Genomic DNA, 144,179 nt, shown 5'->3' on the forward strand with positions numbered 1-144,179 from the left:
AGTTTTTATCATTTCTTACAGCAAGTAATTCATGTATGGATTTACTCGTTTTTATTTTATTTGAGAGAGAGAGAGAGAGCATGAGCAGGGGAGAGGGGCAGAGGGGGAGAGAGAGAATCTTAAGCCCAAAGTGGGACTCTATCCCACGAGATCATGGGATCATGACCAGCCTGAGATCATGAACTGAGCTGAAATCAAGAGTCAGATGCTCCACCCAGCTGCCCCAGGATTTACATTTTGCTGCCTATGTATGGTAAGCTGAATAACGGTCTCCCAAAGATGTTCACATCATAATCCCCAGAACCTGTAGATATTTCACCTTATACAGCAAAATAGATTTTGCTGATGTGGTTAAATTAAAAGCTGTTGAGAAATACCTAATTATCATGGATTATCTGGGTAAAACCTAATCCCATGGGTCCTTATAAGAGGGAATCAGAAAGGTCAGAGTCAGAGAAGGAGGTACGACGATGGAAGCAGAGGTCAGAATGATATGAGAAAGATTCTATGAACCTACGAATAGAGGAAGCCTCTGGAAACTAAAAAAGGCAAGAAAAATGATTCTCCCCTAGAGCCTCCAGAGGAATGCAGCCTTGCAAACCCATTTTAGATTTCTGACTTCCAGCACTAGAAGATAATAATAAATTTGTGTTTTGGTCACTCAGTCTCTGGTCATTTATAACAGCAGAAACTCATACACTATGCTGATCTGAGTGCACATTACTATCAGTACATTTTAATTTTACTTTTTTTATTGTTTGTAATGTTTATTTATTTTCGAGAGAGAGAGGAATGGGCAGAGAGAGAGGGAGACAGAAGATTCTAAGCGGGCTCTTCGCTGACAACAGAGGGCCAAATGCGGGGCTCGAACTCACGAACCATGAGCTGAAGTCGGATGCTCAGCCAACTGAGCCACTCAGGCACCCCTAGTACATTATAATTTGAAAAGTGTTCATTGTAAAATAAGTTTGGAGATGGACAAGAGTCCATATTATAGTATTTCTGTAACAATAATTGAACAATCATAAAAACTAAGATCGTTAAACTCTAAATAACTACTTCTTGGTTGGTAGTAACTGTGAATCCAGCTACAAATCTTTTTTTTTTTTTTTTTTTTTTTTTTTAAGTAATCTCTACACCCAACTTGGGGCTTGAACTCACAACCTCAAGATCAAGAGTTGCATGCTCTACTGACTGAGCCAGCCACGTGCCCCTAGTCACAAATTTTTATAATGAGTAATGTATGTTGATTAACAATGAAAAATAGATATATTAATCCCCTACTAAATGCTAAGTATTGCACTAGACACAGGGGATATAGCAGTCAGCAAGACAGAAGTGGTCCCTTCCCTTGTGGAGGTAACAATCTAGCAGGGGAGGCAGACATATATACTTAATTAGAATCAAGGTAGGTAGGGGCGCCTGGGTGGCGCAGTCGGTTGAGCGTCCGACTTCAGCCAGGTCACGATCTCGCGGTCCGTGAGTTCGAGCCCCGCGTCGGGCTCTGGGCTGATGGCTCAGAGCCTGGAGCCTGTTTCCGATTCTGTGTCTCCCTCTCTCTCTGCCCCTCCCCCGTTCATGCTGTGTCTCTCTCTGTCCCCAAAATAAATAAACGTTGAAAAAAAAAATTAAAAAAAAAAAAAAAGAATCAAGGTAGGTATTGTGAGAATATACTATAGGGAGTGGACCTAACCTAGTCTGGGGGGTCAGACAGGACTCATCTAAGAATGATGTTTAAGCTGGGATCTAAAAGATGACATGGGGAGGGTGGCGCCTGGGTGGCTCAGTCAGTTGGGTGTCCGACTTCAGCTCGGGTCATGACCTTCCAACTTGTGGATTGGAGCCCCGTGTTGGGCTCTGTGCTGACAGCTCAGAGCCTAGAGCCTGCTTTGGATTCTGTCTCCCTCTCTCTCTGCCCCTCCCCTGTTCACACTCTGTCTCTCTCTCTCTCTCTCCTCTCACAAATAAATAATAAAACATTAAAAATAAATAAATAAAAGATTACTTGGAATTGGCCAAGAGGGAAGAGGAGGGAGGGAAAAGGAATGTGTCAGAGAACCAGTACACCACATGCAAAAGCCCAAAGGCAGTCAAGAATTCAAGGCACTTGAAGAACTAAAAAACAGTGAAGGCTTTTCAATTCAAGATAGCAGAGATCTTCCCCTATCACTTCTCTCAAAAATAACAAGGAAGCAAAGGAAAAGACAGATTTCATTTTGATTGACCTGGTAGTCACCCCAAACTGCAATGCGTGAAAATAGAAAATGGAGGATTTAGCAGACGCAAAGAAGGTCAAGCCAAAGTGGTTGGAGAAGGAGAAACCAAGGAGAAGCAAGGCAGGTCACCCTGAGAAACCCTGGGAAGACTCAAGAAGTTAGAGAAATGGAGATGGGAGGAATGTAGTGCTGAAAAGGGAGATTTGTTAGAAAATTTGTTTAATAAGTGGACAGATCCCCACATCCCCACTCCACCTGATATCATCAGGCTACTCCTTTCACCTCCACGGGAAACAGGAAATGTCACCTCTGGAGAAAGTAAACCAAAGGAGTTCTAGATGTGGCAACACTAGACATAGATCAGAGTAAGAGGGAGATATCGAGAGGAATGAAGTCTGAAACTGAAAATGAGACACCCAGTCTGTTTCTTCTGCTCAGACACGGACGTTTGCAGCCAAGTTCTACTGTCTAGCAAAGAATAAAGGATACATCTCAGCAAAAAATGAACAAAAAGAGCCACAGATACTGACATTTGAGGGTTCCTAAAGAAACAGCCTTTAACTGACAAGACTCAAACACACACTTGGGGCCTCCAATCAGCTTTTAGGACTTCACTCTTAATATATGAATGGACGAAAATCAACAGATTTTCTCAACAGAGAAAAACCTTCAACATGAGAAAGTAAAAAAACCTCCAATATGTAAGAATCAGGAAAAGGAATCACAAAAAACAGAGACAACAGGGAGCATAAAAATACTTCCAAGAAATTATAGTATCATCAGAAAAATATTGTATCCAGGAAACAAGACCAGGATCCTAAAAGAGGAAATAGTCTAAGGGGAGGAAAGAACAACTGAAAATTACAAATATTAAAACAAATTAATATTCAGTAAAAATCATATATTGAAAGATAAAGACAAAGAAATCCTCTGAAATAGAATAACCTTGGAAATTGTTACAAGTCAGAAAAAGTCATGTGAACATTCTAAAAAATAGCTGACTAATCTTTTTAAAAAATTAGTATTATAGAGAGATAAAATGGTAGGCAGATGGGGAACATTGCTCCAGATTTAAAAAGGCTAAAGAAATAAAACAACAAAGCGCAATGTGTGAACTTTGGATTGTGGCCTTTTTTAAAAAAAAAGAAAGACTGCTATAAAAAAAATGGTATTGAGGAACTAATGTTACTTTTCCTGGACACAATAAAGCTATTACAGGAATACAGAGATCGCCCTTATTTTTATTTATTTAATTTTTGCCCTTATTTTTAGGAGTTACATTTTTTTTTTTTTTAATTTTTTTTTTTCAACGTTTATTTATTCTGGGGACAGAGAGAGACAGAGCATGAACGGGGGAGGGGCAGAGAGAGAGGGAGACACAGAATCGGAAACAGGCTCCAGGCTCTGAGCCATCAGCCCAGAGCCCGACGCGGGGCTCGAACTCACGGACCGCGAGATCGTGACCTGGCTGAAGTCGGATGCCTAACCGACTGCGCCACCCAGGCGCCCCAGGAGTTACATTTTAAAATATTTGGGGGGTAAAATGTCACGTTGTCTGCCACTTACTTTTTTTTTTTTTTTTTTTTTTTCAACGTTTATTTATTTTTGGGACAGAGAGAGACAGAGCATGAACGGGGGAGGGGCAGAGAGAGAGGGAGACACAGAATCGGAAACAGGCTCCAGGCTCTGAGCCATCAGCCCAGAGCCCGACGCGGGGCTCGAACTCACGGACCGCGAGATCGTGACCTGGCTGAAGTCGGACGCTTAACCGACTGCGCCACCCAGGCGCCCCTGCCACTTACTTTCAAGTGAGTCAGCAAAATAGTTAAATGAATAAAGCAAATATGAGGAAACGTTGACAATTTTTAATGTAAATAGTAGTTATACACGTGTGAAATATACTACACCCTCAATTTTTCTTTATGTTTTAAATTTTTCAGAATAAAAACTTAGAGATAAAGTCATGAACAGATCTAAAATTTAGTAGACCTTTGTGTTAATTCATAAGAGTTGTGGCCTCTTTGGAAAAGAGTTCAAAATGGAATGAAACAGTAAATAAATTGGCTGAATCCAATCAAGTGAGGTAGCTATTATAAATTCTAATCAGATTAGAAAATTAGTTCATGATATAACTGAAATCCTCCTTAGTTTTGGTAGAACGGTTTGGGTGTATAAAGGCCAAGTGAAACCAAACCTATATTTGCGAGATCCAAGAGAAACTGGCATACGAGAGAACTAACAATCACTCACATTTCTGAAGGAGTAGAACTGATTGATTAGAAAACAGGACGATAGGGAGATGCCCAGGTTTTGGTTGAAGCAGATAAGTCGATTATGGTGGCAGTTACTAAACCAGAGAACTCCAGCACAGAATTAATACTTTGCCTTGTTTAGTGGTAGATTTTATTTTGGGAGAGGGGTGTTGGTGACAGGAAATGGTAAATTGAATATATTCAATGTTGTCCCTGAATGAAAATCGTTCAAGTGAAGACATTAAGTGAGCATTTGCCAAAACAAATTTGGAGCTCAGAAGAGAGATCAGGGCTGGAAATTTAAATTTGTGAGTCATTATCCTAGCGAAGATGAAAAATGCTACGTAAGTAAAAAGAACACCCTTGTGTTCAATCACTTAAGAGAATATTCCTTGAATTCCTACTATGTGCCAGGTTCTGTGCTAGATGCTAGGTTACAACAGTGACCAAAAACTTTATGGTACAGCATATATAGGTGGACTTCACTGTGGGCAGTACCAGCCCCACGGGGTGTTGTTGAAAATGTTGTTGTGTATTTGTATAGTGATATTAGTAGAGGTTTATATTCAGGTTTAACAGGGCCAATCAGGTACCCTAGACCTACCCCAATGCCTGTCAAGATTCTGCCCGGCCCCCCAAAATTGTACTGCAACCTATATACTATATTTGCACTGTTCCTCTGGCTATTCACAAAAAGTAGGCAAAAAGTCCATGTATAATTATCTGAGTTTAGAACTTAAATCCGTTTCACACATAAACCCCAAAATTATTTGTGTGGGTTTTACATACACCGGATTTTCTAAGAATTCATCTACAGCATAAATCCAGAGAAATCAAGAGAAACATACTTTCACTGTTATTGTTTTTCTGAACTTTACCAAAATGTGTTTGCTATATCCGAAAATCAGAACATAGACTACAGCACCGCACATGGTAATTGAGCTCCTAGTTTAACATACCTTTCCAGACTGTATTTGTGGCTGTCACATTCCCAGTGATTCTATATATATAAGTGCAACCAAATGACTACTTAATTGAGTCTTCTCTTGTATTAAACCTGAATATTAGCATACTGAAATATGTACCATTTTATGATAACTGCTATTGTAAATTACTTTCCTCTCATTCTCCTCTACGAGAAGGGCATTATATAGATTTTTTAAATTGGATTTGAACATAGTTCCTATGAACCATGCATGTCATTCCAGGAGAGAAGAGGAGGTGTGACAACATAGTTGTTTTAAAAAGTGACTTTCAAAGTGTTCTATGGTCCTTGCATTGTCCCAGAAGAGGTAAAAGTACAAACATAAATTTATGTTGTATCTAGGAAGCTACACTTTTTATACGATATAAAGTTAGATAGACCCATACGATTATTGGCCCCATGTTGCTTCAATGGCTCCATGAGATGGGGCAGTAATGACAGTGTGCTAGTTCCAACCCGGGCCTGAAGGGGCCTAGTGTGCCTCTGCTTACACACTTGCCATCTCCAGGAGAAGACTGTGCCCTGCGGAGCTGCTGCCCTTCAAACCGAGCACCAGAAAGAACATAAAACAAAGACAGTAACATATCAATAGGCTAGAGTCAGGGGTTCTTTTTCCCTCTTTTTCCCAGAGGAAGAGAATTAGAGACTCTTTATTCCACTCTCTATTTTCCAAATTTTCTAAATGAGCATAGATTACTTTTCATTTTAAAAAAACAGAAAAGGTGCTTAAAGAAATGAAATCATTAACTCTCTTCCAGTAGAGTGATACATAATTGGTTTCTCCCAGGACATGAATTTATCAGAGTGCACACAGTAGGCAATAAACGTTTGTTGATGAAAAAAGGAACACTCCTAACTCCTCTCCTGGCCTCCACTGCGAATCTTCTTTGTTCTTAGTCTTTTCTCTCCTTTCTAAGACCAGATTCCTCCTTTCCTCCACTTCCAGTTTCTCTCTCCCTCTGACTCCTCCTCCTTTGCTAACTCTTTGTCATTCTTCTTTCTTTGCCTTCTCTCCACCTAACTTTTTCTTCCCATGTTTCTCTCCCTTTTTTCTCTTCTTCCTTTTTTCTTTTAATGTAGTATTGCCTCCCCCCTTCTTTCTTCTCCTTCCATCAGAATTCTACCTCTCAGCCATAATAATAATTACTTATAATGTTTATTGAAAGTTTATTATTTACAGAAACGTATCCTGTTTTCAGTGTTTGGATAATTTTTTTTTAATGTTTATTTTTCACACACACACACACACACACACACACACACACACACACACACACAGAGTGTGAGTGGGGTAGGGGCAGGGAGAGAGGGAGACACAAAATCCAAAGCAGGCTCCAGGCTCTGAGCTGGCAGCAGAGTCCCAGTGAGATCATGACCTGAGCTGAAGTCAGAGGCTTAACCAACTGAGCCTCCCAGGCGCCCCTAGTGTTTGGATAATTTTAAAATGTAAAAATATCTCTATATTTGTGCTTACTTTTTAAGAATTATTTTAATGACACATTAAGATTAATTATTTTAATGACACATTAAATTAAATTGCTTTTTAATTATGTGTGACTCTTTCTTGACTTTTCAGTGGTCGGTGATTCTAGGCAAAAGTTTCACTACATCAATTTATACCTCTCCAGAGAAAAGGACCATCCTCCAGTGACCTTCGAGTCTTGGAAATTCTGCTTATTTGGACAGACAATATTTACACACATACCAAGGTCATTTTTAAGAAGCTTTTGGAGCCCAGGCCAAATTCCACTTTCTGAGATGCCTGGATGGTTCAGTCAGTCGGGCATCTGACTCTTAATTTTGGCTCGGGTCATGATCTCGTGATTCATGAGACAGAGCCCCGTGTTGGGCTCTCCCCTGATAGCACAGAGCCTGCTTGGGATTCTCTTTTTCTCTCTCTGCTTCTCCCGTTCTCTCTCTCTTCCTCTCAAAATAAACATTTAAAAATTACTGAATTTCATATTAAAAAATAAAAACTCCATTTCCTGACACACCTTCCTATACATATTTCCACCCAGGTAGAATCAGGTTACAATGAGCATTACAGCTAAACTTGAAAGAGGAAATAAATCACAACCATGGGCTGGTCACTCATTCTCTTTGGACCTTAGATTCCTTCTTAACAATCGAAAACCCTGACATTCATGATTTCTAAGGCCCTTTCCTTAGAAAGAAAGGCATTTTGTGACTGAATCCCAAACAATGAAATTTCTAAAAGGGAAACATGAAACCAAAGGGATAGATTTTCTCAGTAAGCCTAGAATTTCTTTTCTTCCTTTCTTTCTTTCTTTTTTTTTTTTTTTTTAAGTAGCTCCACACCCACAACCAGGAGCTTGAACTCATGATCCTGAGACTAAGACCAGAGCAGAAATCAAGAGCCGGACGCCCAACCAACTAAGCCACCCGGGTGCCCCAGTAATCCTAGAATTCCAAAGCTAAAATGGCTCCATGGAGTTCACCTAATGCAACCTGAAATAACTTCATCTCTTTGAGCCTTGATTTCTATATCTTTATTATGGGACTATGACCTGCCAGGCTGCTAGGAGAATTAGAGTCAATATCTGCTTACTGTTAAAAAACAAGACAACAGACCCAAAATGGAATTGCTTATGCTATGCTCCACATCACCAAATGGAAACTTAATTACAGGTTTGGCTCTCTCAGAAATGGAATCTTAAACCAGTCAATCAGGAATCACTGATCAGCACCCATTAGGTAATTTGTCTAATAGACCCCTGTAATCCCCTAAAGGAAGGTAACTTTGCAATAACCAACCTGCTTTTTTGCCTAGCAATAACTTCTTTGTTCCCACTCACTTCTGCCTATAAGTCTTTCCTTTTTACAACTCCTCAGAGCTCCTCTCTATCTACTGGATTGGATGATGCCTGGTTCAAATCAGTTTTTGCTCAAATAAGCTCTTAATGTTTTTAGTTTTATTTATATTTATTGAAGAATAATTGACATACAATATTGCTTTTCCAGTGTACAACACAGTGATTCAATATTTATAGATTTATGAAATGGTTACCACAGTAACTCTAGTTACCATCTGTCACCATACAAAGTTGCTATGATATTATTGACAATATTCCCTACCTTGTACATTACATCCCGGTGTCTTCTTTATTTTGTAACTGGAAGATTGTACCTCTTAATCCCTTTCACCTATTTCATGCATCCCCTCCTCCCCTGTGGCAAAAACCTTCAGTCTGTTCTCTGTATCTACGAGTATGTCTGTTTTGTTTTGTTTGTCTGTTTCTTAGTTTCCACATATGAGTGAAATCATACAGTATTTCTCTTTCTCTGTCTGACTTGCTTCACTTAGCAAAATACTCTCCAGGTCCATCCACGTTGTTGCAAATGGCAAGATTTCACTCTTTTTTATGACTATAAACTCTTAAAAATTTTAATATCTTTTATCAATTTAATATCTTTTAATATCAGTTTATCTTTTAACACTACCATATGGAAGGCAGTCAATAAATGGCAGCTATCATTTGATCTAAAACTTCTAACTTTTGGGTAAAAAGAAAAAAAAATCAGACATAGAGGTGATGACTGACCTACAAGTGACCAGGCTGATACCACATGCCTGATTTCGTTAATCCCTGTTCAGCCTTTTCTCATTTTACTCCTTCTCAAAGTCAATTTCTTTCTTTTTTTTCTTATGTTTATTTATTATTGAGAGAGAGTGAGAGACAGAGCATGAGCAGAGGAGGGGCAGACAGAGAGGGAGACACAGAATCCAAAGCAGGCTCCAGGCTCTGAGCTGTCAGTACAGAGCCCAAGGTGGGGCTCAAACTCACAAACTGTAAGATCATGACCTGAGCTGAAGTCTGACGCTTAACCAACTGAGCTACCCAGGCACCTCTCTCAAAGTCAATTTCTAAGCACAGGTATCCCCCACTACCCAAAAGTAGAGCGTTCTTATGAAATAAAGATAAGAAGAAGAAATCTCCAGTAATTATATGGAAAAAATGTTGAGCATTCCCAGACCCAAGGAAATAACCTCTCTTAAGCCTCTCTGACACCTTAAGGATACATCTTGCTAATAAATACATGACATAAATGGAGATAAAGCCAGATGCTCTTAGACACAGTTCGAAGATATGGCAGCTTGATGCTGAGATGCTGAGTGTGGTTCCGGGGGAAGAAACTTGTGCTGAGTGTATACACTGCCTCTATAACAGTTTGCTGCAAAACAAATGCTGAACGCGATTTCTGTTTTTTGCCTTTTTAAAAAATAAAAACAAAATTCCTCTTCGGAGTTCTTTTAATTGGTGAAAACAGGTACTAATGCAGGTTTTTTTGTAAAAGCAGAGTAGTATCACTCAAACTTTCAAAAACCAAGGGATATTTGTATCTGATCTCGACCCCCAAGCCTGAACATCTAATTTTCAGCATCTTAGGGACTACCTGCATTTACAATAAAGAACAAGAGGGAATAACCCAAATTGCTATTTAAAGTGCTTCAGAGACTCAGAGCAAGAAGCGAAACATTCTGAAATTGCTCTTTTCAACCTTGCTTTTATGTTGCTATCATGTTATTAAAATTCAGAGTGGTTGATGGGAATGTAAGCTGGTGCAGCCACTCTGGAAGTATGGAGGTTCCTCAAAAAACTATTTTAGTATATGTGCTGCCGAAACGATCACAATTCCTCAAAAAACTAAAAACAGAACTACCCTACGACCCAGCAATTGCACTACTAGGCATTTATCCAAGGGATACGGGTGTGCTGTTTCGAAGGGACACATGCACCCCAATGTTTATAGCAGCACTATCAACAATAGCCCAAGTATGGAAAGAGCCCAAATGTCCATCGATGGATGAATGGATAAAGAAGATGTGGTATACACACACACACACACACACACACACACACACACACACACACAATGGAGTATTACTCGGCAATCAAAAAGAATGAAATCTTGCCATTTGCAACTACATGGATGGAACTGGAGAGTATTATGCTAAGTGAAATTAGTCAGAGAAAGACACAAATCATATGACTTCACTCATATGAAGACTTCAAGAGAAAAACAGATGAACATAAGGGAAGGGAAACAAAAATAATATAAAAACAGGGAGGGGGACAAATAGAAGAGACTCATAAATATGGAGAACAAACTGAGGGTTGCTGGAGGGGTGGTGGGAGGGGGGATGGGCTAAATGGGTAAGGGGCATTAAGGAATCTACTCCTGAAATCATTGTTTCACTATATGCTAACTAATTTGGATGTAAATTTAAAAAAATAAAAAATTAAATTAAAAAAAATTCAGAGTGCTTGGGGCACCTGCCTGGCTCAGTCTGTACATACAGCAAGCAACCCTTGATCTCAGGGTTGTGAGTTCAAGCCCCACTTTGGGCATAGAGCTAACACTAAAACAAAACAACACAACACAAAACAAAACAACAAAGAGTGGCTAAGGAAGGACTGAGTTAGTAGTTTCCCATAATTTCTTCAGCCAGGTGTGTATGTATATGTATGTATTTGGCAACCCTTTAAAAATAAGAATTTATGAGGACACTTACTTACTGTATCATTAAAAAAACTGCACTAAAGACACATCAGGTAGAGAACCAAATGCCCTCTTAAGAAAAGAAGAAAAGAGGCACTTGGGTGGTTCAGTCAGTTAAGCAACCAACTCCTGATTTTGGCTCAGGTCATGATCTCACAGTTCATGGGATCGAACCCTGCATGGGGCTGCATGCTGGCAGCAAGGAGCCTGCTTGGGATTCTCTTTCTTCCTCTCTCTCTGTCTCTCGTCCTCACGCATGCACACATGTGCATGCCCTCTCTCTCAAATTAAACTTTTTAAAAACTACAAAAATAAAAGTAAAATAAAATAGCAACTCAATTGTTACCAATGATTATGGATAAAAGGAGAAAATACTGAAACTATTTTGTCACTATAACATGGTTTTATTTTATTTTATTTTTGTTATTTTTATTTTTAATTAAAAAATTTTTTATTTATAGCTAGGTAACATATAGTGCAATATTGGTTTCAGGAGTAGGATTCAGTGATTCATCACTTACATACAACACCCAGTGCTCATCACAAACATGGCTTTATTTTCATTCAAACTGCACAATGTTGAGGAAAGCAGTATATTTTGATATATAAACAACTTATGGTTGACATTAAGGAGGACAACTTTATCTCATTGGGTGTTCCTTTTAAAGATAATATTTATTTGGGGCGCCTGGGTGGCTCAGCCAGTTAAGCGTCTGACTTCGGCTCAGGTCACGATCCCCCGGGTCTGTGAGCTTGAGCCCCACATCGGACTCTGTGCTGACAGCTCAGAGCCTGGAGCCTGCTGTGGATTCTGTGTCTCCCTCTCTCTCTGTCCCTCCCCTGTTCACACTCTGTCTGACTCACTCTCTCTCTCTCTCAAAAATAAATAAACATTAAAAAAAGTATTTTAAAAAAAGATAATATTAGTTTGGATGGAACATGTGCATATGACATTAATAGTCAACTATACTTCAATAAAAAATTGTTTTTTTTTATTTTTTTATTTTTTTATTTTTTTTTTTCAACGTTTATTTATTTTGGGGACAGAGAGAGACAGAGCATGAACGGGGGAGGGGCAGAGAGAGAGGGAGACACAGAATCAGAAACAGGCTCCAGGCTCTGAGCCATCAGCCCAGAGCCCGACGCGGGGCTCGAACTCACGGACCGCGAGATCGTGACCTGGCTGAAGTCGGACGCTTAACCGACTGCGCCACCCAGGCGCCCCTAAAAAATTGTTTTAAATAAAAAAACAACAAATACTAAGAGTACCTCAAATTTCTCTAGTGCTTTCGATTATATACTCTTGTATATATTTTGATTATGTTTTCTTCCTCATAACAACCTCAAGGAAAACATGTTATCATGTTACAAATTAGGAAACACAAGCTTGTGTGTGACTTCCTTAGCCAGTAAGTGTTGGAAGAGCCTTAACCTGAGGTCATCTGGCTCTTTTTCCAATGTCTTTTTCACCACATCACACTGCCTTATGAATCGGATAGCACTTCATGTGTTTGTACTTCCTTTTTCATGGAGTTTGTACTGTCACAAGCACGGTGATGTACTTCCAAGTGGGCATTACTACTCCGAATAAACAAGAACACTCTGTTTGGGCTCCTGGTTAACAAGCAGAAGAAACCTTCCTGAATTTCCCTACTTCCCATCATTTATCTTACTGTCCATCTGTTTTTCATGATAAAGTTTCCTAAAGAGTGAAGGTAAGGGGCCAGGACACACACTTCAGTAAACAGATTCTGCCCTATCTCAGTTACTGAAATTTTGAGGGAAAGAGCAGGTATGGTTTGAGCAAGGTAAAAGAATCTCTTGGTTTTCTGTGGTGGGTCAGTGGGTAACTAGAGTCTCTTTTGCAAGCCTAAAGTTTACTGGTTCAAACCCTAGTTTGAAGAATATATATTTAAGGGCCTATTTGTTTTCTTTTTCAGATGCAGTTCATTTAAAACTCTTACAAAGTTGGGGCGTCTGGGTGACTCAGTCGGTTGAGCGTCCGACTTCAGTTCAGGTCACGATCTCGTGGTCCGTGAGTTCGAGCCCCGCGTCAGGCTCTGGGCTGATGGCTCAGAGCCTGGAGCCTGCTTCTGTGTCTCCCTCTCTCTCTGCCCCTCCCCCGTTCATGCTCTGTCTCTCTCTGTCTCAAAAATAAATAAATGTTAAAAAAAAAAATTAAAAAAAAAAACCACTCTTACAAAGTTAAAAAAAAAAAAAAAAATTCCCAGCATTCTCAGTATTGGGTTCAAGTGAGACTTCTGTGTTCATAAACAGAGACAATGTGTGCTATCAGAGCTGGTGCATGGGATTTGGAAGGTCAGAGTCTATAAACTGTAACACAAGTAATGAGAGATAAACATATTATCAGTTTACACCCAGCGTCTGCCGTAGCCCCAGGCTAACGTATTTCTACATTTTCTGACTCTCCTATTCTGGCTCCCCATAGGACTTCTACTTACAGAGTTTATTTGATTCTTGAGTCTCAAGCTAAGCATTCTATGCCCTTTTAAAAAGTTCAAGAATTCTGAGATGAATTGTCCTCACACGTGAGACAGCGAGGGAGGGAGCTCTTGCCCCTATCAAAATCTCCATGGGAAATGTTATAGATTACTCTCCTGACCATTATAGGAATCTAACCATTAAGTTTCAGGAAACTGTTCCTTATCTTTCATCATTCCATTTACCTTTTCTCTAACACTCAAAATATACTCTACTACCTACTTATCCCTTACCTTCTAAAAAAAGACAAGAACTCAAAACTGTATTACAATATAGACTGTCTTCCCAAGGATTTGGGTTTTTTTTTTTTTTTAAGCATTTTTCTTCTTTAAATAATTTAGCCTTAATAGTGTTCCAGGAAACCAAATGGATACATTGGAAAATAGCTAGGTATGGAGAAAATACATTTCAGCTCTTGGGTAGGACTGGCCTGTCTCTCCAACCTTTTTTTCCTTTTAATCTTTTTATCATAAAATAAAACACAGAGGGGCGCCTTGGTGGCTCAGTCCATTAAATGTCCAATTCTGGATCTCAGCTCAGGTCATGATCTCATGTTTCGTGAGATCAAGCCCCACACTGGTCTCTGCGATGAGCGTGGAGCCTACTTGGGATTTTCTCACGATCTCTATGCCCCTCCCCCCTCAAAATAAATACATTAAAATAGAATAAAATAAAATAAAATAAGATAAAATAAAATAAAATAAAATACAGAAACAGAAGACACTATAAAGGAAATATTTACCTTAAGAAATTATTCTAAGGCAAACACCATCCCCAGGTGAAGAAACTTTGCTACCTACCCTTAGAAGCTCCTTCCAAGTGTCCCTTCTCCATCATTTGCTACCACCAGCACCTTGTAAGTAACCATCATCCTAACTTTTATAGCATCACTTTCATTTCCTTTTTTCTTTAATGATTTTTCCACCCAAATGTTCACTCCTAGACAGTATAGTCTCTCCCTTAACACACAAAACACAGTTAAAAATTTTTTTGATATATCTTTTAAGTCATTTTTTTTTTAACTTTATAATCTTGAAGAATGGAGGCTCTTTGACTTGTAGTTTCCCATAGTGAGGACTTTGCAGATTGCAAGATCATGATACAGTTCAACATATTCCTGGGTTTCCTACAAACTGGCAGCTGGATCTCAAGTCTATATCAGATTCAGGTTTGATCTCTTTAGCAGCATTTTAAGTGGTGGTGTGGTCTTTCCTCAGGAGGTACATAATGTCTAATTCTCTTTTTACGATCCTAGCTGTTAAGGCCTAATGCCTATATTAATTCACAGGGAGTTACGAAACTGGGATAATCTATCATTTCTCTTTTACTTAATAGTGGAATACTCTTACCCAGATTCACTTTCCCTTATCTCTTACTTGGTTACCCAAATAACCAAATTTAACTTTTTAAAGTTGAAAGCCTGCTATCATCGGCTACATAATTCTCCTGAGATCCTACCTTTGAGTTGTGGCTACATGTTTTGTTGGATTTGTAGATGAGACATTGTAAGTGAGACTAAAAGGCTTACCGAAGTTGTATGTAAGGCAGATATATACTAATAAAGATCCAGTAGCAAATTCCAGCCACTAAAAACTTAAAATTCATGATGCTTTGGTTGATTATGTTTTCAAGGTCCACTCTTCGTTTCCTTTGTGACTTTCATGAAGAGATTGTTAACAAAGGTGAACTGATAGAAGTGAAGGAAAAAGGATTCTTGTGAATATATTTTGGGTTAACTGCAGGGTTCCGGCCCCTCTCCAGAAAGTCAGAAATTAAATAGCTATTTACATCTACATTTGAGCACAATTTTGGACTTACAAATGAAAGTGATTAGTCTTTTAAAAAGTCTCCTTTTTTTTTTGTACGTCCGCAGTGATCTAGAAATCATACAACCTAAATCGTTTAGTTTTTAAAAATGCAAATATAATTACTTTGAGAGTTCAAAAATCTTGGGATTTTTGCATTGTTTTTACAGTTACTACATATGATGTACTATGTAAAAAGGATAATTAGTTTCTTACACAATAACTGATAATAGTTATTGCTTTGAAAATATTTTCATTCTGAGACACAATCAACCTTAAATGGTTCGGTGTTAACAGCTGAAGGCATTTAAGGTGCTTCCTAGAGGCACTGAGGAGTTCAACTGGAGGCAATTATTAGACAGAACTGCCATATGCTCAGTGGATGCTGAGCAAGAATTTGGGGGGCAAATGATCTAGATTCTCAGCCCACCAGCACCACTTCATAGTTTAATGACCTTAGATTCTTGTTTAGGTCTTGTTTGCCTCATTTGTAATCTGAGTAGTAAAATCCATCTCCCAGAGTTGTTGAGAATTTTAAGCAATGTGAAATAGTGGAAAAGGTGCTTTGTAAAATTTACTGGTAGTAGATATCATATTTAAGGAGACTCATCACAGTTGACCAGATAAACTGTATCGCCTTCTGAATTAGCCATTATGGAAATGGAAAATTCCAGGTCTGCCAATGTGACATTAGAAAGGGTTTTCAGCTTCAGATATGAATGCTTCTGAGAGATTCATGTTTGGAGATACATTAACTTATAAATAAATGATAAAAATCAGCATAAACCAGTGCTTTCTGTGAATATACGTTTCTCATTTTTCATCTCCTTGGTGTCTACCCCCAAAAAGTGCTAGATCTGATATTCTACTCATTATATGAAATTATAGGCAAAAAGAGAACAATTTAGTCTTAACTATTAATTAAAAGATACAGTCATTAGCCTGTAATGACTTGTCTGGCTTTTGTGCCAGATTTTTGTATATTACAAGTCTGCAGAGAAAGTTTTCCAGAAAGGAAGCATAACATTGTACTTTATAGAAATGGAAATAAAGGCATTAGTTTGAACAATCTTCTATGTTACTTTGGTTGTAAAGTTTGGATCCTAAGATTGTCTAAGACCTCTAAGATCCAATTATAATGAAAAATGTATAGCTTCGGTTTTCAAAATTAAAGTTATTGACCCTGACAATGCAATTTTGCTATACAAGTATCCAGCAACCATTTGCAACCTATTGGAATGAGAATCAAAACAGTTTCCTCATATTCCTTCCACTTCAATTCTAATCCTAATCTTTAGCCCCAAATTAGTTTCCAGAGACGTTTGTAACAAAAAAAATTGACTCAGAATTTAAGAAATCATGCTATTAACGTATATGGTTTTCAACAATTTTAAAATAAAGCAGTTTGCATAATCAATATAACTTTATAACTTTTAAAAACACAAAAGCCACTAGAAATGAGGACAATAGGGGCACCTTGGTGACTCGGTTGAGCATCGGATTCTTGGTTTCTGGAGGGGTCGTGATCCCAAGGTGGTGGGGCTCTACACTGAACATGGAGCCTGCTTGGGATTCTCTCTCCTCCTCTGGCCCTCTCCCCTGCTCTCTCTCCCTCTCTCTCTCTCTCTCTCTAAAAAAAAAAAAAAATTAAAGTCAAGACAATAAGGATTGATGTTATTTCTTTCCTTTATGTTTTCAGCACCCGTTTTATAGAACACGGACCATACATTGCTTTTCGGGTGTTGAAACATTTTACTAGCACAACCAGTTTTCCAATAATCTGCTTCGGTTGATTTAATGTTTATTTATTTTTGAGAGAGACAGAGTGTAAACGGGGGAGGGCAGAGAGAGGGAGCCACAGAATCTGAAGCAGGCTCCAGGCTTCCCCCCCCCCCCCCACGCCGCCTTTCTTTGGCCAGAACGTATATCCAGGATAGTTTTTAAGCAAAACGTGTTTAAGGACCTCCGTTACTCTTGCTACGTACCCCCTTCCCCCAAACGCCTGGAGAGATTGGGGCTCCACAATTCTCTTTAAGTATTGCTGTCCTGGGGCTTTGCGAAGATTATTTAACAACCCAGGTAACTAGTAACTTTCCGTTTTATACCTTTAATAATTGAGAGGGGGCATCCGCAGCTCAGAAATCGAATCCACCCCAGCTGCGCTGGAGTGAGAGCGTCCTCCCACGGACGGGGCGTGGAGGGGGGGGCGTGTCGGGAAAGAAAGAGGACACCTCTCCGCGGCCGCCCCGGCGGCTGGCCGGGAGCCCGGCCTTCCCGGCGTGCCCCGCGCGCCGTGGGGACTCTTAATGTGAAGCGCCGGGTGACTCAGCCGCGTGGCCGCGCCGGCCAGGGCGGGGGGGCGCGCGCCGCTGCGGCACGGCCGGTCCCCGCGGCGGCTCCTCGCGGCGCGGTGTGCGCGCGCCTCCCGGGCGGGTTCGGGCCCCGAGCGCGAGAGCGCGGCGGGAGCGTCAGGTAAGTGGCGGCGCGGGCACCCGGTAGGGCGAGTGTGGCGGCGGGCAGGGCCCGGACTCTGCCTTTGTGGCGGGGGGAGGGGGGCATCTCCTCGGGCCGCCGTTCGGGCGGACGCCCGCCGAGTCGGACCCCAATTGAAAGGCCGCGGGGGACTGAAATCCCCGCGACGAAAAATGTCCGCAAGTGGGTTTCGGGCGCCGGTTTTCGTGCCGAGGATAAAGTCTTACAGTCCGCGGAAGGGGGTGGCACCTTCTCAGGAAATCGCGAGCGCAGCCGTGGGGACAGCTGAAGTGTAACTTGACTGTTTTCTGCAGGCCTGCGGTGCTTTCGTCCAGCCGGCAGAGAAATGACGATAAAGCCCCGAGTGTTTACTGATAACGCGTTTGCAGACGCGTTTTTGTTGGTTGGTGGGTTGGTTTCTGGCAGTGAGTCGAACTCTTTACAAATTAGGTAGTTGGTCGCACTTATCAAACTCTGCCTGAAGCGGAGAGTGCGTTTTGCTCGCACTCCACCCCTGCTTCGGAGTCTTCTCTGCCGCTGGCTTTTCGTTAGTAGCTCTGAGTGCAGAAGCGCCGGGCAGAGCATCTGGGTGATCTTTTCTTTCAAGTGAAACCATGCTCTTTATAGCAGTGACTTCAGGTTTACAAGCCTCGTTCTGCACTACCAACAAACCTCTTCGATTTTGGACTGTGTGATTCTTAATTGAAAAATTCCTGCGTTGAACCGGTTTGTTTTTAAACACGAAGCCAGTGAACAAACAAAATGGGATAAACAAGGCCGTGGAGGAACTGGTTAACCAGTTCGTGAAAATGCATTTTCCAGGTCCTTACATTGTGCCCCCGTTAGCTGTTGAGCAACTAGCTGCAGCTGCGTTAGTTAACCTGCGAAACGGAGGTTTTTTTTTTTAATGGTCCCCCAAAACAAAGTGGTGTAGTCGAACGTAAAGAATCCGGAATCCAAAGAACCTCACCCCAATCCCTCCCACCCCCTCATCCCCCAATTCTGGGGCAGTAGTTCACTAGTGTAAGTTTGCTCATAAAAATGCCAGTACCACTCCCAGAATTTGGGTTCTAGAGATCTGTGATGGGTCCCTGAAACGGCACTTTAAGCAGGCACCCCCTTCCTTGGTCTGTTATACCAGCTTTAAGAAACACCACCTTGGGGCTGCCCTGAGAATTTTTAGAACTGCCCAACTCCCTTACCCCTTTGTTGATTTACTCTCCCTTCCCCTCCCACCAGTCCTAAGCCAAGAAGCCGGCTTCTCCAGAGGGAAACTTAAGAAAAGGTAGTGCTTTCTTGGACTCTGACACCAGGGTAGGAAATGACTTCCATACATATTCTGATACTGCCTTGGTGGGTTAGAGATAGCCAGCGCCTATTAATCTGTGCTTTTTCCTTCTGGGGGCTGCTTCGAGTATCATCAGAATTTAAGCAACACCATTAGGCCACATCTTCTCATCCCAGTCTGACCATTAGAACCAGGGCAGCCAGTGCCATGTAACTCCTGTGGCCTTGAGTCCTCAGAGTTCATGGTACCTAGCAGTACTGGTAGCATTTATGAGGGCTTTCAGGTCAGCTGACCTCTAATTCAGTCATCAGATACCCAGGTAATGCCTGTTTTGTGCAAAGCCCTGGAGGAGGCCACTTGAGCAACAACATTGCAAAGATGGCACACAGTTGCATTGCTTCCTTGAGACGAAAATGAGGACTGAGTAACCTGTGCTGCTGAAAGCTTCTTCTGTTTCTTAGATGCTCCTGAGATAGATACGAAGGGGTGAGGTTAGAGTTAGGTGGTTTGACATTTTTCTGTTTTTGGTGTCTTTGTTTTGGTCTCCTCTCATTAATCTCTTTCTGTTGGCTTACAGAATGTCAGTGTCTTTCCTTCTATAGCCCTGGGCTTCCTGATTACCGTGCCTTCCCTCTGCCCCTGAATCTGACCATGCCTATCCCTACTTGGCTAACTGGAGTAAAAAGTTTAGGGAAGTTTTTGGAATGCTGAATGACCTCTTTCGGGAAGACCCAGAATCATGGAAATCAGAGGCTTTGAGATCTAAGGAAACCTATTAGAAACTTACATAGTGGAGTCCTCTCATCTTTCAGGTAAAGAATCTGAGCCATGAGGTGGCAGAGGAAAGGACTCCTGGCTCCTAGCTGAGTGTTCTTCCACTAAATCATCTCAAGACAAATGCTTCAAAAATGGAAAAGGTTGAGAGAAATTCAGTTATAAGTAGATGAAGAAAATGGAAAGACTTCCACATGACTACAAAAGTAGTGTTTTCTTGGGGCGCCTGGGTGGCGCAGTCGGTTAAGCATCCGACTTCAGCCAGGTCACGATCTTGCGGTCCGTGAGTTTGAGCCCCGCGTCGGGCTCTGGGCTGATGGCTCAGAGCCTGGAGCCTGTTTCTGATTCTGTGTCTCCCTCTCTCTCTGCCCCTCCCCCGTTCATGCTCTGTCTCTCTCTGTCCCAAAAATAAATAAACGTTGGAAAAAAAAAATTTTTTTTTTAAAAAGTAGTGTTTTCTGGAAAAATGGAGATTGAACGAGAATGTGATCTAAACATACAAATCATGAAGAGTGGGGGTACTAAAATAAGGACTCTGAAGCTGGAAATAAGTAGTAAAAGTTCAAATAAAAGCAAAAAGTTACCTTGTACTCCCCAAAGACATTACAAACTTAGTATTTTTTAAAAAAATTCAGTTAAGCTTAAGATATTGGTGAATTTTTATTAAATAGTAGATGTTTGAGCAATGTCCAGAATGTTTTGAAGTTGTCACATAACTATACTGTTGTCCTTATCAAAGTTACTAAGTATTCTGTGGGAGACAGAATATAAAACTGATATAATCTGGTTAAATATATTTTCATGAGGGAAATGAGGTTATTGGGGTAGTATATGCATTTCTGGAAGGTAGAAGGAAAGAGGTATGTATGCAAAAAGAGAACCTTTTGATATTTTTGCTTGCAGTCCCCAAGTTAAATATTATTGGATTGTCCTTGTATATTCATGAAAGAATTAGAAGAGTCAGTGCTTAATAATTAGACATTATTATGTGCCAGACACTGTACTAAATGCTTTTACATCAGTTCTTGTATTATCTCCATTTTATAGTCAAGGAATCTAAGATACAAACAGCTTAAGTTTGCCCAGAGTCTGTTCAGACTTAAATCTGCCTGCCTCCAAAGGCATTAAGATTTATGCTCACTTCATTGGGTAGTAGTTAAGAATGTGGTAATTGAAGCCAGGCTTTCCTGGGTTCAAATCCTGGCACCTTCATTTACTAACTTGTATAAAATACTCCTCAGTTTCTATGTCCCTGAAATAGAGATTGTCATAGGTACCTACCTCAGAGGGTTATCAGGGATGAATTAATTTATGTAAAGAGCTTAGAACTGTGCCTGACACATAGTAAATTCTCAGGAAATAAATGTTGGCTTTGGTTTTGTTTGTTTTTTTAATTTTATTTCAAGGTATTCTTTAGATTCAGATTGTGCTTTCTACTCAGGCTTTATGATAAGTATAGATGTAAACTTTATCTCTGTTCTTACTAAAACTGGGGGAACCTTGCTAAAATTTTGGAAAATACTGGGTACAAATAGTGCAAAGATCTGTGACTGGGACCAGAGGGTTTGGTTTCTATTTGTTTCATAGAGAAGGTTGTAAGGATCAGATGAAGTAACAAATACAAATAAAATTTAAATTGTATATGCTATGCAAATACTGTTTTTTTACTGTTATTAAAATTAGAGAGCAAAGTTGCAGTATATTATTGAGATTATTAAAAGAACATTTAACTTCCTTAAAACAGGTAGTGATCTATAGCTCTATATGAAGATCACAGTCTGTACCATAAAATCATCTAAGATTCCTTCCATGTGTTTGTTCTAAATCTCTTTTTTGGTGGTAGAGCATGAAATAGAATTTTTGCAGTTGTTTCTGTATATAAGTTTGGTAGGACTACCTAAAAAGTACCACAGACTAACTTAACCAACAGAAATTTTTTTCCTACAATTCTGGAGGCTGGAAGTCTGAGATCAAGATGTCTGCAGGATTGGTTTCTTCTGAGGCCTCCCTCCCTCCTTGGCTTATAAATGGTTGCTTCTTACTGTGTCTCCTGTGGGCTTCCCTCTGTGTGTGTCTCTTCATGTCCTCTTCTTAAAAGTCATACTGAACTAATGACTTCACCCTAATGACTTCATTACCTCTTTAAAATCTTACTTTCCAAACACTCACATTCTGAGGATTTAGGAGTTGGGACTTCAACATCAGAATTTTGAGGGGAACACATTTTTTAGCTCATAACAGTCTGTTTAGAGAATTATATGCCAGGTAATCACAGTGCTCCATTGCCCTCATTGTTGAGCACCCAGTGCCCCGGGGCTGAAGCAACATCCTTTATCCTGTGCCTGCCTACCTATCGTACCTTCCACCCGTTACTTAGAACCATGCTTGCAGTTGAGTACCCTAAGAAACACATGCCTCTGCATGAAATCATTGCATTTGGATTTAAAGCAAATTATTGTCATCCTGTCAAATAATCTGCTTAAGAAACTATTCCACATATTTTAACCTAATAAATTCCTTATTTGTTTTGTAAGCATATTTGTTCTTTCATCTAAATTGAAAAATTTCAAAATCTCTTATGTAGTAATATTTTCTTTCTCTTAAACTGTCTTAAGCTTAAAAAAAAAAAAGTTCTGGGGCGCCTGGGTGGCTCAGTCAGTTAAGCGCCCGACTTCAACTCAGGTCACGATCTCGCGGTCCGTGAGTTCGAGCCCTGCGTTGGGCTCTGGGCTGATGGCTCAGAGCCTGGAGCCTGCTTCGATTCTGTGTCTCCCTCTCTCTCTGCCCCTCCCCCATTCATGCTCTGTCTCAAAAATAAATAAATGTTAAAAAAACCATTTTCTTGAAGAGTTCCCTGTTTTTACAGAGAATGTTTTCCTTTTTTCCCATTTTAAAAGTAATAACACTTATCTTAGAGACTCAGTATTCAATAAAATACAATTTAAAAACACATATGATGAGCCTACAATTAAGGGAGAATAATTAATATGTTCAGTCTTTTTTCCATGAATATATTTATTCTAACCTGCCTTTTTAAACCTAATAAATCGTACTGTTTACTGCTGTTTTAGTTATTAATCTAAAACATTTCTTATTAGCCTTTAATGTGGTAAATTATATTTTTATATTAATTTTAGAATGTTAAGCCAACCTTATAATGTATTATCCCTTTTTATGTATCTGGATTTTATTTTTTTTAATAATGTTCAGGATTTTTGTGCTTATGTTTATAAGAGAAAATAACCTCAGAAGATGAATTGGAAAATATTCTTCCTTTTTCTATTCTCAAGAAGAGTTTGTAGAAGATTAATGTAGTTTCTTCCTTAAAGATGTGGAAGAATTTACTAGTCAGGCCATTTGGTCCTAGAGTTTTCTTTATGGAAAGGTTCTAGTTATGGATTATGGTTCTCTGTGTGTATACGTGACAATAATATATGTCATCTATATATAAATACATATATATGTTAAGATAGTTATCATGGAGTTGGCCTATAGGATTGCGGCCGTCAGGAAGGGCAGGTTGGAATTCTGAACTGTTGAGGCTGAAATCCACAGTTGAATTTCTTCTTTCTCAGAGAACCTTAGTTCTGCTCTTACAGCCTTGCAATTGACTGGATCAGGCCCACTCAGATTATCTAGGATAATCTTCCTTAATTGAAGTGATTATAGACTTTAATCACATCTGCCACATACTTTCACAGTAATACCTAGATTAGTGTCTCATTGACCTAGGACTGTAGGCTAAGCAAGTTTACGTATGAAACTGACCATCACAGCTTCTCTCCGGTCTAGTCTTGGCTCCCTTACTAGTTGTTTGATGCCTTCAAGCAGTTGTTTTTTCTGCTTTACCCATTTTTCTGAAGGGTGTATTATTCCAGGGGATAGGACTAAAACTAAGCATGGAAGACATGGTGGGTGTGGGGAGGAAAGCAGACTTTGGCTCAACCCAAGAAGAAGAAAAATGTTTCCCCAAGGATTGCTTTCCAGCTTTTGAGTGAGCAAACCAAGAGACTTTTTATTTTTGGGTATTTTTAGTTAGGTTACACTGAACTGGTAGAAGTGTTTTTTAGTCCTAGGTGATTGGGATCCAGATTTTTTGAGATTCATGATTGGTAAAATTATGGGGGAAGAGATTGGAAGCCCATTTAAAAAGAAATCTGGCCATCATTTTCTGTCACCATTCTTTCATAAAAGAAAAAGCATTTAATATCAAAAAAGAATTACAGGTGTAACTTAGGTACAAAGGATAGTCCTTCTCAAGAAAACATAACACTAACATATACTGTAATCCTTCACATTTCAATATTTTTGAAATCCTGATGTATATTAAAGTCACATATGTATCTAATATGCTAGTGTTTCTTTTTCCTAAAAAGCTATTAGCAGATTGATGATGTCTCAGTCAGTGTCAAGTGTCTTTGAACTGGTGTAATTTGTGTGTGTGTGTGTGTGTGTGTGTGTGTGTGTGCGTGTGTGTGCATGCATGCGTGTGTGCGCGCGCGCTGCACTGTTATCATTTCTGCTAAGTATTCAGTGAAAACTTTGACACTAATTGGTACTGGGCCTTGAACCATCTTCTCACACAATGATTTTGGATTGTCTCCAAAGTTTTCAACATGATCTATAGCTACAGTACTGATCCATGGGTCTGTCCCCAAGACCTTCATATACACACTTTCTTGCCATACACACACTTAGCTTTTTCCTGTAAAATGGCCTACTCTGTTGACTAATACATCTTTAAATTTTTTAATTGCACTGGCTTGTACTGTTCTTTTCAAGACCTTATTGCTAATAGCATATTGCTTTGATATTTCCTGGAAGTTTGTATAAGTAATCTTTAACAGCTTGTGTATCTCTTCCTTTATAGGATTTTAGGTTTTTAGCAAGCAGAAGAGTGTCCTGGACATTAGGGAACTCACCCCAGAGATTCTATAATATGTTGACTGGCTTTTTCTTAGGAGGCATAGACTTTGCCTGATCTGTTATGTGCCATGGATTGTTCTTAGCATAAAGGTGTCACTAGCATGACCATAACTCGTTGAATCCAATCAAAAGATGGAAACACCATGCGTAGAAATGACAGAATTTCATTTATCCAGTTCTTAGGTAATATAGAAGTCCTCTCCTAGCAACTATTTAAACAGAAAAGGTGTTAGATATGCCCATTATTGGCACAGAAAGGTTGTATGCCCAAGCCGTAGATCTTGGGCTTGGAATTATATTTCTAAACCTATACAGTTTACGTAGAAATCATGAAGTAAATCAGCCCTATAAGGAGAGGTAACATAACATGATGGTAACAGTAGACTGTGAAGCCAGAAGCCTGGGTTTGAAGCCTAGCTTCACTATTTATTAGCTGTGTGACTGTGAGAACTTTCCTTAGCCTCTTTCTTCCTCAGTTTCCTCACCTATAAAATGAGGGTAATAATGGCACCTACTTCATAAAGTTCTGTGACTATTAAATAACATTTATAAAGGACTTAGAACCATATGTGATACGAGATATGTGTGAATTAAGTTTATGGCCATCTGTACTTAAGATGCAGGGCTTGTAGTAATTTGACATATTGAACAACCTCAGCTGATTAATCTGTGATCCTAATGTAAAATGTGTTCTTGAGTCATTAGGTTTTAGATTCAATTATTAATTTAAGGATGTAAGAAAACTTTGCTGTTTGAAAAGAGTGTTGAAATATTTAAGAACTTCTTGAGATACACTAGAATTCATCAGTTTCACTTTTTAGATTTACCAGTTTTTTCATTACTTGAAGATTTGCTTGGTAGGCAAAGTGCTAGAACAAAAAAAGAAAATACGTTAAGATTGTAGATATAGTTTGAAATCTTTGATGGAAACACAAAACTTAGGATAGTGGTTATAGGGGATTCAACTGTATTGTCATATTTTGTATTTTAAACTGGGTGGTAAGTATAGATTTTTTATTATATTGTTTAAATCTTTTTGTTTCCAGTATAGTAGTTTTTTTAACTTGATAAATTTGTAACAGAAAGTAAGGGCAGTCTTAGTTACAAGTTGAACACAAGGTCTTAAGTCTTAATTTAAATCCAAGTAACTATAATATAGCCTCTTTGTGCATAAAACCTGTTCTTGGACGTAAGGTATATTGACAAAAAGGTACTGAGGGCAGTAAATTGGGGATGTCAAATAGAAAAGACAGGAAAATCTGTCCGAGCAATTATGATCTTGTGACTACTGTCGTGCTTTTATCTGCCTGCCTGTTAGCCTGGCCTCAGTAGTTCATAGGGGAGAAGGAAAGAAAAGGGAAGGAATCAGTTCCAGCCTTTCCATGGAATCGGCATGTCCTCTTCTCTCCTGCATGTCTTCTCTCATTGTGGCTTTCTTCCAAGATAGAAGAAATGAGGAACAGAAGTGGTTCTGCCAATAGACGTCTTTGAATTTTATGTCTTCTCCAACTTGTGCAGTTTTTTGCCTTAAATTCTATTTTGTAAGCTATTAATACAGCTTCACCAGCTCTCTTTTGGGTATGTCTCTCTTTCCATCCTTTGCCCATTTTTCTGTTGGGTTAGTTTCATGCATTTTTATAACCCCTCATTGAGTATTGTGATAACTCTGTGTAGTATGTTGCAAATACAATTTTTCAAATCTATTTTTTATAGGATCTCTTGCCATACAAAAGTTTTTAGTTTTTTGTTTTTGGGAGGGGGTTTGTAATAACATGTGTCTTTCTCTTCTTTTTTAGCTTTTGGGTTTTTGGTCCTGATTATAAAGGCCTCTCTACCCCAAGATTGTAAGTCTCCTAGAATATTCTTCAAAAAGAATATTGTTGTGCTTCAGTCTCTTGTCCATGAAATGAAAGATTATACTAAATCATTTGTTCCCAAACATAGCTAGTCTACAGGATCACCTGAGGAGCTTGTTAAAAATTCATTCTCAGATCCTACCCTAGACTTACTGAATCAGAATCTCTGGGGAATGGGGCCCAAGAATATGTTTTTAACAGGTTCTTGTATGTAACTCTGATTATCAGTTAGACCTGAGAACCACTGGACAATATAATCACTTAGGTCTCTTATTCCAAAAATGCCACTTTTCTGTATTGTATAACTCTCGTGTTTTGATTTTTCAACTAGATTGTAAGCTCTTTGTATGAAGGGAGGACTATGTCTTAAGTACTACCCTTCTTGACAATAACCTATTGAGATCCTGTTATTTCACACTTAGACAATTCCAATAGCCTCTTCTTTTAACTATTCCAGTCCGTCTGTGGCTGTATTTATCTTGAAGCATTTATCTTCAAACATATTGAACATGAGCCTTCCATATGTAAAAACTTTGGCTACAAGACAACATTCTATTTTACTTTATAATTCAAGGCCCCCATAAGTTGGCTCTATCTTGTTTTTCAACTTCCCCAGGACCAGTATGTATAGTCATCTAAGTTGTGCATTGTATAGCTTCTTAGATGATGGGGTTCCCTGGAGTTGTATGATATGATGGTGAACCTGATTTCCCCACCCTTTCACATTAACCCTTCACTCTAGCCTGATTAGTCTCCCACCCACCCCATTTTATGTAGTAATAAAGCCTTGTTCACTTTTACTTTCCTGCCTGTTCTATGCCATCTGCACTATCTGGCCTGCCCTTTCCTCTTTTCTCTACCAAAGTTCTACATATTAACATCTGCAGAGTGGAGTGTTACATAGTAATAAAAAGAATGAGGATGGTTTCTAATCACTCCTTTGGAGTGAATTCCAGGATATATTGTTAAGTAAAAATAGCAAAGGACAGGATTGGATATGGTGTTCCATCTTTTGTATAAGAAAAAGAGGAATTAATAATTTATATGTATATACACATTTTATCCTAATTTCTTCAAAGAGAAACATGAAGGATAAACAGAAATTAATAACACTGGTTATCTGTAGGGAATAGATGGGGAAAGATTGGAGGGAAAAGGGAAGGGAAAAACACTTCTCTCAGCATTCCTTTCTTGTAACACTGTAACTTAAACCATGTAAATGTTTTACATAGTAAGTGTAGAGAGAAATAAACCTAACCTATAGGACATACAGAGAAAAAATAACTTGAACATATCCTACTGACAATACATCAGGCAAGAATCATCAGTAGATTGCCAAAAGGACAAAAAGAACTGCCCCCCCCCCCACCCCGTAGACTTAAAACTTAGTATGTTTATTGTGAGTAATAATATTGATATTATAATTTTGAAACTAGTTTATGAACCAAGATTTTCATTGTAAGGGAAAAGATGCTAATATAAAGAAAAACTATAGTGTTGAATTTGAGTTGAAAGTATCAGTGTAAATTCTTGCTTGTTTAAAAAAAACAAAAAAGTCCCCAGTTTTATCTACTGAAATGGCCTAGAAGCAGTGACAACCCAGTAGCTGTGAGGACAGTTAGTGCTCAGATCCTGATTTATAAATGCCATTGCCCACTAAAAGGAACAAAGGCTCCTGGCAAAGTGGCTGATTCCAGGTCTGGGGCAGAGATGGTAAAAGGTGCGCTTGAAGAAATCTTATGCCAGAAGTAGCCTCAAAAGCAAATAGAATTGTGTTAAAATGACAGACAATGGCTTGAAGAGAACCCCACTAGCCATATTTGGGACAGTTTAAACCAAAAATTGGGGACAATTTAAAAAAAATCATGGTAATGGATTATTATAATATACTAGATTAAAACAAATCTTTGAGTTCATAATGATACTTAAAAGGGAGAATTAAAGGAAAAGTGTAGAAATAGTTGTACTTCATGGAAGGCTGCTATACAGTAGATGTAGGAGGAACAACACAGAGAGCCCTCATTTTTGTAGTCCCAAATGTAATAACTGACTCAGGCAAGAATCATCAGTAGATTGCCAAAACCACTGGGTGAAAGGTTATTGGGAGATAGAGTATTACATCTCTCTTTACAGCGGGGAGAGATCTATAGTCACCATTTAACCAAGTGGCCACGCTTTTCCCCTATAGTAGGGTATGGTGGCATTATGTCTCTAATGTGATGGCATTTGGAAGGATACAGCTGCCATCTATGTAGTATTCTTGTTTAGACACATAGGAGAAAATTTTTTACTTGTGTGGAAACAGTGAGATCCAGGATGTTGGAACTGACCTAGTCTCTTTTAAAATGTAAGTTTCATTTTAAAAAAAGATGGAGGGAGGGACTATACGAGATTAAAAAATTTGGAACAACTAGGGGCACATGGGTGGCTCAGTTGGTTAAGCTTCTGAGCAGCTCAGGTCATGATCTCACAGTCCATGGGTTTGAGCCCCGTGTTGGGCTCTGTGCCGACAGCTCAGAGCCTGGGGCCTGCTTAGGATTCTCCCTCTCTCCCTCTCTCTCTCTCCCTCTCTCCCTCTCTCCCTCTCCCCCCCCCCCACTCGTACTCTATCTCTCTCTCTCTCTCTCTCAAAAATAAATAAAACATTTAAAAAAAAATGCAAGAAACAAGCCTTAATTATGGATCCCCAGAAAAGTCTATAAAAGAAAATATGAAACCAAATTAGTAAATTTGATTATGGATTATGTGTTGAGATTATGGAATTGTCCATTTTCTTAGATGTGAAAATGGTACTGTTGTGTTTTGTAGGGGACTGTTGTAATTCTTAGACTGTGCATACTGAAGTATTAGGGATGAAGTGTGATATCTGTAATTCTCAGGTGATTTGGAAAATCTGTGGAGGGGGAAGGAATGCAAAGTGCACCCCAATGAGGCAGGATGATCATTGGTAAATCTGAGGGGTATACACCTGTGTACTGATTGTAATGATTTTTCTATTTTCCTGAAGATTTGAAGTGTCCAAAAACTGGGGAAAAAATCTCTTCAGAGCCCTGTGTAGATTTTGTCTGATGAAGACTTCCTTTTCCCAAGCCCACCAGCTAGAGGTGATTTTCTCATATGAATTTTTATGACTTTTATGTTTCTTTTATGATCCCCAAACCTAAATGCATATGAGAGCTGCCTAAGTTGACTTTTTAGAAAAAATTACGAACTGCTGGACCTCACAATGAGCCTATGTTAATATACTCTGGGAAGATAGGCCTGACAATCAAACCAAGGGTTAGAACCGCTTATTCTGTATGTATTAGTTAAATTTATTTATCTTTTTCACATATTCCCACCTAACCAGCATGGGAGCTTAGGATCAGCCCTGAAGGTGTCCCACAGTCCTTTGCCCCTTTTTGCTGGCACAGTGTTATGTGTGTTCCACACAGTAGATGTTTGGTAAATACATGCTGACTATATATGTTCGCTAATTTGTTGACAGTCTGAAGAGGTTACCAGAAACTTCTCTAAATTCTGAGAGATTAAAATAACCTAGCTGATAAAAGTGCTTAGTCAATTCAAAAGATTCATTTGAAAGCTGTCTAGGTTTTAGTTATAAAATTACAGGTTTGGTTTACAAAAATAACATGTCTGTTATCGGTAAATATTTGAAATTAAGAGTTACCAGTGGAATCATAAATGAATTTCATTACCTCTGCAAACAGACATATTCAGAATCCAGTACTTAACAAAAAAATACAGATACACAGATAAATAAAGGGGTTGTTAGTATTGGAATTGAGATGAGGGATAATGTGGTAGCTAGGTAATAATGCAAGTAAGGAGAAACAAGAAGAGATTAAAACTTTTATGAGTATGATTTTTATAAGCTTGAAGCTAGGTTTGAATATATGAATAATAGTAACAGCTAACAATTTTTCAGTGTTTACCATATGCCACAGATCGTACTTGATCTGAAGTATTTGTGATCCCTAAAATAGCTCTTCCAAATAGATGGTATTATTAATTTACAGATGAGAAAATGGAATCTCAGAGAAGTTAGTCATGTGCCCAGATTCACGTAGCTAATAAGTGGTGGAATCACGAACCTAACTATTTAGTCTAGCTTCAAAGCACTTGCTGGCAAATACAGGAGAGGCAGGATAGGGTATGGTTAAATATAGCTTCCCTTAATTTGAGACTTTGTGAAGAAATGGTATGGCAAATGGGAAAACATTTTATAGCATCAGTTCTTTGAAAAGAAATCTAAACAAGGGGCGCCTGGGTGGCTCAGTCAGTTGAGCGTCCGACTTCGGCTCAGGTCATGATCTCGCAATCTGTGAGTTCGAGCCCCATGTCGGGCTCTGTGCTGACAGCTCAGAGCCTGGAGCCTGCTTCAGATTCTGTGTCTCCCTCCCTCTTTGCCCCTCCCCTGCTCATGCTCGCTCTCTCTCTGTCAAAAATAAACAAACATTAAAAAAAATATTAAAAAAAAATCTAAACAAGATAAAGCAGTTAGGGGAGAAGGGTTGATGTTTACTAGGGGTTAAACAGTTGCATAGGCTCATAGGGAGCGTATATAAGAAGGCATGTACTGACCAGTATTCAAGAAGTACAGTATCATAAGTTCTTTTTCTGCATAGAAGCAGTCTTCTGGTGTAGCTGCAATATTAACCTAGACTGCATAATCTATCTTTAATCCATATAATGTATTTGTATGTGTTAAAATAGCTGAAGTAAACTTACGTTTTACTTTTGAATTAAAAATTTGATTAAACATTGTCTCAACAATAAACAGCAAAATTAGTATTAATAGTTTCAGTTATCCATACATTTTTTTTTTTCAACGTTTATTTATTTTTGGGACAGAGAGAGACAGAGCATGAACGGGGGAGGGGCAGAGAGAGAGGGAGACACAGAATCGGAAGCAGGCTCCAGGCTCTGAGCCATCAGCCCAGAGCCCGACGCGGGGCTCGAACTCACGAACCGCGAGATCGTGACCTGGCTGAAGTCGGACGCTTAACCGACTGCGCCACCCAGGCGCCCCTCCATACATTTTTAATATTTCATTGGAATGAGTTATGCAGTTATCTTTTTAGGTAAAGCAAATTTTTACTTCCTATAAAAAAAGAACAAACAGGGGCACCTGGCTGGCTCAGTTGGTGGAGCATGCAACTCTTGATCTCAGGGCTGTGGGTTCGAGTCCCACGTTGGGTGTAGAGATTGTTTAAAAAAAATGAAATCTTTAGGGGCACCTGGGTGGTTCAGTTGGCTAAGCATCTGACTCTTGATTTAGGCTCAGGTCATGATTTCATAGTTCGTGGGTTCGAGCCCCATTTCGGACTCTGCCCTGACAGTGCAGAACCTGCTTGGGATTCTCTCTCCCTCTCTGTCTGCCCCTCCCCTGCTTGTTCTTTCTCTCTCAAAAATAAATAAACGTTTAAAAAATACTAAAATAAAATCTTTTAAAAAAAGGAACAAAGCTACATTCTGGGTAACAAACTAGTACAGAGAATCTGTGTACAACCTCTATCCATTAAATGTAATGTTCTAGGACTCTTATCACAGTAATTCTAAATTAATAAAATATATTACTCATTGAAGAAAAAACATAAATAGTTAAGACATAATTTTAAAAGTCAGAAGAAAACATTTCCCTGTTGACAACTTAGAAATATCATTTTAGAACTTCCAGATAAGTAACGTAGAAAAATGATGGCAAGATTGTTAAACTGAAATTATACATGACATTGGCACAGAAATAGATGAATCAGTGGAAGAGATTGTAAAAACCAGGTCAAGCATTTATCATATGTCAGTATTTGATGAAGGTGACACCTCAAATCAGTGTGGAAAAAATGGACTCTTCAGAATACATTAACGCAGTTAATTGGTTAACCATTTGAATTTCGGTAGATCCCTATCCCATGCTATATACAAAACAGATTCTATATGGGTTAAAGATTATAAAAAAAAAGAAACAATAAAACAAAATCAGTTGAGTGAAATTTGGTATAACCATGTAACAGCATAATATGTACCATTGAAAATGATGTAAGAGTGTGATTATTGACCTACAGCCAAAATCATGTTATGTTGAGAAATGCAGCATAGTATTTACAGAATTTCAAATTGTGAAAAATAAAAAAATATTTATGTGTTTATGCTTAGGAAAGTCTGGAAGAAGAATTATGGGTGATTTTTGTCTTTTCGGTATTTTCTGCCAGGAACAATAAACCTGTACTACCTGCGTGCAGGATTATTCTTTGTTTTTTAAAATTCTGCAGGACTAAAAAAGCTAAAGAAAAGACAGTTTGACAATAGAAGAGGAGGATGTGGTATCTTCCTGAGGAGAAAAATGGAAAGACACAGAAGGTCAAGTGCAAATGAAGTTAGGCAACTGAGGCAAAAAATAGTTTGTAGAATTCCAGAAACAGTACACGGTGTGATTTCACTGAATCAAAATGACAAAGGTAACTGAAATCAGTAGAATCATACAATAAAACATAATAAGTACATTCAAAAGTGGAGGATGAGCATGATGAGCTTAGAGAGCTAAATAAATGCTAACTAAGCAGTTGTTCAAGGGAGATTTACACCAATCTCCGCGTTTATCACTTGTCTTTTGTATAGTGCTTCGTGATTTTTGAGAGCTTTTCCGTGCATCCTATTTGAGAAAGGTTTGTCTAGCTTAGTAATGGCAGATACCATCCTGTTTTTATGGATGAAAACAATGAAGCTTATAGAATGTTTTGGTGACATGGCTAGTTAATAATGAAGCCAAAGTCAGAACCTGCTTTGCTTATCTTGTGGGTGGTCTTGTACGATTATACCTTATTCTCTCACAGACATCCAGGGAAATGAGAGCAAGTCATGGGAAATATCCAGTGATTCTAGTCAAGCCTGAAAAACTGGATGTGAATAGATCATGGCTATTACCTAATACCTACCCAGCAGGGTTGTCTTTCCCCACCCACTCAAAACTTTTAAGGCTTTCAAAGGTGAAATTTTAGAAGTATCGATGAAAGTTTTAAGTGAACTATGATAGCTCATTTTAGTGTAATTTTATCAGATTAGCAAAGATGAAGAAAACTGAAACGCTGTTAGCAAGGGTTCTAGAGAATGGATGCTCCATGCTGCTGAAAAGAGTTGAAACTGGTATATTTATAGAGGACAGTCTGGCAGTACCTATCAAAACTTAAAAATTATTTACCTTTTTCCATATCTGTTTTACTTCTAGGAGTTTATTCCAAGAATATAGTGGGGAGATGCCCAGAGTTAACATGTGCAAAGAGTTCACAGCTTTGTTGATTTTTAAAGTATTGCTGTCTTTCTATATTGGCTGAAATTTTTTCAGTGAGTACTTAATGGCTTTTATAAGTAGTGAAGTACTAACAATGCTATTTCATGGAAAAATATAACCATTCTATTACAGGATTCTTACATTACTACCATAACTCCTACACGTTAAGAACAGCAGCTATGACCCTGGATATTACTGACTTTCTCTTTCATTTGTGACAAACAATAGTTCTGTAATCAGTAATGGATGAAAGGCAAGATGGTTTGGGGGAAGCAGTGTGATTGGATGGAAAGAATATGGGAATCCAACAACCTAAGTTTAGAATCTACCTTTGCCCCTTAGCTAGAGTTAGGATTTGGGGCAAATTGGCTAACCTCTCTAAAACTTGATTCCCATCCCCACCCCCAGTTTGAGTGAGGATAATTAAAGCATCTCTCCTGGGGTTGTTTCTGTACCAAATAAGATTAGGTTTGTAAAATTTCTTTGTAGACTCCCTGATTTGGGAATAAAACAATAATCAACATTTATTGAATGTTACGTGCCAGGCATTGTACTAAGTGCTGATTTACTCCTTATATCAACCCGGTGTGGTTAACAGTTACTTCCTTTTTGTCAAGTGAGGAAATTGAGACTCAGATTTAGGAACCTGCACAGGGCCACAGTTATAAAAAGTAGAGCATAATGGAAGATCACACTTGGAGAGAAATGTACCAAGAGATCTCTAAGAAGTTATTCATGCCTCACCAGTCTGCCAGAGTTCAAGGAGGTACATACATGTGAAGGGAGGACCCAGTGGAAATAATTTACTAACAGGGGTCTCTTTCTTTGCTCATGTAAACAGCTAAATTCTTATGGGTTGAGAAACAATGTAGGAAACTCTGATGTTTAGAATGTTAAGAATAGAGTTTATATGGGCTTGAGACTGGAATGGTCTTACTCAGTATTCTTAGAAATAATCTGGAAAAAGGAAAACCAGAATTCCTTAAATAGAAGACTGAATTTCTTCTGAGATTGGAACATTAGGGTCATACTTGCAAAGGGGGTGAATAGAACATGACAGAAAAGCTTCAATAGAAGTTGTTTAAAATATATATATACCCAGAGGGGCATCTGGGTGGCTCAGTCGGTTAAGCGTCCGACTCTTGATTTCAGCTCAGGTCATGATCTCGCAGTTTATGAGTTCAGGCCCGCATCCAGCTCGGCACTGACAGTGCAGAGCCTTCTTGGGATTCTCTCTGTCTTCCTCTCCTCTGTGCCCTTCTCCGTGCGCGCGCGCGCTCTCTCTCTCTCAAAATAAATACAAACTTTGGGGGAAAAAAACATACACCCAGAGTACATTCCAAAAATGGTAACCTCTTTGCTACCAGTTAATGGTATCTTAGAAGGTGATCATGTAGATATTTTAGATTATCTTCTACCTCTCTTGTCTCCCACTGCCCTCACTGTTACCCTTCTGGCTATCACCCGAGAATATATGTGAAGCAAAATGGAAAATCTGTTCACCTTTAATAGAAAACATTAGCAGGGTTATTACTATGTATAAGTAGAAAAACATAATGTAACTAGGCCAAAGTCAATGATAGGTGATTAAAATAGTTAAAGGAACATAGTGGTTTTTACATAAGAATGGACAGAGGGCCTCAGTCGGGTTAAGCCTCCGACTTCCACTTCGGCTCAGGTCATAATCACACGGTTTGGGAGTTCGAGCCCTGTGTCGGGCTCTGTGCTGACAGCTTGAAGCCTGGAGCCTGCTTTGGATTCTGTGTCTCCCCCTCTCTCTGCCCCTCCCATGCTCATGCTCTGTCTCTCAATGATAAATAAACATTAAAAAAAAATTTTTTTTAAAGAACAGATGGAAAAGACTGGGATTTGTTTGAAATGAAGGTTTGGCACAGATGTGATTACTTTCTAAATCTGATTTCTAGAGTACAGATGAAGGGTAGATTGGTTTATGTAGCAAATTCTGTGGCATCCTACCTTATCACCACCCAGATTACTCTGAAGTTATTTAAAAAAAAAAAAAAAAAAAAAAAAAAGGATACTACCTTTTAAAAGATCATACCCTTGTGGGATGCCTGAGTGGCTCACTCAGTTAAGTGTCTCTTGATTTCAGCTCAGGTCATGATCTCCTGGTTTATGAGATTGAAGCCCTGTTGGGCTTTGCACTGAAGGTGCAGAGCCTGCTTGGGATTCTCTCTCTCTCCTTCTCTCTTTGCCCCTGTCCTGCTTTGCACACGCGTGCTTGGATGCTCTCAAATTAAAAAAAAAAAAAAAATCATACCTTTGTACCATTAACAGTCTGAAAGCATTATGCTTTTGAGATAGATCCATGTTAGGGTTGTTTGCCCCTGACCACTTTACAACTAGATTTTAAAATCTATTCAAAAAATGTTGAATAGTTCAGTGGCAAGATATTGAACTTAATGGCACAGTGATCCATGTAATTATCTTACATTCTTCAGAAATAATTGGTTAGAGGAAATTGCAAGTAAGAAAAAAATACATAGACATTATCTAGAGGTTATTTTGGATTAATACTCGAGATGATTATGTTCTAAGGAGAAACTGTGGTGTGTCCATTTTAAGGTGTAAGGAATATGTGGAGATAGTTCCACCATCAAAGATTGTATGTAAATTTTCCAAGATGGGAGATTATGATGCTGTTCCAGGTCAGCAAAATGAAGACTTAACAAAGAATGGGCCTTCATGCGAGGTCTATGATATAAATAATAAATATATTTGCGTAGTTCTTTACAGTGTATAAAAATGCTCTCCCATACTGTGTGGAAGTGAAGCTTCAGCCAGCTTGTTGGATGTTAAGTTTTCTCTGCTTAATGGCTATATAGTCTGAATTCTGTTATTAATATATTTCTGACTCCTAGTTCTTTTCTGAAGCAGTCTCTTCATTTACTGTTAAGTGTGCCAGGGGGTGTCATGATCCTTTAGTTTTCGTAATTGTATGTTGCTGTGACTTTTAGGACTGTGTTTTGACCAAAGATAGTTTTGTAGCAATAGAGACTATATTATTGAAGTGCTTTGCTTATTTATTTTTTTCCTTTTTCCTAGATCTGTTTTAAGGACCAAGATTCATTTGGGGGATGGTTACAGAATTGAACCATGATAGGCATTGAAAATATAAATTCAAAGTTGAATGAAACACCAATCCTGGAAGGGGAGTAGTAGTATGTTTAAAGTGGTTGCTCTGGTGTATGTTGAAAACTTGGTGTTAGTTAACTTTTCAGGTTTTAAAGTTTTGTTCTGTCATTCTAGAATTACAGAGGAATTACTTCATAGGAGACTTTGGGTAAATGTTGCATTAGGTAATTTCTTAGTGTGTGCCACTAAGCTTTAATCCTGAGGTGATTTCTTGCAAAAAGGAGTTCTGACGCCAAATACATTTGGGAGAAGTCTGTAATCTGGGTCCGTCCTTGGAGTTTCATAGTATACTCTAATCTTGTTCGTTGAAGCATTGTTTGTAATAGTTAAGCAACAGCTTAAATATTCATGGATAGAAGAGTGGAATCAGACTATTTTACAGCAGTTAAGAAGGAATTGGGGCACCTGGGTGGCTTAGTCGGCTGAGCATCCGACTCTTGATTTCAGCTCAGGTCATGATCCCAGGGTTGTGGGATCGAGCCCTGCATCAGGCTCCATGGTCGATATTCTCTGTCTCTCTCTTTCTCTCTCTCTCTCTCTGTGCCTCTGCCCCTCCCCCTCTCCTTCCCCTCTTTCCACTTCTCCAACTCCCCCTTTCTCCCCCTTTCTCCCCCCTCCCCCTTTCTCCCTGCCTGTCCCTCTGCCCCTCTCCCTCACTGGCTCTCTCCCTCTCTCTTTAAAAAAAAAAGAAGAAGGAATGAACCAGATCTTGACCTTTCAACATGGATGCATCTCAAGAACAGTAATTTAGAAAAACATTACAGAATGAGAATGATGGATGTATAGTATATAGTTTGTGTGTTCTTTTGAAACCATATGCTTTTACCAGCATATCTGTAGAGTATAAATTCATTTTTGTAAAGTCAAAAGGATTCAAACCAGCAAGCTGTGATATGGAGAAGTGATTGGGATTGGGGATGATGATCAAAGCATCCTTTTTTTTTTTAATTTTTTTTTAACGTTTATTTATTTTTGAGACAGAGAGACAGAGCATGAATGGGGGAGGGGCAGAGAGAGAGACACACACACAGAATCGGAAGCAGGCTCCAGGCTCTGAGCCGTCAGCCCAGAGCCCGACGCGGGGCTCGAACTCACGGACGGCGATATCGTGACCTGAGCTGAAGTCGGACGCTTAACTGACTGAGCCACCCAGGCGCCCCAAAGCATCCTTTTTAAGAAGGGAAATAGTCATGTATTATTTGCAATAAAAATTAAATGCAAGTAAAATGCCTGTTAAGTGCTCAGAGGGCTGCTTTCTTTTACCTCATTGGAGATGCCTAACTTGCTAAGTTTCAATTCCATCCTGCTGTGTGTTAATTCAGTTCATTATATACAAGTTAAACTTCATTTTGAGCCCCGATTCCACTAGGAAGAAACTGTTTTCAAACTATTCCATTGTAATGTGACTGTTCTTCACACATTTTAAGGAATAAATGAAGTAATTGATACAGTGTAGTCTGTGCAGATTCTCAAGAGATGGATTTATTCAGGCTTACCATCTTTGGTCCAGGAGGTCTTTAGGAGAGCAACAAAGAGAAGTTTGAACTTGGTTCTTGAGCCGCTAGTGGAAGAGCTGAGAAGCAGTATCTGTACTGCTGAGTGGAAACATTGCCATTCAAACCCTGTTAAGCTTAAAGAAGCAAACCCCCCTTTTGGTCTTTCCATTGTTGGCAATAATGCTCTTCCCAGTTCCATATCCTTTTCTTATCCTGTTCAGTAGACCTGATTTTGACCTTTCTGAATCAAACTTGAGAGCAGTGGTGGTTTTATTTGAGTTTACCAGTCCCTGGGGATCTGTTTTAACCTCTACATGTTACTGCCTTTAGTGACCTAACTTCTTCCTGAACCGGTGTTAGCATGTAGTCCATTTGCATAAAAATTGGTAGTGACGTAAGAGGATTCTTCCACCAGAACACCAAGTGGAAATCAGTACAGTATAAACTAAAAATGCTAATAAGTAGGGTGAACTTCAGAAATGTTTCAAGTAGCTGGGCATCCCCCAAGGATGGAAGGGCTGCAGGGCTTGATTATCTGGAAGAAAGGTATGAAGCCTCCTGAACTGCCCTCCCCCGCGCCCCCCCCCCCCCACTTCTGCCTGACCAGCAATGCCTTGCACGTGGCCGTAGCTCATTATGTGTTCTTGGTCACGACTGTGCACTGCTTGGGAGAGAGTTAGCCTTATCGCCAGTGACGTCTTCATGTAATTTTGACGTGGGGGCTAGGGTTGAAGATAAGGTGCAGAAAGAGAGAACTTATAAAGAAGAACTTGAGCACGATAAGTCAAATTTTGCTTGAGTACTCCCATAATACTCCCATGAGTATTATGGTTGGTTGTTTTTGTTTCCTAGTGCTTAATTGTTGCAGGAACATATGTGTCTCAATTGTTTTTGAATAGAGGCAGGTTTTCTTTAATTGACCAGTTGGATTCTTCCCCTCTTTTGTGTCTGTGATATAAACATCATCAAATTATTGCACTACCATTTACTTTGTAGTATTGATCAAGATTGTGGCCAAAACTGTGGATTTGATATGTTTTTGGATACAGCTTAAAATTACTCCCAAGTAACAAGTTTATCAACATGCTTATATTCTTAGTGATTTGATAAAGACCATTTAAATAAGCTCAATTCCTGTAAGTATAAAATTACAGAAATGTTTAAGATGTCATTTCTTCTCAGAACAAGACTGAGAGCTTTTGGTGAGTTCTCTAGTTTGGCTTTCTTGCCTTGGAAGTCCTTGGAAATCTGTTTTGAGAGCGTTCTAAATCCTGCATATTCCTGTCTTCTAGGATTTTTTCTGGTCAAGCAGACAGTTCAGGATACAGAATCCAAGGATGAATGTTCACCGTGGCAGTGAGAGCGACAGGTTATTGCGGCAGGAGGCTGGCTGCCTAACGGATGAAAGCCCAGCTGCGGCACAAGAGAAAGAAACAAATAGCCCGGCTTCTTCTGGTCTTCAGAACCTTACTTATCCTCTAGGCCCCAGGAGCGATGGTATGACGCTTAGATCTTGACTTCATTTGGTGGGCTTTCCAACATCTGAGCATCCACTCTACCCAGAAGGCATGCATATTCTTTACCCAAATAAAATATCCAGCCAATTGGCTTAGCTTACATATCACAGCTCTATACAGCTGACCATCACAAAAAATCTCCACTTAATCAGTCCAGCATATCTAATGTGGCAATGATAGTATAAGAAAAATTGTCTTGGATTCCGAGTCAGAAGACACATTCAAATTCTAGCTCTGCTACTATCATCTGTAACCTTGGATGAGCTGCTTAATCTTTCTGAGCTCTGCTTTCTTAATCTGGAAGACAGGGATATTAATAATCTTCTTACTTCATGAGACCAAAAGACTTTTTAGTTATTGGACGTGCCGGCTCTTGATAAACTGTTAGGTTCTTCTTAATTTTTAATAAAGACAGTGGCAACACGAATAATATCAGTTACGGTTTATTGAGCATTCACTGTGCTAGGAACTTTACATACATTTTTTTTTTAATACAGGGTGGCAAATCTAGACCACTGCCTGTTTTTGCAAATAAAAATTTTAAATAACAGCCATCATATTTATATGATGCCTATTTGTTCACATATGATCTTTGGCTCCTTTCCTGCTACAGTGACAGAGACCATGACCCACAAAACCCAAAATATTTACCTTCTGGCCTTTACAGAAAGCTTGCTGATCTCTGCTTAATCCTTGTACAGATGAGAAAAGTGAGGCTTCAGAAGCTTAGAAAACTTGTTCCGGTTCACACTGCTGGGAGTTAGGGGACTGGGACTTGAACTTGTGTCTTTCTGACCAGGGCCGTGCTCTCCTACATATTTTAGCTGCCAGAGGAGCAGAGTGTGCCTGCCATCCTAGAGTGTACCGTCAGGGAGAATTTGTGCAGTGAGTTTCTTTTCCTACTCATCCGTTTATGCTGGGTGCAACTTGAGGTGTCCGTCAGGAATCAGCCCAAGTTAAATTGCTTCATTGCTGGGAGGGGGTGCAGGGGAGAGGGCAGCGGGCGGGGAGGGAATCAAGCATTCTAAAATCTGAATTTGTGGTGTAGGTACCTACTTTCAGTTTTTAGAACAGCGCTGTGAATGTGAAAGCCTGCCTTGGTGATTAAAGTGTTCTCTTGTTGTAAGCTTGCCTATGGATTTTGTGGAAGCTTGGCTCTTGGTATGCAAACACAGGGCCACATTGAAAATTTGTCAAAAGCTGTAGGACGTGAATCCTCAATAGGTTTTTGGTCTAGATTTTGGTTTCCTTTTCTCTAGAAGCAAATGGAGTGGGGGTGGGGGGCGTGAGTGTTCTCTAGGTCACAATTTATTTGGTTATCTAAGTGCCCAAAGTCAGACTTATTTCCCAGAGGTCATGGGCAGTAATCATGTTCATGAATTATTGTGTACAAACTTAAAGTACATGAGGAATGGGAGATTTGGGGGGAAAAAAAAGATTTGAAGAAAATGTAGAAAAGTGTTAATTAAGTTTGTCAAATCTAGGTGTCAGGATATGCATATTGTTAACTCTGTGCTTTGGTATGTTTGAATTTTTTCCTTAAAAAACTTATTTTAACTTAAAATATATTAGGAGAACTGCCAATTTAAAAGAATCCTATGGTAATCCTTTATAAATGCTTTCCCCTGATTGTCTTCTGTGTACATCCAGATTTCAGCTACAGCATTTAGTTTTAAGCCTTTTTTGCATGATACAGTATTAACACACTTTGAAGTGCTCTCACATACTTTATTTCAGTTGATAAAATAATCCTGTGAGGGAGGTGGCGTGAACATTATTTTCATTTTACAGAAATGAACAAGGTTTGGAAAATTAAATAAATTACTTAAAATGACTCTTTGGTGATACTAGGATAGAAAACTGAGGTTCTGGGAATGAATCCTAACCCAAGGCCACTTGCAGTGGAACCTTTCTGCTGAGGGCAAGACTTGCCTTTACAAAAAACAGTGTTGGCAATGTTAGGATTCTTCTGTGCATAGTGAAAATGCATTTTTATGTGAATTTCTAGCAAAAGTAATGCATTAGACAATTAGAGACTATCATCCCTTCTGGGAAGTAAAATTTAGAAACATTTAGAAATTTTTGAATGTGGAAAATGAAATAGTTCCTGTACACAGAGGCAGCAGTTTCCTTAAAAAAAAAAAAAAAGAAAAGAACAGAAAAGAAAAGAAAAAACAGGAAATATAAGAGTATTATTTAGAACTAGAAGTGGAAACGGAAGTAAAAAGTGATTGCCTCTGTGAAACAAGACAGGGGAGGGCACGGAGTGTGGTAGGGCCTTGCTGGTTGTCCACAGAAATTCTTGAGTGTTTAAATTTTTTAAAGCCATGCACATAGTTTCCTTTAAAAAATTTTAACCATTTTATTATAAAATGGGCATTATTGCCTTCATTCTCTCCTCCCCAACATACAAACCTGGAGAAAAGCTCAGGGTGATCCAATATGAGTTTCTAGTTTATTTTTCTTTGATTTGTTCGAGGCAAGAATTTTTTGCTTGTGAACACCTAAAAATGGGGGGTGGGGGTAAATTGGTTTTTTAAAGAAGAGCAGTTTTATTTCCCCCCCAAGCCTTTTTGCTGTCATGTTATTTTGGTTTGTTTGTATGATCTTTTAGACCTTTCACTTGACTATGCCTCTCAGCCAGCAAATCTCCAGTTTCCTCACATAATGCCACTTCCCGAAGACATCAAAGGCTCCTGCTTCCAAAATGGGAATAAACGGAACCATGAACCCTTTATGGCTCCAGAACGATTTGGAAACAGCACTGTGGGCTTTGGCAGTAACATTCATTCCCAGGCGCCAGAGAAAGTGACACTTCTTGTAGATGGCACACGTTTTGTTGTGAATCCACAAATTTTCACTGCTCATCCGGATACCATGTTGGGAAGGTAATTGATGATAATTTCCTTCCAAATCCACTCTGTTCTCTATGAATAGAAATACCTGCTGTTTATCTTGCACTAGAATGAGGAAAAGAAGCACTGATTGCTTATTTTTCTACCTTCATACTTTTATGAGACAGGGAGGGCAAGCTTGTAAAACACCTTATATCTGTTGATGATTTGGGGGATGTACTTAATTTCTTTACAAAGCCAGTATAGTAAAATGAGCCCCCACAACTACCTGAGCAGTCAGAACTGTGGAAAATAATCTGCTGAGTAGCATTCCTTAGTCCTCGATAAACTCACTCTAAAGCAGAAGTAAGAGACCTGATTTCTATTACCCCATAGTTTGTATACCTCACAAAAGTAATAATCTTTTCTGAGTTCCACGTCAAAGATCTAGAGTTAAGGTGAGATCTAAGTTGTTTTTTTTCTTTTGCCTTTTAATAAAAGATAGAATTAGACATGGGTTCCACATGACATAAGAACAAAGGCATTTTACTAAAGAGCATTTCACCTGCCATCCATTGCCCATTATGCTTGGCAGGAGGATTATGCTGTCATTTTTTAATGTCTCCATCACTATTCAAGTTTTCCAAAGCCAAATCTTTATATCTGGCTCTTTCGTTGTTTCGTGATTGAGCTCTCTTTTCTTCATGTTCCACCCTCTGTGCTGCTTTTAGACTGCAGTCTTACCATTTCCTGCCTCCAGCATTTTAGGGTTAGAGTTTAGGAAATGGAAAGAGCCTGCCAAGGAGGAGCACTATCCAGAAAGTATTCTTGGAGCCTGGGCTGGGAGTGAGGAGATTCTCTTTCTGGCCAACCACAGACCTTAACATGAGGAAGAGCAGATTGGGAAAGGAGTAAAGACAATAACTTGTATGTGTACACACAAACACTTGGCTTTTGAGGGTTTTTATCTACTTCAAAGTAGATCTTATTTAAAGATCTAACCTCACTCAGGACTTTGATTTAGAAATCAAAATGGACCATACTCATTTGTTGAGTTTTAGGCTAAATGGAATCCAGCTATTCAAATATATTTATATTTGAACATATACATAGAGATTCATGATGAACTATTTTTAACCAGAATCAAACTTGTATATTTCTCAGACATCTGAATTAAGACTAAACTAGGACATTAAAACATTTTCCAAATTGGCCCTATAGTTTATCAGACTTGACTTCCTGTCCTCGGTCTTGGTATCACTACACTATTGCACCCCCCTCCCCCGCTTCAAAGTCAGCATTAGCCTCAACACAGGCTGCTCTTTGAGGTAGATTGCCTCTGAAAACAGTGATCAAGAGAAGCAAGCAAGCATTTTCTGGGTAATAGATTAATAGACTCTTGGGTGACACCCTTTGAATCTAGGAATGAGTTGTCCCATGACAAGAGAGTCTGATTCTTTATCTGGGTGGTTCATCAGCTGAGTCAGCTGAAGTTATCTGTTCTGAGAGTTACTTGGGTTTTCTCTGTCCTGAGGTTATATACAGTGTGCATAAGCCTAGGCAGTGAGCTTACAGGTGTGGGCCAGTAGTCACAAGGGGGACAAGCTGAGAGATTGCAAATGGATTAACGTTAATCCATGTCACTACCAGATAGAGAACTCTGAGCTTAGGTTCCGCTGATGATACTTGGGGGGCGGGAAGGGGGGGTGGATTACATGGCATGTTGACTATTTTGATTCATAGCTGTCTTGGCTAAACTTCAGCCAGAATGTTCCAGAAAAATGTCAGCATTCTTTGAAGACACTTATCAAGATGGATTTCTTCTGTATGGTATAGTGGTTTGAAAAGCATGTTATTTGTGGAGTCTTTTTCAGACCTTTGAAAAGCAGCCAATTTAGGGTGGCGGATAACAGTTTTGAACGTTGAACATAGGGGTTCCCAGCAGATTCAGGAAGGAAGTGGCAGTGAGGCCCAATTGGAAACTTAAATCGGGCTGGCTGAAGATCCTGACTGCCTGCCTTGTCCCTCACTCTGGTTTCCCATTCCATAACTCAGATGTACAGTGGGAGTGGTGGAAGTCATGAGTCCAGTTTTACTGGAGGGAGGAAGGATGGGAAAAGAGTAAGAAAAAGGAAGATCTCCCTGTGCCCTCATGACTTCTGAGTTCATGCGCAGAGCAGACCCCTCTGAACTATGTCAAACCACTGATGAGCCTAGTATCTACCATCCCTGCCTAGTTGACCTGAAGTTCCCATCTTTAGAGCTACTCCTCGGATTGAAGAGGGGCATTTCCCCCAGAACTCCAGCATTAAAAAAATGTATCAGGAAAGGGAGAACATTAACATCTACACCTAGCGCTCTGGATTCATCTATCACATTAGATGTCTGAACAGCAAAACTCAGAAATACTGAGGACTGGCATACTAGATAATGCTAGTTGAGAGAGGAAAAGAACAGGAAGGGTCAGGAGCATGAGACCCCCTGTCTTCTTGAGCTGCCAGTTTATAGGTGGGTTCCTCGGTGGTGGGGAGGGCTTGAGAGGCAACACTCACACACTCCAGAGATTTTCCAACTTGATTTGCTGTCCCAGAAGCGCCACAGGTGGACCTGGAGGACTTGCTGCTTCATTTCTCCTTTGCTCAAATGCTGAAAGCAATTGCTGCCGCCTTTTCTGTCTGGAGGGAGCTTCTTAATAGGGGTTGGATCCCACCACCGTGTTTTTAATTTATGAGTTCTTAAACTATGGGAACATGGAATGGAGTCTTACTGAATGAGGTGTCAAGGGGTCAGCCTCATCTGTGAAGAATCCAGCTGGACTGCAGAAGGTAACATTGTTGCCTGGTATCTTTCAGAATGTTTGGACCAGGAAGAGAGTACAACTTCACTCGGCCCAATGAGAAGGGAGAGTATGAGATTGCTGAAGGAATCAGTGCAACTGTATTTCGAACCGTGCTGGTGTGTAGGAGCCTTTTTGTTACCTTCTCTTCCCCAGGGGCAGGCACAGACTCAAGTCAGACTTGAGGTCTCCATCAGATTGTTAACTGACTTTCGGTCTGTAGTTCCGTTACTGCCCTTCCCTCTTTATTTTCTATTGTGGTAACTTTTAAGTACTTCTTGCCTGTCAGGTATCAAGTTGGGATTAAACAGGCCAGGAGAGCCAGGAGCCACTTGGCCATCTGATAAGTCATCCAGCTTGGTGGTAGTTCTAGTATCCTATCAGTTTAACAGAACCAGGAATGAATAGGGGGTTGAGGAAGTAAGTTTTCGTCTTGTTCTTCGCCTTCATTTCTTATTTTTAATCTGTTTACAGGATTATTACAAAACTGGTATCATTAATTGTCCGGATGGCATCTCTATTCCAGACCTTAGAGATACATGTGATTATCTCTGCATAAACTTTGACTTCAACACTATCCGATGTCAAGATCTGAGTGAGTACAGGAGCACTCCCAGCTGCATTTGAGCCACTGAACTTTGAATTTGCTTGACTAGTAACTTTTTGTTACTAGAGTTTCAAGCCTAAATTGAAAATCATCTGGGGAGGCAGGTACTGTGATACTAACCCATTCCCTCTCTCATGCTTCAAAGCACTGTGAGGAAGTAAACAAAAGAGAACATGTGTTCGGTTCTAAATCTAGCTTGTCAAGTGAGTCACCAAGCTAATTGCTTCCCCTCCAAGGACCTGGTGTCTCAGTTCTTTAATAAATAAGGATACTGATTCTTGGACATGAGTGAGCCTTCCCTCATAAAGTCAAACAGCATAAATTGGCTGGGTTCTTCTTAGAATTATTTTTATCATTATTTTTTTTTAATTTTTAAAATTTCTTTTAATGTTTTTTACTTACTTTTGAGAGAGAGAACATAAGCAGGGGGAGGAAGAGAAAGAGGGGGGAGACACAGAATCCAAAGCGGGTTCCAGGCTCTGACCTGTCAGCACAGAGCCCGATGAGGGGTTCGAACTCACAGACCGTGAGATCATGACCTGAGCCGAAAGTCATATGCTTTAACCCGCTGAGCCATCCAGCTCATCCCGCTGTGCCCCTTAATGTTTGTTTATTTTGAGACAGAGAGCAAGTGAGGGAGCGGCAGAGAGGCGGGGAGAAAGAAAGAATCCCAAGCAGGGCTGGACTCAGGGCTTGATCTCATGGACCATGAGATCATGACCTGAGCTGAAATCAAGAGTCAGATGCTTAACCAACTGAGCCACCCAGGTGCCCTATTTTTATTATTGTTATTATTTACTAATAGCTTTATAGCTGTGAACTTGCTTAATTCTTACAACAGTTAGCCCTGAAAGCCAGGTGATAACCCCATGTAACAAATGAGAAGACTGAGAAATTAGCATGTTCAAAGCTCTAAGCATTAAAGGTGGGATTAGAACTGATTGACTGCAAATGCCATTTTCTTATCATCTCCTAGCCTTCCTGAAGTTATTTTAAAAACTATTCTTTGAGGTTCATGATACATTTCCCTGCATACTCCAAGAAGTTCTCTAGACTTGTGGTTTCCCTACTGAGTTTAGCACACAGTTAGAGCAAGTCCCTTGGGGTCATTAAACTTAGATTATTCCTCTTCTGTGGTACTGTAACTCCATGAAATTGGGGTCTAGAGCATCTTGAGAAGAGGTACTACAGTCATCCCCAGACAGCAGTTGTATCTCTTGTAGAATTAATGTTTATGGTTTGACCTTGTACAGCTAGTAAAACCTCACTTGTTCAGAATGCTCAGGGATTATTAAGCATGAGAAAGTTAAAGAGTAATGGAATGTGAAACATTTAACAAAATCAGCTTAATTAGCACTTCAGAGCAAGAAACAATTTCTGCCTTTAAAATGGGCCACCTCTCCGGAACTTATCAGTGACAACAGCCATTACCTCATAGTCTTTTTCACTCCGGTAATCTCTGCGCTTGGGCAGATAGGACGTTCACCTGCATTTTCTCTCCCCAGGTGCTTTACTGCATGAACTGTCTAATGATGGTGCTCACAAGCAGTTTGACCACTACCTCGAAGAGTTGATCTTGCCCATCATGGTGGGCTGTGCCAAGAAAGGGGAGCGAGAGTGCCACATCGTCGTGCTGACGGATGAGGATTCTGTGGACTGGGATGAAGACCACCCCCCTCCCATGGGGGAGGAATATTCCCAAAGTAGGAGCCCCCTGCACGGTGTAGATGGTTTCAGCGGGAAACATGCTGCCCAGAGTAACAGCTGCATCCTGTAACCAGCATGACTGTCACTGTTAAGCTGGCAGTGAGCACACTCACCTGGTGCAGTCTAGTGATGCACATCTAACTTTTATGCGGCTTATATGACATTGTTATTCCTCCCACTCCTGCCCCCAATGTCTGATACTGTGGCAGTGTGGTGGCGATACCGAGGCCATTAATTGGTGGTGTCATTCTTCTCTCCATTTGTGTCATTTTTAAACCCTTTAAAAAAAATTTTTTTTAACGTTTGTTTTTGAGAGAGACAGAGCATGAGCAGGGGAGGGACAGAGAGAGATAAGGAGACGCAGAATCTGAAGCAGGCTTCAGGCTCTGAGCTGTCAGCACAGAGCCCGACACGGGGGCTGAAACTCACAAACCACGAGATCATGACTTGAGCCAAAGTCGGATGCTTAACTGACTGAGCCACCCAGGCGCCCAAATCCTTTTGAATTGGTAACAGTTCAGAAAGTACAAAAGGTTATACATTGAAAAGTCTTGATCCCATCCCTGCCTCATCTACCCCGTTTTCCTTCTCAGTTTCTTTTATATCTTCCCAGGTGTATTCAGTGCACGACCAATTACATACATGATTTTTCCTTTTTTTTTTTTTTTTCAAATAATACCCTATTCTACAGACTGTCCAGTACCATGTCTTAACATAAAAACCTTCCGTGATCTTTTTTTATGGCTGTATGGTATTCTACCGCATGGCTGTGCCATAATTGATTTAACTAGCTGTGTTGTTGATTTAAGCTAGAAATTATAAATGATGCTGCAATAAATATCCTTTTAAACATAGTCTTTTCACATACATATATCTCTATGGAATGATATTCCTAAAGGGGCACCCAGCTGGCTCAGTTAGTAGAGCCTGCAACCCCCTCATCTCAGAGTTGTGAGTTCAAGCCCCATGTTGGGGTATAGGGATTACTTAAAAAAATAAAATCTTTATTAAAAAAAGTTTCCTAGAAATGGAATTTCTGTGCCAAAGCTTTGTTCCTTTATAATTTTGGTAGATGCTGCCAAAGTTTCCTCCACAAAGGTTAAACCATCTCAAAACAACATATGACAGGTTTGTTTCCCACACCCTCAACAAAACAGCGTTTTATTAAACTTTCATCTTTGCCACTCTGATAGGTAAAAAATAGCCTCTCATTTGAATGTTTCAATCTGCATTTCTCATTTCACGATCAAGACTCACCATCTTTTCGTTTTTAAGAGCCATTTTAATTTCCTCTTCTGTAACTTTATTTGTGCCTTTTGCCCATTACAGAATGGATTGTTAGTCTTTTACTTAGTGATTTGTGAAAGCTCTGTGACCACTCTTTATATATTAAGGAAATCAGCCCTTTGTAATAAGAGTTGCAGATAGTTTTCCCAGTTGGTTGTCTTTTTAGTTGTGTTAATGTTGATTTGGCTACGCAGCAATGTTTTGGGTTTTTTTATGTGGTTGAATATATCAGTTTTTATTTTGTGGCTTCTGGCTTTTATGCCGTACCCAGAAAGGTCTTCCACACCCTGAGACTATAAAAATTTCTCACGTGGTTTCTTTCTTATGTCTGATCTATTACTTAACATTTAATCTGTGATCCAACTGGATTTTTCTTTTTTTTCTTTTTTTTTTTTGGCGTCAGTGTCAGATATATCTTTCATTAGTCTGATTCTCTTAGCTCATCTCCCTCCTCTTTTGGAAGTCTTCACTCCGTGACTAACCCAGTTTTTCATTTTTCCAGTTCTTTATAGCTCCAAGCTCTATAGATTCTTCAAATATATTGAGAATCGTGATGTCGCTAAAACAGTGTTAAAGGAGCGGGGCCTGAAAAACATTCGCATTGGAATTGAAGGTAATAAATATCCCAGTTAGTATACAGCTTGCTTGGCTTATGGAGCAGGTTGTATCTATGGGCACAGCTTAGGTCCCTAAAACTCAGCTTCCAGAGGACCTAGAGAATAGGCACATATGAAAACCACATTCCTACCCCTTTGAAGGATTCCTGTTTTTTTGTTTGCCCTTACGTTTCCTTTTCATGTTGTATCTAGTTGTAAATGCTTTAAAACAGCTGCAGGAAGAAGTTCCAACTTAACTGTTTGGGACAAAGAGCAGTGAGGACTAAGGACACTGGTGGGCTCACCAAGTGCAAGGGCCATTCCTCCAGGTCTTGGTGAGGATCTTTTTGGGATCTGGAAGGGTCCTTCTGAAAACTATAGCTTGGAGACTCAAAATTTTAATTTTTTCCACCACATACCTTGGAGGAATGTCTGTATGTGTTGATAGAACTGCTTTAAATGATCTTGAGCAATGACTTCCAACCGGTGGTCTCATGGAGGGGTCTTAGACACTGATTCTTAGAGAATGCTGAAGCTATTCTGGTCACACCTCCACGAGTGTTTTTTTAATCTCGCTGTCTCAGTCTTGCCCACAAAGCCCATCAGATCTTCACTGTGTCTGACTTAGGTTGGAATTTCAAGTTGGAAGAGATTTTGGAGATCTGTTAAATCTCTTTCCACTGTGTCATTCTCTGGTAACTGGAAACTCCCGGAACAAGGTGATAAGGATTACTCCATTTCCCAGAGAAGCCCATCCACTGTTCTACCATTAGAATATTTTTCTAGTAGATCTAGTAGATCACTTCCTCTGTCTTCTGTCTTCTTTCTAGTTCTAGCCTCTGAAGCTACTTTGAGTAAGATTTCTCCCATTTCCATGTGGTAGCCTTTCAGATTTTTTAGGCAACATTCCTGTTTTTTTCTTGAGGCTACACATTACACACCTTCTTAACTGCTTCTCTTACAGCGTGTTCTCTACGCAGTAGAATTAGAGGACTGGAGTTAGCCATGGCCTAGCAAGACTTCTCTGGTATTGCTGCCAGGAACTAACAGCTTCTGAAATTATGCACCCTGCCATTAGAAGGGATAGAATTTTTGTTACTTCCTTTCTAAGGGATAAGACCTATTCGCCCGGATAGATGGGAAGTGTGCGTGTAGGTGACTGGGAGTGGCATAGCATGGTCAGGGGTCATTTCCCCAGTAGTTTTCATGCACAGTCTTTGAATTTGGGAGACAATTGATGTGGTTAGGGAAGGGAAAGTATGGAAGCTGGAGTGAGCAATTTGCTGGAGTCATGGGAATGGCCTTTTGCTTTATTTCAGGTTATCCTACCTGTAAAGAAAAAATTAAGAGAAGACCTGGTGGCCGATCTGAAGTAATCTATAATTATGTGCAGCGCCCCTTTATCCAGATGTCATGGGAAAAGGAAGAAGGGAAGAGTCGCCACGTGGATTTCCAGTGTGTCCGAAGCAAATCCCTCACTAATCTGGTGGCTGCTGGAGAAGATGTCTTAGAGGACCAGGAGATATTAATGCACCACCCACCCCAAGTGGATGAACTTGACCGGCTGAATGCCCCACTTTCTCAGATGGCTTCTAATGACTTTCAAGATTAGGGCCAGCTGTGGACCTACCCCTCTTCAGAGCACTTCTCTGTCCAGAATGTCCACAGCCAGTCCTCCCATGGTTTGTCTCACCCTGAATAGGAGACATGCTTCTCCATCCTCTCCCTTTCTCCCACAAATAACCTGTGTCCTTTTCATTACTGAGAAATCTGTGCCTCCGGCAGGGGATGAAAGGCACTCACTACCAGCTTGGCAGTGGCCCTGGTAACTTGAAAATTTGGGGTCTGGTGCTGTTTACTCAGTCTTTGCATAACTGCAAAAAGCAGGAAAGGAAGTCAAGACTCCTGTTGCCTCCTATTCATCAAAGCAGTCCTCATCCTTTACACTTTGTTCTTGGCTTTTGTTTTGTTTGTTTTACACCAGGCGAAATGAATTACTGAGCAGCAAAGGGACCAGACTTTAAAAAGAGACAATCTCTGGCTTCCACAACCAGGTACTAATGGGATTCTTATTCAGGATTTAATGAAGATGCCATTCCTGGTGGCTTCTGTGCCCAGATTGCATCCGGAAGACCTAGGCTGTCATCAAAATGTCCAAAAGGAAATTTCTTAAAGAGTTTAAATTCAGCTTTTTCATTAATGCGACGAATAATTCAAAACCATACAGATTCTTTAACAGGAACTCTAGTAATAGCAGAACAGTGTTTATGAAACCTTTTTAGGCTCAAGGTTTTTGAGCCTACACAAATCAATTATTTGGAATGATCATTTGGAATGAAATTCACAACTCAAGTACAAGAACCTCTCCAAATCAGGCCACTTTGATCATCCTGTCTCGGAATCTGGTGTGAAGCCTTTAGGTCTTCACCCTAGGGCAGCACGTTGCTATGGGTGTGTCTGGGAAACCTCAGTCGATACGGTTTAAAGGTTTTCAAGAGATGAGCAGAAATTTCTCACAAGTGCTTGGTTTCTCAACAGAAAGACTTCTAAAAGCTCCAGGGAAGGGGACATTTGGGGTGAAGCTGAGTGCGGAAACATCACCTCACAGGCTTTATCCCAACGCAGGATTTTTCTTTGTATGTTCTTTTCATACTGTGGAATTCTTTTGGATATCAGGATATTTGTTTTTGAAGTAGCCAGTTACACAGCTCACACTGTGTAAAAAAACCATACTACTGTCATCCCCAAAGGAAGGATGAGTTGAAGGGATATTACACCTAGTAATTTTGTTTGATCTGTCGACTCTTGTGTTAATAATGCATTGGTGTAGGACAACCGAGATCACTCCCCCCAAGTACTAAACCATTTTCCTTTATGTCCCCATGGCTATTAGCAGAGCTAAATTTCAAGTCTAGAGCCAGATGTTAAGTGTCTGGGGATAATTTGTCATTTTGTGGTAAAGGTGGTCTTCTTATCACCTACCCAGAACCTTTACTCATCACAAATTTCAAAGAGGTACATAGTTTCCTTAACATCTTTAAGATAATGTGACTAGTTTTCTTAAATTCCATTCCCATAAGATACCATAGGACAAGTTAGTGGATTCCTTTTTTTTTTTTTTTCTTTTCTTTTACTGTTTATTTTTTTGAGAGAGACAGAAACCGAATGCAAGTCGTTGGGGCAGAGAGAGAGGGCGACACAGAATCTGAAGCAGGCTCCAGGCTCTGAGCTGTCAGCACAGAGCCTGACGCGGGGCTCGAACTCACGAACCGTGAAATCATGACCTGAGCCGAAGTTGGATGCTCAACCTACTAAGCCACCCAGGTGCCCCAGTGGATTCCATTTTATGACTGTCCTAGTCCTAGTCCTCCAAAAGTAAAGTCAGATGGATGTCAAAAGCTGCTCTTTCCAGGCTTGAAGAACAAGAATGTTCTTAAGAAGTGTATTGTCTTGTGCACGTGACCAGCAGCACAGTGGAAATCAATGCTCTGTTCATTACTCGTAAAGAAGTAGAAGTAAGGGGTTAAACTGAGCCATCTCCCACCTACAGAGTTCTTCTGACTACCACTGGCATCCAGTTTGTAAGGCTGATGGCAAGGGTTAAAGTTTAGGATTAGTGTTTTTTGTAGCCAGAGGTTACTTTTAGGTCTGTGAAACTCATGGACTCATTTGTCAGGTTTGGCTTTAACCTTACCAGCCCTACACTCATACCCACTAACTGACCAGCCCAGATAATTGTTTAATGGTGCTTTATGCTTATCAGTTGACTTCCGTGCCATCACAGAGGAATTAGAATTAACTGTGTGGTCTGGTAAGTATAACTTCTGTTGTACATCTTACGTATTAACATTTAAGTATAAACATGCCGCAGCTAATACTCTAAAACTCATTAGTTCTTGCTTAGGTAAAAAGCCAGGTATGAAAGTATGGCATGTACTTAATAACACTTTGTTCTATGTAAATGATTAGTTTCCTCAGGCTTTCAAGGAGTTCTTTTTTCCTCCCCATAGTGGGTTCATGTGCATTTGGCCCCAACCCATAGGGTGAGTGAGCTAGAAACCTGTATAGGCAAATCTGCCAGTGTCCCTAGATGATGGTGACAAAGGGAAAAGTGGGGCTCACAGGTCCCTTCTTGTGGAGAGGGAGGTTTCTTCTGCACCCCCACCCTCCCAGTCTGGAGCTCAGCATCACTGTAGTTTGGTGGCTCCCCTTAGCCATAGCTGCTTGTTCCTGGGGCCAGGACATTCCATAATGGCAGGACCATGCAGTCCCCACGGGGACAGTGGCTGGGTTGCTGTCATTCCCTTCAGAGTCCGTTAATGGCCAGCTGGGTAAGAGGTATTTCTAATAAAGGTGGAACTCAGGTTTGGTGTTTTGTTTTGTTTTTTTCTTTTTCTAAGTGCCTAAATAAGTAAGCCGGCTGTTTATACAGAACCATCTTCAAAATAAGATGGTTTTGCTCAGACTGTCTTACTCAGAGGTATCTCAGCAAGCCAAGGTAAACCTGAATTTGAGGTTTAGAATCTGAGTTTGTTAATGCATCATTATCATGTATCGTTAACTAGGAAACATTTGGCATTGAGCTGGAGAGTGGGCAAAGAGTGTTAACATGTGTCTGGTGAGATTACTTAACGGTTTCTCCAAAGTGGAGGGAAAGTATCAGAAAAAATGACAGCAAAAATGGTAAGGAAGCTAGAAAGTAGCTAGACTGCACAATTTGTAACAGCCAATATTATTTTAAGCTAAATTCCAAGAAACCAATGTGATATCTAATGTATACAAGTCTATGAAAATACTGTGGAATAAGCCCAGGAAGGATGGATGTATTTGCAGAAAACAATCAGAGCACAGGCTTTTTAACTCAAATTGTCAAAGTGTGATATGGAGTCTTTTTTTTTTTTTTTTTTTTTCTATCAAGTCAATAGAAAGTTAAGAATCAAGGGATTTTAGTAATTTATTCAATGCCACTTCTTGCCATTATTTTGAGATTGTTAAAAGGGGCATAAGAGTTCAGAAAGGGAACCTGATGCCTTCACTGGTAGAGACGGAGCCACATTCGTGCTGTGGGTGGGATCACCTCTGCAGAAGAACAGTACATTTTCTCTTAAAGGCAAGATGCTTATAGGTTTTACCTCTTTACTTTGTATTTACTTTGAAAGTTGCACTTGTTCACCTACCAGTGTTTACGAAAATCCTGTATTTGGGATGCTTTTTCTATAATAAAATATTATCATTTGTGTTCATGTTGTTTTTTAGCAGAAAATAAAGTTGGAAGTCAAGATATTAAAGGGACTGAAAGAAGTAGCACCTTGACTGCCCAGAACAGAGCCTCTTCCTTTCCTGTGGGGCTGTAGGGTCACTTTGAGCCTGTGTGTGCCTTTCCCACCCTATTTCTTTGTAACTCCGAGGTTTCCAGAACCCTAATAGTCTGCCTTCTTGAGTCCCTGGTTAACTGGAATTCAAGACCTCCTGAATCCTCAAATCCAACCAAGTAGGACCCCCCACAAAGCCAAATGTAAGTTTGAAAGGCGAGAGAACTCACGGACTTTTCTGTTCTGGTTCTGGTTTAAAGCAAGTGAGGAACCATGGCAGGAATGAAAGGTCCCCTGGAAGCACTGCTGTAGAGCTTCTGGTTTCTCCTTTGGTCTCTGTGGTTTGGCCTTACTCTAGTCCGGTGTCTACTCAGAATTTCCTCAGCTTACTTAGCCTGGGAGCTTACTGGTGGTAAAACTCAAAGTGGGGCTAAAGCCAGCACCTCCCTAGCAGGTCTGCCTTCATTGGCACAGAGGTTAACAACATGCTCTGAAGACGTGGCCTGTTGGGTATATTCTGTGCCAAGCACTGCAGGACAACAGGGACACGATGATCTGGAGACACTCTTCAAGGGGGTTTTATACTTGTGTGGGGAAAACCTCTACGAGCAGTCCAGGTCGCTCAGGAAACCCAGAAGGATGGAGTAGCCAGTATTTACCATGAGGAGACTTCACGAGAAGATTCTAGAAGTGACACGTGAACCAAAGCGTGAAGAATGAAAATCGTCGTTTTGGATCCATGAACGTGCAGAGGGGAGGCAGTCCAGGCCAACTCAACCATATGAGCAAAGGTGAATTGATAATAGGGAAGATGGGGTGATGCAGAGATGAAGCCAGAGTAAGGCAGGACTCTTTCTGCCTCAGACAAAGATGTCTGGTCTCATTTATAAGAACTATTAGGAGCCCTAAAGGGTTTTATGTAGGCGAATGACATGATCAGACTTGAAATTTGAAAGAATTTCTTTGGCAGCAGAGAGGGCAGTGGGCTTGAAAGGGGAAGGACCAGGGACAAAGGTCAGCTAAGAGGCCACTGCAGCACATTCAGTAAGAAATCATGAAGACACTGCTAGGAGGGATGGCTGCATCCAGAGTTGTGCATGTTTCCTGATGGGCGCGGTGTAAGAAGTTTCCTGCGGAGGGGTGCCTGGGTGCCTCAGATGGATGGTTCAGGGTCTGGCTCCTGATTTTGGCCCAGATCCTGATTTCACAGTTTATGAGCTCAAAGCCCCCACATCAGGCTCTGAGCTGACCGTGCAGAGCCTGCTTGGGATTCCCTCTCCCTCCTCTGGGCGTGTGCACACACTCTCTCAAAAATAAACAACACAACGGAGGTAAGAGGAGCTCTTCTGGATGGCTTTTGTTTGAGCCTGCGTGAGGCCTTCCAGACGGTGGTGTCTAGTGTGTCACCTGACTCCATGGTCTAGAGCTCCGGGGAGGAGTCCAGGAAGTCTTGCCCACTTTGAAGACCTCACCACAGAAACGGCAGCTGAAGTCACAGGGTCGGGGAGATGACCAAGATCACACGAGTAAGAAGAAGGCAAAGGCATTGCTCAGAAGAGCACCAGCATTTAAGTGGTAGCAGAAGAAACACCAAGAAGGAAGTCAGGTCGGAGCAGAGGTTTGTTTTTGTTTTAAGAGTATGTGTGCGGCAGGTTGGTCAAGACGAGGACTGAAGGGAAGTCAATGGATATGGCTGTCAGGACACCAGTGACAGGAGAAATGACTCTAAAAATGAAGACTAGCAGGTTTCACGCACAGGATAATTAATACATGTTTCACACGAGGGGCAGAAGTGAGGGGAGTGAGTTGAAGCGGGAGAGGGAAATGGGGAAGCGACAAAGGCAACTGCAGTGTTCGCGAAAGAACACCGGCTCCACACCTCTGCCACACTACAAGCCCACACCTGCCGGCCTCCAAAATCCCAGACCGCTCACTCGCATCCACCAAGTCACTGCGGCTTAACCTCATCGGGGAGCTTCGCTCAGCTCCCCAGTACCGCCAGGTCGGCCTAACAGGACTGTTACACCACCACTAACGTAGCGGCTTCACAGCTGACGCCGCTTGCTCTCAAGCCACTTGGTGGGAATTCTCAAACTGCTCTGAGGTCCAGAACCATGGCAGGCTCCCTGGCGCATTCCCAGAGGGTCCAGTACTGTGCTCTGTATATTATGGATGCTTAACTGTTACCTGGGCAAGATGTTTTCTTTGCAAATATGCCCGAAAAAGCATCATGGAGGTGGTTAAGTCAGTGGTGGCTCTTATAGCTCATTCCAGGGAAGTGTGTGCTACCTAGGAAGCGAAAATACCATTCACCGAATCCTTTCAGAGTTCCAGAAGAAACACCATTTGGGTTAGACACAGAGGGCCAGGAGTGACACAAACAGGAGAAAGTGAAACCTAAATATGCTTTCCGAGCAAACAGTTCAGAGAAGAGGCATTGGCAGTTGATGGCAGAGGATTCCTATTATGCCAGATAGGGGAGTCTTGAAACCGCAATCTGCTATTCGGAGCCTGAATATTAACCCCGGAGGAACTCCTCCATAGCTAACTTTTCAAAGTCATTCTAAAAGAAACAGCTCCTGGCTGGTCAGTCGTTAAGAGCATCCGACTCCCGATCTCAGGTTTGTGAGTCCAAGCCCCACACTGGGTGTGGACCCTACTTCTAAAAAATGAAAAAAGACGGGGCGCCTGGGTGGCGCAGTCGGTTAAGCGTCCGACTTCAGCCAGGTCACGATCTCGCGGTCCGTGAGTTCGAGCCCCGCGTCAGGCTCTGGGCTGATGGCTCAGAGCCTGGAGCCTGTTTCCGATTCTGTGTCTCCCTCTCTCTCTGCCCCTCCCCCGTTCATGCTCTGTCTCTCTCTGTCCCAAAAATAAATAAACGTTTAAAAAAAAAAAAAATGAAAAAAGAAAAACCGGTACTGAAGAGAATCCTGATGCACTCCTAAATCAAGAGGAGACTGAATGCTGACAGTATTCAGTTTCACTTCAGTATGCCATACAGTTCAAGTCCTGTCTTCTAACTCCCCCTACGGGAGCAGGAAACGGAACTATCAGTGAACAGGACCAACATTGAGCCAATGGTTCCCAACATGTCTCTTGAAACCCGTAAGCTTTGCAAAGACAATACACATTGTGGCCGCAGTTCTGACGCCGGATGGCCTTTGCCTTCCCACCTCTTTCTGGGGCTCCTTTCCCTAAGCCAGAGGGGGACCCAACAGGACTCCTGCCCCGGTGGACCTGGAGGGCTGAGAAGCCCCATCCCAGGAGGCTGTGAGGTTCCCAGTCAACCCCAGGCGGGGTAAACAGCTGTACAAAGGGCCCACCAACTGACGGCACTTTTGTCAGCCGCTCTGCCCTCGGCCTAGCTGCAGGGGGAGAGCCCACCGTGCAGCCCTGCAGCCGGTGGGAAGAACAGACGCTCCGGGTCAACAGAAGAGCGGCTCTCACACAAACACCGATTCAGAAGACGCGTTCTCAGCGAACGCGAAAGCAGGTCCCAGCCTCCCCAAGACAGAAAAACACTCTGCCTGCCTACGGAGAGGCAGTGTTCCAGTGGTCCGCAGACAAAGGGGCTGGAAGAAGCCACCAGCACTCTGCCCCTTAGAGTCACAAGCCACACTTGCTTTAAAACACATCAGGTTCACGGTGTTTTCTCACACAGTTTTATTCAGAAGTTTAAAATGTGGGCATTTTCCCCTAAAACAAACCATCCCCTGCCACTCCCCACACACCATCACCACTCCTGTTAACTTCTCTTGAGCGTGCTTACCACACATACTTGCAAAACACCTGGGGATCAAAACATCAACTATTGGGTAATACAAAGGAACTACCAAGTTACACAAAAGAATCTCATTTACTTCCTTGTCACTAACAGACCATGAATGAAAGATTAAGGGGCAAACATTACCTTCATCCAAAGTTAATACTTCCCTATATTCCTTTTTTTTCTTCCTCTAAGACATTAAAACCCAAAGCAGTTTCATTTACTACTGTAACTCTGATATTACCCCATTTTTCTTTGCTGAATGGCTGAGCTAGGACACACTGTCAAGTTGATCCTAACCTCAAGCCTAGCAGAAAGCAGACTCCCAGTTGTAGCTTGGCCATGATGCTTTGCAACAGGCAAAATTACCACACAGGTGCAAATGATGCTTGAAGAGTTATCAAAAATTTTAAAATAATGCATTAAAATGGAGCCTCCACATTTTTCTGACGCAGCAAAATTCCTCTAAAGGTGGTGGCAGCTGTGAAAGAAAAGGCACTTTGTGCTAAAATTCAGAGGGTCTCTCGTGAGAATGCCACAGCGGAGAGGCCTGGTCAGCCAGAGCTGCAGGCTACCCTTTGGGTGGAGAGGCGCATCCCCCAGGAAGGCATCTGCAAAGGAAAAATTCGTAATCATGATTCCAAGGCAAAATGGTTACTTAAATCGGAGAGGAGAAATACCGAGAGAGAAGACAAAACACGGCTGCATCAAGGACTGAGGAGTGAACTTTACACGGATTCGTAGGCTGGCTCTGCACTTTCTAGGGGGCTGGTTCCTTCACTTCCAAGGAGGTTCCAGAGACCAAGCAGGAGCAGCACCTTAGCCAAGAGGGGTTCCAGGCTTCCTGCCTCTGCCCGGACTCTCCCTGCTGTGTTCCCAGGAAGGAACCGAGTTCCTGCTGGCAGCGCCTGAGGCTATCGCTGGTCCACGACAACGTCCGTCTTAGGGATTTTCTGATACGGCCATGAAGAGATACTGAAGGTTTTCCACGTGATCTGGGACTCCTTGGCAAGGCCCCGTGGCTTCTGGGCCTTCTGAAAGCAGTGAGAGAAGGAGCTAGTATTCCCCATCAACACTCAGAAAAGCAGCTTGAGTATTTTAGATGGGCAGGAGGAGAGAAATCACTGGATTGCGGGTCTTTATGCTAGTACCATAAATAAAGTGCACCGTGAATGGTGGCTATCCAAGCCACTCGCCCGAGGCCGAGGTATGGGGAGAAGCCCCCCACCACCCCCTCAGAGGACGGTGGGGCGTCTCCTTGAGCCAGAGTGCTGGCTGCTGAGGCTTTCGTTATTGCTTTATTTCCTTAGTACTATGGAGCTTTTAGCTGTAAAGGAAAAGAAATACTTGGTGGGCTTGGCAGAAAGCGTGTCTGTCACAAAAATCACAGAAATTGGCTGATAGTAAGTACGTGTTACAATCTCAATAATGTTTGATGATGGCTGTTTTTTCTCCTTCATTCTGATGAACTTAGGAAAACGAGTTTTTTAAAACCTCTATCAAATTGGCTCACGATGCTTCTGAAGAAGCAGCACAGCTGTTTATGGCCGATGCAGTAGAAATGGTCGTCCTTGTTCTACAGGTTTTCGGATGCATTATGGAAGAGACTCCACTTACTATCGCGTTTCAGGAGTTTACCATGACACACCGGTGGGTTCCGGAAACTTCTTGGAAACTCTTTCAAAAGAGCATGTGAGAGGAAAAACGCAATGTTGTACAAAGAACTCCGCTCCATTTAGGGTTCTAGTTCAAGGATACTATTTTGCTGCTTTCATGTAGGAAGGTATAGCCCCCCGAGCCGTCAGGCCCTCAAAGCGCTTGTATGTGTAATTGATGAAGACCCAGTCTTTGTTCTTGTAGTCAGTCTCAGGGTGATTACTTGTAGCCACTGGGAAAGAAATAGATGTGAGAATTGATTCACTGCCTTACCCGGATGGACTACTCAGTACTGAAGACATGACATTCTGAAGAAGATACCACAGTTTCTAGTTGGGAAACATTGTTTTTCACTCTGCGAACTGCCTGCGTTTGCTTGCCTATGTTCTTTGAACCTCCTATTTTTCACGGATACTTTAAAAGTTGTATTTTCCCACTTCCGTCATTTCAGGTTATCTAACCTTTAATTTAACAAATAAAAACCAAAGAACAAACCTGTGTGATTTACCCATCCAGTTCAAACATGGGAATTTGTATTCAGTCTCCATTCGACAAGGTGTCACTGCTGCCCAGCATTAGCACTGGAAAACTACTCGCAAAGAACCGAAAGAACTGATGTTCCTCTACCTGACTTGTAAACACAACCCCAAAATGGGAGCAGAAATGATGTACCTATGAGGCAGCAGGAGGCAGTGTTGGGGATATTACCTGTTGGCTTAAGGATATCAGATTCCGGAAACTCATCGAAGTTTGAGGTATCATCGATGCTTTTGATTTCAATAGATATTGCAGCAGGTCTCTCTCTGCCAAGAACAGACATGTCAAAAATGACTGTGGTCAGTAATCACGCGGCTCACTGCGGATTAAGTCTTTCTCCAAAAAAGCCCTCTGGTCGGGACGCTGATAGCACAGAGCCTGCTTGGGATTCTCTCTCTGCCCCTCCCCAGCCTGTGCTCGCTCACTCGCTCGCTCTCAAAATAAATAAACTTAAAAAGCCCCCGGGTCTGACGTGGGAGGACTATCCGCTGGCAGGCAGCGTTTACTTTCTCTGAAAAGCTCGTGACACCAAGCGACCACGCCACCTGACCGCATCCAAACCAAATGAAAAAATACAAATAACAATTTTTCACAGCTGGGAAGAAAGACAAAAATAGTGAGAAAAATGAAAATCTAAACAATGCACTCCCCTCAAGGCCTGCCCTGTCTGTAAAAAGGGCAAGTAAACCTCTGGGTGCTCCCTCACGAAAGGCTCTGCACTTCCTTCTACCAGAGGTTGTCAACAGAGAGAGTGGCTGAGGCGGAGGTAAAACTTACAGGAATGTAAGTCAGAACACAATCACGAGAGATGACGTCTTCGCCTTCTGTCTGGCAACCAACCAACCTGAGTAAGAACGTTGGACGGCAGCAGGCGGTGCAGGCTGTTGCTGCCACTGGCTGCGCTCCGCAACCGCCACCGTGGCCACGTCCACCTCCCTCCCCACCCGCATCCTTCTTCCACTTTCTTCCCTACCTCCCTGTGCGTGGGGACAGCCCTGCTGGTGGCCCCTGGTATAGAGAAGCTGGTGTGTTCTAGGTAAAAGCAAGGGCAACGTGCTTCTTAGGTGCTCCCTTCACCACGGAACCCGAAGTTCACTTCACTCTGGAAAGAACTGCTGGCTTCCCCATAACCCACGCCACACGGCTGACAGGAAACCCCAACTCCCAATCCTCACCGCGAACAAAGACAAGAAAAGACCCTGAATCTCTGAGCAGCTCTCTTCCCTTACGTGACTTACCAATAACAGTGTTTCTAAATTACTATTAAACAAATTACAGACTTTCTAAAATAATCCCGAAAACTTTTATATGGATATACCTGATATGTTCCCAGTCAACGCCTTCAAAAAAAGAGTTACTTTTGATTTCCTCAACTCCAGGGGCCCCAATTCTATGTTCCCACTCACAGCAGAATCTGGAAAACACAGAGGCCTTTCAGCATACCTCAAGTAATCACTTTGGAAAAAGAAAAAGAACGCCCCCTCCCCCCTTTTTTAAACAGAGGGATGGGAGAGAGCAGGGGGCAGACCAGGTAATAATTTAAGTTTAAAAATATGAATTCATTCATGTCAAAAAGCCTGGGTGGGAAGTGTTCTCTAATACCTCAAAATTAGATCCTTGGCTTTCTCAGAAATAGGAACTTCTGGAGGAAAAGTCAAAGTTTCTTTCCAGTTCATCACCTTCTTATATGTCTCTTGAGGGGTCTCAGAACAGAAAGGTGGGTAGCCTGTAATAAAAAAAGCACTTCAGAGCTTTTACATCCCAGAACTTTGAATCCGCCTGACAGTATGCTCCTTAAGATGATTCTATATATCTTCAACCCTCCATGACACGCACAAGATTTCCACTCATTCCAGAAAACATCTGAACTAATTTTTCATTCTCCCCCAAACTCTTAAACCCAAAGTGAGTTTGTGCTTCTGGTACCACAAAAGGAGCCGGCTCAGAGCTGAAGGTGGGAAAAGAAGGGAGGACACACAGAGGCTGCACATATGGAAACCACTGCGCCAAAGAAGAGAGGAAAGGGTGGAACATCATTAAGAAATGACTCCGTTCTAGGAATATCCTTATGCGGGTAAAGTGCCAAACAAGTTGGTAAGAAAAAAAACAGGGAGGCGCCTGGATGGCTCAATCCGTTAAGCGTCCGGCTTTGGCTCAGGTCATGATCTCGCAGTTGGTGGGTTCGAGCCCCACGTCGGGCTCTGAGCTGACGGCTCAGAGCCTGGAGCCTGCTTTGGATTCTGTATTTCCCTCTCTCTCTCTCCCCTCCCCCGCTTGTGCTCTGTCTCTGTCTCTCTCTGTCTCAGAAATAAACAAACATAGGGGCGCCTGGGTGGCGCAGTCGGTTAAGCGTCCGACTTCAGCCAGGTCACGATCTAGCGGTCCGTGAGTTCGAGCCCCGCATCAGGCTCTGGGCTGATGGCTCAGAGCCTGGAGCCTATTTCCGATTCTGTGTCTCCCTCTCTCTCTGCCCCTCCCCCATTCATGCTCTGTCTCTCTCTGTCCCAAAAATAAATAAACGTTGAAAAAAATAAAAAAATAAAAAAGAAATAAAAAAAAAAAAGAAATAAACAAACATAAAAAGGAAAAAAAAAAACCACAGGCTTTAAAAGTGACCACCATGCCTCTTACTGAGAACTACAGGCAAGAGGATAAATACTCTCATACCATATTACTCCGCATGCCCTCCACACAGATCACATCTGCCTCCACCGGCATCCATTCAGCGTCTCCAGAGACAACACCGCCAGAGGCCACACTAGTCACCCACAGAATCACTCAGTACAGCCACGATACACTTACTCTTCTAGTGCTCTCGGGCATATGACCACCCCCCCCCCCCCCGCCGACCAGAGTGTCCCCCAAATACCCAGACACACCATCCAAATAAGAGGGAGAGAGATCAGAGGATTCCATGCTTTGAAGGCTTAGAGAAAGGAAGGGGACAGCAAATAAGTAAAGAGCGTGTGAGGCAATGCCCAGTTAAAGTTCCCTGCATACAACGAATGTTTAACAAATGTCAGTGACTGAAAGAGCTGCCAGATGGAGGGGATGAAAATGCAGAATGGATAAATGATCAGCAAAGCAACCGCAGGATGCCAGCAGGCCAGAGAATATACTTGGCTATTTGACGGCCGAGCTTTCTGCCTAGGAAACTTCACGTTGAAAGACAAGAGGGGAGAAGTGCTTAGACCACCCCTAATCGAAACAGTCTATTATTAGTATGCGACTCAACCCTGGCTGCACAGAAAAAGCCCCCTGAAAGCATGCAACTTACCAATAAGCATCTCGTACATGATCACGCCGAGCGACCACCAATCACAGAGCTTGTTGTACCCGGTCTGCATGAACACCTCAGGAGCAATGTAGTCAGGAGTGCCTACTGTGGAGAAAGCCTGAAACAGGTAGCACGCATCAGGGGGGCTCAGCAGGCAGGAGGGTGCCCAGAGTTCTGCTCCAGAGACCAAAGGTTTCAAGCACCATCTATGGCTACCCCCAAACTAACTGCACAGGATGGCCCAGGAGCTTAATGGCAAGTCTGATTTGCCAGAGCACTTCCAAAATGAACAGTGAGGCGAGAGTCCATTCCCAAATACAGCCAAAGCCCACAGTCCACCAGGACACAGGATCCACGTTCACTAGTACCGTAAGTGACTGAGTACCCAGAGAATGCCAGGCTCTGTACTTAAATGCTTATGAGCCTATTTAGTCCTGACACAACTCGGTAAAGAGGACTTTAGTAGTCCAACTCTGCAGATACAAAAAATCTAACTCCCAAAGCAGCTTTGTTCACAGGCTCAGAACTAGTTAAGTGGCAGAGCTCAGTGTGCAAATTTAATACCTTGTCTAACTCCTCCCTCTTTCTACCACCAACATTCCTCGATTTGACAAAATCATAAAGGGAAGCTTTATTATCACAAGCTAGTCATATCCTATAGGTTAGAGATTTACATCAATTTACCAAACTTACTTATTTATGTAAATAGTTCTTAGGGGAAATTTTTCTAAATTCAAGTAATCTACTGTCATGTACAAGGACTACAACACTAGGGGGAAGTACACTCAGCCTTCCACTGTGCTCAGAATTTGAGAGTTTACAACACAGAAGACTCAGATTTATCTAAGTGCTTCTGATATTATAGTACTTTTTTTTTTTTTTAACATTTATTTATTTTTGAGAGAGAGAGCACACGAGTGGAGGAGGGGCAGAGAGAGGAGGACACACAGAATCCGAAGAAGACTCCAGGCTCTGAGCTGTCAGCACAGGGCCCGACGCGGGGCCTGAACTCACAAACTGCAAGATCATGACCTGATCTGAAGTCGGATGCCCGACCAACTGAGCCACCTAGGCACCCTTGTAGAACTTCTAAAATAAAAAAAATTATACCTGTGTTGTCTTTGGAAAATATTTACTATGGAATACTGCAAACATACAGAAAAAAAAAACAGGACAATACAACACATGTGTACCAACTGCCCATACTAACAAGATGAATAATCCGCCATATTTGTCTCAGATCAATTTTTTTAAACACAAAACTACACAATTAAAACCAGATCCTCCCTCCTCTCCTACTGAAGTCAAAATCACCCTAAAGTTGCAGTGCTATGCTTGTATGAATATTTGCATAACTGGCATGATATTACTTCCCGAACATTTCAACTTTTAATAAAAGGTTTCATCTGGTGCTTAATTATATTCTACATAATGCTACAACTTGCTTATTTAACTTAACATTATGATTTTGAGATTTATTCACGGAGCTCTGGCTCACCCATTTCACTGCTGTACACCTGTCCGTTATACAAATGTTATAATTTTTTTTTATCCATTCTTCTGTTGCTTCTAATGTTTCACTATGACAACACCTGAGTAAACATTCCCGTGACACCTCGTGGGCACTACAGTGAGAATTTCTCTCGAGGATATACCAGAAACAGTGTCACTGGGTCTTGCATTATGAACATCTCCAACTTAACCAGATGTCTTCCAACTAGCCTCCAAAGTGGTTATACACATTTAAACACCCCCAGCGGGGATGAGCTCCTGGTATTCCATATCTCACCAACACTTGGTTTTGTCAGACTTTCTAATTTTTGCCAATCTGATGAACATAAAATGGGATCTTATGTTTTAATTTGCATTTCCTTTATTTCTAGTAAGCTTGAACATGTATTTATATATTAATTAGCCACTCAGGTCTTTTTTCTGTGAATTCCCATTCAGATCCTTTGCCCATTTGTTTTTTTAGTTGCATTATCTTTTTTTTTTTTAATTGATTCATTGGAATTCTCTATGAATCACGGCATTAATCCTGGGATTCAGGAAATTAATCCTTTTTTAGTTTTAGAAATTGAAAATATCTTCTCCCAGTGTGAGGATTATCATTTTTATTATCATTTTTAAGTGATGTGATAATTTATTATATACCCAAAAATGTGTAATTATCAAATTATGAAGCATGATAATAAAAATGAATAACTATAAGTTCAACTAAAGAACTGAATTATTCCCAATGTCATTAGACCTAAATTTGCACTCCTCTCCCTTCTGTCAGCCCACCTCTCCTAACCTCCTAATCTGACCTTACAGGTCAATTTTGTTTATCATTCCTAAAGAAATTTAATTTTGCCCACATCTCTCTCTAAATGAGATCTTAGTTTTATTTTCGGGCTTTGTAAAAATGATGTCATTCTACATGCAGTCTTCTGCTATTTTTCTTCTCAATGTCTTATTCCTAAAATTGATCCATGATGTCACACGCAGCTGTAGTTCAACTATTTTCATGGTTGTAAAATATTCTATCCCACAGTGTAACCATTTTCCTGTCTATGGACACTGGGTTAGTTCCAGTTTTTTGCTATTACAAAAATGCAGTGAACATTCTTATCCATGGCTCCTGGTTCCCAAGCACAAGATGCCCCAGACCATATGACTAGGGGCAGAAGTGCTGCTTGTAGGGCATGCACATGAATTATAAGATAATCCCAAAGCAGTGGGAGCATGTGACTTATTTTTCATTTGTTTATGTCTTTCAATATACAGAAGGGTTTTTTTTTCCTTTAAAGTAGTAAAATCAAGTTTTATGATCTGTACTTCTTTTATCTTCATATTTAAAAAAAAAAAAAAAAAATCCTTCCTTACTCCAAGATCATGAATACACTGCCCTGTTCTTTCTTCTAAAAATTTTCAAGTTTTATTTTCCATCTACAATTTATTTTTGTGTATACTGTAAGGCAGGAATCCATTTTTTCCATATAGAATTGTACATTGTTTTTTCTTTTTTACATGGTTTTCTCTTAAATACAAATATTAAATAACATAAATGCCAGTTGTTTCAAAGTCTGAGACATGGGGGCGCCTGGGTGACTCAGTTGTTTAGGCATCTGACTCTTGATTTCAGCTCAGGTCACGATCTCACAGTTCATGGGATAGAGCCCCAGTCAGGCTCTGCACTGACTGCATGGAGCCTGCTTGGGATTCTCTCTCTCCTTCTCCCTTCTCTCTGCCCCACCCCCTGCTCAAATGTGCACGCATGCTTGCTCTCTCTCAAAAGAAATAAATAACTTTAAATAAAGAAGTAAGTAAAAATAAAGTCTGAGACATGGACTGGACCCTCCCCAAGAAGTATTTTCATTCTAATTATAAAGGCTAAGAAACTACAGCAACCCTTCAATTCAGAAAGTAGATTTATTACAGCAAAGCCAAGCGCTAAGTAAATATTATTTGTTAAAAGATTTGTATTATAAAACCAGGGATTGGAGTGCCTGGTGGCTCAGTTGGTAGAGCATGTAACTTCACCTCAAGGTTGTAAATTCGAGTCCCACGTTGGGCAGAGATTACTTAAAAAAACAAATACAAATATTTTAGCCCAGTGGCCAAAAGTTAAACCCTGGCTTGCTTTAAAAAAAATAATAAAAAATCACAGAAGAGCCTTATCTTACGTTAGCTTCCAAAACACAGGTAAATATCAGTTTCCCAATAATGCAGGAGCTACTATTTAAGAAACGGTCTCTTTAGTGGAGGCCCTCAACCTTCACTATACAGTAAAATCACCCAGAGTCCTTTCAAAAAATCAAATACACAGATTATATGCCCCAAACCAACCGAATCAATCTCTGGGAGTGGGACCCAGACATCAATAGGTTCTGAAGTCCACAGGTGATTCTGATGTGCAGCCAAGGTTAAGATCTACTACTCTATGGAGAGACACAATAGAAGCATCTGATCAAATTTGTTCCTGGCATTTCCTAGCCCTCAACAAGCTACGTAAACAGTTTTTCAACCATATATAGAATTCAAACACTTCAAGAGTATCAGAGTTCCTAAGGAAAGGAGACTATGATGTGACTGACTATACCAACTTTAAGTATCCCCAAGTTAACGTTAGAAAAAAGATATCGAAGATGAATTTCAGTTACCACATCTCCAGAAGTGTTTGGTTTAAGACCATGCCTCCTCCACGGCCCAGGTTTAACAAAAATATTCATTATGCTCATAGCATGGTCTGAGGCCTACCAGTGGGCCTCAAATCAAAAAATGCAAGCCTTTCTTTTGATGCTTTCTTAACCTTACAGGCATCCTTTTTTACCATGACAGCCAGCTACTACCAGCGACCTACTAAATGAGTTACTAAAGATACTACAGAGAACTCTGATTCAGCGTTTCACTAAGAATAAGAAGTCTGACCGAACACACTATTTGACAAACCTGCCAAGTCACTACCGTATACACCGACTAGCAGAGGTGCCGCCATTTCTAGATGATACATGTGCGTGGCCATCATTCCGAGTTAGTCATCATTTTCCCCAGCCGCTACTCTTGCTTCCTACGACCAGTTGTTAGTTTAACTTTACCATCATTTACTTCATTTGCTATGGGTTTCTAATGAAGCCTAAGAATGTGGTGATACACATTTCTATGATGTCCGGTCAATAATTTTCCAAGAACTAGACACTGCACTGCACTTCAAATATAAATGAATGATTCGGAATAAAAGTTTGCCTAGACTGCAATATTTCACTGGTTAATCTGTACTTATTTAAATAACTTCCAACATACTATCAATAGGTAAATGCAATAATGTTACTTATTTTTAAGCTTGTAGGACATAATTTTATGTGTATATACTTAAATACTTATAAAGTAAATTATAAGCACTTCCCTTAAACTGCTCTCCAATTTTTATCACTAAGTCCTCTTTTCCACCACAAGGTAGGAAAGGGTGGGGCAGGTGAATTGAAGAGTCTTGACTTGCCTAAGTGAATCAAAATTGTAAAAGTTTGAGACCCACTGCCTTAAAGCTCTGGGTAGGTATTTGTAACTTAGTTTCATCTTGAGAGACCTCCAGCTTAAAGATAACCCCTTTACCACCATAAAAACAGGCAACAAGGGGAGTAGGAAGAAAAGGGCTTGTCACGAACGTAAGAACTCAAAATGAAGTCCTCCACTGAAAATGTCACAACCTGAACAATACTATCTTCCCTCCTTCAAAAGATTACCTTTCGCTCCACGGACACAATGACAGCGTTCTATTAAGATAATCTTAAAAGCAAGGAACAGATGTGCTGTAAACATTTACTGAATGCACATTTATGTACCTATTTTTAAAATTTGTTCATACTTGGTTTGTAGCATTTAAGAAGCCACAGATATTACTTACTAGCTGACGTCTATTTCTTTTCCAGGTTTCTGCTTTCCTTTTGGAATTCATGTTCTGGAAAGCTAAAAGTAGAGACAACAAGTTCTAATCAAAGTTCAAACAGGTATGTTTACTACTTTTTTGGGCTGGTTCAAGCCACATGAAGCCTTAAAGTTTTGCTTTTCTGCCCATACATTAGTAACTCTGAATAACACTTCCCAGCAAGTCTGTAAATCCAAATCAAAGGCACTGAAGCATTAGCTCAAAGAATCATACAGTCACGTGGATCACTGTACCACACAGTTTCAATGGTTTGACAGGACTGGAGTGAAAGTAACACTCATAAAGATCAATGTCTTTCTGCCACAACAGAAAGAAGCACCTGGGATAAATCTAATCTGGAGCTGGTCCCAGGACATTTTCCTCTACTACTTTTGCTTGCCTGCCCCACATTCATCCCCAGTAACCTTCTCAGTAGAGCTCCAAAGAAGGCTCTTTGCAACATCAGCCTTAGTACATCTGGTAGCACTCATCTTGCCTCACATACAATAAAAACCACAGGCACACCTGAGAAGATATTTTTATTCTCTAGATTCATGCCAGGAGAATCTCCTAATCTGTCCTGCATATTTTGGTTACCAGGGTAACAGCTCTTCTACGCCCAGGTAAGGGATAAAAAGGCTAACATCATTGTTTACACTTACTGAAATCACTGGGGAGGCTGTGGTTCAGATTCCTATAAAATTCAGTTCTATGTGCTTTTTTCAGTCCTGTGCAAAGGCCAAAGTCAGAAAGCTTCACGTGGCCCTATGGGGAAGAAGAAACAAGGTAACGGATGAACATTCATGGATGTGGAACATTCTGTTCTCTACCTCCTTATAGTATCCAATACACCTCCACAAAGTATACTGTCTTTTTTTCTTTGATTATAGGGAAAAATAAATTAAAAATAAATTTTTAAAAGATCACCCCAAATCCTATTATTCGAATAAAAGTATTTCAACTCTTACATATTATCTTTTTGTCCAAACATAAACTTCCCAACATAGTTGAACTCTCCATGGCATCTAAAAATACTTTTACTACTTCTTGGGGCTCCTGGGTGGCTCAGTCAGTTAAGCTTCTGACTCCTGGTTTCAGCTCAGGTTGTGATCTCGCAGTCTGTAAGTTTGAGCCCCAAGTCAGGCTCCGCGTTGATATGCAGACCCTGCTCGGGATTCTCGCTCTCTCCCTCTCTCTCCGCCCCTCGCTCTCTCAAAATAAACTTAAAAAAATAAAGATACTCTTACTACTTCTTAAACTAATGCACTCAAATATTCCTGTGTTTCTATATGGTCTTCAAAATCACCATTTTTTATGTGTACATAATATTCAAATGACTTAGTACATCATTGTTTACCTAACCATCCTCCTCATACTGGGTGTTTATTCCATTTCTAATTCCTCACTCCATGTAATGTGGATTATAAGCACCCTGTGATAGAGAGGGTCTGTGCCCCCAAATCTAACCATGCACGGTACAGAGGATGGTCTTAATAAACGATTGTTAATGAGTAAATAAATCTTTGTTCATATAACTTCTTCTCTGCTTGAACTATTTCATTAGGATACATTCCAAGGAATAAATTATTCCAAAGACAGAGAATAAACTTTATTACATAGTTCTTGACAAATGTTGCTATACTGTATTTCAGTCGTAAGTGTCTGACTTTATCATACTCTTCAAGGAACACTCACACCTCCTCTGAGCCAGGCCCCACGCTTTAAATGTGTAATCTCATTTATAATTCTTAAGTCACATTTCACTGACTCAGACTCATTAAATGGCTTGCTGGTGAAATGGCAGAACCAAAGCCAAAAATCAACCCATGTTCCTTCTCCCAGACCAAGATTCCCTTACCCTCTCCAATCCCCTGATCCCACCTGGAAAATGGAGATAATGATATCTTCTTGGTAGGAATGATGACAATTAATGCATGTAAAGATCTTAACCTAGTGCCTGGCACATAACTAGCTCTAAGTAAGAGACAGGTGTTCTTGGGGTAGTGAAATTTCAAGTAGATAAGGAGGTAAAACCAAAAATAGGGGAGGGAATCCTGATGCTCAGGGATCTACATTGCTCAAGGTCACACACTTAGAAGTGGTGTGGCCAGGGGCACCAGGGTGGTTCAGTCAGTTGAGTCCAGCTCCTGGCTTCAGCTCGGGTCATGATCTCACGGTTTGTGAGTTCAAGCCCCAAACCAGGCTCCGTGCTGTTAGTGTGGAGCCTGCCTGGGATTCTCTCTCTCCCTCTCTGTTCCACACCCCCACCCACTGCCGCTGCTTTCTCTCTCAAAATAAATAAATAAACTTAAAAAAAAAAAAAGTGGTGTGGCCAAAGACTTCAACATCTGTGATCTATCCATACCACCTTCCTCCAGGACATCCTTGGGCCTTAATATACAAACTTCTCAGGATACATGAGGCGCCTGCTCAGATGGGTCAGTTTTATTCTGTTTTGTTTTGAAGAAATCCCATTAGGTTTGGCTGTGTGTGTGTGTGTGTGTGTGTGTGTGTGTGTGTACCCATGCGTGTACGTATGCCCAACAAAGTAAACTGCCAAACAAAGACAGATTTGAACCTGCTAACCTGGTATCATTTTTTTCAGATCTTTAAACAACTTGTTGTATAAGTCAAGGAACAGAGTTTAATTTAGAGTTCTCAAAATTACATTTCACCTGGACACCTCTACGAAAAGAGAGTGTCTTAAAAAGCAGTACCTGGAACAAATGCTATTCAAGCCTAAATTTTCAGGGATTCTGTAGGTATCCTAAGTATGTGGCAGGAACTCAAAACATCTACACTTTCACTTCTAGAATCTGTATGGTTGAACACCGAAATGAGCTCGCTTGTGAAAACATCTTTCTACAAGTCTGGGCTAGCATCTTGTAGAGAGCAAACCTGCACCTAAAAGCGTTCCCCACTCCTCCTCATTATATTGAGGCCCCAAGTTCTTGGTTTTCAATATGTCTGCTAGACCTGAACAGACACTACAGGGTGCAACTAAACCTGCACTAAGGCACCTGGGGCACAGGATCAGGGCATCTGAACCCGACTACACAAAGTAGAGCCAGTGCTTTATTAAAATATATCTGAGGGGCGCCTGGGTGGCTCAGTTGGTTAAGGGTCCAACTTTTGGCTCAGGTCATGATCTCAGGGTTCATGGGTTTGAGCCCCACGTCGGGCTCTGTGCTGGCAGCTCAGAGCCTGGAGCCTGCTTTGGATTCTGTGTCTCCCTCTCTCTCTGCCCCTCCCCTGCTTGCACTCTGTCTCTGTCTCTCAAAAATAAACATTAAAAAATTTTATATACATAGAATGACAGAAAAATACGTTTATATACATTAACATTTTTTTTAGGTTCAGAGAACCTTCAGAGAAGATTCTAAATCTTTCTTTCTTTTTTTTTTTTTTAAGTTTATTTATTTACTTTTGAGGGAGAGAGCAAGCAAGGGAGAGGCAGAGAGAGGGACAGAATCCTAAACAGGCTCCATGCCCAGTGCAAAGCCTGATGCAGGGCTCCAACTCACAAACTGTGAGATCATGACCTGAGCCAAGATCAAGTTAGACACTTAATCGACTGAGCCACCCAGGTGCCCCAATATATACATTAACATTTTAAAAGCAGAATACCAAGCTACAAGCTACTTTTAGGATGTTAAGTGTATATAAATTATAGACACAAATAGAGAAGGTATTGAAGCTATTGTACCAAAATAGTGGTTATCTTTGAATGATGAGATTATAGGTATGTTTCTTCTTTATAACTCTTTGTACTGTTCAAATTTTCTACTGTGCATACACATTATTCTTATGATCAAGAAAAAGAAATTATCTGATAAATCTCCAGCCTTCTTGAAATAGAAAGATAGTTTTTTTAAAGAACGTACACCAAAAGTTCAGGTTTTTCAAAGACAGCAAGAAAACTATTAAAAGACAACAAGAGGGACGCCTGGCTGGCTCAGTCGGTGGAGCATGTGACTCTTGATGTTGGAGTCGTGAGTTTGAGCCACATGTTGGTGTAGATTACTTAAATACATGAAAGAAAGAAAGAAAGAAAGAAAGAAAGAAAGAAAGAAAGAAAGAAAGAAAGAAAGAAAGAAAGAAAGAAAGAGAGAGAGAGAGAGAGAGAAAGAAAGAAAGAAAGAAAAAAAGAAAGAAAGAAAGAAAGAAAGGAGGGAGGGAGGGAGGGAGGGAGGGAGGGAAGAAAGAAAGAAAGAAAGAAAGAAAGAAAGAAAGAAAGAAAGAAAAAAAAATACTCAAAGAATTAAATTCACTTTTCTCCTTAAAAGTCCAGACAACAATTCTGTGTAACAGAACAGAACATTCTAAAAATTTTTTTAATGTTTATTTTTATTTTTTCAGAGAGAGAGAGAGCACAAGCAGGGAAGGGTCAGAGAGAGAGGGAGACAGAGGATCCAAGGTAGGCTCCACACTGACGGCAGAGAGCCTGATGAGGGGCTCAAACCCAAGAACTACGAGACTGCAACCTGAGCCATAAGCCAGACATTTGACCAACTGAGCCACCCAGGCACCCCTAAAATGTTAAAGCTGGAAGGGACTGTGGAGCTTCTCTGGATCGATATCCTCACTTTATAGATAAATGAGGACTGGACAGTGGGGAGGCCTGCCAAGGGGCAGCCAGAAACCTAGCAACACAGGGGTTCTCTTCTGATCTGCTGTGAGTTTAAAAACCAAGCAACTGAACTCGTTTGCACGGCTAAAGAATACATAGGCCAGTCCAGAGGTTGAGCAGGACTCTTCTTTAAGCAAAGGACAAAGGATCTGGAACCTGAACTCTGGCACAGACTGTTGTTTTTGTTTGCCTTACTTCCCAGTTCTTCACTGGGTTCAAGAATAACCCAGTGGGTTGGGTTGCCCAACAAAGGGATTCCCAATAGGTGATGCATCAGTAGAGTTAATTATATGCTAATTATAGTTAATTATGGGCTAGGAAAAGACGGTACCTTTGGCTTTATTATAAAATAAGCTTCTAAATCAGTTTTCAGGGCGTCCAACTCTTGATTTCAGCTCAGGTCATGATACTACAGTTCGTGAGATAGAGCCCCACATCAGGCTCTGCACTGACAGTGCAGTGTCTGCTTGGGATTCTCTCTCTCCCCCTCTCTCTGCCCCTCCCTCGCTCTGTCTCTCAAAATAAATAAACTTTAAATCAATTTTCCTCTTAATCATTTTCAAAGATGTCCTTTATATTTAAGAAGAGTGTTCAAATTATAGAATCATACACCTTCCAGAGAGGGGAAGTAGCAGCAAACTTACCTATAAAAAAAGAGAAAACTATACAAAGACTATACAAAGCAATTCGTGGCTCCCTGTGATTACCACAGGCATTGCAGGTGTTAAAGCAGACACTGCTCAGATGACGAAATACACACTGGCTATTCCCCCACCACAGTACCTTGCTGTCCAGGAGAAGGTTGTCTGGCTTGATGTCTCTGTGGATGAATCCAAGTTGGTGAATGGAGTCTATTGCTAATACTGTTTCTGCTATATAAAACTGAGTCTCCTCTTCTGTCAGGGTATCTTTTTTCATTAACAGGGTCATCATGTCCCCTGGAAACAAGATACAAAGCCAACACACACACACAAACACACACACACACACACACACACACACACACACACAAACACACACACAACAATGCATGAGTAAGTGCCAGTTTTCAGATAGGTCTTCCCTATCTGCCTACATAAGGCAGTGCTAAACAGGACTCTTTTGTGTTCCAGAAACTGACCCACACTGCCGACACGGGTGGAAATGGTAAGTAGTTTCTAATACTTAAAGGTAAAACATTCACAGCCACAGAGAACAAAATGCTTTTAACCTAACCTAATGCTGACCACTAAGCAGTGATTCCCATTTTATTCTGGAGAGAAAAAGGAAAATTCTCTCACACTTTAAAAAAAAAAAAAAATTCCTTAGGGTAAGTTTTTGGACTGGGGGAAAAAGTTACTTTACTTTTTAATTTGTCTGAAAACTACCATTTCCACATAGGTTATACCACCATTGTTATAAGTATAGGCTGAAATGCCAAACAAAAACTAAATATATGAGGAGACTGAAAACAAGCTCTCCAATTTGTTTACAAAACACCTGAACATAAATAAAAAGGTGAGATTAGGTAGCACAGTGTAAGTCAACAAAAGCTAAAAAGGAACTGAAAATGCTACGTACTGGGGTATGCAATGGCTGCCTCTCAGAAGTGCAAGGTGAACACGCCCCAAGATCAGCAGAGTGTTTTCTCCACTGTTATTACAGGTAAATATACACCAATATGCTTTATGCGACTTTTACAACACAGGATCAGTATTCTAGCAGTTAAAAGGTAAACTCCCTAGTTTTCTGCAAAGTCAAAATTTAATTATTTCTGCTTACTATCAGCAACATAAAATGGTGGGGGAAAAAAGATTCTGATCCTAACTCAATGGTTAGACAAAAGCAAAGCAAAGAAAGTATTTAGAAGTAGTTTAAAGCTAAGAGAAACAGGAAAGATTCAGTTTAGATTCCATATAAAGCCAGTTATGGTCGGAAAACAGGGAAAAGAGAAAGAAACCTCTGATTTTAATAGAGCATCATGCTGCTTTTTGAATTTCACTTATAACTTTGGGGGAATTTTTTGTATTCTTAGAGAAAACTGGGTATTTTACACTCAGGCAAAAATTAAACCATTTATGCTCTCTTTTTTGACCCAAGACTTGAAAAACAGGATTCCCTAACCATTCCTGGCAGCTACATATTCCATCTGGAGGCACACCAGAGATGTGGGGGTGGGGCACTCAGGCCAGCTCTAAGGTAGCTGTGTGGCCTCAGTGCTGTGGCTCAGGAGAGCAGAGTTTGCCCAGATCAGAGAGCTCAAGCCAGATGGTCTATGGCTCTGAGGCCAGCTCCACCGAGGGCAAAGGGCGGGGTCCAGGAGACATGAGAAGCTATGGAAGACGGGGCGTGTAAGGCTTGAGGAGACCCGTGTCAAGGGGCTGGTGACTGAGCTGCTTCTTATTCCTACTTAAGAACTAGCATCTAAATGTTAAAAAGTTTCTCCTCATTCTATCAGACTCTTCCCTAACTTTCATCAATTGTTCATAAAAAACTGGTGACCCTAGATCTAAATAAAAGTTGTCACAAGTTCAAAATATTATGCCACAGTTACATTTGCTTTGCTATAGAACCAAAAAGAGAAAAAGTTTTCTTTTTTTCCCCCACCAGAGTGTGCTCACAGCTCATCTGTTCACTGGCAAACAGACTGTTCCCCAGGACAGATGGTATATTCTGTTACGGGTTTACTTTGGAGCTGTCTCAGGAGACACACATGCTGAGTTATGTAAAACTTGAAATCTCAGAAATGAGAGACTGAGTCTGGCTACTAATATAGGTAATGAGAAATTAACTCCTTATTAATGTAAGTTATACCAAAAGATAAACAGTTGAAGCAAATCACATAATAGCTTCAATCTGGTCATTTGGGTAACTGATTATACGTGATTCCCATTGACAGGAGAGCAGGCAGAGTCCCTAGTTTATTCCTACACATTTAAAAAGAAAAATAAAAGAAATAAATGTCCATCTGAAATCATGAGAATGAGTGAGAAGGTTACTTTTATGGCACTAAGAATTGTAGAAAGGCACCCCAGCACAAGACAGGTTACTGACCTCCTTTACAGACCTAAAAAAGATTTAGAAAGCAACTTTGTGAACACGATTAAAAGCAGAAAGGAGGGTTAATTGATGTGAGAGAGAAACCACAGAACAAAAAGGAAAAATGACCTTTCATCGTCAAGTAATTACCTCCAGGCAGGAACTCCATGATTAGGTAGAGGTTTAGCTTATCCTGAAAACTATAGAACATTTTCACAACCCACAAACTGTCTGCCTCCACTAGAATGTCACGCTCCGCACGAATGTGGCCAACCTGGAGGTATACGCATTTGATTAATGACAAGCCTTGCTCTGCTTCATTAGACTGTATATTTGTTTAAACAAGTTAAGTACCGTTTGAGTATTCAATTGTGATGATGCAAAAGATCTAATTTATGCTTAGGCAAACCTATGAACTCAAAATTGACAACACTGGACTTGACAGTATTCAGTCATGAACACTTGAGTGATGAAAGGCTTACAAAAGGATAAAATGAATGGCTGTCATGCAAACGGCAACTTTAACAGTGCTGTCAATTGAACCTGTGATTAATTAAAAGTACCATTCTTTTGCACGTCTTTTTGTTCTAATAACCTTTTATGACAAAAATTAGTCCCAAGATGAAACTCTCTAAACAAGTCCTGCCTCAGGTCTGCAATGGTGTCCGCAATGACGGTGCCCTGGCTGACAATTCTAGAATACTATACCACAGTATTCAGTTCGCTGCTGTGCACAGAGTATGTGCTCAATTCTTACGGAATGGAAATACAAGAATACCTAAGAAGAGTTACTGATTCGAATTTATGGTATTTCCAGCTTTCTGCTCTTACTAAAATATCTAGCCAAGGGAGACCAAATTGCCAAAAGGTTTAGGAGAACTGGCAGAACTACATTATTTCATAATAATGTTTTATTATCAAATTTACCTTATCTACTTGAAATATGTAAGAGTAATCAAACTACAGCTGCGTATTATCAAATCCTGTCCCCTCTCCTCTTACGCTAAATGTCACAAGATGCAAAGGTGGGTTCAACCAGGTCTACATTTATTAAGACCCAGTGCGATTCTTGAATAGAAGTTTTGTTCTTAACATATGCAGCAGGGCTTCAGTCCTACCCTATGTTCACAGGTAAAGATGTACCAAAGTTCATAAACTGGCACTTCCGGTTGGCAAACTCAGCGCGTGATTGTTGTTTTGTTCAATACGATGTTCGATACAATGCTTTGTTTTACTGCAATGTCTTTAGCAAAGCCAAGCACTCTCTCTTCCAATTGGACACAGATCCCACCCTTCTCTCCTGTCTTACCCCTAACCTGCCTCATTCTTCCCTTCAGGCCCAAGGGAAGTATTGAGTTTACATATCTCAGTTTCCAGTCTTTACTAAAATTCTTTGGGAAATTTTTAAATAGCTTCAATGTTGCAGAAAACTTACATTTTTACATTTCTCCTTAGGGCATGAGGGTGGGAAAATGGTAGATAAGGGTGGTAAGGAACAGTGTTATGAAATCACAAAGAAGCTGAGTAAAGGCTAATGCTTTTACTCAGCTTTAATACAGAAGCAAAGCTTTTGGGAAACACTAATGCACTTGCTCAACCGCAGCTGTGGCTGTGCCCCAGTCGTCACCGGACATAAAGACTGTGCAAGCCAGCCTCCAGCTGCCTCTGCTCTCCTGGCTCCCAACAAGGCCTCTACCTGCTGCAGGGAGCCAAAAAAAAAAGGGGGGGGGGGAGGCAGAACTATTATCACTCGTCACTCACCTCGGAGGACAGAATGGTGATGGCAACACTCTGTTTGTTAAGGGGAAAGCTACAGGCCACCTATGCACACCTTGCCCTCCTCTCCTGGGGCTGAAACAGCAACTAGGAACCTCAATATCTAAGAGTGGAGTGAGGTTAACATAGGGTAAGGGAAGGAAGAACCAAAGGTGCAACTCACATCAGAGGTTCCCTTTCTCTGTTCCATAAATATTTAATGGGGTGGAATCACATGCTAGTTGCTATCCTGAGCACTAGGAAAGCAGAGATAAAAGTCCATCTTTTGTCCCCTCCTAATACTGTACTAGCATCACAATTGGAGGTTTTCCTTTAGCAATGTAAGAGAAACATGAAAAAGCTAGCTAAATGCTGGTCTCTTGTCCTTTAAAATTTATTTTCCAGATGGCAAAATTCCCACCCTATGGATCAGAATAACGACCTAAACTCTCAGTGGGTAGCTCTAACTCCTGTTCAGTTTAGTAAAAGCAAAGAAAAAACTTTTCCTAGGGGAAAGGAACCTGTACCTACAAAAAGTTAGGCTCTGAGTCTAAACTTGGTCAGCCCTACCCAAGTGATGGGTCTGCACTGGTCTACTTCCTCTCATGCCCTAGCACCAACCACGCTTCTTCAAGATGGCCGACTCAGGTAGAGTCTGTGACCAGAAACTTTAACTGGATCACACTGAGATCAAATCTAGGGAGCACAGTCCAACAGCAAGGTGAGCTAACAAGTAAGCTAATACATTGTTTAAAATCCTAATTCTCATGGGAAGCTCCTCTACTTTCATGTAGGAACACTTTACAAAATGATTTTGAAGAAGGCACAGTATTTGAAAAAATGTTTTTACACTGTATATTTGAATTGTCCTCTGTTACCATGCTGGGCAACTGGCACATGTTATGAAGGATTAATAAGTGAAAATCATGATGCATACTTTTTACATTTTATTCTGAACACTAATTATTTGATAAAGAAAGGTTTTGAGACTTGGTGAAAACTATAGGAAGGGCACCTGGGTAGCTCAGTCGGTTAAGTGTCCAACTTCAGCTCAGGTCATGACCTCGGGGTTCGCGAGTTCAAGCCCCACATTGGGCTCTGTGCTGACAGCTCAGAGCCTGGAGCCTGCTCTAGATTCTGTGTCTCTGTCTCTCTCTACCCCTCCCCCACTTGCACTCTGTCTCGCTCTCTTTCTCTCAAAAATAAACATTAAAAAAATTATTTTAAGTAATTTAAAAAAATAATAAAGTTATATGAAATAGGTCTTATAAAAATAAAACTTACTTGTGAAATACAAAATATACTGACTCATCACTACAGTTTTCCATTTTCCTTTTCAAGACTAGCTAAAACTCTTTCAGGGCCTATACCCATACCACACACTAATTTTTAAACACATAAATAGGGCTGTTGAGCATTCTGAGTAAGGTTGGTATCAGCATAAACTATAGTGTCTGAATGTTTACTGCCAGGGTATTTGATACTCTCAACCGAAATTCCTGGGAGTCTAAGCTTATAGGTAACACATGAAAATTAAAGAGAAAATAAAAACTTCAAATTTTCACTGGCACTTAAAAGGACTGAGAAGCTTCAGTGATTACACCTCCCTTCAAGAGGCAAAAAGGACTGGGTGTGGGGCCAGTCTCCAACCCTGCTCTTTCACTCTGTGTCCAGGGCTCTCCTTGCCACAGGCTCTCTCTTTGTCTTCCTGGAGCATCTGATCCTTTACAGGACATATGCAGGCATCACCCACTAAAATCTGTTCTTAAGCAAACAGCTAAATTAAATTAGATTTACAGAAAAGTTGCATTCTTGTTTTTAATATATTATCCAAAATTTAAAATTTTATTTTGCATAAAGTTACTTTTGCATCTTATAAATCTACTTGCAAAGTAGGTTTAGGTTTTAGAAAGTGTTCTCGCTCCTTAAAGGAGTAATTGTACTGCTCTGCCGTTTGCATTAGATTTTTTCAAATTCATTCAGAAAGAAGACTGGTCTGTCTTGGGTAGTAATGAGCTACTGAGAAGACCCAACTTTGGTTTGGGTATACAGAATGAAGCATATTAAGACACATTTTAGACTGCAAATTCCAAATTCTAATTCCTAAGGCTCAGTCCCAAAGTGTGTGTGTGTGTGTGTGTGTGTGTGTGTGTGTGTGTGTGTATCAGCATTCAATAGGAACGTGTCATCACAGCAAGTGTGACCCCAAAAATAGGCTCCTCATGACAAGCACAGCATGTGATCAATTGGGAGACACAAACAGCAGATGCTTCTAATAGGTTTTCAACTTTTAAAAGACTGCACATAACATAAGGCATTATTTGTACTTTTAAAATACATGTAACTGCTTCTTTGTTGGGGAAAGAAAAGTAATACATGTGTATTTGTACATGACAGTGCTAAAGAAAACTGTAATAAGAAAATACATTTCAAATAAACAAAAGGAACAGTTTTACGTAACAAAAAGCTGATAAGCAGCCTAAGATCACCGTTACAATTGTGGTTTACCTGCTCTTTTTCAAGCATATCTGCTTTACGGAGTATTTTCATCGCATACACATGCCCTGTATCTTTCTTCTGAACAAGCCGCACCTAAGAGTTATAAAAGAAATGCCAAGTCAAAAGTTCACAATGCCAAGGTAATTAATGCTTTCACGTGTTATAGGAAGTAATTTAAACTGGAAAAGTGTTACAATTTTAATATAAACAACCAGCAATAAAAAAAAAAAAAAAAAAAAAACAGAAAAAAAGTGCTTTTTAACATTCCAAAATGAGTAGATTTATTATACACGGTGAAGTCAGTCCTGAAAACTTTCTCAGGTATCTCTAGATCTGAACAGTTTGGCTCCCTCGTTGAACAAGTCAATCCTATTTGAAAACCCTCCCTTTTGAACTTAAGGACTCATTATAACCATGGCACCTGTCATCCACAAGCTCAGACAACCTAAGGAAGTGACTGCAACAGTGTTCAAAACAAAAGCAAAAGCTCGTGTGCAAGAAAAATGTCTAGAAGGAAAAAACCTAAAATGTGTCATTAGGGAAACAGGGTTTTGTGCAGTTTTCCTCTTTCTTATCCTCCAATGTTTTTAGAGCACATAATTTTATGATGAAAAGAAAATCAATAGTCCACAAACCCAAAGAAAAACTTCTTGGCAAGTCCCTGCACATCCTACCCTGCAACCCCCCACCCCCACCAAGATACTTAGGCTATCTCCTCCCTGCACCTTTCTTCATGTTTTTCCTGACTGAGTCCCACGTCCCTTCCTCACTAAACAGAAAGTTCTTTTAGAGGTAGTACCATACCTTCCCCTGTCTCCAGGAGCCAACAGGGATTTTGAACACTGAGGGATCAATTTAATCTTTCACCTGTGCCTTTGAGTATGTACTCACATTTCCCCTAGGTACGGGTTTTTAATAATATGCTGCTCAATTTATACAAAGTTAATGAAACTATTGCATCATCCACTTTGGGTGACTCGTCCACTTTGGGTGTTTTCCACTAATGAGGATGACCTTGCAGGGGCTCATTTAAACCCTCCCCATAGACTGCTCTTATGACCGAGCAAGATGCATCTACAAGACCTGGTGGGACAAATGCTTTCAACTCTCTACCACTACCTGTATAACCCATTTCTATAATCTCTGTCTCCTGGGACCACCTTTTTAGAGCAATACAAATCTAGCGGGAAGAAATAAAGGGTGGATATATGCTGTTAGTTTGCTCCTAAAGAGGCAGTGTGAGACTGGGAAAAGCAAGAGCTTTAAGATCAGGAACTCCTTTAAGAAACAAAACAAACAAGCAAAGGGAAAGAAAGAGAGACAGACAGAGAAACCAAGAAATAGACTCTTAACTACAGAGAACAAATTCATGGCTATCAGAGGGGACATGGGGGAATGGGGGAAACGGGGTGAGGAATGAGGAGTACACTTGTCATCATGAGCGCTAGGTGATTAAAATGAAAACTTTAAAAAAAAAAAAAGATTAGGAACTTCTGGGCCCAACTTCTGGTACTGCTGCTCAATGGCTATGTGACTATGGAGCATTACATATCCTTTCTCGGAGTCTTAATTTCATCATCTATAAAATGAGTCATTGTCATGATTATAGGAGAGAAACACTCAGTAAATAGTAAATATTGATTTCCTTCTACCTTTCAACTCTCCCTCTAAATCAATACTTAAAGCGTCAACATCATCTCTGGCAAAACAGAAGAACAATCAGAGATCTGGGTCAGTGGAGGGGGAGGAAAGGACAGACAGCAGTTACAATGTGGGCCTGGCAAGTCTGACCCACCTACCCCATATTTCAGTTCTATCAACAATCATGAGCTTATGATACGTTGGCAGCTTCAAAGTTCTGTGGTATTTTTGTATCTTATCTGGTAAGTAGCTGTGGTTTTTACCTCACCGAATGCTCCTCTGCCTATTACTTTTAAGGATTCAAAATCTTCCAATCCAAGTCTTGTTCTCTTCAAACGAAGAAACTCTGTTTCCTTCCGAGCATGTGCTGATCTCCTCAGTCGTTTCTAACGTTTAAATAAGGGGGGAGAGAGGAGGGAAGGGAAGGAGCTGAATTTCTGCAACTCTATAGCAGTCTTACTCGTGACTGGAAAGCAGGGCCATGCCGATTAATCATGACCTTCTCACAGGTGAGAGCCTCACAGAAGAACCCTGAAGAGGCCACTCCTCCCCTCCCCAGCTTCCGGATACAAAACCAAACCATACTGATCACCGGGGTGCCTCCGGTGGACTCTGACTAACCTACTTCAGCAGTCAATTATTCGAACTTTTCTAATGAAGGCAGAATAAACAATCAATATTTTCCTTTAAACTTTTTTATATAAAATCAAAGTGTGGGTTTTTTGGGTTTTTTTAACACATTCGAGTTCATTTTATGCTCTATAATTCCAACAAGACTTTGGTATTTTTCACCATTTTCCTGGATTCTATGATTCATTCCTATTTTTGAAAGCATTTCCGCGGTCATTTCAGTTCCTTGCACAGTTTCTTAACTGTATTTTCTCCTACCAAGTCCGTAGACACTGGGGGGAAGGGCTGATTTGAGAAATATTTTGCCTTGATAATGATTTCAGGCATTTGCACCACTTCTGTGGAGATATTTCCATGATTTCTGTAAATATGCTATGGTTTCCTTTTAAAATTTTAATTTGATCTCATCTCTTTTTTTTGGAATTCTAAATCTAATTAATTTATTACAACTGGGCCTAAATAAGACTTCCTCTCCTGGGTACTCAGTAATTAATTTCTCCATCTTCATGAATACCTAAATCCAGAAGTGCACCAGCCCTCCTAAGTCCCTCTGCTACTAAGCCAAAACCCTTTCTCTATGCACCAAGGCTAACAACGTGCTGCACAAGACTCGCCACGTTGGGTTTCAAGGAAAAACTTCCCAATATTAATTACCTCTTCGTCCTTTAGGCCTTCCTCTTCCATCACTTTTTCTAACTTCTTTTGTCTAAAAATAAATAAAAATATTTGAAATAACATTTGAATAACTTTCTGAAAAAGCCTATACAAACACAGGGTTTTCTGTAATGATAAAAACAGGTAAATCTCAAAGTGCCTCATTAAAACAAATTACAGTTACTAAAGACAAGTGAAAAGATTCCCACCCTCTGTTAGTTCTACCTTTTGAAAAAGATTGTATAAGATGTTAATGCAACAAAGAATCTTATTTCAAAATGAAAAGTTCTCTTTCCTTTATTTTTAAGTTATTTCCTCCTTAACAAACCACAAAACAGCTGGTGTTTGATAACCTCTTCTATCAGGGTGTTTCTCTCTCTCTCCCAGACTGGTATCTACTTCCTTTATTTTTACATCTTCCTCCTCCTCCCTGCCACAAACAAAGAGCAATAAACACTAGTAAAGGCAGAATTTGGAGATTTGGGGTGGGGGGGAGAAAAGGGAATGGTCAAAATACGTGATTGGCACCACTATTAAAATTTAAGACTCTAAATCCTTGGAGTATTAAACTTTAAAAACTGCATCCAAGATATTTTTGAGCTACAATCTCACAGTGAAACAAGTAAAACTTCCTTATAACCAATTCCACACAACCTTTATTTATTCAGCATAATAAATGAAAGCACATGGGCTGGGATCTCTATCACTTATCAGCATTCCTGATAGCAGGCAATGTGAGCAGGACAGGGAAGAATGAAAGTACAGAGTACATGAGTACATGCAGCAACAGCATGTAGTCAATGCGGGGGAGGCACACAGCACTTCAAATGCCACACTTCAAATGTCAGTCTGTAGACAACTAAAAGCTACAGAGGCCTGTGTATAAAGGAGTGAGGTGATGAGGTTCTATTTTAAAATGACAGCCACAGTAATAAGCTGACGGGCTGGCAGGGAAAGCAACTGACAACGACTGAGGCAGACTGAAAGCTTTAGTAACGATTCAGATGAGCAGTAAAGATCTGGAACTAAGGCTAGAAACCTAGAATGAAGTGAACAGAGCTATTGCAAAGATGACCAACCGGCAGCAGGAGTCAAAGGAAAAATCTTACAATTTCTTGTGTGGGAGGATAATGACACCAGTAACCAAGAGAGGAAAGACAGAGAAAGGATCAAGGGAAAGATAATGGGTTTTATTTTGGTCAATAAATAATTATTGCAATAACAGTAATTAGTTTAAATCAGTATCATGTTAGAAATCATATTACACATCCACAGGATCAGATGACATCAAGAATTCATATCCAAACTCTCAGGAAGTAAAAAGATCTACTCTGACCCTGATTCGGGGGGCGGGGGGGGGTGTCGGGGAAGCACTGGCATGGCTCCCAGTCTGCCCACTTCTCTGAGTTCCCAGAATATTTTGGGGTGTGTATCTATGTGTGCACATTACTGGAAGGAGAAGGCTGTATTACTGGTACTTTCAGGAGTGTAAATTAATTCCATTTCAGTGGTTAAATAGTTGAAGTAGAGAAGAACAAAAAGAATCAAAGATAACATCACAGCAAGAACTATAATATCTCAACTATGGTTAGCTCTTTTTGTGCCTTCAGTATCAAACACCATAATTTCCGACTATGTTTTTTTGAATGACCACACCAGACTAGGCTAGAAGTCCAATGTGCTATCATATAATGTGTGTCCCAGAGATGGTTGCTTCTGACTGTGTATTTTTTTTTTTTTTTTTCCGAAAGAGAGAGAGAGGGAGAGAAAGGCAGAAGGAGAGAGAGAATCTTAAGCAGGCTCCGTGCTGGGCATGAAATCATGACCCAAGCCAAAATCAAGAGTTGGACCGTAACAGTCTGAGCCACCCAGGCACACCTGCTTCTGACTATATTTTAAATCTCAGTTCCAACTAAGAAGCTTTCCATAGCTTGACTGCAAGCATAATTAAATTGGTTTCTGTAGAATATCTACCTGAGAGTAAAGTTATCAGAATCAACTCCTTGAACACAATCAGATTCGTTCATCAGAAAAGTATCCAGAAAAAAGCCTATCCATGGTAATGATACTGGGGCCAAGCCAATGAAGATCTTAAAGACACCAAAAATGGCAAGCATAGCCTGAAATAAGGCTTACAAATGATATCTTCTGTGAGATGGTCCCAAGAAATTACCATTAACTTTGTTAGATTCATGATGACATTGTAATTACACAAGTAAATGGCCGTATTTTACAAGATGTACCCTACAGTACATAGGAAATGACAGATGTTTAAATTTTGTTTTGAAACACAACTGCAAGAAAAAATAAAATGGAATAGATGAAACAAATTTAACAAAATCTTGATGATTACTGAATCTGAGGAATGAGTATATGGGGGTTCATTGTAAGATACATAGATACATACATAGAAAGACATATAGTCTTTCTATATGTATGTTTAAAAGTGTTCATGATGAAAAAGAAAAGCAGGCCCCTCCACTGTGTGTCCCTGGTGGAAGAGCCAGTTTAGCTAACACTCCAGCCATTGGTGAAGCTACTCTTGCACTCAACTCCAAAGGTCCAGAGCAGAGCCCCAGGAAAAAGACCACCCACTTACACTTGGAGGCCACCCCCAACCTCACCCCATCAAGGGCTTTCTGTGAGCTCTACTTATCTGCATGAGAGCCCACTTCTCATAGGAGATGGTAAGGGCAAGTAGCTGAATCCTCCTTCTCCACTAAGAATAGCGTCTTGTACACAGCCAACTTCATAAAATGTGTGTTGCCAAATGGGGAGGAAAAGATCCAAGTGTGTATCAATGTGCAAACATATTTATGACTGCATGTAATTAGCCCCTTTTGCCAACCTTAAGTTTACCTCCCAGTACAGCTTGATTCAGAGGTTGCAGAAATGGGAGAAAAGAGCTAATCCACTCTACAAGACAGCTGACCAGACAATATTTCTAATTTCTGTTGATGAGACATTTTAAAACCAGGAAAAATAGTAAAGAAATAAACACTACTTGTTATTTCCATGATCAAAATTGAGAAAACTCTCAAGAAATATCCTAAAAATGAATATTACAGATTTTTTTAAAATCTCGACAAATTACTTTGGTTTGACTGATATATCTAATCAGTGAATTAACAATCAAAGGTCAAGATTTACCCATTCTTGGGACTTAAATAAAACTGACACTTGCTGACTAATAGTAATCACAATATTACAACTCAGTATCAGATCAGACCAAATGCAGACAGGGGGAAATCTGGGTAAGACTATCTAACAGGAGTAGTAGAACTTGCTAATTCTCAAAGAGTAAAATGTAGGAAAATTCTTATTTGATTTGGGGTAAGAGGGGAGGAAACACACCATTACTTCCTATTAAATTAGGTTTTTGTGGCTTTAATTAATCCACCAAAATAGTATTTATGAAGAACAGAAACAACACAATATTTAATAAGAAAACAATGCTGGGTGCTTGGGTGACTCAATCAGTTGAGCATCCAACTTCAGCTCAGGTCATGATCTCATAGCTCGTGGGTTTGAGCCCTGCATCAGGCTCTGTACTGATGTACAGCTTAGAGCCTGCTTCAGATCCTCTGTCTCCCTCTCTGTCCCTCCCCCACTCACACTCTGTCTCTCTCTCTCTCTCAAAAATAAACAAATATTAAAAAAAAAATTTTTTTAAGAAAAAAATGCCAGTTTCCTTGGTTTTGGTTTCAGGCTGCTATAAATTATTGTGTATGAATATCTAGGCAATAATCAATATCTACCACATAATTAGGATCACATAAGAGAAAGAATAGAAGTGGTGTTCCTAGAGAACCTTACCATCAGAGGCAAAACAAGGATTAAATAAAGAAGATGAGGGATGCCTGGGTGGCTCAGTCAGTTAAGCATCTGCCTTCAGCCCAGGTCATGATCCTGTGCTTCATGGGTTCAAGCCCCGCATCGGGCTCTGTGCTGACAGCTCAGAGCCTGGAGCCTGCTTCGGATTCTGTGTCTCTGTCTCTCTCTGCCCCTCCACTGCTCGCTCTCTCTCTCTCTCTCTCAAAAATAAGTTAACATTAAAAAAAAATCATTAAAAATTTTTACCAAAAACACACATCCTAATCCTCTTAAGTGTCTACCATTCCCTTTGCACAATCTCTTTTGGTTAATTTGATCTTTAAGAAAAGCAAAACCACCACCGCTTTTGGAAGGTATTTCCATCTTAAGAATCCAAAACAGGGGCACCTGGGTGGCTCAGTCGGTTAAGCGTCCGACTTCGGCTCAGGTCATGATCTCACGGTCCGTGAGTTCAAGCCCCACGTCAGGCTCTGTGCTGACCGCTCAGAGCCTGGAGCCTGTTTCAGATTCTGTGTCTCCCTCTCTCTCTGCCCCTCCCCTGTTCATGCTCTGTCTCTCTCTGTCTCAAAAATAAATAAAACATTTAAAAAGAAAAAAAAAGAATCCAAAACAAAAAAAGCACTGATTTCAACCCATTTTGGGGTGTAATTTAGTGTAAATCACAACGTAACACTTATTAATAACATAACACCATTATCGTATAATTACTAGAGAACGTGATACATATCAATAATGAACTTTAAGGCAGAGCCAGTAGGATTAAAAACCAAGTATTACAGGGTTGCCTGGGTGGCTTAGCTGCTGAATGTCAGACTCTTGATTTCAGCTCAGGTCATGGGATCGAGCCCAGTGTTGGGCTCTGCGCTAAGTGTGGAGTCCGCTTCAGATTCATTCTCTCTCTCTCTCTCTTGCTCTCGCTCTCCCTCCCTCCCTCTGACTCTCTCCCCCACTCTTCCACTCTCTCTCTGAAGTAAAAAAAAAACAAAAACAAAAAAAAACCTATTATCAAATAAAACAAGTATCTTAATCAGAACTCGTAAGTATTTGTTTTCTTTTTATAATACCAGAAACTACAATTTCAAGAGAGTGGTTGTATTTGAAAATAACTATCTCCAACAGCATGCCTAGAGATATACTGTGCAAATTTATCCTTGAATTCCCCATGATCCCAACATAGGGCACTCTGCAGGCACTTCTCTGTTTCAGTGAACAGCAGCTAGCCACCACCAGCTATAAAATATTTTGCTATTTCACTTTCAGATCTGCATATTTAAAGTTCAATCATGATTTATACCTTCATGAAGAGTGTGGCTGCAAAAGCTCTTATGAAAATATTAGTATATCAAATCCAGCAACATACAAAAAGAATACATTATATTATAATCAAGAGGGCTTTACCCCAGGAAGGCAAGGTTAATTTAACCTGCAAAAAATCAGCCCATGTAATTCATCATGTTAAAAGAATAAACAGCGATGCAAAGATGCAGAAAAAGGATTTGACAAAATTCAACACACACTCATGTTAAAAACTTAGCCAAACATGGGGCGCCTGGGTGGCGCAGTCGGTTAAGCGTCCGACTTCAGCCAGGTCACGATCTCGCGGTCCGTGAGTTCGAGCCCCGCGTCGGGCTCTGGGCTGATGGCTCAGAGCCTGGAGCCTGTTTCCGATTCTGTGTCTCCCTCTCTCTCTGCCCCTCCCCCGTTCATGCTCTGTCTCTCTCTGTCCCAAAAATAAATAAATAACGTTGAAAAAAAAAAAATTTAAAAAAAAACTTAGCCAAACAGGAACATAAGAAAATTTCCCCAATCTACAAAGGACATCTCTGAAAAACCTACAGGTGACATCACAACTAATAGTGAAATAGTGAGTGCTTTTACCTTCAAATCAGGAACAAAACAAAAATGTCTACTCTCACCACATATAGCCAACGTTGTACCTGATATCCCAGCCAATCCAATAAGGCAAGAAAAAGAAGGTGATAGATTGGAAAAGAAGCAAAACTCTCTATTTGAATATGCATAATTGTTTACACAGAAAATCCTAAGGAATCTACCAAAAAAGCTACTAGAATAAGTAAATTATCAAGTTGCAGGGTATAAGGTCAATATACAAAATTCAGGTATATTTCTATATGCCAGCAGCAACAACTGGAAAAAAAATTAAATATCCACTTACAACAACATCAAAACAACCCCAAAGTACCGGCAATAGATGAACAAAATAACATATAACAACCCCATATTAAACACTACAAAACACTTCTGAGAAAAATTAAAGACCTAAGAGAATGGGAAGATATACCACGTTCATGTATCAGAAGATTCAATACTGTTAAGATGTCAATGCTCCCCCAAAGTGATCTTCAGATTCAGTACAATTATATTCATAATTCCATTAAGCTTTCCTCTAGAAATTGACAACCTGATTCTGAAATTTATATGAAAATAAAATTGCCACTTGCCATGCTGGCTGCATGCTTGCCTGCACCCTTCGTAGCCATGTCTTACAAAATTGAAGAAATCAAGGATTTTCTGCTCACAGCCAGGTAAAGGATGCCAAATCCATCAAGATCAAGAACAATAAGGATAATGTGAAGTTTAAAGTCTGATGCAGCAGATACCTTTACACTTTGGTCATCACAGACAGAGAGAAGGCAGGGAAACTGAAGCAGTCCCTGCCCTCAGATTTGGCAGTAAAGGAGCTGAAATGAACCCAGCAAACTAATTTGAACTGTATTAAAATTTTTAAAATTCTTGAAAGAAAGAGGGAAAGAAAGGAAGGAAGGAAGGAAGGAAGGAAGGAAGGAAGGAAGGAAGGAAGGAAGGAAAAGAAAATGCAAAGAAACTAGACTATCCAAAACAATCTTAGGGGAAAAAAAACCAACAACGAAGTTGAAGACTTAACCTACATGACTTCAAAACTTAGCACAAAGCTAACAGTAACCACGTCAGTGTGATACTGACATAGGGACAAACAGATCAATGAAAGAGAATAAAAAATCCACAAATGGGGGCACCTGGCTGGCTCAATCAGTAAAGCATGCAACTCAATCTCAGGGTTGTAAGTGTGAACCCCATGTTGGGTGTGGAGATTACTTAAAAATAAAATCTTTAAAAAAATAAAATCTTGGGTGTCTGGGTGGCTCAGTTGGTTAGAGCACCCAACTTCAGCACAGGTCATGATCTCACGGTTTATGGGTTCAAGTGCCACATCGGACTCTCTGCTGTCAGTGTAGAGTGTACTTCAGATCCTCTGTCTCCCTCTCTTTCTGGCTCTCCCTCACGAATGAAAGAAAGAAAGAAAGAAAGAAAGAAAGAAAGAAAGAAAGAAAGAAAGAAAGAAAGAAAGAATAAAAGACAGAAAAGAAAAAACCTTCTAAAAAGAAAAAAAAACCAGATACATGCTACATGGTATTTGGTTTTTGATAAAAATGCCGAAGAATCTAATGGGGAAAAGGAAATCTTTGCAACAAATGGTGCTAAAACAACTGAATATCCATAACAAAAAAAAATAAATCTCAATCCCCACCTCATACACTTATTAATTCAAGATGGATCATAGAACTAAATGTAAATACTAAATTATAAAACTTCCAGAAGAAAATGTAAAAGAATATCTTTATGCCTTGGGAGGAGTGAAGATTTCTTAGAGATCACAGAATGCAATAGCTATAAAAGAGAAAAATGCCAAATTAGATTTCATCAAAACTATTTTTTTTATTAGCATTACTTTTATATTAGAAAGAGAGAGCATGAGCATAGAGAGGAGCAGAAGGAGAGGGAGGAAGGGGGAGAGAGAGAGAGAGAGAGAGAGAGAGAGAGAGAATCCCAAACAGGCTCCACACTCAGCACAGAGCCCAATGTGGGGCTCGATCCCACAACCCTGGAATCATGACCTGAGCCAAAATCAAGAGCTGGATGCTCAACCGACTGAGCCACCCAGGCACTCCAGATTTCATCAAAATTTAAAACTTCTGGGGCACTTGGGTGGCTCAGTCGGTTGAGCATCCAACTTCAGCTCAGGTCATGATCTCATGGTTTGTGGCTTCAAGCCCAGCGTCAGGCTCTCTGCTGTCAGCACAGACCCTGCTTCAGATCTTCTGTATCCCTTTCTCTCTGCCCCTTTCCTACTCATGCTCTTTCTCAAAAATAAACATTAAAAAAAATTTAGGGTGCCTAGGTGGCTCAGTCAGTTAAGCTTCCAACTCTTGGCTTCGGCTCAGGTCATGATCTCACGGTTCATGAGTTCGAGCCCTGCACCAGGCTCTGCGTTGACAGTGTGGAGCCTGCTTGGGATTCTCACTCTCTTTTTCTGCCCCTCTGCCACTGGTGCTGACTCTGTCTCGCTCAAAAAAAAAAAAAAAAAAAAAACAACAAAAGGTTAAAAATTTTTTTAACTTTCGCTTATCTAAAGACACTGTTAAGAAAATGAACAGGAAAGCCAGAGACTGAAAGAAACTATTTGCAGAACATTTATGTGACAAAAGACTGGTAACTAGGACTTATAAACAACTCCTACAACTCAATGGTCAAAAAATTTGAAGAAACACTTCACACACACACACACAAAAAATATAAATGACCAAAAGGCACAAAAAAAAAATGTTCACCATCATTAATCATCATGGCAATGCAAATTAAACAGTAAGATACCACTAACCATCTATAAGAATAACTGAAGTTAAAAGACTAACAGACGTTTTGTTCGCAAAAATGTAAGCAACTTGAACTCTCATACGTTATTGATAATATTTTAGAAAAAGGTCTAGCAGTTTCTTATAAAATGAAACATACTTATGTATATTTATGAACCAGCAATCCCACTCCTAAATATTTACCCAAGAATTGAAAGCAAATGTTCACAAAAAGATCTGTACACAAATGTTCATAGAAACATATCCAAAACAGTCAAAAAGTGGAAAAAAGCCCAGATATTTATCAACAGAAGAATGTAAAAACAGAGGTATAGGTATAGTCAGAAAATAGAATGGTACTCAGCAATATAAAGGAACAAACTATTGATACAACAGCAACATGGATGAACCTTGAAACATTAGGCTAAGTGAAAAAAGCCTTAAATGAAATGAGTGCTTACTATATATAAATCCATTTACAACCTCCATTTGTATACAATAAGCAAGAGTAATCTAAAATTACAATAGTGGTTGCCTGGGGTTGAAGGAAAATCTCCAAGAATCAAAGAACTTTCTAGGATGATGATAATGTTCTATGTCTTGGTAGGAGTTTCAGTTCTACAGGTACATACACTTGTGGGGCGCCTGGGTAGCTCAGTCAGTTAGGCGTCCGACTCTTGATTTCAGCTCAGGTCATGACCTCACAGTTCGTGGGATCAAGCCCCACATCAGGTTCTGCTCTGACAGTAAGGAGCCTGCTTGAGATTCTCTCCCTCTCTCTCTCTGCCCCTCCCCTGTTCACACGTGCTCTCTCGCTCTCAAAATGAATAAATATTTAAACTGTTTAAACTAAAATATTTAAAAAAATATATATGTATATATATACACACATTGAACTCATTTGCTATACAAGAAGTAAAATATACTGACATCTGCAACATACTTTGAAGTACAGCAAAAAATTAAGATGGTTTAATGAATGGATAGAGATGGATAGATGGATATGTGATAAAACAATGAATGGTAATTGAAGAATCTAGATGTATATACAGGTATTCACTGTCTAATTCCTTCAACTTTTCTGTACTTCTGAACATTTTCATAATAAAATGTTGGGAACAAAATTTTAATTACGAGTTACTATATAAATAATATATACCAGGTGCTAAGTGACTGAGTGATTGCTATGTGAGAAGCACTATGGTGGATACTCACATATGTTATATCTAATCCCCACAACAATCCTGCGAGGCAAGTATTATCCCCATTTTCCAGATTGGGAACTGATACACAAAAAGTCTAAGAAACTGGTCCTGGCCTCAGACAGCTACTAAATGGTAAAGGCAGGATTCTAAACCCAGGTCTGATTCCATAAGGGCTGCTCTTTCTACTACATCGCACTACTTTAACAATAAATCTAAGAATTTGGCCAATGTTTTCATACTACTATGGAATTCTGTGTTATTTTTTTCTAAGAATTTATTTTTAAGTAATCTCTATACCCAACATGGGGCCCAAACTCACAACCCTAAGATCAAGAGTGGCATGTTCCACTGATTGAGCCAGCCAGGCACCCCTGTGTTATTGGCTAGTAGTAGAAATAAGTGGGTTAATATCAAGGACTTTGGAAATCAATGGCACTGTCCTTCCGTTCTAATGGGATAGGATATAATATGGATGCTGCTATTCTTATCTCCTTTCAACAGTATTATGAATGTGTTTTGTGACACTAGACATGAATGCCAAAACCATGACACAATTTTCTCAAACAAAATTCTTTACCTCATTTCTCGTTCTTCATGTTGAGCGATAAGGTTGCTATAAAAATTCTCCAGTGTCACTTTGGTCATTGTCACCCTTTCCTTTGTGTGATTACTCATGGATGAGCAAGGTGTTGAGCCTGTCATTGCCATGGCTGCTAGAAACAAAAAAAGAAGAGGTATTAGTTTTGGAGTTAGAATCCATCAACTATCAATCACTCTCCTACCTCCCTGGTAGGAAAGTAAACTGGTACAAGTTTTCTGGAAGACAAACATGTAAATATATAATGAAAGCCACATAAACAGAATACTTGGTGAAAATAAGTATGTATTAATGTCCTATGACCCAGAAATACCATCTCTAGGTATAAGGCCTAAAGAAATTGTCACACATGCTCTTAAGGAGATATGCACAATGATGTGCATTAGAGGGGATGTTTATTATGCCATCATTTGTGACATAGGAAGTTGAAGCCAATTCAGTAAGGAAATAAATAAAATGCTGTGGGTGCACATAAAGAAATAACATGCAGTAGTCAGAAGCAAATCTATCTGTACCTAAAAGTGACATGAATATCTTTAAAACATCTTGTTAATTTTAAAAAAAGGAAGAGAACAAGATCGTAACACCATAAGCATAAATTAAGAAGATATAATATAGACACAGTATAATTCTTTGCCATCCAAGAATCTACCTAAAAGAAATCAAAGACCCATAGGGATTCATACACAAGGAGACTCAATGTAGCAGTGTAATGGCAAAGGAAAACTTGAAATAACTTGAATATCCAACAACAGAACTGATTAAATTATTGATTTATGTGTTTACCAGATGTGCACAGAATTATGTGAAATACATATCAAAATGTTACCACCGGCTTAACTCTAGGCAGTAAGAACACAATATATCATTTATTCGTTTGTGCTTTTCCATAATTTCCATATTTTCTTCAATGAACATGTACTATTACTATTAAACTACAAACAACTTTTTTTTTAATTTACATTTATTTATTTTTGATAGAGAGAGACAGAGCACAAGTGGAGGAGGGGCAGAGAGAGAAGGAGACACAGAATCCGAAGCAGGCTCCAGGCTCCAAGCCGTCAGCACAGAGCCCAACACGGGGCTGGAATTCACAAACTGCGAGATCATGACCTGAGCCAAAGTCGGACGCTCAACCAACTGGGCCAGCCACCCAGGTGCCCCTAACTACAAATAACTTTTAAATCTGCCATTCCTATAGTTAATAAAAACCTATGACTAAAATGCCCATTTATAGGTATTCATGTACTGACATGTCTTATGATATTCGATAAATGCTTGCTGTCTATTTGGATTTACAAATTAAAACAAATAACTGTGATAAAAAAACATCGTTACAAAGAAATAACCTGAATCATAATTTTAGTGATGGAAGAGATCTGGAAAACAAGGGACCCTAACCTCCTAGTTTTACATATGAGAAAACTGATACCAACAAGGTTTAAATAGTTTATAGAACATTTTTTCCTAAATTTAAATTTCATCCTCCACCCCCACCCCAGATATTTTTGCCAGCCCATATTGTCACACTTGGCCACACCATTCACCAATCTGGACCTGCTCCAGCATTGGCAATAATGTTCAGTATTTTATCCTTATCATGCCTTCCTCCAACATGACTGCCTGCCTTTAAGTCTGTCCTTTCATCCCAATATAAAGCAGAGTAAAAGTAGGAGGGGCCAAGGGCCATTTTCAAAGATAGTACATTCTATGAAAAGTTTCCTTCAGGTTCCCTTTAATACTTAGCAGCTTTTTATTTTTTATTTTATTTTTTTTTTAATGTTTATTTTATTTTTGAAGGAGAGACAGAGTGTGACTGGGGGAGGGGCAGAGAGAGAGAGAGAGACAGACAGACAGACAGACAGAATCTGAAGCAGGCTCCAGGCTCTGAGCTGTCAGCACAGAACCCGACGTGGGGCTGGAACTCACAAACCACAAGATCATGACCTGAGCTAAGTCGGACACTCAATGGACTGAGCCACCCAGACGCCCCATACTTAGCAGCTTTTTAAACTGTCTCATAGATTAAAGCTATTAAGGAATGTGCAAATACTTATTATTACTAAGACAAAAGGCTTAACATTAAGCAACTTTATTAAAAAAATATTCAGGGAAAATCATATAAAAGAATAATTCTTTGAGAGCAAAGAAATTCAAAATCAAGGCTCTACTTCAAATGTTTTTATTGATGATGTGCCAAAATGATCAGTAATCACAAATTCAAGTGAGCTCAGCTCTACCTTATGTTATTTGTTATTATGTTATATTTTTTATGGGGAAGTTTCTGCTAATACCAAACAAAGAAAACGCAAATGTTTTTAAGATATCAGATTTTTCAAAAACCTCTGGTTTGTGAAGCTTGGGTGTGGTTCCTTATTTGTCAGCCTATACCCCCTCCACCCACAATGAAAACCACATGCACTCTAAGTCTGGTGAAGAAATTTTAAACCAGATTTAAAAACAAGTCTGAAGTAAGGGAGTGCTTTGTACTCCTCCCTGGTCTGAACATTTCTGGAGACATTTTTATAAATACACAGATGTGGTTACATTTTAACTGAAATTATTTTAACATAGAAATGCAACTAGAAGAGTGTTTAAACCTAAGACAAAGAGCACCTTCCATATAATAAGTGGTTAATAAACATAAGTTGAGCAAGTTAATGATTTTTCAGTTGTCAACAAAATTAAAGAACAAAATTACATTTACATTGATAGGTATATAAATACTGGGGTGGAGAAAGTTTTGACTCATTTAAGTCACTGGCATGGCTTCCTAAGCTTTTAAAAAGATCAACAGGATATTAAGCGTACTCAAAGATGATCATATAATAGGCTAACAAATTTTCTAGCAGAATGATTTTCAACCTTCACATACAGTCTCTAATGTAATAGCAAAGATTGCACTATCCTTCCCTTTGACCTTTCTTCAAAACCTCCTCCTCCCCTTCCTTCACTCATAAAAGGATGAGCCTATTCTAATAACCTTTCATCAAAAGATACAATTACTATTGCCCTATAGCAATTTATAGGTTTACTGGGTCAACCAAGTACCTTTTATAAGACAGAGCTTTCCCTTATGCTTTTGACAATTCAAGCCTTCATGCCCTGACCTACAGACTACGGGAGGTCCCTTCCCTGTTTGTTTCATTCTTCAACTCTGCAGAATTAGGGAATAGGTAGGTGAGAAATTCTTAAAAGTTTTTATTTATTTATTTATTTTTATTTATTTATTTTTTTTTTTTGAGAGACAGAGAGAGACAAAACGTGCGTGGGAAGGGGCAGAGAGAGAAGGAGACACAGAATCCAAAGCAGGCTCCAGGCTCTGAGCTGTCAGCACAGAGCCTGATGCAGGGCTTGAACCCACGAACCTTGAGATCAGGACCTGAGCCGAAGTCCGACGCTTAACCAACTGAGCCACCCAGGAGCCCCTTAAAAGTTTTAAAAATTTAATAAGAGAACTGGATCTTTGTAAGGCAGGGGTAGGTGCAAACGTAAAAGCAGATCACATGAAAACCACTGTTTTATTCAACCTAGATGGCTATGCCTGGCTGACTGACTTTACAATGGTACTGTTACCTCTATGAACACCCCTTCTCTCACTAATTCTTTCTTTGTGACTGACAATCCAGAACCTTCCATCTGGGCAAATGAACACGGAGGCTAAGACTACTCCTTAACAGTCATCCATCTTTGGGGCATCTGGGTGGCTCAGTCAGTCAAGCCTCCGACTCTCCATCTCAGCTCCAGTCTTGATCTCACAGTTTGCAGGGGATCGAGCCCCACGTCGGGCTCTGTGCTGACAAGCCTGCTTGGGATTCTCTCTCTCCCTCTCTCCCTCTCAAAAGTAAACAAAAAATAACTTTAAAAAGAAGAAGAAGAAGAAGAATCATGCATCCTAATTTCTCCTCCTGAACTGTAAGCCAATGGGAAGCAAGTACTTTTAATATCCTTCTCCAGTCTCATGCACAATGCTATGCACTTAGTAAGCACCTTATAAAGATTTACGAAGAAGGCACTCATCTTTTATGACCATTACTAGGAGCTGGGGCTACGTATGTTTGGTAGGGATGGAGTTGGCACGTGAAGTGGTTTTCTCTACAAAGTTGGAGGATAGTGCTCTGGTCCCCTTGTGAGCAAGCCGCTCTCGAATGTCTGGGGTAGACAGTGGAGCCCATTATCGTGGTCATGTTTTACGTTTAGGGAAACCACATCTACTGCCTGGCTAATCCGAATTCAGAGCCAAGGTGAGCTGAAAGGGGGAGGAAGCACAAGGTCTACCTCGCGCCAACCTTCCTCTGTACATTTCAAAAACAACAAGTGTCTCTTTGTGTCTTTCGGTCAATTCGAAGTGCAGCCGGGAGATCTGGTCTCTCTACTAGCTGTTCCATACACTTTCTGACACAGACTTTCCTCCCAGTCCTTATCGACTTTTCTTTTCTACTCTTAAAAAAAAAAAAAAAAAAAAAAATTTCCGCTCAATTTTCCTGTGATTTTAAGATGATCTGAAGCCCAGTACCCTAAGACTAGCCACCGGGGAAGGGAGCAGACTCAAAGGAACCACACCCCAAGGTGGGCTTTCCAGACCTCTGCCTCACACAACAGCTCTTAGGTTCTCAGACCCCAGAAAAAAAGCAAAAGAAGTGAAAACTGGCAATGACTGAGGTCCCAGAGGAGACTGAGCTGTTGCAACGAGTAGACAAAGCTGGCAACATGGAAAAGAGAGACAGCCTGGCTCCCCGCCCCAGCTGCACAAAAAGAAAGAAAGAATGGGGTGGGGAGCCTGGGACTGGGAAAACGTGGAGAGGACTGACAGGGGACCCTCGGGAAACCCAGAGGAGGGGGACTGTCAGGAGGCTGAAGAGGGCGGCCGAGGGGCCGACAGGACAGGGCTGGAAAGAGGGCATTGGCGGGAAGGGAGAAGCCCAAAAAGAGTCGGGAGGAGACGAGGGGAAAAGCCTGGGATGGCCTGAAGACAGTGGCAGCGAGACACTCACCAGAGCCCCGGGGGAAGAAGGGCTGGGGGCGGCGACCAGCCGCGGACGCCGGCGCGGCCAGCGATGTCTCTCGACGGGCGGACAGGCGAAGCCCCAGCGGCAGCACCCGGCCGACCAGAAGAGACTAGGGGACGCCTGAGGGACTCTGGAGTCCGGGCCGAGGGGCGGTTGCGGGTGAGGACAACAGGAAGCGCTCCAACTGCCGGAAAAGACGGCGGCGCGAAGGGGCCAAGGCGGCCGAGTACCCCGCCGCGTAGTGGGGCAGGCGCGGCGGGCAAGGGCCAAGACTGCGCAAGCGTGACTTCCTAGAGACGCGGCGGGGGATTTCAGGACTGCGCATGCGCGGCCCTGCAGCTCCCGCTCTACCCGCCTTACCTGAGCGGGAGAAGGGGGTACGGAGGGCGAAGTGTGAGGTGTGGGGCGCTGTCGGGGAGGGCGAGGCTGGGCTCAAGAGGGAGGCTCTATTTGTTTCTGCTTTCTTTGCTTTATTTTGAAATAATTTTAGACTTACAAAAAGCTGTAAAATTAATACAAGGAAGTCTCGATATACCCATCACCCACCCAGCTTCCCTCACCAGCTTACGTAACTATGCTACATTGTCAAAACCAGGAAATTGACATTGGCACAATACAACTGACCACGCCAATACAATTGACTAGATTGCAGACCTTACTCAGATTTAACCAGTTTCCCGTGCACTCATTTGTGCGTCTGTGTGTGCTTGCGTGTTCACACTCATCTGTAGTTCTATTAAATGTTAACACGTGTAGTCGTCATCCCCCCACCTTCCCTTGATTTTCAGTCATCGTAGCAATAAGACGGCTAGAGCCCTTGGCCCCATCTTACTCTTCCTTAAGAGTGCCGTCCTTACCTAGGATCTGGTGCGCTCTCTTAACACCAGGCTATCAGGAGAGCATCCCAGTGTGCACACAAGAACCTGCTTTTCAAAGCTACCCAACCACTTAATCTGTACCACCCCTTGGGGTAGAGGTCCCAAGCCTTTGGACAGACACTCATTCATTCCTTGAGAACAGAGCACAGTGCACTTGGCCAGAAAGTGTCAGGCTTCTGGAAACAAAGATAAGTAAGACATAGTGCCTGCCTGCCTTCAAAAAGACCATCTAGGAAGCAAAATGTGAGAGTAAGGTGTCTCACTCTTGAGTACTTGTGAGACCACGGAGCTTGGTTTTACCCTTCAAGCTTGGGGTCCTGGGCTTTGTTTCCTTAATGGTCTTTAAACACAGGCATTCCTTGACTGCTTTCATCTTCCTAGTCTTCAAAGCCCAGTTTCCTTTTGTCTAGCCTCGTACAAAAACCACTTCACCTTTCATTCTCTCTGCCCAAAGGCCCTTCTCCCTCAATGCCTTTTGTCAAAATCCTGTCCCTCCTTATGGACTTAATAACAGTCCAAGATGTTTGCATAGTGCTTTTCAGTTTAGAAACCCCATTCACTCATTTAATCTCAGTTCATCCTCACAAATCTTTGGCACGTCACATAGGATGAGTTTTTACACATAAAGTGTAAACACATAAAGAGTTACACTCAGAGAAGCAAAGTGACTTGCCTGAATTGTCACAGCTAGTAAAGCAAGCAACAAAGAAAGGAACCCCATTTTCTGATTGCAAATCCAATATTCTTTCTGCTTTCCCTTTTCCCCAGCTCAAACCTTATCTTTTCTTTGGAGTCTCCCCAGTTTCACAAGAGGTATTTTGTCCTCTATTCTCTGTAGTTCTATAATGATTTATCTCTACCCTAACTCTAATAAATACTAAGGTTTTCCTCAGAATAGCTTAGCCAGAATATGCTGCTCTTCCAGACTCACTTGTGGCCAGGAAGTAGGCACAAAACCTAAGTGCCACCAGTCACTTAATACCCACCCTAGACTGAGTGTGGTCTGACCCTACAACCCATAGAATTTGGCCTTACTTGCCTCGCTCTAATACTGGTGTTGTTGGATCCTGTCTTTATTTTAAATGCTGATATTTTATTCATCATGCATTTTTTACATTAATGATTTTTTAAATATTGCATTAAAGTATTATCTTGGGGCACTTGGGTGGCTTAGTCAAACGTCTGACTTCAGCTCAGGTCATGATCTCACGGTTTGTGGGTTCGAGCCCCACGTTGGGCTTCACACTTGCAGCTCAGAGCCTGGAGCCTGCTTTAGATTCTGTGTTTGTGTGTGTCTCTCTCTGCCCCTCCCCAGCTTGTGTACTCTCTCTTTCCCTGCCTCTCTCAAAAATAAATAAACCTTAAAAAAAAAAGAAATGCAAAATCTCAATTTTGCCCAGACTTTCTAAATCAGAATATGTATTTTAATTGAATCCTACAGGATTTGTATACATGTTAAGTTGGAGCAGCTCTGGGCTAGCAGGAGCTGAGGACGGTTCCTATCTTCTCATGGAAGGAATATTCAGAGGCAACTGATGTCATTGCTTCCAGTGGGTGAGACACACACTGTCAGGGGTAAGATGCCTGTTGAGAGGTAGAGAGAGACATAGTGTGAGCAGGAGAGGGAGACACAGAACTCGAAGCAGGTTCCAGGCTCTGAGCTGTCAGCACAGAGCCTGATGCGGGGCTCAAACCCACAAACAGTGAGATCATGACCTGAGCCGAAGTCAGACGCTTAACCAGCTGAGCCACCCAGGTGCCCCATGTGGTCTTTGACAAAAGGATGAGCTTCAGCCAGTGAAGCTATGGCAGGTCAGCCTGATGGATTAGAAACAGGTGATTTCCCTGGGACAAAGAACAATTTGGGGCAGTGTTTAGAGAAGGAAAAGGCTAGTGGGTCTGGAACTGGGGAAAAGAGTAAGACATAAAGTGTTAATATTTGAGTCATCTGGCTACCTCAGTTGGCAGAGTGTGCAACTCTTGATCTCAGGGTTGTAATCTCCAGCCCCCGCTTTGCGCTTTGGGCGTAGAGCTTACTTACAAAAAAGTGCTAATCATACCATGTAACTCAAGTCCCATGGGGTTGAAGAATAATTTAGTATACTAACAGGTTATTGGCTTTCGAAGAGTTTTTAAATAAACCCGTTATAAAACTGGGAATCTTGGGGCCCCTTGGCTGGCTCGGTTCATGGAGCATGCAACTCTTGACCTTGGGGTTGTAAGTTCAAACCTCCCCTGTGGGTGTAGGGATTTCTTAAAAATAAAATCTTAAAAAGAAAACTAAGGTGGTTTGCTTAGGCAGAAATCCTGAAAACCTCAAAGTAAAAAAGGAACTAAGTGCAAAAGTAGCTTTTTGTTGGGGCGCCTGGGTGGCGCAGTCAGTTAAGCGTCCGACTTCAGCCAGGTCATGATCTCGCTGTCCGTGAGTTCGAGCCCCGCGTCGGGCTCTGGGCTGATGGCTCAGAGCCTGGAGCCTGTTTCCGATTCTGTGTCTCCCTCTCTCTCTGCCCCTCCCCCATTCATGCTCTGTCTCTCTCTGTCCCAAAAAATAAATGTTGAAAAAAAAAATTTTTTTTTTAAATAAAAAAAAAGTAGCTTTTCATATTGTTTCTTGGTTTCAGACTTACAGGTATGCCAATGCATAGTACGTTTTTGCCTGCTTCGAGATTTGTATTTTCTTTAAACTGCTTAATGATGGGGCCAAAATAATTGAGAAGTCTTCAGAAATACAGATTTTATGCTCAACATCACTCAGCATCAGGGAAATACAAATCAAAACCACAATAAGGTACCACCTCACACTTGTCAGAGTAGCTAACATTAACAACTCAGGCAACAACAGATGTTGGTGAGGATGCGGAGAAAGAGGATCCCTTTTGCATTGTTGGCGGGAATACAAATTCGTGCAGTCACTCTGGAAAACAGTATGGATGTTCCTCAAAAAATTAGAAATAGAACTACCCTACGACCCAGCAATTGCACTACTAGGTATTTATCCAAGGGATATAGGTGTGCTGTTTCGAAGGGACACATGTACCCCCATGTTTGTAGCAGCACTATCAACAATAGGCAAAGTATGGAGACAGCCCAAATGTCCATCGATAGATGAATGGATAAAGAAGATGTGGTATATATATGTATGCGTGTGTGTGTATGTGTGTGTGCGTGTGTATATATATAAATATATATATATATATATAATACATATTATATGTATGGTATGTATATGTATGTATGTGTATGTATACACACACACACACACACAATGGAGTATTACTCAGCCATCAAAAAGAATGAAATCTTACCATTTGCAACTACGTGGATGGAACTAGAAGGTATTATGCTAAGTGAAATTAGAGAAAGACAAATGTCATATGACTTCACTCATATGAGGACTTTAAGATACAAAACAGGGGGCGCCTGGGTGGCTCAGTCGGTTAAGTGTCCGACTTCGGCCCAGGTCATGATCTTGCGGTTCGTGAGTTCAAGGCCCACATCAGGCTCTGTGCTGACAGCTTGGAGCCTGGAGCCTGCTTCAGATTCTGTGTCTCCCTTTCTCTCTGCTCCTCCCCTGCTCACGCTCTGTCTCTCTCTCAAGAATAAATAATAAAAACATTAAAAAAAAAAAAGACAAAACAGATGAACATAAGGGAAGGGAAGCAAAAATAATATAAAAACAGGAAGGGGGACAAAAACATAAGAGACTCTTAAATATGGAGAACAAACAAAGGGTTACTGGAGGGGTTGTGGGAGAGGGGATGGGCTAAATGGGTAAGGGGCACTAAGGAATCTACTCCTGAAATCATTGTTGTACTATATGCTAACTAACTTGGATATAAATTAAAAAATAAATAAACTATTTTAAAAAAAGAAATACAGATTAAATTAATTTTTTCCAAATGACTATGCACATGCGTGTGTGTGTGTGTGTGTCCTGATGAGTCAGGAATTGAGGGAATTGAGACTGAAAACTCTCAAAAACAAATGAAGGATGTGAAGCACCGGCAGGTTCAGTACCCAAACGATGCATGAACCTTTCCCACCTACCCGTTTGGTAGTGAAAATATTAGGAGGGAGGAAATTATACAAACCTTATGGAGCTAGGAAAGAAAGAGAACAGTAATTGAACAAAAGAGTGATGAAAACAAAAGAGTGATGAAAACAAGTTCCCCAAAGCAAAAATAAATCAAAACCAGCAGTGAAAGGGATGTCACCGACCTCCTTGCTTAGATGGGAACTTTCCTGCAAAACAAAGGAGGTCCTGAGGCTCCCACTGTTGAAAGATTTTCTTTTAACTGGTGGGGTGGAGAGCTGTGAGAATCACAAGACTCCCAAGCTCCCTGAGGAATGTACTAGATCTTCCCATATTTGCAGAGGTCCCAGAACTGTCCTAAGTGCCAACTGATAGCTGATCTCATAAATTCCCTAAAAATGTAGGCGTGTGAATCCCATTTGTTCCAAACAGAGGATAGGATATGCCAAAGTGTTCTATTTCCGTATGTTTGAAACATGCTGGGTTAAGTAAAATTATGTGAGTTTCCTTATGGCAGGCCTTCTCAGGACGTTTAATAGCATTGTGACTCTCCATCAGGAACGTTTATTATACAAGATGCCATAAATGTATTTGATGTCTCATAGAACATTAGTTAGCATTTCCCTAAGCAGACGCTCTGAGGAACACAGATCTAGATACTTGCCATCAGGGTGTGGGTGTGTGGTTATAGGAGAGAGAGGCCAAGATCACTCACTAGTTCTTCTGTAGCTTCTGATCAAAGGAGCAAAAGAGCCAACAGACTGTTACTACTTCCTGGCTTTGAAATATGATCTCATAAATTCCCCTTTAGTTCTAAATTGTGAATAGAGCTTTCAAAACCCAATATCCAAGCTAAAAAGAGACCTAGAGATCACTTCAACTAATCCTTCCATTTTACAAATGTGATATAGGCCTATGGATTGGAATTAAGTTGCCCACAGTCACAGGTACATTAAATTGCAAAGTTCCATTAGAGGCAGGTTTCTTGACTTCCTGTCCACTGATCTTCCTCCTCCCCTCTGGTGCCTTTCCATACGACTGAATCCACAAACTAGCAATGGGCTATTATTACATGATTTTGACAAATCTGCCTAATATCAAAAATGAGATCTAAGCCAGCTGATGGCCCATACTATCTCAAACAAATCTCAATATGATAAAATAATTCAGACAGTCACAGTCATTGGCATTTGAAGCGGCAGGATTTGACCTGTGGTTTCAACATCACATTCTTTATCTCTGAGACCATAGCTTCATGATACCTTCCTTGAAAACTGAAAAAATTTTAATTTATTTATTTTTAAGTTTTATTCATTTATTTATTTTTTTGAGAAAGAGAAATAGAGAAAGCATGCATGAGTGGGGGAAGAGCAGAGAGAGAGGGAGAGAGAGAATCCCAAACAGGCTCTGCATTGCCAGGACAGAGCCCAACACGGGGCTCAAACCCACCAACAGTGAGATCACGACCCGAGCCAAAATCAACAGGCGCTTAATTGATGGTGCCACCCAGGTGCCCCTGAAAACTGAATTTTTAAGTCATGTAGATGTCATGGCCCATCTCTCCTTATAAAGTGTTTTTTTTTTTTTTAACATTTATTTATTTGAGAGAGAGAGGGGCAGAGAGGCAGAAAGAGAGGGAGAGAGAGAATCCCAAACAGATCATGCTGTCAGCAAAGGACCGTACACAGTTCATCAAACTGATGAACCTGATCATGACCTGAGCCGAAATCAAGAGTCGGCCGCTTAACTGACTAAGCCACCCAGGTGCCTCTCTCCTTATAAAGTTTTAAAACAGGGTTCTATTCAAAAAATAGATCAAGGGGGGCGCCTGGGTGGCGCAGTCGGTTAAGTGTCCGACTTCAGCCAGGTCACGATCTCGCGGTCCGTGCGTTCGAGCCCCGCGTCGGGCTCTGGGCTGATGGCTCAGAGCCTGGAGCCTGTTTCCGATTCTGTGTCTCCCTTTCTCTCTGCCCCTCCCCCGTTCATGCTCTGTCTCTCTCTGTCCCCAAAATAAATAAACGTTGAAAAAAAAAATTAAAAAAAAAAAAAATAGATCAAGGATTCTTTCAAGTTCAAAATGAAAATCTCATTCCTACCTCTGTCTCCCTCCCTCCCACTTCTCACCTTCCGTTTCCACATAATTAGCCATTGATATTATTAGTGTTTTGTGTTTCCTTCCAGAGTTCTTTTTAAGAATTTTATTTATTTGTTTGTTTGTTTGTTTGTTTGTTTTTGGTAATCTCTATACCCAACATGAGGCTCAAGCTCACCCTCCTGAGATTAAGAGCAGATGCCCCTCCAGCTGAGCCATCCAGGAGCCCCTCCTTCCAGAGCTCTTTACGCACATATGCATATAGAGTCATTTTTCTCCCTTATTGACACAAATGGCATGATCTCTTTATTAGGCACGTCTCTTCCCCTTCAGGCTTTAGTTTCCCCATTTAAATGTTTATGTATTTGGGGCGCCTGGGTGGCTCAGTCAGTTAAGCGTCCAACTTCAGCTCAGGTCGCGATCTCGCGGTCCGGAAGTTCAAGCCCCGCGTCGGGCTCTGGGTTGATGGCTCAGAGCCTGGAGCCTGCTTCCGATTCTGTGTCTCCCTCTCTCTCTGCCCCTCCCCCGTCCATGCTCTGTCTTTCTCTGTCTCAACGTTTATTTATTTTTGGGACAGAGAGAGAGCATCAGAGCATGGACGGGGGAGGGGCAGAGAGAGAGGGAGACACAGAATCGGAAGCAGGCTCCAGGCTCTGAGCTGTCCGCACAGAGCCTGATGTGGGGCTCGAACTTTCAAACCGCAAGATTACGACCTGAGCCGAAGTCGGACGTTTAACCGACTGAGCCACCCAGGTGCCTCTAGGTTCCCCATTTATAAAGAAAGGATATTGTCCTACTTCCACCCACTCCTCTGAACTGGTCAGATGCTGGGCATGCATTAAGCCCCCTGCTACTCACTCTGCTTCTCTTGACAATGTTTGGCCTTTTGGAAAGTCACACTTGCATGGCTGGTTTTGTCAGTGACCTAAAATTTAGAACACTCAGGGTGTGGTTTGTAGACTCTGGTATTTCATGCTTTAAGAAAATCCAGGACAGAAATGTCAACATTTCCAAAGCAAATGAGGGAGTGGTTGTTTGCACTACAAATGAACCTTGCAAAATGATTCACCAAAGGCAACTTTCATGTATTTACATGTATTTTGTTTATTAAATAAATAATACTTATACTTGGTACAAAATGCAAAAGAGTATACAATGCAAATGTCCCACTTTCATCCCTGGTGACCAAGCTCTCCTCCCTGTGGGCCGGTTTTCTCCTTAGTTTCTTGTTTCCATAGTTTTTGCATACGCAAACATATCCATATATATCCTTTTTTGAAAACAGCATTCTATTTTGTGTGTGTGTGTGTGAGAGCTCTACATTCAAAGTGGGGTTTGAACTCACGACCCCAAGATCAAGAGTCACATGCTCTACCGACTGAGGCAGCCAGGTGCCCTGAAAATAGCATTCTAAACACAGTTTGGCACCTTGTACTTTTCACTAAAGAAAACCATCTTGGTGCGGCATCTGGGTGGCTCAGTCAGTTAAGTGTCCGGCTTCAGCTCAGGTCATGATCTCACAGTTTGTGGGTGGGTTTGAGCCCCATGTCCAGCTCTGTGCTGACAGCTCAGAGTCTGGAGTTTCCTCCAGATTGTGTCTCGCTCCTTCTGCCCCTGCCCGCCCCCCACACGCTCTGTCTTTCTCTCAAAAATAAATAAACAGGGCACCTGGGTGGCTCAGTCGGTTAAGCATCTGACTTTGGCTCAGGTCATAATCTCACAGTTCATGGGTTTGAGCCCTGCATCAGGCTCTGTGCCGACAGCTCAGAGCCTGGAGACCACTTTAGATTCTGTGTCTCCTTCTCTCTCAGCCCCTCCCCTCCTCACACTCTGTCTCTCTCTCTCAAAAAAAAAAACATAAAAAATTCTAAAAAAATAAATAAACGTTAAAAATTAAATAAAAGAAAATCATCTCGGGAATCCTTTTTTTTCCTTTTTTAAAATGTTTTTCTTTCTTTTTTTTTTTTTCTAAAGGCCTAGACCAGCTGTGCTAAGGAGTTTATTTTTTAAATTTTTTTAACGTTTTTATTTATTTTTGAGACAGAGAGAGACAGAGCATGAACGGGGGAGGGGCAGAGAGAGAGGGAGACACAGAATCCAAAGCAGGCTCCAGGCTCTGAGCCATCAGCACAGAGCCCGACGCAGGGCTCGAACTCACGGAGCGCAAGATCATGACCTGAGCTGAAGTCGGACACTTAACCGACTGAGCCACCCAGGCGCCCCTAAAATGTTTTTCTTTAAGAGATAGAGCACGCACACGTGCACATTAGCGGGGGAAGGGCAGAGGGAGAAGGAGAGAGAGAATCCCAAGCAAGTTCTGCACTGACAGTGCAGAGCCTGACACAGGGCTCAAACCCATGACCCTGGGATCACGAGCTGAGCTGAAATCAACAGTCGGATGCTTGACCTACTGGGCACCCAGGTGCCCCAGCAATCCTTTCATGTCAAGGCAAATAAAACTGCCTCATTTGTTTAGGGTTATATAATGGTTCAGTGACAGATATACCAAAACCAATTTATCTAAAAGGGATTCTTTTCAATAGTGAACTCTATTATTCCACTGACAGTCTGATTTCATCCCTGAAGTCCTATTTTCAGCTGCACTCTATTGTAGGAGCAAGATTCTCTCTCAAGGTGCTTCCCATTGTGCACAACGCACAATCAGAGAAGGTATCAGCACCTACAGGCCAACTTGTGCCAGACAGAAACTCACAAGTATTTTCACCTCCTAACTCTTAAGGCTGAAGCTCAGACTGCTTCAAGACCCTCAAAGCTTAGTCTTCCTAATTTTTATTTTTATTTTTTTTAGAAGGGGGAGGAGGGCGGGACAGAGGAAGAGAGAGAGAGAATCTTAAGCAGGAGCAACCCCGAGATCATCACCTGAACCGAATTCAAGAGTCGGACACTCAACCTACTGAGCCACCCTGGTGCCCTCTTCCGAATTTTTAGAATAAGTTTTTGCCTCTAATTTTTAGAATAAGTTTTTCTCGGGGGCGCCTGGGCGGCGCAGTCGGTTGAGCGTCCGACTTCAGCCAGGTCACGATCTCGTGGTCCGTGAGTTCGAGCCCCGCGTCGGGCTCTGGGCTGATGGCTCAGAGCCTGGAGCCTGTTTCCAATTCTGTGTCTCCCTCTCTCTCTGCCCCTCCCCCGTTCATGCTCTGTCTCTCTCTCTGTCCCCAAAATAAATAAACGTTGAAAAAAAAAAAATTTTAGAATAAGTTTTTCTCCTTGTCTCTCCCACTCTCTCTCTCTCCCTACTCCTTTCTCATTACCGAAAGCTGAACAATCTAATGTAGCTTTTTTTTTTTTTTTTTTTTAAGCACCTAACTTTTGAAACCTCCCTCATTCTCCGAAGCTCTGACTAGCCCCCTAATGACCACGGGCAGCTCTTCCTCTGGGTGGTTCCCAGCTCTGCCCTCACGACAATAAAGCTCCTCTACCATCATACTTATTAAAAGAATAGGAAAAACCTTGACCAGAGGCAGGGGATACCTCATCTCCCAGCCCTCAGTGTAGCCAAAGGGGCCCAGACAGCCTCGGGAGCCTCATCCACCATTCACCACAGGGGATGTAGAAATATTGTCGTGTTTTATTGTGTGATCATTGGAATGATTGAGGGGCCCTGATGAGCCCCTTGGGAGGAAACACTGTCCATAGCAGAGTTTGGCACATGGTGCGTTCTCGTGAACGTGATTGATCGATTAGCTGGTTGAATAATATAATCAGGCAATGGGAACTTGATAAAAAGTAGTCATTATGATTACTATTATGTCTTCTCACTGTTTTGTTGTCGTTGTTCCCCCAACCCAAAGAAAGAAGATCTGACTCCCACAGATATTTTACAATCCTAATCTTAGTCGACCTCTTATTTCACTTGCTTAAAATATTCACTTGCCTTAGTTCTGTGGTATGACATTCTCGGGCTTTTCTTCCTGTCTCTGCATCTCCTCGGCTGCTTCTTCCTCTTCTGGACCTTTAGATGTTGGAGCTTTTCCAAGCTTAGCTCTGTGTCCTCCTCTCTCCCCCTGAGCCACGTCAGTGACTCCTGGGCAAACTGTGTTCTGATGCCCCCCAGATTGGTGTTTTCAGCCCACAGCCCTCCTCTGAGCCCCACACCCATGAATCAGACTGCCTCTCCATCGGCTCTTCTGGAACCGACCCAGATGAAGCGTCTGCCACCTAGAGGAGTGAGGACTCGAAATCGGAATAAAAACACTGAAATAGAAGGGGGTTTTGTGTGCGTCTGGAATTTGTACCCGCACTACTAGCTATTTCAAATCTTTTTCACCTTCTTCAATTCTTTGATTTTACCAACCTCCCCGCCCACCAACACACCCCAATTAGCAGATTCTATCACTTCCCGCTTCCCAGAGACCATCAGACAGTTCCCTCGCCTTCTGCCACCAAATCTACAGACATCTGCACTCTCAGGCTTTTCTCCTCCTGGTTAGGCCGAGTTCCTACATGGGCTTCGGTTTGTGTCACTTCTAGTCCCTCAGGGGTCCTTTGCAACTGGGTGTCCACCCTCCCTCTCCGCTCTCCTTTACCCACTCTTGCTGCTTCCTAGCAATGTTAATGCATGTTCAAAGAATCTCCGACTTAAAAGCCTCTTTGGGGCGCCTGGGTGACTCAGTCGGCTCAGTTAAGCCGCTGACTTGGTTTAGGCTCAGGTCATAGGGTCGTGGTTCCTGAGTCCGAGCCGCACGTCAGGCTCTGCGCTGGTATTCTCTCTCCTTCTCTTTCTGCCCCTCCCCCTCTCGTGTTCTCTCTCAAAATAAACTAAAAAAATTTAAAAATTAAAAAAAAAAAAAAAAAAGCTTTAAAAGCCTCTTCCTTTGACCCCATATCGGACTCCTACCTACTACGCTTTACCATTCCTTTCCCAGCCACGTTTCATGAGGTGTCTCTGTTTACCATCTTTATTTCTATACCTCCCACATGTCTCCCAATGCAATTTTGCTTTCATCCCGCAGTCTGCTGAGACCAGCCTTGACAAAGTCAACACCAGTGTCTTCTGTATTCTTTAAATCCAATGGTCTTCACGTTGCTTGACCTCTCTGCAGCATTCACCAGTATTGGCCTGTCCCTTCTCCTTGTTCCATTGTTCTTTTCCTTATAACAACATTTCATAAATGATTCGGGGTGGCTCACCTGGTAAATGCCAGCCCAAGGACCATGTTTGCTTTCTACCTTCACGAACACCTAGTTTTCTCTAACTCACCTTTCAGCTCTCTACACAAGGCAACCTTCCCTGTTCCCCCAGACCTGTCTGCACAGTTCCCTGTTTTACCTGAGTAGCAATTATCACAGATTGCAATTAGATGTGTTAGGCTCATTCTGCACCCCCCAGATTTTCCCTCTGAGTTGTATCTAATTTCCAGGGACTGCTGTGGTGGCAAGGCACAGGGGAGGGTGGCTCTTTGCTCCTGTATATCACCTAATGTGCTGCCCGGGTGAAAAGTACCAACAGCTCACAGTCCTCATGAATGCTAGTTTGAAAGGATCTGAATACTTTCCTTCATTGTCCTCACACATTTAATTTTTTCCCCTATGTTTTTCCAGACCTTGTCCAAAGCAACCATTGGAAATGATTGAAGCATCAGTCCCCAAGTGGCCTGATGGTGGCCACACAACCTCCTTGTATGAAATTTCGCCTAACGACAACCACTGAAGCCACCAAAACAATTATAGAAGCTCCCTCCTCATCCTTGTTCCTAACCCCTACCCCAGAAGGCCTGGCCCAGTTGTAGGGAACACAAAACAGGGCCTAGAGTACACAAGCTTCTGAATTCTCCACTCACCATCTCCTCAGTCAGGGGACCCTGATCTCACGTAGAGGTCAAGTAGATTCTTCCAAACCTTGGGTGTTGTCTTTTCACCTGAGTCTTTTCTGTTTCCCGCAGGGTCCTGGCTGCAAAGTCACGAAAAGACTCCTCTTTTAGCTGGGCCCACCTTTGCCTGAATTGAGACCACAAAGATTTAGTTCACCCAGTGGGGGAAAAGGTCACGCACGGGACAAAATCCTGGGGACAAAAGCCATCAGTTGATATTCCAAAGTAGCCTCCTGACACAATAGTAGGGATATTGAGAATCTGGGGAAATATGGATTTGGAGATAATAGATGAATCCAGAACTTCCTGATGTCTTTAGTAGATAAACAGATATGGCAGAAGGGGAAAAAAAATCATTTTTCCAGAGAGTTAGAAAAAGAAGGGTTGTTTGATCTTCAGCGTTACACAGAGAAATTTCTGGAGCAAAATGTGAAGATTTTGTGATTGTTGAATTGCAGAGGGTATGAGTCATTTATAAATATTAGGGAAAATGAAACATGTGCTTGTGCCCAAATGTAGCTAGCAAGAAAGTTAATGATCACCCACATATCTCCCCTTAATTACCTAATTAATCTAAATACCTCCTACCATCTTCTGACCTTGGTCTTCCCACATGTCCCCATTTATTGTGTATGACCTAAATGAAACAGCATGATCACCCCAAACAAAAAAACCCACAGATAACCAGGAGAAGCCACATGTTTGAGAAAGACTTCCATTATATTTTCAAGTAACTCTGTATTAACACACACTTTTTTTCTTTCTTTTTTTTTTTTTTTTTTTTTTTAGAATCTCAAACCCTGGGAGGAGGATTTAAGATGCAAGTCAAAGGCAAAGTGACCTCATGCTTTTTCTTCAAATACTGCTGGTTCTCAAGGGGCAGGAAGCCAACTCCAGAGGCCTCTTGCTTTGTGATAATCCTTCAGGACACAGCAGAACAACAAAGCACCAAATGTTTGCCTGTAGGTGGCTAAAACTTGACACAGACCAGGATGGGGTCTGTCCAGCTGCCTCTCTCTCAACACCAAAATGCACCTTGAGATCTGGCTCTCTTTGGCTGATTAATATCTTTTCTTCTTGTTGACATCCACGCAATGGAAATCTGGCCTTTGGGGGCCCCTGCAGATGACTTTCTCCCATGATACTCTCTCTATCTGCCTTTGTTTTTGGAAGCTGTTTTTATGCTCACTTAGACTTCTCTTTGGAGAGAGAGCATTGGAGAAAACTGAAATAATTGGACTCTGGGGAGGGCTGAGTTGCAGAGCTGAGGCTTAAATGAACTGACAACATAATTTTCTCCATATCATGTTTTTAATTTCAAAAGCCTGCTCAAAAACTGGCTCCTAATTGAAGAATTCTATTTTTTTCATCATCATCATTATTATTGTATTATTACTATTAGCAATCAGTTATTGCATACCTACTCAATAAACATCGTGCTGGGCCCTCGAGCTAATTTTCTGGCATCCATAAGAATTGTGGGTTTTTTTTTTTTTTTTAGCGTTTATTTATTTATTTTGAGAGAGAGAGAGAGAGAGCATGAGTGGGGCAGGGGCAGAGAGAGAGGGAGAGAGAATCCCAGGCAGGCTCAGTGTGGAGCCTGACTTGAGGTTCGATCCCACAAACTTTGAGATCATGACCTGAGCCAAAATCAAGAGTCAGACGCCCAACCAACTGAGCCACCCAGGTGCCCCAGAAACAAGTATTGTTAATCCTATCTCAGAGATTTGAAAACTGAGTGTCAGAAATAAAAGGCTAATAAAGGGCAGACAGAGGCAAATTAAATGGGAAGCTAATGAAACTAAGGAAATTCAAGGTACCCTGTCTTACATGGAATTCTTTCAAGGACCAGCACCTAATATTGCATGCATAAGCTTTAGTCTTCTCCTTAAGAGGAGCTTTCAATATTGTATAGAATTCAGTCCTCACCAAATCTGGATCTGTTCCTAATGTGGAGCCCAGAATTATCTGACTTTGAAGCCTATGCTCTTCACACAGAACTATTGTTCATCATGAAATGCAAAAGTCAGAAATTATGCTCCCTAAATCTGCATAATGTCAAATACGCCAATACCCTGTTCAAATACTATGTGAGTCACTTGTTTGTGGAATCAGAAACACATATCAGCCGAGACTCATCTGTCACCATGTGGCTGGTGGGATGAGAGGCATATGAGAGAGTGGTTCAAAGGACAGGCTTTGGTGCTGACTCCCTGAGTTAGAATTCTGGTTCTCCCACTTCATCTTTAGGCATCTTTAGGCTGTGTGTGTTTAGGCAAGTTACTTAACCTCTCTGTGCCAGAGTTTCCTCTTCTGAAAAATAGGTACAATAATGGTTCCTACTGCATAGGAATTTATGCATGTCTATGTGTATTAAACGAGTTAAAACGGTTTTTCAAATTGTAGGTCAAGAACCATTAGTGAATCATGAAATCAATTTAATGAGTTAACCAGCATTAAAAAAATTTTTTTTTGTTTATTTTTGAGAGAGAGAGGCAAAGCTTGAGCAGGGGAGGGGCAGAGAGAGGGAGACACAGAATCGAAGCAGCCTCTAGACTCCGAGCTGTCAGCACAGAGCCCGATGAGGGTCTTGAACTCACGATAGTGAGATCATGACCTGAGCTGAAGTCGGACGCTCAACCGACTGAGCCACCCAGTAGCCCCCAGCATTTTTGTTTTTTTAAATAGAAGATATCAGATTGCATTGCACATAGGGTAAGTGATTGGCCTTTTTTTTTTTCATGTTTATTTATTTTTGAAAGAGAGCGCAAGCACGAGCAGGGGAGGGGCAGAGAGAGAAAGGGAGGTGGAGGCTCTGAAGCGGACTGCAGGCTATCAGTGCAAAGCCCAACGTGGGGTTTGAACCCATGAATCGTGAGATCATGACCTGAGCCAAAGTCGTATGCTCAATTGACTGAGCCACCCAGCACCACCCCCATAATTGTTTTCTGAAAGTTTCGTTTCCGTTTCCGTTGTATATAGTATGAAACTATGTATATATGTATGAGTGTGCTGTATTACTCTGTAAAATGTTGCTGTGAGTCACCATCCAAAAGTTTTGAAAACCTGTGAATGAATACAACCAAAGCCATTAGAAGCATACTGGGCACCTTGTGAGCACACAGTAAATGTTAGTGATTACCATGGTGGTAGACCTACGAAAGTAATCATAGGTGTGCTTAATGTAGTCCAGATGTTTTATTTGTATTATTTGTGCCCTTTAAAACAAGTTGCTCTGGAGACCACAAAATCAATTTTGTGGGTTGGGACAGAACCAATGTTTACTGTTAGGTAGACAAAACAGTATTAATGGAATGTTTTACACCTGCCCACTGGTTGTTTCGATATTGTTTGCTTCAAATGTATATTTCGGATGGAATCATTTGAAAAGTTCATCTTTCTAAGCTCCTGCTCCCTACAAAGGGAAATGTCACAAGAATGTATAAAAAATAAAAATCTGTGGGGCCCCTGGGTGGCTCAGTCGGTTAAGGGTCTGACTTCGGCTCAGGCTATTATCTCACAGTTCATGAGTTCGAGCCCCACGTTTTGTTCTGTGCTGACAGCTCAGAGCCTGAAGCCTGCTTCAGATCCTGTGCCTCCTTCTCTCTCTATTCCTCTCTTATTCCCACTCTGTCTTTCCCTCTCAAAAACAAATAAATAAAGATTTTTTAAAAATTTAAATAAAAATCTAAGAAAAAAATTATATGTCTCATGTAATCCTAATGTTCCTTTAAAAATAATGTTTTATTATTATAAAATCATGCGTGTCCAGGGTAAGGGTAGAAAGCTAGAAAATCCAACTAAGGAAAAACACAATAGCATCATCCCATTACCAGAGATTACCGCTGTTAAGATCTTAGTTAACATCGATTTGTATCTTTTTTTATATACATAGTTTTTAATTCAATAAAATTATATCCTACATATTATTTTGTGAACCTTTTTTTCAGTCCACAATCTCTTTCTCTTCACTCCTGTAGACTTTCGTTTTATTTGATATCCCAACTATATTCAAATTTCCGGGGCGCCTGGGTGGCTCAGTCGGTTGAGCGTCCGACTTCGGCTCAGGTCATGATCTCACAGTCTGTGAGTTCGAGCCCCGCGTTGGGCTCTGTGCTGACAACTCAGAGCCTGGAACCTGTTTCGGATTCTGTGTCTCCCTCTCTCTGCCCCTCCCCCGTTCATGCTCTGTCTCTCTCTGTCTCAAAAATAAATAAACGTTAAAAAAATTTTTTTTAATAAGTAAATAAAAAATAAAAGTTGTATCTAAAGGTGTGACATAGGGGCGCCTGGGTGGCGCAGTCGGTTAAGCGTCCGACTTCAGCCAGGTCACGATCTCACGGTCCGTGAGTTCGAGCCCCGCGTCGGGCTCTGGGCTGATGGCTCAGAGCCTGGAGCCTGTTTCCGATTCTGTGTCTCCCTCTCTCTCTGCCCCTCCTCCGTTCATGTTCTGTCTCTCTCTGTCCCCAAAAAAATAAATAAAAGTTGAAAAAAAATAAAGGTGTGACATAAATAAATAAATAAATAAATAAATGTGTGACAGACTTAATTTAGACATTTTGGCTAGACTATAGTTTTAGTAGTGTTATGTATTCCTATCACATCATCAGAAGACACCTAATGTCTAGACCATTACTGATGCTGAAATTCACCAGTCTTAAGGGGAATGATAGCCTGATTCTCCCACAATATAATTACATCTACTCCTCCAATTTGACACTAAAAATGAACCAATATGGTATTAACTGAGACTATTTGTGCATCCAGTTCTCTGTCAACCATTCATTGAATTATTTAGGTATAGCAAGCAATAAATGGCACATTTTTAAAGAGTACTGTGTTGATTTTTTTTTTGATGTTTATTTATTTTTGACAGAGAGACAGAGAGACACAGAGCATGAGCGGGGGAGGGGCAGAGAGAGAGGGAGACACAGAATCCGAAGCAGGCTCCAGGCTCTGAGCTGTCAGCACAGAGCCCGATGCGGGGCTCAAACTCACAGACCATGAAATCACGATGCGAGCCAAAGTCGGATGCTCAACCGACTGAGCCACCCAGGTGCCCCCTGTGTTGATTTTCTATTGCTGCTGTGACAAATTAGCACGCAGTAGGTTAAAACAACACAAAATTTATTATCTTACAGTTCTGTAGGTTAGAAGTTCAACATGGGTCTCACTGGGTTTAAGTCAAGATCTCAGCAGGACTACATTCCTTTGTACACGCTCGAGGGGAGAATCCATTTCCCTGCCTTTTCCAGCTCCTAAAAGTTGCCCACTGCTTTGGCAGGTGGTCCCCTTGGTCCACCTGAAAAGCCAGCAACATTTTATCTCTTTGACCATTGTTCATACTCCTCTCTTTCTCTCCACTTCTATTTTTTTGTAAAGATTTTATTTTTAAGTAATCTCTACACCCAACGCAGGGCTCAAACTCACAACCCTGAGATCAAGAGTTGTACACCCCACCAACTGAGCCAGCCAGGCACCCTCTCTTCCATTTTTTTAAAAAAAGTTTTTATTTATTTTATTTTGATAGAGAGAGACAGAGAAAATGAGCGAGGGAGGGTCAGAGAGAGAGAGAAAGAGAGAGAATCCCAAGCAGGCTCCATGCTGTCATTGCGGAGCCTGATGCAGGCTCAAACCCACAAACCCACAAGATCGCAATCTGAGCCAAAACCAAGAGTCGGATGCTTAACCAACTGAGCCACTCACGTGTCCCCCCTTCCACTTTTAAGAACCTTCTTGATTATATAGGGCCTACCCAGATAATCCAGGATAATATATTTTAAGGTCATCTGATTAAATTTAATTCCATATCCTACCTGAACTCCATTTTGCCATATACATACGCATTCATAGGTTTTAGGGATTAGGATGCAGACATGTTTGGGGAACCATTATTCTGCCTACCACAATCTGCTCTGTGATCCCCAAAGATTTAAGTCCATCTCTTATGCTGAATATATTCTCCCATTCCAAGATCCCCCAAATCTGAACACAATAGAGCATGAACTCAAAGCCTAAAATCTCATCATTGAAATCACCTAAATTAGATATGAGTGAGACTCTGGATATAGACCATCCTGGGGCAAAGTTCCTCTCCATCTGTGGGCCTGTGAAACTAGAAAGTTTTCTGCTCCCAAAAGATAATGGTGGGACTGGTGTAGAATAACAGTTATAGACATTCCTATTCTAGAATGAGAAAAGGAAATCTCTGGTCCCAAGTATTCCAAAATTCAGTCGGGTAAACTCCATCAGGTTTCAAGGCTTCGGAATAATCCTTTGGCTCTCAGCTCTGTTCTCTGGGTTTGAGGCTTCATCCTGTCATCCTTCCTTTTTCAGGAAAGGTATATGTGTTCACAGCTGAGGAGTTTTGTCAGCCTGCTTCCCGTCCGTAGACTTTGTGGGGTCTGACAGCTTTTTTTCATTTTATCTACTTGGCGCCCTTCAGTCCAAGCAGTTCTATTGAGTATAACCTTCTCAATAGCCTTGTGGGTCTCCTGTGCCTGTCATGGGGATTCACTGCGGTAGATGAGAGATTCTTCCACTTATCTTTCCTAGATAATCCCATCTCTAGTTTTTTCTTTTATTGAGATGGCTGAGGGGATCTATGAGTCATACCCTTAGTCTCTTCCAAGAGTTTTTTTGGTGGTTCCAAAGAAATCTGATGCAAACATCCATGTGTAAGTCTTTGTGTGGACATATGCTTCCATTTCTCTTGGGTAAATACCTAGAAGTGGAATGGCTGAGTTGTATGATGCATATTTAACTTTTGAAAAAACTGCCAAACTGTTTTCCAAAGTGGTTGTACATTTTACATTCCCACCAGCACTGCACGAGAGCTCCAATTCCGCCATATCCTCACCAACATTTAGTATGGTCAGGGTTCTTAATTTTAGCCACTGTAATGGGTAGAGTACCTAATGCTTTTAACACCAGTTGACAATCCTTGCTTGAGTCAATTTTATTAGAGTTTGCAAGATGCTGATTTTTATGGGGCGCCTGGGTGGCTCAGTCAGTTAAGTGTCAGATTTCGGCTCTGGTCATGGTCTCACAATTCATGAGTTTGAGCCTGGTGCCGGGCTCTGTGCTGATGGCTCAGAGCCTAAAGCCTGCTTTGGATTCTGTGTCTCTCTCTCTGCCCCTCCCCTGCCCATGCTCTGTCTCTCACTCTCTCAAAAATAAGTAAACATTAAGAAAATGTTTTTAGGGGCGCCTGGGTGGCTCAGTCGGTTAAGCGTCCAACTTCGGCTCAGGTCATGATCTCACGGTCCATGAGTTCAAGCCCTGTGTCGGGCTCTGTGCTGACAGCTCAGAGCCTGGAGCCTGCTTCGGATTCTGTGTCTCCCTCTCTCTCTGCCCCTCCCCTGCTCATGGTCTGTCTCTCTCTCTCTCTCTCAAAAATAAATAAACATTTAAAACAAACAAAAAATAAATAAATAAAATAAATAAAAAATATTTTTAAACATGCTGATTTTACATTTATTTATTTTTTAATTTTTTAATGTTTATTTATTTTTGAGAGAAAGAGAGAAAGAGAGAGATGGAGTGTGAGCGGGACAGGGGCAGAGAGAGGGTGACAGAATCTAAAGCAAGCTACAGGCTCAGAGATGTCAACACAGAGCCTGATGTGGGGTTCGAACCCACAGACCATGAGATCATGACCTGAGCCGAAGTCAGACACTCAACTGACTGAGCCACTCAGACGCCCCTTATATTTCTTTTATTTTAAATAATTTGTTAATGCTTGTTTGTTTATTTTGAGAGACAGCGAGAGAGGGAGGGAGATCTTGAGTGGGGGAGGGGCAGAGAGAGAGAGAATCCCAAGCAGGCTCCTTGCTGCCAGCACAAAGCCTGATGTGGGGTTTGAGCCCACGAACCGTTAGATCATGACCATGACCAAAATCAAGAGTCAGACGTTCAACCAACTGAGTCCCCCAGGCGCCCCTGATTTTATACTTCTAACATCACCTCTACATTGATTAGCTGGCGTTCTTAGCAAAATAGAGCTTTCGCTCATCAACTGAGGTTACATAGTTACCCTAAATATAGTTCCCACTAGAACAGAACTTAAATGTTTAATTCTCTCCCTTCAGTTGCCCATTTTCAAAACAAAGAGTTGTTTTAATCCTTACACCCCATTTTGATTCAGGCAGGCCATTCTCCCTTTCCCATTGTGCAATATGAAACATGATAGTGAAACTCAAAAGAGCTTGATACTGAAAAGTTGCTCAAGGTCCCAGTCTCAGCCAACAGCCAAGAATCCTGATAGGAGTTTGCTTCTAGATTTAATTAAACGTCTCGGTTGCCAAGGTACTCTGAAGGCTTGTCACGGTATGCCCGGGCTGGGCGCCTGCTTCCTAGCAACGTGGTCATACTCCATGGAGAACCGTTTCACCTCCCAGCTGTTAACTCCCTCATTTGCAGCAGGACCATTACCAAGTGTCTCACAGTCTGTTGTGCTGCCCCTTCTCAGCACCTACCGGTGTGGCGCAGAAGCCAAACTCTGTGGCCCGACAGGCCTGGAATGCATTCTTTTGCCATTAAAGCCCCCTTCATTGACTTCTCTCTGAGCTGACTGTTTTCTTTCAGAAATTAGAATTAATTAGGGGTGACCTACTGGGCTAATTTCCAAGCCAGGATGGGGCAGAAAGTACCAAGAAGCAGAAAAGCCAGGAATCTGAAAGGAGGTTTAGATGGCAGAGTCAGTAAGGGACACGGAAGCTAAGGAGTAGGTAGACAGGGCTGGTTTTTCAGCTGGAAGGCTCTGGAACAGAGGTAACAGCTGTTAAAATATTCAAATACTTCTGTGTTTGTTGCTAAATAGCTGCTACTCTGAGAACGCCCATCCGTACCCCAGTGTCTGTCTCCTGCCCAGCTTGAACCCCAATCTCTTCTCTCACCACCCTCTCATGACTGTTTTCATTAGCTAGGGTCCAGGCTGAACCAGGGTTAAATATTTTGAATAACTCCCCTGGGTGTGGACACAGACTGGACTGGAATTCTAACTGGTATGACCTGGCACCTATATTCTAAGTTGAACATGAACACGGTGTTGTCAAACACTGTCGAGACGCTGCCCACCCTTGGGTCATGTACTTGTGGGTAGTAGGTGGCTTGTGTGGTCACATGTACTTGTTACTGTTGGGATCAAAAGTTTGAAAAACCCAGGGATTCTTGGCAAAGGGGACCAAATACAGAGGTATGCAGCTTGTTTCTGGAAAGGAAAGACAAGATGACTAGGAAGTAGGCAGGGCCAGGTATGAAGGCCATGAGGCTCATGGTCAGTCAAGAGTAGCCTGAAAGCAGTGAGACCCAAATGTGGGGCATAGGAGAGAGTGAATTGGGGGTCTGAAGAACGTTGGGAACCGAAGGGCATGTGTCATATTTGGATGTATGCGTTCTTTAAATTTTATTTTATTTTTAAGTAAACTCTACGTCCAACGTGGGGCTCCACCCCAAGACCCCGAGATCAAGAGTCACGTGCTCCACCAACTAAGCTAGCCAGGTGCTCCTGGATATATAAGCATGAAGGACTAAGCACCCCACCAAAGAGAAAGCAAAGAACTTAGGTCCTGAAAGTAGCCAAGCTCCTTATGGAGAGAGACATACAGGGAGCCAGGAGGAGACTGTAGGGGCCACTTTTAGTCAACAAATTTGCTCAATGGAAACCTGAGTAAGGTCAAAAGACCCACAATGACCAGTGGGCTGAATGCAGACAGGCTCTTTAGGTGACCCACCTTGAAACAGCCATAGGCCCTAACTGACCAATTACAACCAGGCGCAGTCCCTTAGATTACCAAAAAAGGGAAAATTCCATACATCCCCACACTCCCTCACTCTGCCCTAAAAGTGTAGCCCCTCATCACAGTTTCTGTCCTGCCCGTGGCTCCCTTGCAGTGCAGTCAATAAACTTCTATCTCTCTCGTTCTGCCTTGGGTGAATTCTTTTCACTGCATATGTCGCCAGCCCATACCCAACTGGGACACTCCACGTTGGGTGGCCCCCCATTCAATCAGAATGCCCCACGGAGACCAAGAGGAAACCATGAAGGCTCCCTGCATTAGCAGGCAGTAGAGGAAGAAGCACCCTGAAGGGCACTGAGAATGAAGAGCCACAGAGTTGGGAACTTCCAAAATGGGGAGGGAGAGGGACACCTGGCTGGCTCAGTTGGTAGAGCATGCGACTCTTGATCTTGTGACTTCAAGCCCCAAGCTGGGTGAAGAGATTACTTACATAAGTAAAAAAAATAAATAAATAGGGGCGCCTGAGTGGCTCAGTCAGTTAAGCGTCCCACTTTGGCTCAGGTCATGATCTCGCGATTCGTGAGTTCGAGCCCCACGTCGGGCTCTGTGCTGGCAGCTCAGAGCCTGGAGCCTGCTTCGGATTCTGTGTCTCGCTCTCTCTCTGCCCCTCCCCTGCTCACGCTCTGTCTCTCTCTGTCTCAAAAATAAATAAAACGTTAAAAAAAATTTTTAAATAAATGAAATGAAATAAAATAAAATAATATGAAGTGAAATGAAATGAAATAAAAAACTGGGAGGGAGAGGACTGAGATGCAAGAGAAAAGGAACCAACATGAGAAGGGTTAAGTAGACTAGGATTCCAGATACTTGTGGTGTGGGGGGCAGTGCTCAGAAGAGTGTGGGCCTGTGGTTAGTATCCTGACTACAGGGATCAAACCTGGCTCTGGTAATTCTGAGCTCTGGGACGCTGGGTAAGTGACTTAACTTTTTGTGCCTCAGTTTTTTCATCCATAAAAGGGAGATAATGAGAACATCTACCTCAGAGAATTTCATGGAATAAATAAAAGCATTGGGAGGGAGAGGGGCACCTGCCCCCCCCTCATGGGGCTCTACACTGACAGTGTGGAACCTGCTTGGGATTCTCACTCTCTCCTCCCTCTCTGCCCTTCCCCCACTCATGCTTTCTCTCTCTCGCTCTCAAAATAAATAAATAAACTTAAAACAAAAAGCCATATTAATAAAAATAAATTTTATTTTTCTTAATTTTTTTTTTTGAATGTTTATTCATTTTTGAGACAGAGAGAGACAGAGCATGAATGGGGAGGGGCAGAGAGAGAGGGAGACACAGAATCGGAAGCAGGCTCCAGGCTCTGAGCCATCAGCCCACAGCCCAACTCGGGGCTCAAACTCACGGACCGCGAGATCATGACCTGAGCCGAAGTCGGACGCCCAACCGACTGAGCCACCCAGACGCCCCAAAATAAATTTTAAAAAAGGCTGTTAAGTGCTACCTGTAAGCCATATGCTAACTTATGACAGCTATAGGACGCGCTACCTAATTTTTTTACACTTTCTAGGACTGAGTTTCCCTGGCTATAAATTACAGATTGATGTGTAGACCCTAGAAATTCAGAAAAGAAGGGGAAAAAAGAAAGATAGCCATGGGGGAAGCTGAAGAAAGACAAATCTCTTTCCAAACACAGGATTAAGCTCACACTAGAAATTGTGACATCTTGATGCCTCTACCAGCCCCTCTTCAGCTGTTTCTTGTACTTTCTTCTCAGCAAACTCATTTCCCTGTATGTGTGATTTCCAGAGCACCGACCACGGTCAGTGAAATAAAGATTTCTCATCCCCTAGTTGCACAAGCAATCCTTTTACTCAGGCCTGGATCCTTTTCCAGACCTCTTGGTGGGTCTGAGAACCAAATAAGGTAATACACTGAGGCAGGCATTGCCGTTCAGGCCCCACCCTGGGGGGAAGAGGGTGGGGCTGAAATCAGAAAAAGGCTCAGGAACAGAGCTGCCAGAGAGGGCTGGCCCAGCAAGGAAGGACATGTGTTCCTGTAACATGTTGTTCCTTGGAGCTGAAAAAACAAACACACACACACCCAGAGATGTCAAAGGCAGCCTTTCCAAACGGCCACAATTTCTGAGCATGGCTACACTGCACTCTTCAAATAATCATCAGGCTCCAGAGTCACCTCCATCGAATCCCCACCTCCGTTCCTTACAAGTTGTGTGACCTTGGGCAAGTTACTTAACCTTTCCGTATCCCAGTTTCCACTTGTTTCAAGCGTAAAGTTACATTTTATAAGTCGGATAAATTCTAGAGAAAACCCCAGGGTGAAAGATTAGTGGGTGTGCTGGGTTGGGGGGAGGAGGGACTACATGTGGAGAAAGGTATCTCGGGGGAGGGGGGGGGGGTAGGCAGTGGCAGGAACAGGCAACTACTCAAATTAACCCTCAGCTCACTCCCAAACTTCAGTGGTCATGTGACATTCCAGTCTAGGGGAAATTGGATCACCAACTGAAAATGAAAGTTTGAGGGGTGCTTGGGTGGCTCAAGGGGTTGAACATCTCTGACTCCTGATTTCGGCTCAGGTCGTGATCCCAGGGTCGTGGGATGGAGACCTCGGACAGACTCCATGCTGGGTGTGGAGCCTGCTTAAGATTCTCTCTCCCTCTGCCCCTCTCCCCACCATTAAAAAAAAAAAAAAAAAAAAAGTTTGAAAACCTGAAACTCAGCCTTTCCCAAACTTTTTGATTCTGTGCCACACTTTGAAAGGACTTAACTTTCCCTAGATGCAACATGGTGATTGAGAGGGAGGAAGTGTAACTTGAACGGAACTATCAACTATAACCTGGGATGACAAGCCCTCATTTGCTGGCCCTGCCCCTTAAACTTTAAAACAAATACAGGGTTGCGCCTGGGTAGCTCAGTCGATTAAGCCTCCTACTCTTGGTTTCAGGTCGTAATCTCACAGTTCGTGGGTTCAAGCCCCGCATTGGGCTCTGTGCTGACAATGTGGAACCTGCTTGGGATTTTTTTCTCTCCCCTTCTCTCTGCCCCTTCCATGCTCTCTCTCTCTCTCTCTCTCAAAAATAAGGAAAAAAATACGAACAAAAACTCATGAAACAAGCTACAGGTTTTTATCTGGAGAATAAAGCTTTATCTAGGTATACTTGTAATTTAAATTCTAAAATATGTGGCAAGCAGTTGGAAGCAATCCAGGTCTGCTCGGGTAGGCTGGAAGACGCCAGAAGCAAGGGGTACTATTGCTAGGGGTCCCTACCTCACAGTTTGTTTTTGCTCTAAGGCCAAGCCTGAGAGAACTGACTGCTGCAGAGCCTGTAGGCAAGTGTGGACAGGGCTGGGAATGAGATCTTTCATAGTCATTTCTGATGAACATTTAGTGTTGTCTTTGTGTCAGGCTGGCCTTTAAACGAAGAAGCCGGGAGCTCACCTGTCCCTTCTAAATAACTGCCTGAAAATGTGCCGTAATCTATAAAATGCTACACTTTTATGACATTAGCTACAGGATAACTCTTTCCTTTCTCCTTTTCTTGCTGCTCTCCTCTTATGGATTCTCTCCCTTTCCTTTTACTTTATTGTGGAAAATTTCAAACATATAACGAAAAGTGGACGGGAGTGGGGCGACAGGGTGGCTCAGTCAGTTGTGCCTCAGACTCTTGATTTCGGCTCAAATTCTGACAGCACAGAGCATACTTTGGATGCTGTCTCCCTCTCTTGCTCTCTGCCCCTCCCCCGCTGGTGCTCTCTTTCTCTCAAAATAAACGTTTTTTAAAAGGAATTAAAACAAAAGATAGGGATTTTAAAATCATTAGCATAGTTCTTTAAATATTAATCATAATTCCTTAATGTCATCAAATATTTAGTGTTCAGATCCCACATTCTCGTCGAGGGTCAAAACTCTGATGTATCATATCTATAGATTTGATAAATGTCTTAGCTTGAGTTGCTCTAACAAAGTACGGTAGACTGCGTGGCTTATAAGCAACATAAAATTGGTGTGCCTGGGTGGCTCAGTCGGTTAAGCATCTGACTTTGGCTCAGTTCATGGTCTCGTGGTCAGTGAGTTCTAGCCCCACATCGGGCTCTGTGCTGACAGCTCAGAGCCTGGAGCCTGCTTTGGATTCTGTCTCCCTCTCTCTCTGCCCCTCCCAAGCTCACTCTGTCTCTCAAAAATGAATAAACGTTAAAAAAAATTTAAAAGGAAAAACAAACAACATAAACTTATTTCTTACATTTCTGGAGGCTGGAAGTCTAAGATCAGGGTGCCAGCACGGTCAGGTTCTGGTGAGAGCCCTCTATTGGGTTGCAACCGGCCTGCTTCTCCAAGTGTCTTCACGTGGTTAAAAGAGGGCTAGATAGTCCTCTGGCCTCTTCTTACGAGGTCACTGATCCCATTCATGAGGACTCCACCCTCATGAGCTATTTACTTCTTGGAGGCCCACCTCTACATGTAACCACACTGCGACCACCTCTAAATGCAATCATGTTGGGATTAGTGTTTTAATATGTGAATTTTGGGGGGACACAAATATTTAGTCTGTTATATTGGATTTATAAGATTTGCTTAGAGGCTTAGGATACTTTTGCTTGTTACAATTTTCTTTCTTCTTTTCCCTTAAAAAAATTTTTTTAAAGATTTATTTATTTGAGGGGCGCCTGGGTGGCGCAGTCGGTTGAGCCTCCGACTTCAGCCAGGTCACGATCTCACGGTCCGGGAGTTCGAGCCCCGCATCAGGCTCTGGGCTGATGGCTCAGAGCCTGGAGCCTGTTTCTGATTCTGTGTCTCCCTCTCTCTCTGCCCCTCCCCCGTTCATGCTTTGTCTCCCTCTGTCCCAAAAATAAATAAACGTTGAAAAAAAAATTAAAAAAAAGATTTATTTATTTGAGAGAGGGAGAGCGAGTAGGGGAGGGGGAGAGAGAGAGGGAGACAGAGGATCTGAAGCAGGCTCCGTGCTGACAGTAGAGAGCCCGATACAGGCTCCGAACTCATGAACCGCAAAATCATGAGGTGAAACTCACATAATGCAAAATTAACCATATTAAGGTAAACAATCCAGTTGCACAATATAGTACCACCACCATCTCTACCTAGTTCCAAAATATCTTTGTCATCCCAAAAGAAACCTCGGCATCCACTATGAATCTGCTCACCACTCATCCCTGACAACGCCAACCTGCATTCTACCTCTGAATTTACTCCTTCTGGATATTTCCCATCAATGGGATCATACAATACGTAACCTTTTGTGACGGCTTCTTTCACTCAGCGGCATGTCTTCAAAGTTTATCATTTTGTAGCATATATCAGTACCTTTTTTTTGTAGCTGAATCATATTTCACTTTTATACCTACATATACGTACACTACAATTTGTTTATCCGTTGATGGACACTTGGAACATTCCTACCTCTTGGCAATTGCGAATATTGGTCCTAATATGCATGTGCATGTTCTTGTTTGAGTACCAATTTTCAATTCTTTGGGGTATATACCTGAAAGTGGAAGTGGAATTATTAGGTCGTAAGGTAATTCTATGTTCAAGTTTGTGAGGAATGGCAAAACTTTTCCGTAGTAGCTGTACTATTTTCCATTCCCACTGGCTCTATATGAGGGTTCTAATTTCCCCACATCCTCACCAATATTTGTTATTTTCCTTTATAAAAAAATTATTATTAAAAAAATTTTTTTTCGGGGCGCCTGGGTGGCGCAGTCGGTTAAGCGTCCGACTTCAGCCAGGTCACGATCTCGCGGTCCGTGAGTTCGAGCCCCGCGTCGGGCTCTGGGCTGATGGCTCAGAGCCTGGAGCCTGTTTCCGATTCTGTGTCTCCCTCTCTCTCTGCCCCTCCCCCGTTCATGCTCTGTCTCTCTCTGTCTCAAAAATAAATAAACGTTAAAAAAATTTAAAAAAAAATAAAATAAAGAAACAAATAAAACAAAGGATATATATATGTATGTCAGGAGGAACAAACTAGGGAGATGCATAAGGGAAGGTCTGGAAGGGTCCCCAACACAGAGCTTCTGTATTCTCCTCTCATAGAATCAGAGTGCATCACTCTTCACATCAATGTATTTACCAATTAGGAAGCTCCACTGAGCTTGTGTAGAGTTTTTAATGAGAATTTGTTTACATAGATTTAATTGATTAAACCACTGGCTACAGGACTCAATCACCAGCTCCCACCCCCATCCTTCTCTTCCCAGCAGTGGGTGGGGCCTGGCTCAATGTCCCAACCTTCCAATCATGTGGTTGCTCAGGAAATTCCAAGGGTTTTAGAAGCTCAGTGTCAGGAACCTGGAACACTGACCAGACAAATTCTTTATTACACAGCAGCTGCCTTTTCACTTTTTAAATAATGCCCTTTAGTGCACAAGTATTGTTAATTCTGATGAAGTTCAATTCAACTATCTTTTCTTTTGTTGCTAGTACTTTTGGTGTCATATATAGGAATCCGTTGCCAAATCCAAGATCATGACCATGAGAGTTTTGTGGTTTTAGATCTAATACTTAGGTCATTGATACATTTACAGTTAATTTTTTTTATACAGTATAAGGTAGGATTTCAACGTCATTTTTCTTTTTCTTTCTTTTTTTTTTTTTTTTGGCTTGCGGATATCCAGTTGTCACAACATCATTTGTAGAAAAGACTATTCTTTCCTCACTGAATAGTCTTGGCCCTTGACAAAAATCGATTGCCTATAAATGCATGGCTTTATTTCTAGACTTTTAATGCTATCCATTGGTCTATATGTCTATTCTTGTGCTAATACTACAATCAGTTGAGTACCAAAGCTTTGTAGTAAGTTTTGGAATTAGTGTGAGTCCTCCAACTTTGTTCTTATTTTTTAATACTATTTTTGTTTACTTGGGGCCTCTTGTAAATTCATACGAATTTGAGGATTGGCTTTTCCATTTCTGCAAAAAAGGCTTTTGGAATTTTGATAGGGATTACATTGAATCCATAGATTGTTTTAGGTAGTATTGCCATCTTAACAATAGTAAAGCCTTTCAATCCATGAACACTGGAGATATCGCTTGTTAGAATTTTCAGTCTGCTGTAATAGACTTTTGCAATGTTTCAGAAAATTAAATGTATTGGGGCTCCTCGGTGGCTCAGTTGGTTGAGCGTCCAACTTCAGCTTGGGTCGTGATCTCATGGTTCATGGGTTGAAGCCCCACATCTGGCTCTCTGCTGTCAGCTCAGAACGTGGGGCTCGAACTCACAACCCTAAGCTCAAAAGTTGCTCTACTATCTGAGCCAGCCAGGCACCCCAGATTTCTGATTCTAGTTAAGACTTATCTAAGGACAGTGAGAATTATTGACAGTAGAGTCTTAGAAAATAAAATAACAATGATTAGAAGTTTAGCTTAAACATACCAAAAAAAACTGGATTCAAGAATTTGAAACTGATTAATTTAACATAAATCAAAACACCAGAGTTAATCAATTATTCCTTTTCAGGCACAAGAGCCCCTCCCCCCTTGAAAATAAAAAGTCCGGTTGCCACATATAATCTTCTATGTGGAGGAGGGGAAAGTCTCCACGGTATTCATACTTCTAACATAGCATTGTAGCAGCTATCTGAGCCTGCCACAGAGAAACCTAGTAAGCACTCATTTTTTTTAAGTTTGTTTTTTTGAGAGAGAGAGAGAGAGAGAGAGGGAGAGGGAGAGAGAAAGGGAGAGAGAGAGAAAGAGCAAGCAAGGGAGGGGCAGAGAGAGGGAGGGAGAGAGAGAATCCAAAGCCAAAAAAATCTTTGAGTATAGTTGACCCACGATGTTACATTAGTTTCAGGAATACAACATAGTGATTCCAAAAGCTAATCCAGTAAGCTATGCTCACCCCAAGTGTAGCTACCTTCTGTCACCATACACAATCACAGTATCTTTGACTATATTCCTTATACCGTACCTTTTATTCCCGGGGCTTATTCATTCCATAACTGGAAGTCTGTATCTCCCACTCCCCTCACCCAGTTTGCACTTCCCTCACCCCTTCTCTTCTGGCAACCACTGGTTCATTCTCTGTATTTACAGGTTTGATTTTGCTTTTTATTCACTTGTTTTTGTTTTTTTTTTAAGATCCACCAGAGTGAAATCATATGCTATTTGTCTCTCTTAGTTTGACTTATTTCACTTAGCATAATACCCTGGAGGTCCATCCATGTTGTCACAAACGGTGCAAACTCATCCTTTTTAATGGCTGTGTCATATTTGTGACTGATTCACCTTGCTTCTTGGAAAGCACTTAGTAGGCACTCGGTAAGTACTTGTTGACATATGAATAAATACATATATAAAATGAACATTCTATACATTAATAAAATTTCCAATCTATTCCTCACTTTTTTTTTTAATTCCTCTAAATTACTGCAGGAACTTTACACATTCTGTACCCTCTTCCAGGAACATTCTCTCATGCCTCTCACAAATTTTGCCCTGCTGCTTTTGCTCAATTGTGTCTTCTTTGGGAAGCCTTCTTTGGTTTACTTAATCAGGCCACTCTCTCCTATAATATATTCTTTTTTTTAAGTTTTTTTTAACGTTTATTTATTTTTGATAGACAGAGCACAAGTGGGGGAGGGGCAGAGAAAGAAGGAGACACAGAGTCCGAAGCAGGCTTCAGGCTCCGAGCTGTCAGCACAGAACCGGACGCGGGGCTCGAGCTCACAAACTGCGAGACTGTGACCTGAGCCGAAGTCGGACACTTAACCGACTGAGCCACCCAGGCGCCCCTCCTATAATATATTCTTAGGGCAACATTTTCTTCTCCAGATAATTTTCCACATAAATAATTTCACGACTGCTTGTGTGATTCTTTCTCTGACTCCCCCCTATATTAGAACTTAGCTCCATGGTGGCAGCAGCCTAAGGCTCTGTTTGGGCTATTTTGTCCTCTAAATCCATCTCAGTGTTTGGAAAATAGAAGGTACCTAATAAATGCTTTTTGAATGAATAAATGACTGTTAAGTACGTAATACGATCCAAAAAACTGTTTCAGGGAATTATATTTAAAAAAGCATAGAAAAGCTATCGAGCTATCAAAGCAATTAGGTTTAAAAAAGAAGCTTAAATAATGTAAGTACCAGAAACACTATTTTCAAATACTTGTCAAGGATATGGAAATAAAATGAGTTTTCATTTTTCTATTTAAAAAAATGTCTATTTACTTTTGGGAGAAAGAGAGAGAGAAAGACAGTAAGTGTGAATGTGAATAGGGGACAGGCAGAAAGAGAAGGATACAGAGAATTCCAAGCAGGCTCCAGCTGTCAGTGCAGAGCCTGACGTGGGGCTTAAACCCTCCAACCGTGAGATCATGACCTGAGTGGAAATCAAGAGTTGGATGCTTAACTGACTGAGCCACCCAGATGCCCCACTAAAATGAGTTCTTAAATGTTTATCATAATCATGTGTGGTTACTTTTCATTTGTCCCTGTAAATCAACACTGCCTCATAGAAATATAATGTGAACCATGTTATTTTAAAAGTACTTGTAGGCACAGTTAAAAAGTATAAAGAGGGGCGCCTGGGTGGTGCAGTCGGTTAAGCGTCCGACTTCAGCCAGGTCACGATCTCGCGGTCCTGGAGTTCGAGTCCCGCGTCAGGCTCTGGGCTGATGGCTCAGAGCCTGGAGCCTGTTTCCGATTCTGTGTCTCCCTCTCTCTCTGCCTCTCCCCCGTTCATGCTCTGTCTGTCTCTCTCTGTCCCAAAAATAAATAAACGTTGAAAAAAAAAATTAAAAAAAAAAAGTATAAAGAAAGAGATGAAGTTAATTTTACTTATTTATTTGTATTTATTTCAAAGTTTATTTATTTTGAGAGAGAGAGAGAATAAGCAGGAGAGGGGCAGAGAGAGAAGGAGAGAGAGAGAATCCCAAGCAGACTCTACACTGTCAGTGCAAAGCCAGACACAGGGCTTGAACTCACAAACCGTGAGATCATGACCTGAAGAGCTGAAATCCACAGTCAGATGCTTAACTGACTGAGCCACCCAGGCACCCCCATTTGTTTATTTTTATTTATTTATTTATTATTATTTTTTAAGTAATCTGTACACCCAGCATGAGCTTGAACTCACAATCCCAAGGTCAAGAGTCACATACTCTACCAACTGAGCCAGTCAGGCATCCAAAATGAAAGGCCTTTTGTAATTATTCCCTTTTTTTTTTTTAAAGTAATCTCTGCACCCAATGTGGGGTTTGAACTCATGATCAGAAATCAAGAGTTAGATGCTCTGTGGACTGAGCCAGCCAGGCACCCCTAAGTTAATTTTAATAATATATTTAACTCAATACATCACAAAAGTATCATTTCAACATATAATCAATATAAAAACAAGATTTTTACATTTTCTAATATACTAAGTGTTGGCACGCACCCCAATGTTTACATCAGTACTGTCAACAATAGCCAAAGTATGGAAAGGGCCCAAATGTCCATCAATGGATGAATGGATAAAGAAGATGTGGTATATACATACAATGGAGTATTACTCGGCAATCAAAAAGAATGAAATCTTGGGGTGCCTGGGTGGCTCAGTCGGTTGGGTGTCCAACTTCAGCTTGGGTCATGATCTCGCGGTTCATGAGTTCGAGCCCTGTGTCAGGCTCTGTGCTGACAGCTCAGAGCCTGGAGCCCGCTTCAAATTCTGTGTCTCTCTCTCTGTGTTCCTCTCCAGCTTGCACTCTGTCTCTCTCTCTCAAAAATAAATAAAGATTAAAAGAAAGAAAGAAAAAGAATGAAATCTTGCCATTTGCAACTACACGAATGGAACTAGAGGGTATTATGTTACGCGAAATTAGTCAGAGAAAGACAAATATCATATGACTTCACTCACATGAGGACTTTAAGACACAGAACAGATGAACATAGGGGAAGGGAAGCAAAAATAATATAAAAACAGGGAGGGGGACAAAACATAAGAAACTCTTATAGATGGAGAACAAACAGAGTTACTGGAGGAGTTGTGGGAGGGGGGGATGGGCTAAATGGGTAAGGGGGATCAAGGAATATACTCCTGAAATCATTGTTGCACCATATGTTAATTTAGATGTAAATTAACATATAGTAAAATAAATTTAAATTTAATTTAAAATAAATATAAAAAAATAAAATTAAAAAAATATATATACTAAGTGTTGGGAATCCAGCATGTATTTCACGTTTACAACACATGTTAATTTGGACTCAAATGGGGCGCCTGGGTAGCTCAGTCAGTTAAGCATCGGGCTTCGGCTCAGGTCATGAGCTCATGGCTCATGAGTTGGAGCCCTACGTGGGGCTCTGTGCTGACAGTTCAGAGCCTGGAGCCTGTTTTGGATTCTGTCTCTCTCTCTCTCTCTCTCAAAAATAAATAAACATTAAAAAAACAACAACAACATAGACTTCTTGCTTAAAAAAAATTTTTTTGGACTCAAATAGTTGTGTTTGTCCAGTGGCTGCTTTATTGGATAACACAGCCCTGAATCAGTTTTCTGGTCTTCTCTGCCCTGTTCTGTTGCTGTGAGGCTGATTCTAAGCTTGCATCACTCAGCTCTCTTGTCCTCAGGTTTCCCAGGGGCTTTGGGCAACGGAAGGCACCACTGTAAGATGGGACTGTGGGAAGAGAGATTAGTCCAGTTAGTTATTCCACCTCTAACCATACCCTCCCTGCTCCTTAGCCCTGCCCGAGCCTCTGTAAATAATTTCGTCTTCAGTTAACTCTTCGTTGAATGTGCCATCTGCTTTCTGCCAACACAGTCACTGAACCAAGTAGTTAATGGACTATTGCTATAGCCCAGGCTCTTATTAGATTTTCCTTTGGATACTTGAAGTCAATCACAATATTTAAAGTGTCAATTCTTTTTTTTTTAAAGTTTATTTATTTTGATAGACTCAAGTGGGGAAGCACAAGTGGGGAAGGGACAGAGAGAGAGAGGGAAAGAGCGGGGGGGGCGGGGGTGGAATCCCAAGCAGGCTCTGCACCACCGGTGCAGAACCCAATGTGGGGCTCAAACTCACAAGCCACGAGATCATGACCTGAGCTGAGGCTGGTCACTTAACCGACTGAGGCACCCAGGCGCCCCTAAAGTATTAATTCTTATACATATATATTCGTGCCTGGCCATAAGTAATATTTTTTTCCTTAAAAAACAAGTACTTAGTGAATAGTTAATGGGTGCATTTGAGAATCAGAAGAAAACTCAGGGCCATGGTTCTCAATTTGAGGTACTGAGAAAGTCAGTGTTATTTTTGTGTTTGGAGTTTTTCTTTTTTAAAAAAATTTTTTTAACATTTATTTTTGAGAGACAGAGCAAGACAGAGCATGAGTGGGGGAGAGGGGGGACATAGAATCTGAAGCAGGCTCCAGGCTCTGAACTGTCAGACAGAGCCTGATGTGGGGCTCGAACTCATGGACCGCGAGATCATGACCTGAGCTGAAGTCAGCTGGGAATTTTTCTTTTTTCATTTTTTTTTTTTTTTTTTTTTAGAGAGAGAGAGAGACAGACAGATACTTGCTCTGTCTCTCAAAAATAACGGTAAAAAAAATTAAAAAAAAAAGAAAAACTCCAAACACAAAAATTACTCTAACACCGACTTTCTCAGTACCTCAAATTGAGAACCATGGCCCTGAGTTTTCTTCTGATTCTCAAATGCACCCATTAACTATTCACTAAGTACTTTTTTTTTTTAAGGAAAAAATATTACTTATGGCCAGGCACGAATATATATGTATAAGAATTAATACTTTAGGGGCGCCTGGGTGCCTCAGTCTGTTAAGTGACCAGCTTCAGTTCAGGTCATGATCTCGTGGCTTATGAATTTGAGCCCCACAGAGCACACAGCTGGGGAGGGGCAGAGAGAGAGGACAGAATCTGAAGCAGGCTCCAGGGCCTGAGCCGTCAGCACAGAGCCGGATGATGGGCTGGAACTCATAAACTGTGAGATCATGACCCGAGCTGAAGTCGGATGCTTAACCAACTGAGCCACCCAGTCCCTCTGGAGTATTTCTGTTTGCAAATGTCAGGAAAAAAACAAAAAACAAAAAACAAAAAACCTAACTCAAGTGGCTTAGGCAAACTGGGTGAAGTGTTAGGAATGTATGCTACTAGGGAATTCCAAAAATAGAACTGGGTTCAGGGCTTCTTTAACTAGAGTTCCAGGGCTCCTTATTTCCCATCTCTCAGCTCTCTCCCTCCCTGTAGGTTGGATCCTCTAAGGGCTGCCTCTTCCCTCTAGAAAGAGGATGGCTTCCCTGGCTCAGGTAAGCCACTAGTCGGAGGAAATGAGCACATCTCTGGTTGGCCTAACAGCAGGACTAGAATTAGCAGTTGACTGGTCTGATTGTATTACTCATCCATTCCTGAACTAATTGGTGTAGGGAGGGGGTGCTAAGAACTAGAATGCTTTCATGAACCCAACCACACCTGAATCAATGCCATGGTCTACTACGAGGAAGGTAGTTCTCCAAATGAAATCAAGGGATGTTTACCACAACGTATGATCTCCATTCCTTGTCCCTACCAAGAAATATTGACATGTCCCTCTGACAGCTTCATGTGGTTCTAGAATCTGGACAAGAGTGGTTGATGATTGAATATATTTAAAGCAACATTAAAAATAATCCATAATTTATTTTTTAATTTTTTTCTTAATGTTTTTATTTATTTTTGAGACAGAGAGAGACAGAGCATGAGCAGGGAAGGGGCAGAGAGAGAGGGAGACACAAAATCGGAAGCAGGCTCCAGGCTCTGAGCCATCAGCACAGAGCCCGATGTGGGGCTTGAACTCACAGACTGTGAGATCATGACCTGAGCCAAAGTCGGACGCTCAACCGACTGAGCCACCCAGGCGCCCCAAAAATAATCCATAATTTAAATGGATAATTCACTTGGCTGCAGTTACCAGAAGGTGGAAAGCGTGTGTGGATGGCCAAAGGAGGTTCAAAATGTATTCTGGAATACAGCTGGAGGGATTAAGAGTGCTCCATTGAAAGATGCATGCTAGACTAGCATTACACTCACAAACCCAAAGACAGGAAAAATGGTGGGAATGGATAGGATATTCTTTGAAGAATCAGCATTTTTTTGAATAGAGATTGTCAGGTGATTTTCGTACTTTCTTCTAAGTAATTAAATAATTAAATATGTTTATGTGCTGTGTGCCAGATTTGTTCCTAGGCCCTAGGAATGCAGGAGTGACCACCACAGACAAAAGCTGAAGTTCCTGTGAGAGGAGACAGCACATAACAACCCTGAAAGGCTGGTATTATTATCCCATTTTACAGAAGGAAATAATCCTGAGACAGGGTAAGAGATTCTTTGTTGGTTTGTTGTGGTTTTCTTTTTGTTTTTTTTTTTTTACATTTATTTATTTTTGAGAGACAGAGACAGAGCACGAGGAGAGGGGCAGAGAGAGGAGACACAGAATCTGAAACATGCTCCAGGCTCTCAGCTGTCAGCACAGAGCCAGACATAGGGCTCAAACCCATGGAATTACGAGATCATGACCCGAGTGAAAGTCAGACGCTCAATCAACTGAGCCACCCAGGCGCCCTGGGGATTCTTTTCAAGACACTTTAGCAGTATGTAGTAGTGGGACTTTGATAGTCCAGATCCAGGACTGTCTCACTTCAAAGCCTTTGCTTTGGCAGAAGAAAATAAAATTCAAACCAGGAGAAAAGCTTACCCAGAGGAGGGGATCAAATCGAGACAACAGAAGTGAGCCAGAAGAGAGAAATATTTACAGAAGGGAAGAAAAGCAAGAAGAGAAAGAGAAAGGGTATGTTAGAATCCCCCTTCACCTGGGAAACACCCCAGGTAAGGCCAGCACAGGTCCTGGCTCTTCGACTGTAGTTCCTGTCCCTCCTCTTTCCCTGCAGTATGAAATTCCTATTGTACGGTGAGAAAACTAAGGCTCAGAGCGATTAAATCTTTGCATTCCACCCCCCCCCCCAACCTTTTAGAGCCACGAGATAAGGATTCAAAAGAAAATATCCGGGAGTGATAAGTAAATACTGGCATATCTTTTTCATTTTTGTGACTGAAAATACAAGGTATTAGTTTTCTTTTTCTTGAAAGCAAATTTAAATGTTGACAATAAGTCAGACAAAACTGAAGGGGGGGGGGGGGTAGGGGCGTAGGTTTCAGGACACCAGACAAACTTCGTAGCTTGACTCACTGTTCCAGAGAGGGAGGGGTTAGCGATTTTTCGAGCACGATTGCTGTATTTCTCTCCCAGTAGTGAATTATTCTTGAGGCTCTGTTTTCCTAGGAGGAAGTGGAAAACAGAGGAAGGTGTGAGTGGTCCAAGAACCCCAGCCCCACCCCCAAGTCGTCAATACGCAGGCAGGCTTTTCCTGGAGAGAGGCCAGACATACCCTTCCTGGCATTTGTTTGGGGGCCCAGAATTTAAACTAATTCTTTTCAGAAATTTCTTTTTACTGTTATTTGATAAAGGTGAGCGTCCAGATGGCCTGGCCGGTCTCATTTGCGTTTGAGTTTCTGTTAAACCTTTCAAGAGTCCGGGATGATGACGCCACCCTTCTCTGCCAAATCCTGCAGTTTGGGGGAGAGGCGGGAAACCAGCCAGAGTTGGGCCGACTTTCCAGGATCGGGCTTTTCCGTAGTGTGAGACGTGGGCGGGCACAATCTGGTGGCAGTTTGGTCACCCACAGCTCAGTGACCTTGGGAGCAACTCTGAAGCTCGTCTGTAAACACGATGCTTTAGTTCCAGTCTAACCGTTCTCGAGGATTAAGTAATGAGTTTACGATCTAAATCTTATTTGGGGCAAACGGCTCTATCGGCGTTTGGGAGTAACAGCAGTGGTGTTATGAAACCCTAGTGTATCTGGAGATGAGGGAGAGGGGATCGAGGGTAACTTGGAGGTCGGCCACCCGGAAACACCCCAGGAAGCCCCAGGCCTAAGGCGACTGGAGCGCGGCAGCGTACGTCTCCACGGACCAAGCGGCACCGCCAGAGCGCGCTCCCAGCAACCGCGATTCTCGTTGACTTGAGGGCCGCTACGTCACAGCCTCCTCCGCCTCTCATTGGGCGAGCCCGTCCAATCATGTGACTTCAGCATGGCGTATAAATAAGGGCGAGGAGAAGGCGGTGGTCCGCCATTTCGTGGACGCCAGGTCAGCGAGAGCATCTGCGGGAGCCGGGCCGGAGGGGAGCGGGAAGCGGGAAGAACTATCCGAGGGTGTGTGGTTTTGAGCGTCTGCTTTGTAACCCAAGATTTCGGTAAGAGACCAGCGACTAAAGGAGGGCAGTGGGAAATGGCACTTAACAGGACCGCGGTGGGGCCAGGCCCAATGGCGCCAGGTTGAGACAAAGAGACGCCGCCGCCATTTTGTGACGTTCAGCATGGGGCGGTGGCGGGGGCTCCTGGCCCATCAGAGAATGTACCTCGGTCTCGAAGTGGAGGTGTTTATAATCTTCCCTTATCCGGGAGGGTGGGGGAGAGGTGGTGGTGGTGAACTGAGAAGTGGGATAACCCGAAAGTTGAGGCGGGAAAGGGGGCCGCTAACCGAATTGTACTCCGGGCCGCGGCCTTTCAATTTATGGCGCCTTTTTTCCCCCACCCCCACGTTTTCTTCGGAAGCTCAGGATTTTTTGCCACAGTCACTAATCAAGGCTGGACCTTTCAATCCATGTTACGTGGTTTGTGTAGTCACCTGTATTTTCATCTTAATTTGACTTTTTACAGTCTTAATCACTTTTTTTTTTTTTTTAAACTGATCGGTCTTCCTTGAGCCACACTGTACTTCTAGCAGTTTACCTTTGATACTTAACTCCTAAAACTGCTCACAGCGAAGTTAAAAAAAAATCTCCAGCAATGGTTTGGTCTCAAGACTCCTGGGTACAGGGTGGGGTCATGCAAATAGGATGTGTCTGGACTAGTTTTTTTAATTGGATAAGTCCAGAGTGAGCAGAACGTGGTGTTTATGAGAAGCCCTTAAGCTGAGTTATTGGGTTCGTTACTCTTTGCAATTGAATCTGTCCTACAAGTTGATTAGATTCGTTTTGGAAGTGACTTGTACTGAAGTTCTAGCAAATATAAGCCCCCAAAGTGCAGTAAATTATTGCACTAACAAATCCCCCCTGAAATTAACATAAGCTTCCTTTTAAAGTGTGCGGTTAAGTAGTATTTAGTACATTCTCAGTGCTGTGCAACTGTCATATCTGTCTAGTTCCAAAACATTTTTGCTACCCCCTAAGGAGACCTATTCCCATTAAGCAGCTGGTCTCATTCCCTCTGCCCTCTCACCCAGCCTCTGGTAACCATGAATCTGTCTCTGCATTTACCTGCTGGATATTTTATATACATAGAATTGGAATATGTGCGCTTGTGTCTGGATTCCTAACACTTTAGGAATGAAGCTGGTTAAGGTTTTAATTACACGAAGACACATTAGTATCCCTTCGGTTATTAGGTGTGGTTATTATGTCTCTAGGATTTGGTTCTGCACAAGTTACTCTACCTTAAGTGCTTTATCTTTGCTATTAATTATAATAATTGGTAAAGTTACTAACTGCCCAGATTGTAAATGCTTCTTCAGTGCTTTCCACTCCCCCACCAATTTTTCCAGGAGGCATTTTTCTTCTTAATGCATTTTGTGCTGGCTTCCTGGTAGTTAGAAGTACAGATTAGAGAGAAATGGGTCTTTCAAGGGTAGTAATTGTTTGGTTTTTAGTGTTTCAGCATTCTTTTCTAAGGATCTTTTTTCACTGTGTAGGTTTATTGGGTACATGATTAACATTTCGGGTAATTTTTTTTTAATTACAGAAATGCATCGTGATTCCTGTCCACTGGACTGTAAAGTTTATGTAGGTAATCTTGGAAACAATGGTAACAAGACTGAATTGGAACGAGCTTTTGGCTATTATGGACCACTCCGAAGTGTGTGGGTTGCTAGAAACCCTCCCGGCTTTGCTTTTGTTGAATTTGAAGATCCCCGAGATGCAGCTGATGCTGTTCGAGAGCTAGATGGGAGGTAATTTAATGACTAATGTTGATGACAAATACGTTGCTTGTGTTTTTTAATGTTTAAAATTCCTAGGTTATGTGACTTTTAGATAGCTTCTTGGCTATCTGAAGTTAATGTTACTGGAGACTTAACATATGCCTTTTCTGCAAAGAAAAAATGTTTTACTGAAGATCAATAGGAAGTAACTTTACTCAAGTGGCGATTGAGGAAAATGCTTAATGGTCGATTCTTGTTGGGCGGATGTTTGCATCCAAAATGTGGTCGAAGCATTTTAATCTAAACTTTCCACAAAGTTGTCACTTGTGGTGTCACCTTTGAATTGTTTCTGAAACAATTGTGAAATCAGATCTTTTCAAGTAAGAATGGCCACAAACTGGTAATTCTCGTAGTTGGATAATGGTTGCATGGGCTTTATTGTACCATTATCTTTTATGTGTTTGAAATATTTAGGAAGTGTGGAATGTGTAGCTGTGTTGTGTGTGTGTTTAGTGTCCCATTAATGGCTGGTAAGTAACACCTGAGTTTTAAGAATGACCAGGTGCTGCCCTTCTCTCCTTCCTGCTTGTTGGAAAACCATTGGATTTCAGGAAACCAGGGGAAATGGTTAATCTTTAAGATCCAAAAGTTAAGGGATCTGAGGGTTGGCTGTAAAGTTGTAGAGAAGGTCATTTATCCAAGCAGATGGTAGAAACACATTTTTCCAGGTTCCCACCTCTTAATCGCTGGCCCAATAAAGGTGGTTTATCTGAATGGATGTGAAACAAGAGGTGGAGGATAACTTTTTTCCGACTTTTCCTCAGCTTCAGTTTCCTAATGGGTCAGCTATTATGTGATGATTGAAGGGAGATGGTGATGTAAAATGGCCAAAATGCTTTTGTTCACTGCTGTTGGCATGGAGAATTGGGGTTATCTGGGGAAGAGAAAGACCAACAGTCTAGTAACATCAAGATCAGTAAACAAGTTCTGGGATCTTGAAGTCCCAGCAGGATGTACAGATGAACTGGTTCTTTGAGGAAGAATCCGTTTTCACACTTGTAACTTAACAAATTAACATTGAGCCCAATGATGTAGACTGGCTCTAACAAGGCATTAAAGCATAAGGAAGTTGGTTTTCTTTATTAGAAAAACTTGTTTTGCTGTTAAGGATTCTACAGATGTTTCAGGTGTGTAGTTTACAGAAAAGGCTAAGTAGGAGTGCTTTCTTTTTGCTTTGGTATACACGTCTTTGCTCTTTTAAATTTAGTAATGTTTCTTTCCTTAGAACACTATGTGGCTGCCGAGTAAGAGTGGAACTCTCGAATGGTGAAAAGAGAAGTAGAAATCGTGGCCCACCTCCTTCTTGGGGTCGTCGCCCTCGAGATGATTATCGGAGAAGGAGTCCTCCACCTCGTCGCAGGTACTTGAGAGCGTGTTTAGAGGTATTGGTGTAACGGAGTAGCTAATAGGAGCAGGTATTTCTCTCAAAGTTTGTTGGTGGGTTTTAAACTTTGAAGAATCGGAGGTTTTTATGAAACATTTGCTGGGTGTAGTTTGGGGTATGTGAGTTGTGCTGAGTGTTGGCTTTTGTCTTTAGGTCACTGTTCATGTTGGTAGTCAGTAACTTCTATCTTGGATCTATCTTCTAGTTCATCTTCTAGTTGCATCTTTCCAAGTCTTCCCTTATACTTCAATTTAGGCCTTTTTCCATTTCTTGACTCCATAATGACAAACATTACATTCAACTCTAGCTCTTCACAAAAATGTGTTTTCTACTATTAGCACGATTGTAGTATTTATCAAACAGGCAGCTGTTGTAATGTTAAAACTGGTAAAGTAGAAATCATTCTGAAACTAACTTAAGTCACTGACCAATAAAGGGGGCTAAAAAAGTAATCCCAGTCATCTGTTCTTCAAAACCAAATAGGAGAGATTTCAGTTTTTTTATAATTGAAAATGGCATCATTCTTGGACCAGGCAGTATTGTCTGGATGCTAACTCCACATCTCCTCCAAAATAGTTTCTATAGGACTTAATTTACCTCTTACAGGTGAGTGAAGTCCTTCTAGGAGATAGGAGTTCAAAATCTTGCCCCTTTTGCTATTTTGAAAAACAAAACAACACACTGTTGCCCATCATAATAAAGAGTATTTGTTAGCTAAATAGATGGTTGTACTGATGGCTTGTTTTTCATTTTTTTTTTGTGCTTTTTGGTCCATCTATTAATAAAAATGAACCCCGTTACAGAGTCACCATCATGTCTCTTCTCACCACCCTCTGAGTCTGCATTAGCCAGTCAACTAGCCCTTTCAGCGTCATGTGACCAGCGCGCCCCATTCAGCTTGGCTGGTGTCGTTTCACATGACCCAGGCATGGCCAGTCGTCAGGTTGCACCGCCCTTTGGTTCCCGAGCATGCTGTTTTCTCTCAGCCTTCTCTCCAACCTTAACCAAATCGGCAGCAGCCACCTCGACCGCCCACACATTCCTGGCCAATCAGCTCAGCTGTTTATTTACCAAATGTCTTCACAACAACTACAGCAGCAGCCTTCGGCTAACAAAAAAGCAGGAAAAATCCACAACACCCCCTTCGCCAACCAACTAAATCCAACGCAACATCTGGCAAAACCTTTTCAGCAAATTCTTCCTGGCCGTCAGTCCGGCAGCCTCACCTCACCATTTCTAGCTTGTTGAAACCCAAAACTAGTAAGTTTTTCCTGCTTATACAGTTTACTGCTGGTTAAAATAAGGAGTAAGCGGCTTAAAGTAATTCTTTTTTCTGGATCAAAGGCTGGCTGTGCATAATTGAATGGTAACGTACATATATATTGCTTGAATAAAACTTTTAAGGGTGATAGGGAACTCATAATGTAACTAGACCTTCAGGTGAAACTTATTTGCATGTGTGAGATGCCAAACTAAAAATTTTAATAACTCCTAACAGATTTAGCTTTCTTTTCTAGCAAAAATTTGTTGAATCCTATCACCTTTAAATGGTTTTACTAACAGTTTTCAAATTTTAAATTTTGGGGGTAAAGTGGGCCAAGCTAAGGTAATTTTTATAAGCCTAAACACACTCTTTAATGTGACGATCACAAATGCAGTTCTAATGTAGCACTTAATGGCATCAGTATTTACACCTAGCGCGTTTTCACAAAATTACACTATCCACCTGGTACCTAAGTCTTGTCATGGACTTACAGGTTTGCATGGGTTCCAAATACTGGTTTATGGTACTGTTTTTGGAACTACTTGTGGGACTATATTTTGGTGTGGTGTTTGGGTAGTGAAGTTAGTTTGACATGAAGTTTTGCATTGGACAGATCTGCTGTGAAGCATTCTTTGTTAAAGTGAATCCATGGTTGGAATACCTGCTTTTCACTTGAGCTTTTGGTTCCTTAATCCTTCTGTGCCTTTTTTTCTTTTCTGTTTTTTTTCTGTTTTGGTTTTTTTTTTTGTTTTGTTTGTTTGTTTTTGGTTTTGTTTTTTCGGTTTTGTTTTGTTTTTGGACGATGGGTGCCAGTTCTTCGGCACATTCACTGGGCCCAACAGTGAAATTGAAAAGTTGGGAAATGCCTCACGCCATAAGTACTAATTGACAATTAGCCTAATTTTCCTGTTTCTGCTTTTAGATCTCCAAG

The 144,179-nt window shown here is 41.3% G+C and overlaps 3 protein-coding genes and 1 long non-coding RNA gene across 6 annotated transcripts in view; 3 read left to right on the plus strand and 1 right to left on the minus strand.

Annotated features, from left to right (window-relative positions):
• Window positions 1-17,593: 17,593 nt before the first annotated feature.
• KCTD20 (potassium channel tetramerization domain containing 20) lies at window positions 17,594-55,162 on the plus strand. Of its 2 annotated transcripts, none has more exons than XM_045500816.1 (8): window positions 17,594-17,755; window positions 39,832-40,036; window positions 42,671-42,944; window positions 45,743-45,845; window positions 46,201-46,321; window positions 47,839-48,036; window positions 49,830-49,940; window positions 51,243-55,162. In XM_045500816.1, the coding sequence occupies exons 2-8, from the start codon at window positions 39,877-39,879 to the stop codon at window positions 51,533-51,535; spliced, it is 1,260 nt and encodes a 419-aa protein (XP_045356772.1). In that variant the 5' UTR covers window positions 17,594-17,755; window positions 39,832-39,876; the 3' UTR covers window positions 51,536-55,162. The 2 variants fall into 2 exon arrangements, with proteins under 2 accessions (XP_045356772.1, XP_045356773.1); XM_045500817.1 differs by having other exon boundaries at window positions 17,624-17,755; window positions 42,697-42,944.
• LOC123609639 lies at window positions 46,786-47,722 on the plus strand. The gene is made up of 2 exons (XR_006717877.1): window positions 46,786-46,883; window positions 47,073-47,722. It is a non-coding gene; the product is annotated as an uncharacterized LOC123609639 (long non-coding RNA).
• A 3,712-nt stretch (window positions 55,163-58,874) lies between the features above and the next one.
• Window positions 58,875-100,303, minus strand: STK38 (serine/threonine kinase 38). Of its 2 annotated transcripts, none has more exons than XM_045500819.1 (14): window positions 99,971-100,303; window positions 94,956-95,088; window positions 84,706-84,757; window positions 83,685-83,807; window positions 81,790-81,873; window positions 77,677-77,800; window positions 75,292-75,446; window positions 70,541-70,643; window positions 69,858-69,919; window positions 64,472-64,589; window positions 62,797-62,920; window positions 62,513-62,608; window positions 61,366-61,460; window positions 58,875-60,889 (listed from the first exon to the last, which is right to left on the minus strand). In XM_045500819.1, exons 2-14 carry the CDS (start codon window positions 95,084-95,086, stop codon window positions 60,759-60,761), a joined length of 1,398 nt encoding a protein of 465 aa, XP_045356775.1. In that variant the 5' UTR covers window positions 95,087-95,088; window positions 99,971-100,303; the 3' UTR covers window positions 58,875-60,758. The 2 variants fall into 2 exon arrangements, with proteins under 2 accessions (XP_045356775.1, XP_045356776.1); XM_045500820.1 differs by having other exon boundaries at window positions 94,956-95,091; window positions 99,971-100,267.
• Window positions 100,304-138,671: 38,368 nt separating this feature from the next.
• The window catches only part of SRSF3 (serine and arginine rich splicing factor 3), a 7,006-nt gene continuing 1,498 nt past the window's right edge, over window positions 138,672-144,179 (plus strand). Inside the window, exons 1-4 of the mRNA XM_045500821.1 lie at window positions 138,672-138,816; window positions 140,363-140,570; window positions 141,826-141,960; window positions 144,171-144,179. The exon at window positions 144,171-144,179 is cut by the window's right edge and continues 30 nt beyond it. Of these exons, the coding sequence (XP_045356777.1) occupies window positions 140,365-140,570; window positions 141,826-141,960; window positions 144,171-144,179 (350 nt within the window). The 5' untranslated portion in view covers window positions 138,672-138,816; window positions 140,363-140,364. The remainder of the gene's footprint in view (window positions 138,817-140,362; window positions 140,571-141,825; window positions 141,961-144,170) is intronic.

This window comes from Leopardus geoffroyi, chromosome B2 (assembly GCF_018350155.1).
Source record: "Leopardus geoffroyi isolate Oge1 chromosome B2, O.geoffroyi_Oge1_pat1.0, whole genome shotgun sequence".
Lineage (NCBI taxonomy): Eukaryota > Metazoa > Chordata > Mammalia > Carnivora > Felidae > Leopardus > Leopardus geoffroyi.

What these genes read in the sequence shown, in the direction of transcription:
- KCTD20 (XM_045500816.1), top strand. Translation starts at nt 39,877, where the DNA reads ATGAATGTTCACCGTGGCAGTGAGAGCGACAGGTTATTGCGGCAGGAG. An exon ending in CCGGATACCATGTTGGGAAG is followed by an intron (nt 42,945 to 45,742) that starts GTAATTGATGAT and finishes GGTATCTTTCAG; the next exon opens with AATGTTTGGACCAGGAAGAG. An exon ending in CATTCGCATTGGAATTGAAG is followed by an intron (nt 49,941 to 51,242) that starts GTAATAAATATC and finishes GCTTTATTTCAG; the next exon opens with GTTATCCTACCTGTAAAGAA.
- STK38 (XM_045500819.1), bottom strand. Translation starts at nt 95,086, where the DNA reads ATGGCAATGACAGGCTCAACACCTTGCTCATCCATGAGTAATCACACA. An exon ending in GCAGAGGAGCATTCGGTGAG is followed by an intron (nt 81,874 to 83,684) that starts GTAAAAACCACA and finishes TATAACTCTTAG; the next exon opens with GTGCGGCTTGTTCAGAAGAA. An exon ending in ATATGCTTGAAAAAGAGCAG is followed by an intron (nt 77,801 to 81,789) that starts GTAAACCACAAT and finishes GTATACCTCCAG; the next exon opens with GTTGGCCACATTCGTGCGGA.